The following is a 144,179-nucleotide window of genomic DNA, read 5'->3' on the forward strand; positions in this document are numbered from 1 at the left end:
CAGTATGTTCGTATTTGCATGATTAAACAAGCAGTTATCTCAATTAATCCAAACAGCCCACAAGTATTGAGCATGTATGACGTTCCACACTTCCATAGAGCACTTTAACTGTTGCATTAGTAAAATTTCTTGCCATTTAAGCTCTTACTTCGGAAGAGGGGAGGCACACAGATTCAAGACTGAAGTATTTCCCTGTTTGTGGGGACATCCAATAAATAGATGTGTAATTGTTTCTTGTTCCATTTACATCTAGGGCATATACCATCCCCAAATCCTATTTGATGGGCTCTAGCATTGGTCTATAGGGCATTGTGCATAATCAGCCAGAGTAGGTAAGATTTTTTTAGCGGGATCACTAGTGACTAGATTTTTGAGAACTTGAAACCCCATTGTTTTATGTCCCACAATAGGTTCCATATGTTATTTAGCTTGCACTGTAGAGGGGGGGAGAGGCAGAATGGGTAGCAGTGTATGTTTGGGCTTCCATGAGAAAGTCTTGGATGTAAGGGCTCCCTTTAGTTGGAGTAGATCTGTTCTTTCCTGAGGCCATTACATTTTCCTCTCTGAGATGAGCTCAAAATTTGATTCAAATAGCATGTAGCAATCCGTGAGCTCCTTATCAGTCAACCACCTCTCCTTATTCGTGCACCATAGATCACCCCATGTACTAATGGCCTTTTTGTGAAGTTTGCATGTATGTTTGTGTAAGTTTTTATGTATACAATCTACCACTGCCTTGGAAAACTAGATGGCGTCCAAGTATAGAATAGCAACATGTTTCCTAATCTTGTTATGTGTTAATCCAATTCTAGGATTAACAAGAGATACCACCATTATCTTACATCAAGGAGTCATGGTAGATACACCAAAGGGTCATACATTCAAGATATGAAGCAATAGTATCCAAAGCTACAGCTTGGACGGGCACGCGTAATGGTGTTATGGAGTATTTATGGCAATTCCCACTTCAAGAGCGTGTGGTAGTTAGGATGAAGTCCTAAGTGATGTACCTCATGGATATATTATGAGAGTAGTCATTATAATAGCATTAGGCCTCTTATGAGCCTTAAGTGCCCAGCCGGCCACAGTTTAAGTGAGTGTGAACACTTATGGCCATGTATATAAGTGAATTTCTCTCATAATACAACATACTCTCCCATTGTGCAATTGAGTCTTGCTCTTGCTAATCCCCTTACTAATCTCTCTCCCTAATGCATGCTAGTGGGTGTGTGTGAGTGAAGTAAGGTGAGAGGAGGGACGAGGACCCATAGTGCAATGCGGCGGTGTGACAACGCTCGGGAGATGCGGTGGAATTGCTTCTCAAGGAGTTGTAGAGCTTGGAGACCTCAAGGGTTACGAGCTCGGCCATTGGAAAGATCCTCATGACAATTGTGGTTTACCAGGTAAAGAAGGGTTAGGGTGAGCCATAACAATATGTAGTCTAATATCTAACTTACATCTATTCCAAGCCCGCAATATCGATTTGACTAGAGGGTGTTAATGCCATTTTGGATTAACAAGTATGCTCCTCCAATTGAGGGCATTAATAAGTGTCATGAAAAGGCACTATAAAAGTTGTACATTATGAGATATTGGCCACCCAAGGCCACAACCCCCCTTTGTGCTATTGAGAGCTCTTCTTTCAAAAAAAAGAGCCATTGACTATGCATTGAACTTGTATTACACTCCTTAGGCGTGGCACAATCATTTTTTGGAAACAGTTGGATAAGTATTTTACACCCAGAATCATATTAGTCGATGCAGGAAGTTCCCACGTGAAACTGCAAGAAAATTGTTTACGACACGTAAACCGTTTTCTGCAAGTTCACGACGTGAACCACTCCGGGCATCAATGCCACAATTAATGCCACAATTCATGGGATTACCTTGCCAAAAATAGGTAGCCTTATCTTGACACCTCTGATACCACGAGGTCTCACAAAGTTAAGAATCGTGAACGTGCAAAAAATTGTTCACGACGTGAACTATTTCCGAACTCTTGACGGCGTGAACCATTTTTAGTTCACGACGTAAACCATTTTAGAACCCTTCATGGCGTGAACAATTTTTAGTTCACAATGTAAACTAATTACTTTTCACGATTGGAATTTATCTCTTTAGACGTGGACTTTTTCTACAATCTCACGCCTTAATCAAATCAAACTCACGAACTTGGTATAGTCAGATTAAGGCTAAGGAAGTCTTGAAAAAAATGACACCCATAACAAGGTAGCGTGGAATTCTAATCCCAAAAGAAAAAAAATTTAAACACGTGAAAGAGTAAAAAATCGTTCACGATGTGAACTATTTTTTGACACTTCATGCCGTGAACTGTTCTCTACAATCTCACGGCCTCAGAAACAGGTCGACAGAATTTGATCAAAACTTAATTCGGACAGCAAAACAGCTTATCAAATCATACATACATGCACTTAAGGTCTAGAAAGCTCATTGGAGGCGACCTTACACCTGACAATAGTACATTAAATCACCCAAGATCTTCCTAACAAAAAAGTTTTCGTTCAGGCCACTCAGTAAGCACTTACTTGATTTTCTTAAGGAATCTAACCCGTTGAAACTAGTAGTGAAGAATCCATGGAGAAGAAGGGCTGCGATTCTTTGGGTTTGGGGAAGAAGAGAAACCACCCTCCCCAACCAGATCCAGTGGTATCATTGATATCGCTCGAGGAATTTTTGGTCTCCAAACTAGCCATGACGAAGAAGCGCAATCTACGGGCATGGGTTGGTCAACCAGTTGGACTTGGTCCAAGGCAAGAAGTGCCCATCCAAAAGTCAAATTCGAGGCTATCAAACACCGGCACCCCCGGAATGAGAAGAGACATGGAAATGCGGCTAGGATGGGTCAAGTATTCTTTCCAACCTCAGAGGAAGTAGAGGTGGATCTAAAAAGGATTGAGGTGGAACGACAGCCATGGTCAACCACGACATTCTCAACGGTCAAATTATGAACCAGAGGAAGAGGCCATGCGTAAACTTGCACGCCTTCCATTATACAATGGTGCCAACATATCTGTATTGCGTGCACCTCTTACGATGCTAAATTTGCAGTCAATTTTTGGATGGTCTAATACAAGTGTCACTGAACTATTCAAGTAAGGTCTTTTTTTGGAGATTACACCTACTGTTGAAATGATAAATTATCAACTTGTATTTGAGAAAATCTTAATAGTAACGATCAGATATTGCCATACTTGCAGGCTTTGGAAAGATCAGATATTGCCCCCTGGCAACGAGATGCCTCCATCTCGTGCAGATGCGAAGAAGTTATTGAAATCCATAGGCATGGATTACAATAATATTCATGCTTGTCACAATGATTGTTGCCTCTTCCGCCATGAATATGAGCATTTGCAAGAATGTCCCCATTGTGGCTCTTACAGATATAGAGAAGATGTTCAGGGGGAAGCTGTCCCGGTAAAGGTTCTCGGGCACTTTCCAATCATCCCAAGGATAAAAAGCATGTTCAGGTGCAAATCAATAGCAAGCTTGATGACATGGCATGTCACAACTCGATCCACAGATGAAGTGATGCGTGTGCCTGCTGACTCACCCGCATGGAGACACATTGAAGAGAAATGGCCAGCTTTTAAGGAAGAACCTCGAAACCTCCGTCTTGGCCTAGCAATGGATGGTGTAAACCCTTTTGGTTTAAGGAGCTCTTCATGGAGCACATGGCCTGTTTGCCTTGTGAATTATAATCTTCCGCCATGGTTAGCAATAAAGAAAGGTCATTTGTTGCTCTCACTAATAGTTCCAGGAAAGTACAAGGTGAAGAACATGGATGTATATTTGGCACCACTTATTGATGAGTTACGCACCTTGTGGAACGGAATTGAAGTGAAGGACATGTCAAAGCAGCAGAGTGGCCAAAGACTTACAACTGTGCAAGGTATTCTCATGTGGACAATGCATGATTGGCCTGGCTATGGAGAATGCTCAGGTTTGTCTATATCGGGTTACAATGCATGTCCTGTATGTGGTCCTCGACTTGATTCAAGATACTCAAAAGCATTACGAAAGAATGTCTACCAAGGACATGTTAGGTATCTTCCAGAAAATCATGAATTGCGGGATGGTAATCTAGGAAGACCTCCTCCAAGTGCATTGAAGGCAAGCGATTGGAAGATCAAATGGGAGGAATGTGGCAACTTGGCATGTCCTGGGATGAAGAGGCTCTCTATCTTTCACCAACTCCCCTATTGGAGTGATCTCCTTATAAACCATTTGCTTGACCCGATGCATATTTTCAAGAATGTAGCTGACATTCTGTGGAAGACCATGACAGGAAAAAAGGATACTAAAGGCCAAAGGGATGACTTGGAAGAGATTGGTTGCATGCAAGAGTTGTGGGCTCGCACTAGACCCAATGGAAAGGTGCTACTTCCAAGAGCCCCATGGGTTTTTAGCAAGATGGAGGAACAACAAGTCAAGAGGACAATTTCAGAGTTTCGGACTCCTACAGGTTGTATGCATTGCTTGAAAAGTGCATTTACAAAGGATGATGATCTTAGTGGTCTCAAGAGTCATGATTGGCACAAGTTTCTACAATTTGTGCTACCCATAGCAATAAAAGATTGCCTCACTGAAGACATTAGAGCTACTATCTATAAGATTGGCACATTGGTGCGCTGGATTTCTTCAAAAGAGATAAAGAGAGACACTTTGGAGACAGCGCGTTTAAACTCCATAGAGGCAGTCTGCATGGTAGAGAAGTTTTTCCCTACAAGTTTATTAACAATCCAGATGCATCTGCTAGTTCATGTTGTAGATGAGGTTGCAGTTGCTGGAACAGTCCATTCAAGATGGATGTTCTTTTTGGAGAGGTTTATGAAGACATTAAAGGGATTTGTTCGCCAAATGGCTCGCCCAGAGGGTAGTATGTCAGAAGGGTGGCTGATACAAGAGTCCCTTGTTTACATCACTGAATATTTAAGTTCCTCAGATCCAGAGATACCTCGACTATGGTCTCAAGAGTCCAACAGGCGAGTCATTGGTGAGGAACCTCAAGGCCAAGGCATTATGAGAAAGATGGATAACACTTTGAGGGAAAAAATCAACAAATTTTGCATCTTGAACTCTCATGTAATGGAGAAGTGGATTGAGACATATGAAGCTCTCAAGCGACAGCGAGTACAAGATCGTTTAAGTTTCAGAAGGAATCGCACTACAAGAAATCTCCCATATCCAGAAGGTATGCAAGCTCTTCTGGACTTTCCCACAGGTAGATGGCTAGAAGCTACAATTTTAGAAGCCAAACGTGCTGGTTTACCTATAGTAGCTTACAAAGGATGCGATTGGCATGTAAGTGTTTAAGTTCTACATGTCTCTCTTTTTTTTCTCTACATGTCTCAGTGTTTGATTCTCCATCAACAAACTTTTTGTGCTATTTGTAGTATCACAAATATGGGGCGTTTTGGTCACATGGACGTCATTTTCGAGTAGAACGAATAGACCAAAGAAGAGCAACCTTTGATTGTGGTGTCACAGCACAGTTTGTTCAAGAAAGTCGTGCAAGTGCAAGTGATGATAACACAATTACTGGAATGCTTGATTACTTTGGAACCATTCAAGATATATTAAAGGTTGGCTTCAGAAGTTTTGAGTTGTTTATCTTTGATGTGAAGTGGTTTAAGGTAATCATGAATGGGCCACATGCAACTGTACGTAGAGACAAGAGTGGCCTCATCCAAGTGGACTCCACAAAGGTATGGACCGATCAGCAAGATACTTTTGTGCGCCCAGAGCATTGTGAGCAGGTTGTCTTTAAAGCGGATCCAAAAGATCCACGCTGGCTGTTTGTGGTTCAAGTCGCCCCCCGCAGTAAGCAAATTTTTGAAGAATTTGAGCTACAACAAGGTGATGTGGATGCACAGGGTAATGGAGAGCAGCAAGAACAAGCCGATATCAACAATGAAGAGGAGCAAGCAAATGAAGAGGAGCAACTAGAGCAAGATCCAAATGAAGAGGTGCAAACCAAGGAAGCTAAAAAAAAAGTTGAGGAAGAAGACATAGATGATGAAGACATCCTTCATCAAGGGACTTTTAATGATGAGGATGCTGAAATGTACATAGACATAGATCTCTTTGGGGCTACTGATCTTAATGAGGATGATAGAATAGATAATGATTTTTAAAATGATGTATCTTAATGATTATGCAAATAGTTATGACATATTTGTAATGGTTTTATGACATTGAAGGTCCTTTCATTGTTTACCATTGTTAATGTTTACCATCATAATCACTACTGTAGGAGCAAGTTGATATAGTTTTACCAATGTTGTTTATCATTGTTAATGTTTGTCTTATGGTTCTTTCATTCATTGTTTACCGTGTAATTTTCATTTCGCACAAGTTTGTCATATGGTTTTTTGTCCAACAGGCCATGGGTGACTCACCGCCCTACGACTACAGTCCAGATTTCTCATTTAATCCTACACCGCAGGGCATGAGTCCCCAGCAGTTATATGGTTTCTTTCGTCCATGACTCCAGAGTAGAGAGCCATGGCTCAGAGTTATTGGGGTTCTGGAGCAGGGACATCTGCCTCACCATCTGGCTTCCCGATGCCAGTTCCCACACCCGTGGGTACGACAGTAGCTCCCACACCTCATACCACACAGCCTTCCACTCCTCTTACAGCTCGATCTACCACCTCTTCACATAGACGGCGCTCACGTAGTAGGTCTTCAGGGGGAGGTTGTTGTGGTGGTAGTGCCACAGATGCTGTGACACCACCACCACGTGAGCATCGTCCTTCGCTCTCATCTGTTGATAGCACACCCATAGGGTCACCTTCCACTCCCTGGGGTGCACATAACCATGACAACAGCAAGATTTACACAATTAGGGATGGGGCACCAATAATGGATAGTGCAGGGAAGGCAATGAAGACACGCATTCGACAATTGTGCACTATACAGTTTCATGACTCTGTCATGACTAAATGGGATCAGCAAGACAAGGGGAAGAAAAATTATATAAACACAAAGATAAAGCAAGAGTTCCAGCCATCTGACCCTATGAATGTCGTCTCTAATGAGTGGATACAGTATACAACTCGCATTTTGATGGGGCATCGTAGGTCAGAGGCGAGGGACGCATTTAGAGAGGGGAAGGAGAAACCTGTTTGGCTAGATGACAGGGAGTGGGCAGCCATTGCTCAGGAGCTCACCGAGACACCAGACAGGTTTCAACAACAAAGAGAGGCGGCAAGGGCAAGACTCCAAACAGTAGGGGCTTCTCATCTCGGGAGTGGTGGTTACGAAACCATGCGCCATGAATTCATAAGTGTTTGTAGCAATTTTATTTATTTAAATGTATGTATGTGGGCTAAATGTTGATTTCTAAAAGTTATAATTGTTAATCGTGTGTGCAGGAGTTGGCCATGAATCGCCCACCAAGTAGGCGAGAGGAGAAGTACGCTCACAAACATGGCCTTGTGGCCTTGTTTGAGATGCTTGAAGAAGAAGGAGAGACCGTCAATTGGGAGGCATTACCATGATGTAAGATGACCTTCAAACTAATGAAATATGATCAAAACATTCTTGAGTATTAATGTTTAATTTAATTTCTTGTTTGTCGATCAGGAAAATATGCAAACGAGCACGGTTGTTTTTGTGCTCTATTTTAGACAGAATGGTGCTGTCTGTTTGCTGTTGTTGATCCTGCTCATTGCAGGCAGCTAGGCAACAGCCAGGCAGCACTATTCTGCCCAAAAAAAAAAATTCTGCTACAGCGTCGGTATATACCCCAGTACTAACCTCGGTATATACAGTGGTATTTATCTCGGTATTAAAGTCGGTATACACCCCGGTATTGACCCCGATATATAACACGGTATATGCATTGGTATAGACGCCGGTTTATGCGTCGGTATTACCCCCGGTGAGCGTCGGTATATTAACCGGTATAGGCGCCGGTATTACCACCCGACGCTTATACCGACGCTACTATTTCGGCGCTTATACCGGCGCTTATACCGATGATGAGGCTTTTTTAGACCCCGTTAAATAGCGCCGGTATAAGCCCCGGTATTAGGCTAACATGTAGTAGTGCCTTTTTCCCAGAATACTTTCTCAGGAGCCCCACCTATTTTAAGGATTCAGAATGATGAGTTCAGAAGTGAGAACCGGTGTTTTGGACGCCAAGGTTTTGGTCATCAGTTAAAAGACTGCCCGACTCTTGCCATGACAAGGGCACAGGGAAGTCAAGAACCCAGATTCAGAGACCAATTCCTTCATACCAATCTAATCAGGGTCCATCTCGGACAAGATTGCTTAACTCCATTAACTAGGTCCGACCCATTGATTAGGGTCGAGATGTCCAGACAAATGCTTGATGACATGGAGCAGCAGATGCAGGCAACTCATAATTAAAGATATAAAAGCTGCCCAGGATCGACAGAAACAGTATGCAGATAAGAAGAGGACAGTCAGAGAATTCAAAGAAGCAGATATGATCTTCATTCGAGTACGGCCCAAAAGAAGTTCTTTATCTCTTGAGAAGTATAAGAAGTTATCCCCCAGAAGCCTTCTATAGAAATATGTGCCAAACCCAAATCATGGAAAGACGGTAAAACTTCAGTGGCAAGATACCCCGTTATCTTCTAGGTTACGCTAGTTCCTTCTTTTATATAAGTCATAACTCTCACTTGTCGCTCGTAGTAATCTTACTTCCATCGATCTCCTTTCTTTCTTAATCTCTTTTATGGCTTGGCAACAGGACTTAATTTTATCCATGATGATTTCTCACCTTCAAGACGCAAGCGAGTCTGTGAAGAAGGATTTTATAGAACTGTATGAGCGCTCACTTTTCCCTCACTTGGGAACTTCTGTAGCTCAGACCAAATGGCGGACCTGTCGAGACATAACTAGGGTAACACCGTGGGGTCGGCAGCACTTTTGTAACAATGTCCGCTTGGCTATGGTTATTGAAGCTTTGGGTTTGGGTCCCCGATTCTACTGCGTGATGAGATCAAGGCATGGTGGATTTTCTGAGCGATTCTTCTTACTTGCGTGTTTTCTTCCTCACCAGAAGATATGCCTTTATCCCATTTTTGGCTTGCCTCTTAGAGGTCCTTTTGTTAGATCACCTCATACCAATGAGATAGATGCTGCAATAACCAGCTGAATTATTCCCATAGATGAGTTACCTTATACATGTGCAGCTTGTGAGTGCTGCTTTTGTGACCATATGATGGACGGGCTTATGGAATTGTAAAAAGTTCTTCTATCTTGCTGTATATGTTCCAAGAGTGAATAAAGTTGAAATCTTTGTTCTTGTCTTGAGTCTTGCTCTCTTTGAGACTTTTCTTGGTGGTTATTCTTAATTAAATTTTCTCTTAGTCTCATATTCGTACATCTTGCGGAATTACCCTCAATTTGCGAGATGAGGGCATCTCGCGTTTTTCAAGTGGGAGAGAATGTAAGATTTCTCCCCAGCCTCTCAAGTTATCCAGTATCTTCCCCTGAAATCAATCCCCTCTTCAGAAATATAAAAGATCTTATTTCTAACTGTTTTAACATAGAAAGAGAAAATATTTTAGAGAGAGAATATTCAGATTTTGAATATTTTTAGATAGAAAAAATTCTCATAATATTAAAATGAATTCCCCTGAAACACAAATTCAAAAAGAACTTTCCAATGTGCATTTGGAATTAATTGAAAATGGGTATAAAGGACCTTAGCCTAAAGGTCTAGATTTTCAGAAATTTTTCATGAAATGTCATGCATGTAAATGTTTCGCAAACTGCATCTTTATTTCGAATTCAAACTATGAGTATTACAGTCTACCGAAAAAACATGTGGATAGTGCCGCTTTAGGATTTTGGATGCATTCTTGCAATTCTGTGCATTGTCCATGACGATTTAGACTACATTTTTGGCACCCACTTCCTCTATCACAGAGCCAATGACTTGAGCAATGTAAGCCCCAGTTTTGATTGAACCAGCAGAATCCACGGCACAAATGAAAGTCTCACCTCTAGGTGAAATAACCATTATATTAATTAATGGTTTTCTTTGTACATTGGACCATCCATCACTTACTATACAAAGTGAACAATTTGGAGTAATGGTGTTCAAGTTATGGCAAATCCAAAGTTTTGATCACGTGTCCCAAACTTATGGGAAATTCCCATATTCCCCAATATGGTGTTAAATGAAAAAACAACAAAGTCACTCACGTATTACAAAACATACATCAGCAAACAAACTACTTCGAAACTATCTTGACAAACACAAAAGATCATCACATAACACAAAACTACTTTGAAACTATGTTGCAAGGTCTGACTACAAAAACAATGAGGCTTGCAATCATAACTATGGACGAAACTCTCCATATATGAATGCTAACATTGGAAATAACAACTATGGTAATGCCCGCAATTAGAGTTTGTATGAAGGTCACGGCCGAAGTTGGGCAATGGGTAGAATCAGCATGTCAATTCTAAATCCTAGTGAGCCAGATATTGTGGTCAAAGCAGATGCAGTAGCGTCCACTTTGATGGTTATGAGAACATACCAGTGGAGGTGAAAGGAGAAAATGTGCCAACACCATTAAGCTCCATAGGACCAAGATTTGACATGCTCATTCTGTCTACCTTCTCAGAGATTGCATCCACAGTTCTACTATCTAGACCAATTTGACGTCTTTACAACTTCATCGGGCGTGATCTTTCATGCACTCTGATTTCGGACATTACCATAGCTGTTGTTATTTCCAATGTCAACATTCGTATATGGAGAATTTCATCCACAGTTCTAATATGTAGGGTAATTTGTACAATCAGTTTTTACAATGAGAAAGGATTTCATTAACGTGTTCACAAACTCAAAAGATCATCATATACGTAGTTTATTGTTTTAACTTTAGAAAATAAAGATATCCATGACGATTCATGCTAAATGCAAAGGATGACTGAAAGTTTTTAAACCATGAATTATTTTATTTGGTTACTTACATAACCATAAATATTAATCCTTGCTAAACCTTTAGCATCACGACAAGACAAATGCATGAATGTGTATTCTAAGATTAAGATACATATAATTGATAGCATGCATACAATGCACATTGCACCCCCAATGAAGGATGATCATCATATATGTAGTTTATTGTTTTAACTTTAAAAAATAAAGATATCCATGACGATTCATGCTAAATTTAAAGGATGATTGAAAGTTTTTAAACCATGAATTATTTTATTTTGATACCTACATACCCATAAATATTAATCCTTGCTAAACCTTTAGCATCATGACGAGACGAATGCATGAATGTGTGTTCTAAGATTAAGATACGTATAATTGATAGCATGCATACAATGCACATTGCACCCCCAATGAAGGATGATCATCATATATGTAGTTTATTATTTTAACTTTAGAAAAAATAAAGATATCCATGACGATTCATGCTAAATACAAATGATGACTGAAAGTTTTTAGACCATGAATTATTTTATTTGGATACTTCCATAACCATAAATATTAATCCTTGCTAAACCTTAAGCATCACGACAAGACGAATGCATGAATGTGTGTTCTAAGATTAAGATACATATAATTGATAGCATGCATACAATGCACATTGCACCCCCAATGAAGGATGATCATCATATACGTAGTTTATTGTTTTAACTTTAGAAAATAAAGATATCCATGACGATTCATGCTAAATGCAAAGGATGACTGAAAGTTTTTAGACCATGAATTATTTTATTTGGATATTTACATAACCATAAATATTAATCCTTGCTAAATCTTTAGCATCACGATAATACGAATGCATAAATGTGTGTTCTAAGATTAAGATACATATAATTGATAGCATGCATACAATGCACATTGCACCCCCAATGAAGGATGCCTTTTGTACCCAATTAAGGATTTACACAATCAAAGATCTATGCTTGCCCAATACTCTAGTATAGGACAATAGACCTTCTCTAACATTCACAAAGAAAATCAAAGATCTATGCTTGCCCAATACTCTAGTATAGGACAATATACCCTTGTCTACTCTAAACTATATCAAGTATCAAGAACCAATACAAGCCCCTAAGCAGGACTCTTGGCTCCATCAAACCATTCATAAAGCAGAATGAGGTAGATTACGTACGTAGCTCAAATGCAAAGCTGAATGACTCCAACTTTGTCCCTAAATCTCCGCAAGTATTAGCTACGAACCACACCTTGTCCCCAATTCAAAGAACTAAGGACGAGTGGCTCAATAGCCTTAGGAGTGCCTACAAGGAAAGATGACAGCCCCTAAGATAAGGACGTTCTTCCCAAGAGGACACTTCTAGCAACTCGAGAGCTCTACAAGTACTTTGAGGAGAGATATCACGCCCCCAAAACAAGGACTATCTCCCCAAAAGTTGCATGATGGGTGTCGGGAAATGTTTATAAACATGATTGAACCCCGCCGGGTTTCTTTTGTTTTCCCGACGGGCCCGCCGGGATATTGAAATATCCCGGCGGGCCCGCCGGGAAACAAAAAAACCCAATGGGGTTATGGGACTATAGTAGGTTTTGGCAGGTCATTGCTCAGGTCAGGTGAATATACAATGTGATCACAAGTTTTAATATGTTAATAACAGGTTTTGTTAACGTGATCACGAAATTGTGAAGACGTTAATGAAATCCCTGCCTGTCACTCTAGCATGTGGTGGCACATATCTATCCTGCCTAGCACTAGGTGTGCATAAAACGGGTATGCCAAGCTCCTCATCCAAACTCTCTGAACTTGACGACTCATAACCTGTAATTCCAATTCCTTCAACTTTCTTTTTCCCTTTATCCACAGCACTACCAGTGCTCACACTGTCATGCCTCAAGCGTCCTGACCATGGACGTACAATGCTACTCTATGACTCTGCTAGCCCAGACATAGAGATAGAACTAGAACTTGCTTGTGGCAAGTTCACATGCACATCAGCTTCAAGAGAATCAATGACACCCTCATCCTTTGCTTTGTACCAACTAGCAAGTTCATCAAACACCACATCTCGTGAGATAACCACTTGCCTAGTTTGTGGATTGTAATATTTGTATGCCTTACGATCGTGTGTATATCCAGCAAACACACACTTTTCTGCCTTAGGATCCAACTTCCTCCTTCTCTCGTCAGGCACATGTATATAAGCTATGCATCCAAACACTTTGAGGTGTCCAATGTCTGGCCTAAAACCTGTAAGCCGCATCTCTGGTGTGCTTCCATGTATGGCTACTATGGGTGTCTTATTAAGTATATACACTGCAGTGGCACATGCTTTTGCCCAATAATAATCTGGCATGCTCTTTTCATTGAGCATCGCCCTGGCCACTTCACAAATGACTCTATTCTTTCTCTCAGCAACACCATTTTGCTAAGGTATATACTTGCAAGTTAATTGTCTTCTTATGCCATGCTTTCTCAAGAAATGCTCAAAAGCATGTGAGGTGTATTCACCACCTCCATCTGTCCTCAAACATTTTATCCAAGAGCCATATTGCTTCTTTGCAAAACCTTTGAAAACCATAAACTTTTCCAACACTTCACTTTTCTCTCTGAGAAAGTAAATCCAAGTCATTCTGCTGAAATCATCAATGAATGTCACATAATATAAACTACCTTTAATGGATGGGTTTTGTGCAGGACCCCATACATCGCTATGAACTATTTCAAGTGGCCCGCTACACGTTGCCTTCTCTAGGAAACCGCAACCTTGCCTGCTTTCCAAATTGACAGGCTTCACAAACATGCATATTCCCATCATACTTGAATCTAGGCAGCCCACTAACAATGCCTCTTGCCTGCATGTTCTTTAACCTTTGTATATTCACACGTCCAATCCTCTTATGCCACATATCAATCCTCTTATGCCACATATCAATGTCCATTTCGGCTTTTAGAGAACATGGCTCATTTCAACTCAGGAATTCCAGCATCCAGCTTAAATAACCTACCTTCTTTCTTGCCTTTGGCAATGACTCTACATCCATTTCATTTTTGGTTAAAAAAAATTTATGCAAAAAGAGGAATTCCCATGATAATTGAGATCCAAGTAATTAAATAGTAAAAGAAGAATTTTTGGAATATTTAAAATAATAGATATTTTTATTTAATTTAAAAAAAGAGAAATTTTAGATAAATTTATTTTATACATAAGAAATTTTTAAATGATAAAAGAGGAATTCCCATGACATTTGGAATTCAATCATTTAAATACAAAAAGAGCGATTTTAAGCATATTAAAAAAATGGATATTTGTATTTAATTTAAAAGAATAAATTTTATGGTATTTTAAGTAGAGAAAGATTTAAATTAAATTTTGGTGACAAAAGAGGAATTTTCACCATAATTCCACCTAGAAACTTAGGGTTGATAATTAAATTGGTAGAAAGAATATTCTTAGATATTTTAGGTGAAAAAATCACCAAATTGATATTTACCCAAAATTAGATTAATGGAAGAAGAGTATTTTTATAAAAACCTGATATTCTCATATAGAACCAATTCTTAATCTATTATGGAATGAAATTCATAAAGTCATTTGACCAACTGAGACATCTGAAGGCACATACAAGACATCTGACATAGATTTTGTTTCACCATTGTGCATAACCAATGGTACACTTCCAACATGTGTAATGGCATGCTGGGTATCATCTCCTATCTCCACATAGCCTTTCACATCCATAGGCTTCATATGCTCAAACCATTCACCATGACAAGTCATATGGTTTGATGCTCCAGAGTCCATATACCAAGTGTCATCATTTTTAGCATTTGTCATCATAGATTCCACAACATGTTTCATGGCAAACAAGTGATTTGCACTACCATCATTGCTGCTTGATGCATAATTTCCACCACCATGTTGTGCACAATGTCCACCATGTTGTACTCTACCCCCTCTCAAATCATTTTGTGTGCGAAAACAATCACGTGCCATATGACCAAATTTCCCACAGTAATGGCATTCCACATCTTGCAACATAGATGTTTGTTGGCCTTGCCAATGTCCTCTACCACGAGGATTACCTCTGCCTCTCTAAGGTGTATATCCACGACCACCTCTAGCACCATATGTAGGCTGAAAATTCTATTGTGGTGACTTGTCTTGCCACCCACGACCATTACCACGGCCACGTGATGCAAATCTCCCCCTGCCTCTAGATCCTCTTTGTGAATAGAAAGCCTGATTTCTGCCATTATCATCATGGCTAGTAGATGCATCATGAAAAGTGTCACTAAGTTTGATTTCCTCAACAAGCAAGAGTGAAACCAACTCATCGAAATTTGGTAAACCTGTACTCCGAACCGAGATGGATGTATCAAAAGATTTATATTCCTTGCCAAGACCACGCAAGGTAATGTCTATCAGGCATGGGGGCATTAATTGTTGCCAATGCATCTGCATACTTCTTTATCTCTTGTACATAATCACAGATGCTCCTTCTATTCCGTTTCACATTATGAATCTGTTGTCGCAGCTGAGACTTGCGAGCACTGGTGTCTGTATCAAACAGCTGTTGTCGCAACTGAATCCGTTGTGGTAAATTGAGACTTGCGAGCACTAGTGTCTGTATCAAACAGCTTTACCAATGTATCCCATGCATCCTTGGGATTCTCAGCATCATGTATATGTATGAGGATAGCATCCAAAATACATATAGAGAGATAATGCAACACTTTGTATGCTCTTTCTGACCATTGCTTATGAGCTATAACCTGCTGCTGCTGTGTAGGTTGTCGGGGTAGTTCCGGCTCTGGCTCTGCACCTGTAATGAGATTCTAAAAACCTTTTCCCTTCAAAATACTTTTGATCCTATACTTTCATGCCTGGAAGTTCTTCCTATCCAATTTTTCATACAATTTGTACTGGATTATCTGACATATTTGCTCAATGCAAATACACCTTCCGCACACGTCCAAATCTATAAACAAGCCTTCTTTAGCTCAACCACACTCTAATGAGTGTTCCAGATACTCCAAAGTAGTCAACAAACTTTAATATTGATGTAGAAAATCAAACTGATTGCATCCAAAATGAACTGGTTTACGCAGTCCAAGATACCCTCCTTTGATGCACTTTCCAAGGCTCCAAATTGCAATGTAGTGGTTCAATCAAGTGTGCATAACTTGCATTGACACCTAAACAACCTCAATGTTGCATATCAACACCATCCAAGATGTGTACATACCAATTTTGTCAAACCCCCTTCTCTGTTTTGAGAAAAACCAGAAAAACTAGTAAAACCAGTAGTAAATTTGCTCTAATTTCTTCAAAAGGAATTAGACCAATTGTTTAAGATGAGAGAGTAATTAGTTGATTAATCACACTCTGTTTCACTAAACTCAGTAGATAGCCTCTTTGATCAGCTCATTTCTAGCTCCATAGATCATAATTGCTCCAACCAATCATGTAGCCTCCTTCTCAGGTGTATGTATCAACCAATTGCTAAGGCAATTTTTGAATTTCTCAAGCACACAAGTGGAATTTGGCCTCCACTTAGCAAAATATGTGAAAAACTGCCCTGTTTCTCTGTAGATGCTGTGCCGCCTGCTCCTGAAGGATTTTGGACTAATTAAAGTGTCAATTGATGATGTATAATGTTGCCTAACACTCCAATGCAAGTGTACAACCCATCAATGAATTGATTTTTGTCAAAAACTTGGTTTATTTTAATCAAAAGTTGACCTCTTTTTCTCTATTTTGTGAGAGCTTCAAAACCAGTGATTTTCAATCACTTATATGCATCAAATTTGCTCCAAAATCAGTTCTAGGGCTTGTACCTGAGTTGCCAATACATTCATCCTTGTCACATACATGTTTCTTTACCAGATTTGCATCCATTTCACCATACATCACCGCTTCCAAGCTCTAATGGAAAGCTTCCAAAAAACCAGAATTTTCCTTTGCTTTGGGTAACCCTAATTTGCTTTGTTTGTGCCTGAATCACCTGTAATCTTCTCAAGGATGTTTAGAATACCTTACCTGGTAGGCCAAGCTCTCAGATCTGATAGAAATCGGTGTGCTCCAAGCTTCACAGCTTCAATGGCAAGCTTCACAGCTTTTCTTCACAGCTTCTAATCCCTCTTCTCTCACTCACTCATAAACCCTAATAGAGAGCACCAGGCTCTGATACCATGTTGAAAAACAGGTCGAGGGAGAGGAGACACACATAGAGGAGAAAACCCTAATGTATATTACAAACCCTAACCATAGAGGGAAGCCATCTCCCCTCTCACACAATGCATAAAGCCATAATCCATAATACACAAGACACACTATGTGTTGTGTCCACACACATCTAACCCTAGCTAATGTCCACACACTATGACCAGCTGAACGATGTCATTTATGTCTCACACATGCTGCTACCTAACATGCCAGCACATAGCACAGCTGGCACACACTGACATCAAGCTTGAATCTCAACAAATGCATTGAGTTCCATCTTGGAGGTGTAGTAGCCTGTACAGAGGACTTCCTTGTGCTTTCAGTTTCACAGGAATGGAGAAGAGCATCATTTTGGGAATCTTCTTCCATTGGTGAAGCAAGGTAGTTTGAAGTTGTCTACATTCCTCTTAAGAAGTATTGCCCAATCTTCTTGAGGACATAGAAGGCTTCTCATAATCGATCTAGCATCCATACGGTTTGCTACATCAATGATGTTTGGCATGCTCAATCCACCTTTATTCTTAGGCAATGCGCAGACTTGCCATGCAACTTTAGGCATTTTGGATTTCTTTGCATTGCTAAACCATGAAAAATTTCTACATATTCTCTTTAAGTCATTTAGATCTTTGTTTGAGGGGTACCAACATGAAAGGAAGTAGATAGAGATAGGGAAGATAATATGTTTGGGAACAACAATTCTTCCAACAAAACTATGTTGGAGCGTGATCCATTGCTTAAACTTATCATGCACTCTGTCCAGTACCCACATACACGTTTGATGTTCATGGGGCTACCACAAAACCCATTAGAACACCAAGAAGTTGAAAAATTAAACCTTCCTTAATGACCTTGCATCCTTGTTCTAAGTCCTCTTCAAGGGTATAGTACATTATCCCACCCTACCCGGGCACGTCGTTTGTCGCAATAGGCCAAGGTGACCGTGCACCTCCCCGAAAGATATTAAAACAAAAAAATGTTACCTTCTAAATGCGTATGAAGTTTACATTTAGATGAAAACCCTCTTTACTCGAAAGAATATGCCACATGTAATATTGAATGATATATGAGTGTTGACCAAAAGAGTGGAAAAGGAGTTGCCACATGGATGATGATGTGTAAAGTGGGATAAGGCTAAAAAGCCTGTATCATTGTATGATTCACTTGAGAATTGAGTGTTGAGTGTGTAATCTCTCTCTCTCTCTCTCTTATGGAGTTCTTAGTGTGGTATAATCCACCTTAATTATGTTGCTTAATCTATATCTATCACCATGATCAATCCCATTTTAGGATTGTTTAACATGGTATCAGAGCTTGGGTGGGCTCTGAGTCATGGTGAATATCTATATATAGATTTCTTGGTTATGTTTGAAAAAAAAATGTACACTTATATTATCATTTGGATTTGCATTTGTGAGGATTTGAGAGAGATTTGGAGCTGCCATTCTCAAGTTTGAGAGGTAGCGATTGCGATTGTGCAATGCTACGTTGATATGGGTGATAGGTGAGTTGTGGAACACCTCGATTAAGAGAGGGTGTTGAGAGATGTAATCGGTCCTCTTCGCCACATGGTTTAGGACTTGCGGGAGGTATGTGTTGAAATTTGTGGTACTTATGCTGGATCAAGATGAGTGGAGGAGAGAGACCCATAGAATACAAGAATAAATCTTGTTTATTAAGTTGCTTATTCATACAACTTGGCCTTTGCACACTACATAATGCCTTCTAGCTTCACCTTTAAATAGGTGAGATAGTGGACTATAAGTCCATTCACACACACACCCTTATCCTACCCTTTTACATGACCTTAGTCTTTTAATACCCTCCCTCAATACCAACTATGAAAGAATTGTTGATACAAAGTTAGCCTCTGATTCTTTGTTAGGACATTTAGAAGTGATATGTCCCGATTGTTTACACATTACATTTCATCTTGCTGGGATGTTTCCTGAGAACTTCTTAATTTGGTTGTTTTCCTTTGACATTGGGTATTGAAGGGAGATTACAAGAGTTTAAATGGGCTGATTTATGAAGAAGAAAACCAAAAAATTCATGACGTTTTGGCTTAAGTAGAAAGAGAATGGCTTATGAGAGTGCACCAACCCTTGTTAATGGGGGTATCTATGGCTTTGAGGTCTGAGGTCGACATCTTTACATGTGAAGAAGATCGTTCTCTAGACTGGTGGGGCTGGTATCACTCCTTTTTTTATTTTAATGAATGGCAAGGAGGTTAATCATGATGAGAAGGGTGTTAGTGGTGGGAGCAATAAACAAGGTGTGTACTTAAAGAGGTCAATTATGTAGCATGAAGGTGCACGTGCTCAAACCATGAAAGTGCAAGTCGTGAGGAGTAATCTCGTGAGTCAAAGAAAACCCGTGAGATGAGAATCCATGAGAAGGATTCCCGTGAGACGGAAATCCATGAGAAGGATTTTTGTGAGACGGATTGGAAAGACGGTCATCTCCCTACGTATCCAATATGGGCAAGTAGACTACGCTCCTAGCTCACCAATGGAATGATAAACACTCCTTTCATCGCTAGGGGATTCAACCCGGTTAGGTGTATGGAAGCTTATCCCTTTCGGGAGAGAATGCTAAGAACACCACTACCTTGACATAGACTTTACACACACAAGCTCAATCTTGCCATAGCTCATTCACTCATCATCCCACTCATTCATGCATCCAATACAAGAAGAAAGCCTATCTAATGCACACACAAGCTCACTCATAAGCACACAAGCTCAAACCACACACACAAACCTTGAAGCTTAATGGAACTTGAAATAAACATGTATTCTCATTCACTACTCAAGCAATGCCTTGCCCATGGACTCGGGGGGTTCACCTTTAAAAAATGTTGCATATCACGTGCGTTCAAGAGGTAATAAAAAAACCCCTCTACTTACATGTCACAGGCTAATAAAATGACCCCTCTTTCTTAAGAAACTTACAACTTTTTTTCAAAATTGGATAAAAAAGCCCCTCCTGTATATGTAAACCTGTAACTTTTTGGAATTTAAATACCCCTCTTAGATGAACTGACGTGCTATACTTACATACTTTTAGGTGAACCCCCCGGGCCCATGGATAAGCTACAAGCTATGGAGAAGCTTAAGCTTGAATCCACTACCACACAAAGCCTAATAGAGAATCCACAAGCATCAACAAAGAAGCATGCACACTAGAGAATAGAGATGAGAAGAGAGAAAAACATCATCTCATTGCATTGAATTAGAAGAGCATTGCTCATACAATAGTGTAGATGGGGAGAGAGAAGAGCTTGCACCTCTATGAACAAGAGGGAGAGCTAGTCTCAAGAGAGCTCAAGCATGAGTTTAGCCCAATGTGTGTGTGATCTCTCAAATGAGCCACTATTTATACTAAAACTCCTAAAACTCCCAAAACCTCCCATGTGGGATTATTCTCAAGCCCACTCCCACACTCACCTACAACTTGGAACTCTCTACAAGAGCCCTAAATAAGAATGTCAAGTCTCTTGTTTTCCTGCTTCCATCTTTGTGTTGCATCCTTGCACGCAACATTCCCCCCTCCCTATTTTGCGCACGTCCTTGAGCACGTAGATGCCAAGCAAGAGTAGAATCTCCAGTGTGTACCTGTAAGCAAAATGATAGGTGGTTTGTGTGTTGTTTTTTTTTTTATAAAGAAAATAAAAATAGTGACAGACAATAACAAAACAAGCAATTTTACTGAATAAGACATGGCAATAAACATCCAATTAGCTAGAGGAAGGGAACATTGAAGCAGTGTAGAGATTGAATAGGTTAGTTCAAACCTGAATAATTACTACCTGTAGCTAACTAAAGTAAAGAATGTTTTATGCCAAATGTATTGTTCTTTTCCTAGAAGGCAAAAGACAACAGTTAATCGAGGGACTATCAAGTAGTATACTGAGCCTATGCTAAGTCAAAAATGTCGGTTCAACACTAATACATCTAACATAATTATGTAGTGGCAGACTCTTGATATTGCTTAGTGTTAAGGTTTAATATTTTAAGCACAACGACGACCATCCTGGATTAGACAAGCATTTCTCTTGGTGCCTTTCTGTCCTTTTTTTTAAAGACAGGGCTCTCTTCAAGAGTATGTTTGTGCACCCGCGGTATGGCTATTCCTTACTACATAAGGCATTGGTCTGGGAAAGATATAGACCTCCCTCGCCTACCATGAATAACAAGGCAATAGGCCACAAACATATACACTTTTCTTTTATTTTTGTCATGCCAATTTTTGTTATGGAATGTTTATTAGATTGTCCCTAAGCAATGTCCTAGTAAGGGCAAGATATCCACTGATCATCCTATGATTAATTTAGTCTCTTTGTCCCAGGTCTGGAACTCTACCTTTAGCACAAAACACTAATTACTTTGTATTGCTAAACGGGTAAAAACAATTACGGTCAAACTTACACTATCAAGTCTAAAGCGACTAGAATGCTATCCCTACTCTAGACCAAAGGAGATGCATATTGCCATGCTTAGTAAAGTGAAATTTATAAACAATCAAGTTTAACAAGAAAAATACAAAAAACACTAGAGATTGGCATGAGTTCACCTGTTTCTGTTGTTAAAGTGCTGGTTGGTGAAGAATTGTTTGCACTTGATTGTATGACTGTCAGTTGTTGCGGTACTGAAGCGGAAGATGTAGTTTGGTGCTTGTATCTGTTTTATTCCGACAAAACAAACTAAAGAGAAAGAAAATTAAAAAGACAAAAAATAAGAAACATTGGTGCTAAACACCGGATTTGGCCGAGGGAAAAAACCCAATGGGAAAAAGTGCCTTGGCTTCTAGTTCTTATTAAGAGAGTACAAGTGCTAGTCTTGTACTGGGGGTGGATGTATGTTGGCATTCTCAGATGGGTGGACATCAATAGCTTCAGGATGTAAAGATAACCCAAAACGTAATCCTACCCATGGAGAAGATGGCAAGGGAAGAAGTGCATCTTCACTAACATATGGTATGGGCACAATAAGAAGTCTAAAGAGGCACCTATGGTTTTGAAACTGTTCTAAAGACTCACTCACATTGAGCCAAAACTGACATGTAGATTCATGGAGAAGAAGAACCTGCAAAATGGGAGGGGTTAGCAAACAAAGGGTGTCCTTGCACCATGTTTGAGCTCTTTCCTCTTCCGGAAGTCTTTGTTGGTTGGGTCCACATTGCGGCATTATAATTGCCCAGAGATTATGTCGTTGACGTGTGACCCCCATGATCTGCTGCATCATACCGGTGCCATAGCGACGGAAATATGTGCGACACTGCCAACATATATGGGAAGCATTCCCCAATACCATACGAGCACAGTCGCGGCAGTGCAGTCGGCTCCCAAATCTATAAGTGCAGACGCTGCAAAGATTGCTCTTTGAGTAGGGATCCTTACTTCAATATGAAAGGGATCTATAAAGTCTTCATCATCATTCAAGTGGATGGCCATGATAGCTGCCTTGTGGCGCTCTCATGCTAGTGCTACTCTAGCCTTAGCTTCTTTTTTTGCTTGACTTTGTAACAAAGCTTGAGCTTTTTTACGTGTCTGACTAGCATGTTTGCGTATCAGCATATCATTTGTTAGAGGTTCTTCATAGTGCTTCAAGTAGCTACCATTGATGAAGTTAGTCATTGGCTCTCCATCTAAGGTTTCCAACCTTATTGCACCACTTGCACTAAGCTCGTTGATCACAAATGGACCAAGTCCTTGCATTTTTGTTTCTTCAATGTGTAAAGCAACACTAGATCACCTCTCCTAAAGCGACCTTTCTTCACATGCGTATCATGCCAACGCTTTTGGCGTCGTTTTTCAGCATACATGCCAATGACTGCCAATAGCCTGTCTTCATCTAGCCTCTCCAATTCATCGATCCGTGTAGAGAATTCATGATCCGTCCACTCAAGTTGTTTTGCAACTCAAAGTGTAGGTACAATAAATTCTATCGGAAGGATAGCGTCCAATCCAAAAACTAGATTGAAAGGTGTCGTGCCTATGGATGTTTTGTAAGCAATTCGGTAAGCCCATAGAACTGAGTGAAGTTTCTGTTCCCAATCTGTTCTATGTCCCTCAACAATCTTTGTAAGCACAATGCAAAGAGTCTTGTTTGTGCTCTCAGCTTGACCATTTGCTTGTGGGTGATAAGGCGCTGACCTCTTATGGATGACCATAAAGTCTTCCAAAAGAAAGGTAATGACTTCATTGATAAAATGCACACCTTGGTCACTCACAATCTCAATAGGTAAACCGTAGCGTGTAAACACATGTTCGTATAAAAACTTTGCAGTGGTCCTAGCATCGTTTTTTACTGTGGCTTTTTCTTCTACCCACTTCCTAAGATAATCTGTAGCTACAATAATATACTCAGCATGTGTATGGCATGCTGGTGGTTTAATCGGTCCCACAAAATCAATTCCCCATTTTGCAAGAGCTCTAATCCCCATAATTGGCCTCAATGGCATGTCCTCATACTTGGTAGGAGGTTTGGCTCTTTGACATTGATCACATCGTTTGACATACTCTGTTGCATCATGAAAAAGCGTAGGCCACCATAGTCCTGACCATAGTATAGGTTTGGCAATTGTTTCTCCACAAAAATGTCCACCCCCAACTCCTGAATGTGCATGAGTCAATACGCTAAGGTAGTCACTCTCACAAACACAAGTCCGTAGGTTTCCATCTTTGCCCCTTTTGTACAGCTGGCCTTCAATAATATGAAAACTCGCTGCTTCTGCCTCTATGGCTCTCTTTCTATGCCTAGGCATCTTATCGTCTGTATGACCCTGCGTCAAATACTTCACAATGTAGGAACTCCAATTGGGTGTTGTTGAAATATAAAATAGAGTCACATGAGGAATGGGTTTCCTTTGTTGACAAATTTTACAATTCCGTACATACTCTTCTGTATCAGCATGAAGTGTTGGCCACCAATATCCTTCCCACAAAACTCTTTTAACCGTATCCTTTCCAGAGACATGTCTGCCTCCTAAGCTCACGTGGACATATGAGATAATCTCATCATATTGATGGGTTGTTGCAAGATCAGGGTGTTCAGTTTTATCCAGTTTATGCTAGACTGGGACAATTCTTGGAGAGCAAATTTTGGGGGACAAGGTACTTAAAATGAGATCAAGCAAATAATAAAAAATACGCTTGCTCTTAAATTAATCCAATATAACTTAAATTAATATAAATTAGTCTAATTAATCAAAATTAATCAAAAATATGATGAAATGATAAACAAATGATCTTTCCATACTTAGAGTGATCCAATTTATTTTTCCATAGATGCACCATTACAAGTACACTAGTCCCTCATTAGGACCTCAATGGAAGGCATCTTGGGCCCTTTTGTTTGGCAGTTGAAGGAGTCAAACCTTTTCTCTTAAGAAGAAACGTTTTCTAATTAGAAGCTTCAAAATGGCTACTTTATTCGAATTTAAATTTTGGGAGGAAAATGGAATTTAAAATCTAGTGGACAAAACCATATCATGTAACATATCTATGGAAAGCTCTTGATGCGTAGATCACGGATGTATAATCTCCGCTCAAATCGGAGCTTGTATGAAGAAGTTATGGAGGTCCGAAAATTGTAAAATTACCTCCCCCCCTTTTTGGGGAAAAAAGTGCACCCTTTGACCACTCTTACACCTCTCTTACAAACCCAACATTTCAGCCCACATGGCAACCCCCCATTTGGCTATTCTTTAATCACCTTGATTAGGCTTGGGCAAATTAAAGGGCCCAAGAAGACCCCATTCACTTCCTAATGATAGGTTTTAGATGATTCACATTAAAAATTTAATTTTACTAATTAGATTATTAATTTTTGCAAGCCTTCTGATAGTCTGGAAGAATTTTGAAAAAGAGATCATTAAAAATCCAACCATTGGATTTGCAATTTTTACTAACCACCACATTCTACTAATGTCTCAGTATCTACCCACTCTTTTGATCTACAAGATTGAGGATTTTAAGTGGTAGCTATTGTGGGTATAAAAAGTGGTGTATATTATAACACTTTAAAGACCTTGAAATATTTAAAGAAAAGAGACAAATATCTTAAAATTTTCGCAAAAAATCAAGTTAAGCTCCATATTATGTGAAGATCTAAGGTACAAAGTGGGAATCTCATATGAGTTTATATGTAAAAGATATTAGCATTTTATGGAATCAGTTTAGATTTGGGACAGGGTGTATACATTGACTTTGTACCTAAGAAAATGAGAACTTTTGACTATCTAATGCTTAATCAAATTATACAACTATATTTCCAACTTTGAATATGATGTTCCAACAAAAGAACTTGAAACCAAATTCTTTCATTTACTAGGAGAGATTAGCCACTAAAGGTAAACAAATGCCTGTTTTTTTACTGTTTACAGGGTGCCTGAGTGGACAAAACTAGGCACCCTGATCTTGCAACCACCCTGATCAGGGTGAGGGCATAGACGAAGTATTCCATCTTTTCCTAATTTATACAATCGTCCAGAAAGAAGCTTATAAGGAGCACAATGCTCTAAGGTCATTATCTTTTCATTGGTGGGACTAATGGAGTTTACAAATCTTGTCATTAAAACTTGAATGATGGGCTCTGCCCATCTTGGTGCTTTCTCAACCAAGAATAGCGTAGCGTCAGGAATATCATCATCTATACCAATGGGTGCTTCTCTTGAAGTTATCCTGGAAAGATGATCAGCTCGTTGATGCATTTTTCCCTTCTTTATAGCTACTTCAAATTCAAATTCAAGTAGAATAACAAACCAGTGCGTAAATCCTTCCGGTTGCACATGGCTTGTTCACAAGGTAAAGCAAAGCTTGATGATCTATGAAGAATGTAAATTTGTTGGCCAAAAGGTAATGTCGAAACTTCTTCACAGCATAGATCATAGCTAAGCCTTCTCTTTTCGTGGTGGTGTAATTATTTTCAGCACTATTCAACTGGCGGCTAGCATATGAGACTGGAAAGTCCATTTTGTTCTCGCCTGGTTGAGCTAAAATACAGCCAATTGCAAAATCCAAAGCATCTATATGTACGTGGAATAAATTATCCCAATCCGGTGACCTGAGAATAGGTGCCGTCACTAATGCTTTCTTCAGATTTTCAAAGGCTTCTTCACAATCCTCTGTCCATTCAAATACAACAAGGAGTGCGTACAATGGCCATGCTATTTCAGCGTACATGTAGATAAATCTACGATAGTAGCCGCAATGACCCATGAAAACTTGAATCCCTTTTGCATTGTAAGGTCTAGGTAGCTCAACAATAACAGCTATCTTTTCCGCATCTGTGGATATACCATTCCTAGACACAATGTGGCCTAGAATCTTCCCTTGCCTAACCATAAACTTGCATTTATCAGGGTTAAGGCATATACGATACACTTTGCATTTCTGAATGATTTTTTTGAGATGCTCTATGTGTTCTTCTCTGTCGATGGAATGCACACACAAGTCATCCATGAATATTTCAAGAAATAATCGCAGGTATTCTTTGAATGCATGGCTCATCAGCGTTAGTCAAACCAAAAGGCATGACTCTATATGCAAACACTCCCCATTCTGTAGCAAATGTGGTTTTGTGTTGATCCTTGGGATCAATAGATACCTGGTTGTAGCCCGAAAATCCATCAAGAAAACTGTATGCCTTCTTACCAGCTACCCTCTCCAATACATGATCAGTGAGTGGAAGAGGATAGTGGTCCCGGACAGTAGCAGCATTTACTTTCTTTAGATTGACACATACTCGTAGTTTTCCATTCTTCTTAGGTACTACCACAATCGGTGAAACCCATTCTGTATGTTCAATCTCATAAATAAATTTAGCCGCTAACAGCTTGTCAATCTCTTCTTTGATCTTTTTGGTAAAATTATCGTTATACGTGTAAGGACGCTGCTTGGATGGCTTGGCATCCTCTCGCATGGGAATTGTATGTTGGCAGATCTTTGGATCTACCCCCTTAAGGTCTTTGTAACTCCAAGCAAATATATCTCGATACTCTCTCAGAGTAGAGATTAGCAATTCTTCCTTCTCTTGGGTTAAGTCTATGGCAATCCACACGTTACGTGGCTCTTCGCTTGGTTCTGCCAGGTCTATTTTCTTGGCATCCTTAGGGCCATCATAGGAAACTCCTGGCTCCTCAGGTTTCTGTCGAATAGGTTATTACAAGACTATTTTCCGATCTTGTATGGTGAATTTCTTGAAGTTTGAGGGGATATTTGTTGTATCCTCTTCTTCCTTTGAGTCATCACTCATGGAAGACCATGCTGCTTTTAGCATTCTCTTCCGTTCTTGCACTAGAGCTTTATGCTCCACTCTCGTCATGGTGCTTTGTTCAATCTTGACTGAATGCATTGAAGCCTTAGATTTTAGCTTCGGTTTCCTTTTCCTCTTCTTCTTTGGGTTGTCACTCTCCTTCTCGTTTAGCTTTTGCACTAATTGAAAGCCGTATCTCCATTTCATCTCGTCTTTGATGCATTCATCATCTCCCAAGTAGTACAAGTACTCGTTCTTACCTACAAAGGTTGGAGGTGGAATAAAGTCCTCTTTATCCACATCTTCTCTTTCTTTTTGTTGTTGTTGTCTCTTTTCCTTGACTTCCTGTTCGTGAAACTTTAGGTGACTCTTGCAAAACTTACGTTTCGGTTTGTCACTAGGAATACTCAGCAAGACCTCTCTGCCCTTTAACAACAATCTTATCTTCTCTAACTCTAATTCAGGGACTATGGCATCGTCACCAGAATCCTTCCCATCAGAGGATTCTAAGCATAGATCTATCCTCATCTCCTTCGTCAGCTGAGCTGTACTCAAGAGGGGATACTTCCTCTACAGATACCATATCTCCTAGCAAAAATGATTTGTTTGCTTCATTCCTAGGGGCTTCTTGAGGTTCCTCTGCATAGATCGGTCTTAGCATTCTTACGGGAATAATGTCATATCCATCTGGATCACAGAACTGTGTTTGCCTTGGCAATGCACAAGTGTCTATGGTAGCTAAAACATGGTTCCATTCTAAGGGATCTATCAAGTCATCAGGAAAAGGTATAGGGATATACGCCTCATCCGTCACACTTCTGTCTATGGTAACATTTCCAGGTTGCAAGTCTCGACAAGATGCTCCACAGATCCATAGATCAGCACTTCCTTCAGACATAGTTGCTCCCGATGCTACTGAAGAAGCGAAATTAAACTCATCCACAGGAGAGTGCGTCACATCTCGATAAGCATGGTTTTTCAGATTCACCCTCGTGGTTACATTCTCATGTCTGAGGTACAAGTAATTGTAACCCCAGTCTTGAATCATTTTGAATTCGTGCATGAATGGCCTTCCTAGGATCACTTCGTAATTTGTGTTCTTGCCAAAGTCTGCAATAGCAAAGGTATGTCCGTACTCAATGCCACATGACTTGACTATAACGTTCTCAAGCAATCCTATGGGACTCTCTAGATTTTCGTCTGCCAATTGCAAACTCATCCAAGGTTGTACTTCTAATTGCAGGTTTTTCCCACATTTCCCATACAGTTTTTGTTGCTATACTCACCCCTGCTCCACTATCTAGAATAGCTATAGATTCAATCTTTTTGATCTCCACAGGAAGCGTAGTATTTCCTTCGTCGTCTTCACAATGCTTGCCAACTTTGTTCACAAGAACCGGAATTGTTTGCTTAAGCATTAGCTCAGAAGCCTTTGCCTTCAACAAGTCCTTAACCTGGATGTTCTGGTTCCACAATCCTTGCTCAGTTAATTGTGTAGCCACTTCTCCCCACAATCTTGGCCTAAGCTTTAAGAACTCTGCGAGTGGAATGGTACACGTAACTAGTGCCGACATTAAAGCTTGCAAACTCCCTATGTCTCGTTCTTGATGAGGTTGTCATGTCATTGATGGTACTCGCATGATTTGGCTATGTGCTTCGTATAGTCCTAAATATGAGGGCAGTGTCTTGCATGTGAGCTTATTGCTCCGAGCTGAGACAACAGTCTGAGCATCATCTGGTAGAGATAAAGCATCAAATTCTTGAACCCTTTGATTCGAGAATTCTACTATAGAGAACGGTGGTGACTTGTCAGAAGATGCTAGATCCTCAACTTGTTTTTGCAACGCTTCCCACATTTCCCTTGCTACTGCTTCCTCTATTTCAAGAATTTCATCTCCAAAATCCGCGATAGTCAATGGTTTTGACTCGTCTGCATTGGTATGAGGTAAATCATCTCCTTCAGGCATTTCTGGGAAATGTAGAGATACAACTTCACTTCCCTTTTCCATGCTTGGCGTGGCTTCTGGTATCGTCTCTAAGTTAGGCTTCATAGAAGCAGGTCCTCTTGCATACATAGGTGGTGGGCTATCTATTAGAGTCTAAGTATCCCTAATCAACTGCTTATGGATAGCCAATTTGATTGTCACTTCACGAGGGTTGGGATATTATTGTAGCTTCTTAGGCAGCTCAGTCAGAGCTGTGATCCTACTATTATACGCTTGAAGTGGTGCATCTAAAGGCTCGTACACCTTGTCCACAAGGACCGACCCTCCTGAGCTTTCCTCAGACTCGGATGCTTTTCCCTTTTGCTCATTTTGAGTTTTCTCTCCGATTTGTTTTGTATTCAACATTCCTTCTAGCTCTTTTGGGATAGAGTTTCCTCCATCAGAGCTCTTCTGCTCCTTTGACTTCTTACTCCCCTTGCTGCGTGGTTTACGTCGAGTTGATTTCTTTCTCTCTTTTCCATCTTTGGATAGAACCTTAATCTCAGAGGGTTTCTCAACAACCTCTTTGACATTCTTTTGCGCTTGGGCTCTAGTCACTACTCTTAGCGACACTAGTTCATTCTCCTCCTCAGATGTCGTGGGTGATGGAATCACTTCAACATAGTTGAGGGGCGCTTTAGCTTTTTGTGCTGCCAGATCCGTAGGCTTCAACAAGCAATCCTTTGGTAGATGGTCAATGCTACACCCTTGGCAAAACCTCTCTATGGGTGGAAACGTAGATGTTGTGCCTATGTTAGCTAAGAGGGGTCGTTTCTTGTTTGGACATTCTCTCGCCCAATGTGGTCCACCACATTCGTAGCATGATCCTGTTTGTTGCGTGGGGTATAGTCTCTTTGTAGGATATGGTCCTGGATAACCGTGAGTCTTGGTTGGTTGAGATCCTATAAGCATCAAAGAGCTTGGGTCTCCATTAAAGTCATGAACTAGGCTTGGTCCGGTTGGGTTCTCAAAGTAGGGTTCGACAAGAGGATGCACCACTTCGATGTAGTATGGTTGAGAGATAACCATCTCCATACCTAATTCAAGATTCTCATATTCCACATATCTAAAGGAAGCTGTGCCAGGTGGAGGAGGTTGAGCTCCTAGCATCGGCCGTGCTTGCTCTTGAGCAACTAAGGTTTTCTCATGGTTCACAACTTGCTGTCTAGGTGTAGAGTTGGCTGCTTGTTCCCTTTGTATCCTTGCAATGTGATTGCAGTCCGAAGTCACATGTGTGTAGTTCCATTTACAAAGCTGGCACCACTTCTTTGTTGGTTGATTGCTAACCAATGGTGAGAAGGTTGGGCACTGCTCGGGTTTTATGGCTACCTCCACATCCTCCATAGATGTAGGGGCCTGTAGGTACAGTATGCATGTATGATGGTTGGGATCGGTAGGAAGGTCTGTAGTATTGCCCCATCTTTTTCATTACTATCTCGGCAATCTGATCTGGATTAACTAATGGCACACTAGAGTCAGAGCCCTTCCTTATCGTCCGGATGACTATCTTGGTTTCCCATGCCAGTCATGTCAAAGTTGTCATCGTAATCCATGGCATCCATGCAACACTCATTGAAGATAACATGCTTCTTTGCGTACAAGTGAGCATGAAGCGTCTTGTTTCGTAAGCCTTCCAGGAAGATAGAAATTAATCTTCCTTGGCTTGGCTTCTCATCGTCCGGGCATTTACTGCTTTAGCCTATTTACACAATCTCGCACAGATTCTTGATCTTTTTGCTTAAAAGCATAAATTTGAGCTACCACATTGTGCTTAATTCCCATTTTTGAAAACACAGTTATAAAGCTCTTTTCCAGCCCATCGAAAGATCGCTTCACCTTAGGCTCTAAAGTCTGAAACCATGATAAAGACTTACTCTCTAGCGTCAAGCCAAATCCTTCGATTTGTGTATGCGTATCCATGACTTGCTCCGCATGTATAGCTTGCTTAAAAGTTGCTATATGGTCATATGGGTCACCGGATCTATCATACTTCTTGACAAGCTTTTGCAGCGCAGATGGTCTCACTTTTCTAAAATATTCATTGTCATGTCTCCTATATGAGTCTCGGCCTCTAACTCTAGGCTCTTCAAATGTCAGTTCACTTGGTCTATGGGGTTCTCTTGGAGGTACATATCCACTTGCTCGTGGTCTTTCTTCTCCCCTAGATTCTCTAATAGCCCCGGGTCTCCTCGTAGGATCAATCATTGGAAAGATTGGTCCTTTAGCAGTTGTTCGCATGGAAGGTGCTGGTCGAGCCGCACTTGGGGTTCTAGCCCATGGTGGTGCTAGTGTTTCTCCTCGAAAGGAAGATTCATCTGGACATGCCGTGTCTAAGGTAGACACCTCAGTGAAAAGGGGCCTTTCTTTCCATGTCATTTCCCTAACCTCTGGCCATTCAAGGGTTCTAAAGTTGTTCCCCCATCTATCATGAACACGCTTAGTGAAACCTTCTAGATGCTCTACAGTTATTGTATGTGTGACTAGAATCTCTAAGCTCGGATGCTTAGTGGTTGCATAGTAGGTTTCTACCACATCCCTATTTACCTCTTTAATTGGGTCGTCTTGATAGATTTTAACTACTGGAATTTCTTTTACTATGTCCCATGGGTTTTTCTTGGTCTCTTTTTCTTTTCCCGTTCTTTCTCTATCCTCCTAATTCCTGTCAAAAAACAATTCTTCAAGTAAAGAAATGGGCGTACCAGGTCTGCGCGATGTTCCTGGCACATTTGGGTCCGATGGAAGCTCCTTCTTCTGCTTTGCTTGTGTGCTAGGTTGAAGTACACCCAAAGCATCCACTTGTTCAGCATTTTTGGTGACCTTGTAGCGTACTCCATTTCTACCCATGTACATATCGTCTTGGTAGTTTACCCATGGTGTTGGTTCAAACGCAGAATGAATGTCTGCAATTTTAACAACAAACCGGCTCATTGGATCTTTGTAGATCTCACCGCCATGCGCGTTTGTATATAAGAAATGGAGTCTCATGTTATCAATCAACTCCCCATCTGGGATTTCAAATGGATTAGCAGAATCTGCCATACCAATGGGTGTGGATGGTCTATTCATGCCAAATGACTCGTTTACGTCCATTGAAATATCACTCTCGGTTCTTGAGAGGCTCTCTGTTTGAGACTCCGAAGATGTCTCGAGAATGCTCTCCAAGTTGACAACAACCGATTGAGTGCCGCTCCCTTGAGTGGTTACCCTAGATGGTGCATTAGTGTTACGTCCCCCTAGTATTGTTCCCGAGCGTAGATGCATACGCTATTTTTAGCACGTTGCAGTGTCCAATTTTTAAATTTTTTATTATATATATATATATATATATATATATATATATAAACCCTACCTTACCACTAAATGCAACTAACATGAATATGTGTGTAAATACATATTTTATTTTATTTTATTTTATTTTTTAATAATTACACAAAAATACGAATTATGCTAATTATACTAATTATGGAAATTACACTAATTATGCAAAAAATTACAAAAATTTAAAAAAATGAAGAATATGCAAAAAATGTGGACTCCAAAGAAAACACATAATATACAGATTTTTTTTTCTTTTTTTAATTATTTTTTTATTTTTATTTTTATTTTTATTTTTTTTAAATGCAAAAAAACATGAAAATTGGTATTCAAAAATTGCAGATTTTTAAAAATTAAAGATTAACAAAAAAAATATAAAAAATAAAAAAATAAAAAATAAAACACTAACCTTTTTACGCTGGCCCTTATCGTTTTCGCTTTTTGCGCCGTTCACGTTCGCTCTCCTCCTCTCTGCTGCGGCCACGTCTGCTCTCCTCCTCTCTGCACCTTATCCGGTCGCCTCCTCTGCTGCGTTCAGCTCCGCCTCCGCTCTCTCTCTGCTGCGTTCAGCGGCCCGTTTATCACCTTCTCCTCTCTCTGCTGCGGGTGAGGCGCCTCGCTCTCTCTGCACAGCTGAAGCCGACAATGAGCTCGCCCGCAAGAGAGCCTCCTTGCGGCCACCTTGGCTTCCTTGGCTTCTCTGTTGCCTTCAGCGGCGGTGGCCAGCAGCTGAAGCCAGTCAATTAGCTCGCCCGTAAGAGAGCCTCCTCTACTGCGCCTTCTCCTCCTCTTCCCTTCCGTAGCCAGCAGCTGAAGCACCTTCGCCCACAAGGTGGGATTCGGCGGTTATCCACTGAATGTTTAGAATGTTTAGAATGTAATGGCTACCAAAGATTCTCAACCAACCGTAGGTTCTCCTCCCCGCCGACAAACGGCACCAATAGAAAGACGACCGTCTCCCTACGTATGCAATATGGGCAAGTAGACTACGCTCCTAGCTCACCAATGGAATGATAAACACTCCTTTCATCGCTAGGGGATTCAACCCGGTTAGGTGCATGGAAGCTTATCCCTTTCGGGAGAGAATGCTATGAACACCACTACCTTGACATAGACTTTACACACACAAGCTCAATCTTGCCATAGCTCATTCACTCATCATCCCACTCATTCATGCATCCAATACAAGAAGAAAGCTAAGCTAATGCACACACAAGCTCACTCATAAGCACACAAGCTCAAAGCACACTTCATTCTCAAGCACTTACTTCCCTAGCATGCACACAAACCTTGAAGCTTAATGGAACTTGAAATAAACATGTATTCTCATTCACTACTCAAGCAATGCCTTGCCCATGGATAAGCTACAAGCTATGGAGAAGCTTAAGCTTGAATCCACTACCACATAAAGCCTAATAGAGAATCCACAAGCATCAACAAAGAAGCATGCACACTAGAGAATAGAGATGAGAAGAGAGAAAACATCATCTCATTGCACTGAATTAGAAGAGCATTGCTCATACAATAGTGTAGCTGGGGAGAGAGAAGAGCTTACACCTCTATGAACAAGAGGGAGAGCTAGTCTCAAGAGAGCTCAAGCATGAGTTTAGCCCAATGTGTGTGTGAGCTCTCAAATGAGCCACTATTTATACTAAAACTCCTAAAACTCCCAAAACTTCCCATGTGGGATTATTCTCAAGCTCACTCCCACACTCACCTACAACTTGGAACTCTCTACAAGAGCCCTAAATAAGAATGTCAAGTCTCTTGTTTTCCTGCTTCCATCTTTGTGTTGCATCCTTGCATTGATCACCACTCGTCACGCAACATGGATTCCCATGAAAATTAAAGGTGTGAAAGTTAAAAGCGTGAGAAAGATTTTCGTGAGACAAATTCCGTGACATGGATTCCCTTCAAAATTAAAAGCATGAGAAGGATTTTCGTGAGATGGATTCCATGGAGAAGGATTTCTGTGAGATCGATTCCCGTGAAAGTTTAAAGTCATGAGAAGGATTTCTGTGAGATGAAAATCTGTGAGAAGAATTTCCGTGAGACGAAAATTTATGAGTTTTAATAACGTGACACTGTAGGTTTTGACAGTTCCATGAAACACGTTTTTGGTAGTTTCATGAAACTGCAGGTTTTGGCAGTTTCATGAAACTGCAGGTTTTGATAGTTACGTATTTATGTTCTAATTTTTTCTCAAATATTTAATTAGTGCAAGTTGTGATGAGACCGCCTAACAGAGTTTAGAGCAAAATACAAAAAATGTTTGATAAAAATGAAGACGATTGTTTAATGTGCAAGACTTTGTGTTGTCGAGACATTCAATTGATCATAATCAAAGTTTGAAAAGATGAAAAAGAAAAGAAAAACAAAGAAGCGTTCAAGCTCCCACCTCAATGCATGAATGTGCAAGACGATTGTTTAATGTGCAAGACTTTGTGTTGTCGAGACATTCAATTGATCATAATCAAAGTTTGAAAAGATGAAAAAGAAAAGAAAAACAAAGAAGGGTTCAAGCTCCCACCTCAATGCATGAATGTCGATTAGAGTTTGAAGAAGCAAGGATGTGATGCAAGAAGACTGATTACATGAGTGCACAATGGAAGACTATTTGTGTTGACCACACGATGCAAAATGATGAAAAAAGGAAAGATTTTTAAATTTATAGTGTAGCCGTTGGACTGGGCAGCTGCCTTAATGAAGAATGCCACATGGCATCTTGTTATTGGCCCATGATAAGTAGCCATTTCAAGACGTGAATTGTTTTGCACTGGTTCACGGCATGAATTGTTTTGCACCAGTTCACGGCATGAACTATTTTGGATTAGTTCACGGCATGAACCTTTTTGTATCTGTTCACGGTGTGAACTTTTTTGGATCATGAGTGTGCAAGATTGATACCTTATATTTCTCGTCATGCTTAATCATTTAAACATGCATATAAAGGAGTGAATGATACCTTGTTTTACCTTGTATCCATTTTGTGACTAATGGATACCTTCATCTTTTATTGCAATGGGAACCAAGGTGATACCTTGGCACTTCTGGGTAGGTGTTGTTGTAGGCATTTTAGGGTGGTTGCAAGATAAGAGTTCTCAATTTCATTCACTCTCTTTAAAATTGGGACATCGGCGCAACTCAGGTGAAGTACCTCGATCGTGATATCGTCATCAATTAAAACATGACACGTGCCTCTCGAGCCTAAAGTGCCATATCTCGAATGAGATACTAACTAATGCCATGCCAGAAGGTCCGAGTTTCAATTCACTATCCATGTCACCAGTACAAGTCATCGCCCCACCACATTATCTCGATCGAGATATGCATGCCACTTGGATCCACGTCAATGCCACGGTGGTCCCCCAATATCATCTTGACATTGACAAATCTCGTTTTGAGGTATAGAGATGTGATCTCATTCGTTATCTCATTCGAGATACACGAAGATTAAATCAAAGCCATTGAAAAACCTAGAACAAGATACATCTACACAATCCAACCCGTCCATTCTTGCAATTTGGAAGATGGGATCCTAGCCGTTTATATATCTTGATTGAGGTATGAATTGAATCTCGATTGTTAACATACCTCGATCGTGGTCCTCACCCAAAATCTAAGCCGTCCATGTACCTCGAAGGAGGAACTTAATTCAAATTGCAACCGTCGATCCCTCACCAACCCTAAAACCAAATGCATATCTTGGCCGTTTGTCTCACTTCTAATCCTAAAATCGCGTGTATATCCAGAGCGTACATCTTGCAAATCCTAAAATGCAAGCCACCAAACCTCAATCGAGGTTATAAAACCGAAACGTTTTTTTTTCACCTCATTCTTACACGTCCTTTTCACTCTCCTTGCTCTCTTGATTTGGATTAGAAATTAGTGAGCTCATTAGTATTGTTTTATAGCTTCATTAGTGCTACTTAGCACTAAGCACTGGACCTTTCACATTGACCTTCCCATTTGTCTTAGGTTCTAGCATGGAGTCACACGAGGAGGGCCACTCATCTATTGTGGACCTCATCGTGGAGATAGACCGCGAGTTAGCGGCTATCCGTATAGGACTGCTAGAGACATACCGTCTACATTACATATCGTGTCGGACTTGGAGGCGATGCTATCATCCCTTTGTAGCCTTCATGATATTGTTTATGTAGATGAGTGGATAGCCCACCATCGCACTACTCTTGTGGCACATGGCCTGACATATTGTCAGGTCTGTGATCTTAGTCTGATTAGGGATGGAGCCTACTTAGACCTTTTCCTTGATAGTCATGGTCTGTGAACTTGGTCTGATTAGGGATGGAGCCTACTTAGACCTTTTCCTTGATAGTCATGGGATAGGCCCTGGGGCGGGGTAAGCCCCTTACTATTTTGTAGTGTTCGCATCCTTGTATGGTGGCACATATCTATAGTTAATATGTTGCCGCATATGGGAGGATGCCGAACAACCTCCAGATTCCCATATAATTCACAAAGCAATTATACGTGGATTTTGTCTTATTGGAGGAGGTGGATTACACTAGCCATCGTCTGTGTGTGGCGGTGCTAGCCGAGGTCGTCTCCAAGTTCAGGGTAGGCGGCCTCCACTTGCCCTTCATGTAGCTACTATACAGATCCTCTGTTTGTGCCTTTGTTGACAGTTGAGGCTCTTGGCATCCAAGTGTATCTATAAGATTCCTCCCCCAGCCTCTCAGGATGTCCAGTATCTTCCCCTATAGTCAAATCCCTCTTCAGAAATATAAAAGATCTTGTTTCTACCAGTTTTAGCCTAGAGAGAGAAAATATTCTAGAGAGTGGTAATTCAGTTTTTAAATATTTTTGGATAGAAAAATATCTCATCTTATTAAAATAATTTCCCCTGCAACAGAAGTTCAAAAATATTTTCAGAAGGCGCATTAGAAATTAAGTATAATCTGTTCAAGAGGCATTATCTTGGGGGTGAAGATTTTTTTGAAATTTTAAATTAAGGTTCCTATGGACCAATAAGATTCATCCAAATGTAGGGAGGAGATAAATAGAAGAATAAAAGGAAAATCCCCCAAAAATGAGTAAATTCTCACATAAGATGAAGAGTTGACTAAGGACAAGGTTAATAGTTAAAAAAAGAGAGATATTTAGGTGAAATGACGCATTTTTGATACCTCAGTATGGGGGAATTTCCCTCATGAAGGAGGTGCCTATTTCACATGCTTGAATGAGTTTTAAACTCCCAAATAATGAGATATTTTTATCTCTCCTCTCTCCTGTTTCAACTAGATCCAAAAAGTGAGCAAAACTGACCTAAAATTGGTCAAAAATTGACCAAACTGATCTGGAAAATTCTAGAATCAATTTGCTTGGTTAGAGGCTCACTTTTTCCTATAAATAGAAGCCCTCCCCTTTGTTGAAACTTAATAGTGTTTTTGCACTGTTACCCTGCCTCTCCCAAGTGCCAAAAACAATGAATTTTACTCATAATTCATTAGTTGTTGACCTTCCCTCTTCCAAAAGATTGGTGGCCACTCTTGTCTCAAACAAGAGTTGAACCCTCAAACCATCAAGCCAAAGGAAAGCTCTCAAATTATCTATGTAAGTGGGATATTCTTCGCTTTCCCATTCATTTTATGGTTTTTTTTATGATTTTTGTCTTCTCTACATTGCAAATGATGTATGCCTCATTGCAAAAGGCATTCCCCTCTCTTCTCTAGTAAATCCAACCATTCTTTATCCTAGGTGAATGATTAATGAATAAAATCAAGTTTTTCATAATGTTTCTCTTAAATAAGTAGAAAAATGTTACTTTAGAATGATTTAAATACTCTTGATGCATTTTTAATTAATTTTAGAGACTTAAAACTAAAAAATGGTCAGCCATACAAAGGAGGTTATGGCAAAATTTTAAAAAAAACTGGAAATAAGTATTATCTTTCATCATTCTAAAAGAGTAATCCGTATGATTTCTATATTCTAAAGTGTCATAATCATGCATAGAAGATGCATTTTGATTATTTGTATAAAAGAAATTTAGTTTTATTATAAAAGTATTACTTTCATTATTATTGATTTTTATGCATAAAAGTATGCATAAAAGATTTTTCTTAATTATAAAAGTGTTACTTTTATCATATTTGATTTTCATGCATAGAAGTATGCATAAAAGATTATTTTTTTATTATAAAAGTGTTGCTTTTATCATATTTGATTTTCATGCATAGAAGTATGCATAAAAGATTATTTTTTTATTATAAAAGTGTTACTTTTATCATATTTGATTTTTATGCATAAAAGTATGCATAAAAGATTATTTGTTTTATTATAAAAGTGTTACTTTTATCATATTTGATTTTTATGCATAAAAGTATGCATAAAAGATTATTTTTTTATTATAAAAGTGTTACTTTCATCATAAATGATTTTATGCATAAATTAGATGCATAAAAGAAATTCTTTTATATTAAAAGAGTGATTTTTATCATAAATGGTTGTATGCATAAAAGATATTTTTTTATATTAAAAGTGTGATTTTCATCATAAATGATTTTATGCATAAATAGGATGCATAAGAAAATTTCTTTTTTTCTAAAAGTGTAATTCTTACTAAATTGGATTCATGCATGGAAAGATGCATAAAGAATTTATTTTAATCCAAAAGAGTTATTCTCATCAATTTTGATTTTATGCATAGAAAGATGCATAAAGAAATCTATTTTTAGTTCAAAAGAGGTTAGTCTCCTTAAAATGGAATTTATGCATAAATAGATGCGTAAAGAAATCTATTTATGCATAAATAGATGCGTAAAGAAATCTTATATCAAAAATACGAATTCTCTTGTATTCTATAAATAGATATGAGGATGTGAAACGAATCAAATAGATGAAAATGAACGAGGAATCGATGGAGATGTATGTATGTGAAAGAATGGATGTAGTTATATGTATGTGAAAGAAATGATGTAGATGTGGAATGTGGATATGGATGTATGGATGTGAGTGTGAATGTGAATGTGGATGTATGTGAATGTGAATGTGGATGTGTGAATGTGGATATGAATGTAGATATGGAATGTGGATGTGGATGTGGATGTATGTGAATGTGAATGAGGATGTGTGAATGTGGATATGGATGTAGATATGGAATGTGGATGTGGATGTATGTGAATGTGAATGAGGATGTGGAATATGGATGTATGGATGTGAATGTGAATGTGGATGTGGATGTATGTGAATGTGAATGTGGATGTGTGAATGGGGATATGAAATGTGGATGTGGATGTGGATGTATGTGAATGTGAATGAGGATGTGGAATGTGGATATCGATGTATGGATGTGAATGTGAATGTGGATGTATGTGAATGTGAATATGGATGTGTGAATGGGGATATAGATGCTTTCCAGGCAAGAGAAGTTTTTCCGAGTTCGGTTTGGAAGAATCTAGGAATTAGTCACCTGTCCGGATATCCATGGGCGAGGCCCCGAGTGTGGGACCCTGCCCCGCGCAAGATGTGCTACTTCCGTTGCTAGCACCCCGAATCGGGGACAGGGATCTTACAGTATCGCGACATACAGAGTACCAACAAGGAGAGCATCCAGCATGTGCTATGCTTATTCTTGATGAAAAATAGATCAAGAGAGAGGGAGCACACACAGAAGAGCAAACCCTAATGTATATTGCAAACCCTAACCATAGAGGGAAGCCATCTCCCTTCTCAAACAATGCATAAAGCCATCATCCATAATCTACAACACACTACTTGTGTTGTGTCCACACACAGCTAACCCTAGCTAATGTCCACACACTATGACTAGCTGGACGTGGTCATTTATGTCTCACACATGTTACTACCTAACATGCCAGCACATAGTGCAACTGGCACAAGCTGACATCGAGCTTGAATCTCAACAGCCCCTCTCAAGCTCATGATGTACTGCCATAGATAAAGATGTAGATGAGCTTGGGCTATCAAAGCTCTCAACACTCCCCCTCAAGCTCATCCCATGTACTCCCAACATAGTACGGAAGTACTCAAACTTCTCCCTGCTAAGTGGATTTGTAAAGATGTAGGCCACCTGCACTTCAGTTTCACATACTGCAAATCCACTGTACCATCCAACACTTTCTCTCTGAAAAAATGATAGTGGACCTCTATGTGTTTGGTCCGCACATGAAAAACTGGATTCTTGGCCAACTGTATGCTTCTCATGTTGTCACAATGAATGACAACCTTGCCATCAAAATAGGCTTAACCAAATCAGCCAAGAGACTCTTTAACCATACTCCTTCACATCATGTAGCAATCCTTGCACCCCTATATTCAGCCTCTGTACTAGATAAAGCAACAGTAGGTTGCTTCTTGCTGCTCCAACTCACCACTGCACTTCCAAATGTAAAGACATAACCACTAGTAGACCTCCTGTCATACGAGCTACCTGCCCAATCTGCATCTGTGTAGCCATGTACATCCACGCCTTTACTATTCTCATAAAGAAGACCATAATGTGCAGTGGTTTTTACATAGCGCATAATGTGTCTTACTGCATCCAAATGAGGTTTTCTAGGGCTCTGCATAAATTGGCTTACTAGCCCCACAGCATAACTGAGATCCAAGCGTGTGATAGTCATGTAAATAAGACTGCCAACCATATTTCTATACATAGATGGATCATCCAACTCTTCACCAAAACCAGCCGCAGCTTCACATTCTGCTCCAAAGGTGTACTCATTGGCTTACACCCTGTCATCCCATATTTTGCCAACATATCCAATGCATATTGGGGTTGCACTACCCATGTCCCTGCATGGTCTTTGATCACTTCAATCCCAAGAAAATATCTTAATTCACCCAAGTCTTTTATATCAAACTACCCACTCAATGCCTTCTTAACATGCATAACATTTGTAGCATGATCTCTTGTGACAATCAAGTCATCCACATAGATGACAAGTAAGACAATCCCATGATCCATTTTCTTCACATAGAGTGAAGACTAAAATCCAAGGGAGATAAGATATCGGCTTATCTTATCACTCCAAGCACGAGGTGCTTGCTTCAAACCATACAATGCTTTCTTTAATCTACATACATGAGTGGGATACCTCGGGTGTACATATCCTTCTGGCTGTGCCATATAAACTTCCTCTTGTAAATCACCATTTAGAAATGTATTTTTCACATCCATTTAATGCATTTCCCAACCATTTGCTGCAGCCATAGCAATCACTACTCTCACTGTTCCCATCTTTGCAACTAGACTAAATGTTTCATCCTTAGCTACCAACCATGCTTTATGGCACTCAATGGAACCATCTGATTTGCATTTCACCTTATAAGCCCATTTGCAACCAATGACATTTTTGCATTGTGGTAAGGCAACCATATCCCATGTTTCATTTTGAACCAATGCGTCTATCTCAACATCTATTGCCTTCTCCCATGCATGCTTCCTAATAGCTTTTGTATAGCATGTAGGTTCCACATGCTTCACCAAAGAGGTCATATATGCGTAATGCATAGCAGTCATCATGATATGTCAACCTGCAACAACTGGATACCTGACGCTTTGGGACCTCCGCAATAATGTATGCGGATCACTCTGAACACCTGTCACTCTAGCATGTGGAGGCACATATCTATCCTGGTGTGCGTAAAACTGGTATGCCAAGTCTCTCATCCAAACTCACTAAACTGCCTTGCACCTGGTGTGCGTAAAACTGGTATGCCAAGTCTCTCATCCAAACTCACTAAACTTGACGACTCATAACCTGTAATTCCAATTCCTTCAACCTTCTTTTTCCCTTTATCCACAACACTACTCCTAGTGCTCACACTCTCATGTCTCAAGCATCCTGACCATGGATGTATAGTGCTACTCTCAGACTCTATTGGCCCAGACATAGAAATAGAACTTGCTTGTGGCAAGTTCACATGCACATCAGCATCATTAACGGAATCAATTACACCCTCATCCTTTTCCTTGTACCAACTAGCAAAGTCATAAACACCACATCTCGTGAGATAACCACTTGCCTAGTTTGTGGATTGTTATATGCCTTGCGATCGTGTGCATACCCAACAATAATGCACTTTTTTGCCTTAGCATCCAACTTCCTCCTTCTCTCATCAGGCACATGTACATAAGCTATGCAACCAAACACTTTGAGGTGTCCAATGTCTAGCCTAAAACCTATAAGCCGCATCTATATGTCTACTGTGGGTGTCTTATTAAGTACATAAGCCGCATCTATATGTCTACTGTGGGTGTCTTATTAAGTACATACACCGCTGTGGCACACGCTTCTACCCAATAATATTCTCGCATGCTCTTTTCATTGAGCATCGCCCTGGCCATATCACAAATGACTCTATTCTTTCTCTCAGCAACACCATTTTGCTGAGGTGTGTACCTGCACGTTAACTGCCTTCTTATGCCATGCTTTCTCAAGAAATTCTCAAAAGCATGTGAGGTGTATTCACCACCTCCATCTGTCCTCAAACATTTTATCCAAGAGCCATATTGCTTCTCTGCAAAAGCTTTAAAGTCCATAAACTTTCTCAACACTTCACTTTTCTCTCTAAGAAAGTAAATCCAAGTCATTCTGCTGAAATCATCAATGAATGTCACATAATACAAGCTGCCTTTAATGGATGGGTGTTGTACAGGACCCCATACATCACTATGAACTATCTCAAGTGGCCTGCTACTCATGTTTCCTTCTTTAGGAAACGGCAACCTTGCTTGCTTTCCAGACTTGCAAGCATCACAGAAATGCATATTCTCGTCATACTTAAATCTAGGCAGCCCACTAACAATGCCTCTTGCCTGTATGTTCTTTAACCTTTGTATGTTCACATGTCTAATCCTTTTATGCCACATGTTAATGTCCTGTACCACATTTCGGCTTTTAGAGAACATGGTTGATTTCAACTCAAGAATTCTAGCATCCAACTTAAATAACTTGCCTTCTTTCTTGCCTTTGGCAACAATGACTCTACATCCATTTTTGAAATCCTCAATGAAGCATCTATGCTCATTAAAAGAACCTATAAACCTTGTTCTACCATTTGACCAACTAAGGCCAAACTTTTTGTAATAGAAGGCACATACAAGACATCTGCCCATAGACTTTGTTTCACCATTGTGCATAACCAATGGTACACTTCCAACATGTGTGATAGCATGTTGGGTATCATCTCCTGTCTCCACATAGCCTTTCACATCCATAGGCTTCATATGTTCAAACCATTTGCCATGATAAGTCATATGGTTTGATGCTCCAGAGTCCATATACCAAGTGTCATCACTGTCACCATTTGTCATCATCATAGATCCCACATGTTTCATGGCAAACAAGTGATTTGCGCTATCATCATTACTGCTGCCTGATGCAAAATTTCCACCATTTGCATAATTTCCACCATGTTGTGCATAATTTTCACCATGTTGTGCTCTACCCCCTCTCAAATCATTTTGTTTGCGGAAACAATCATGTGCCATATGACCAAATTTTCCACAATAATGGCATTCCACATTTTGCATAGATGTTTGTTGGCCTTGCCAACGTCCTCTACCACGAGGACTACCTCTGCCTCTCTGAGGTGTATATCCACACGACCACCTCTAGCACCATATGAAGGCTGAAAATTCTGTTGTGGTGACCTATCTTGCCATCCACAACCATTACCACAACCATGTGATGCAAATCTCCCCCTGCCTCTAGATTCCCTTTGTGAATAGAAAGCCTGATTTCTGCCATTATCATCATGGGCTAGTAGATGCATCATGAAACAAGTCACTCAGTTTGATTTTCGCAACAAGCAAGATTGAAACCAACTCATCAAAATCTGGTAAACCTATACTCCAAATAGAGATAGATGTATCAAAAGACTTGTACTCCTTGCCCAGACCATGCAAGGCAATGTCTACCAAATCATCATCAAGTATGGGGGCATTGATTGTTGCCGATGCATCTACATACTTCTTTATCTCTTGTACATAATCATGGATGCTCCTTCCTTTCCACTTCACACTATGAATCTACTATCTCAATTGAGACTTACGAGCACTAGTGTCTGTATTATCAAATAGCTTTACCAATGTATCCTATGCATCCTTGGGATTCTCAGCATCATGTATATGTATGAGTATAGCATCCGAGATACATATAGACAAGTAATGCAAAACTTTGTATGCTTTCTTTGACCATTGCTTATGAGCTACAACCTATTGTTGTGTAGGTTATCGGGGTAGTTCGTGACTCTAGCTCTGCACCTGTAACAAGGTTCCAAAACCCTTTTCCTTTCAGAAAGCTTTTAATCCTATACTTCCATGCCTGGAAGTTCTTCCTATCCAACTTTTCACCCACAATGTGTACTAGGTTGTCTGACATATTTACTCAATGCAAATGCACCTTTCACACACATCCAAATCTGTAAACGACCCTTCCTTAGTTCAACCACACTCTAATAAGTGTTTGAGATACTCCAAAGTACTCAACAAACTTCACTGCTGCTCATGTAGAAAATCAAAGTGATTGCATCCAAATTCATTGCTACTGTTGATGTAGAAAATCAAACTGATTGCATCCAAATTCATTGCTACTGCTGATGTAGAAAATCAAACTGATTGCATCCAAATTCATTGCTGCTTCTGTTGATTAATTGCATCCAAATTCATTGCTGCTTCTGCTGATTGATTGCATCCAAACTCATTGCTGCTTCTGCTGATTGATTGCATCCAAATTCATTGCTTTGCTGATGTAGAAAATCAAACTGACTGCATCCAAACTCTAAAGTACTCAACAAACTTCACTGCTGTTGATGTAGAAAATCAAATTCATTGCTGCTGATGTAGAAAATCAAACTGATTACATCCAAACTGATTGCATCCAAATTGAACTAGCATACACAGTCCAAAAAGTACCCTATTTTAGCACACTTTCTAAGGCTTCAAATTGCAATGTAGTGGTTCAATCAAGTGTGGATAACTTGCATTGACACCTAAAGAAGCTCAATGTTGCATATCAGCACCAACCAAGGTGCGTACATACCAAATTTATCAAATCCCCGTCTCTGTTTTGAGAAAAACCAGTAAAACCAGCAATAATCCTGCTATAATTTCTTTAATCCTTGTCCAAATTGAGAGCCCAGGAATTCATTATCTTAGCAAAGATGTGTACTAACTCTGTGTAAAAGAAACTAGTCTAATTGTGAATAACGAGTGAGTAATTAGTCGATTAATCACTCACTATCTCACTAATCACTATTAATAGCTCTGCTAATCCTTCATTAATGAGCTCAAATCTTCATGTTGCTCAAGGTTGAACTTGCAACAAATACCTTCTCCACTTCAATATATACCCAATTGCTAAGCTTCCTATTCATTCATATCATCCATTTGGCATCAAAAGACCTCAACATTGTGAACTATTTGCAACAAAGAATGCACTCCTAGCCTGCAGAATTCAGCGCCGCCTGCTTGTAGGGGCATTAGGGGAAGGTTGAGGTCTATAGGGGCCCTTTAAGATGCCATGTGATTAAAAGGTTATTAAGGAAAAGAGCCAATCGTGTGATGCCATGTATACAAAAATGTTGGGTGATTAAAGGTGGTCAAAAGATTCTCTAGAAGATGCCTTTTTGTACTTTTCATTTCCAAAAAGTGGGGGGGGGGGGAGTTTTTGAAAGTTCGGACGTCCATAACTTCTACATATAAGCTCAAAATTTGTCAGAGATTACAGATCCAGAATCTCCTCGTCGAGCTCTTTCCATAGATATGTCACATGATATAGTTTTGCTCGCTCGATTTTAAATTCAATTTTGGCGGGAAACTTTGAAATTCAAATTTCTAGCCGTTTGAAGAACAAGAAGGTATCTAAAGTCAAAGAAACTTAACGTTTTAACAAGAAGTCATTAAAATCATAATATGGCAGCTTAAAGGGCCCCTATAGACGTCAACCTTCCCCTAATGTTTTTGGAGAGTTTGTACACACAAATGATTTCTCATAAGCCTTAGCAATTACCTAAGGTAGATTTCCAGTCAATGCATTGATTTGATATGCAAAAACCTTCACAAATCGCTTCAATTTTGAGCATATATACTCACTGTTTTCGAGGAGGTTTCAAAACCAGAATTTTTCTCTTATTTTAATACATCAATCTTGTTCCAGATTTACTCTAGGGTTTGCACATGAGTTTCCAATACATTAATCCTTGTCACATACATGTTCCTTTGCCAGATTACATCCATTTGCACAATACATCACTGCTTCCAAGCTCCAATGGAAAGCTTGCAAAAACCAGAATTTTCTTTTGCTTTGGGCAACCTTGATTTACCTTGTTTGTGCTTGAAGCACCTGCAATCCACTCAAGGGTGTTTAGCTTTGCTTACTCATGGTCCTTAGCTCTTAGATTTGTTGAGTATTTGTGTGCTCCAAGCTTCACAGCTCCAATGGTTTGCTTCACAGCTTCTCTTCATAGCTTCTTCTCCCTCTTCTCACTCCCACTCATAAACCTTAATTAGAGATCACCAAGCTCTGATACCATGATGAAAAATAGATCAAGAAAGAGGGAGCACACACAAAAGAGCAAATCCTAATATATATTGCAAACCCTAACCATATAGGGAAGCCATCTCCCTTCTCACACAATGCATAAAGCCATCATTCATAATCTACAACACACTACTTGTCCCCTACTTGTGTTGTGTCCACACACAGATGTCCACACACTATGACCAGCTCGACGTGGTCATTTATGTCTCACACATGTTACAACCTAACATACCAGTACATACTGCAACTGGCACAAGCTGACATCGAGCTTGAATCTCAACAGCCCCTCTCAAGCTCATGATGTACTACCATAGATGAAGATGTAGATGAGCTTGGGATATCAAAGCTCTCAACAATTCTCAGGATCGATACCGACAATATAGAGGTTCATTATCACTTTGTCAAAGAGAAACTGCTGGATGGTACAGTGGATCTACAGTATGTGAAGACTGAAGAGCAGGTGGCTGATATCTTTACAAAGCCACTTATCAGGGAGAAGTTTGAGTACTTCCATACTATGTTGGGAGTACGTGGGATGAGCTTGAGGGGGAGTGTTGAGAGCTTTGATAGCCCAAGCTCATCTACATCTTCATCTATGGCAGTACATCATGAGCTTGAGAGGGGCTGTTGAGATTCAAGCTCGATGTGTCAGTGTGTGCCAGTTGTGCTATGTGCTGGCATGTTAGGCAGCAGCATGTGTGAGACATAAATGACCGCGTTCAGCTGGTCATAGTGTGTGGACATTAGCTAGGGTTAGATGCGTGTGGACACAACACATAGTGCATCTTGTGTATTATGGATTATGGCTTTATGCATTGTGTGAGAGGGGAGATGGCTTCCCTCTATGGTTAGGGGTTTGCAATATACATTAGATTTTGCTTCTGTGTGTGTGTCTCCTCTCCCTCTACCTATTTTTCAATAGCATTCACCTAAAGGAAGAGCAATAGAACACAACTGTCATAGGGCACTTACCAATGCTTCAAACTTGAGTCCCTGGAGGCCTCCAAGCTCACTTGTTAAGATCCACCTCCATGCTGTCACCGTAGAGTCGCTCACATGGTCACATAAAGCAATCACTCTCTCTCACTCTCCCACACAAGCACGAAACATGCAAGCATAGAAGAGGCAAAGATGCTAGAATTCTCTCTCTCAATCTCTCTCAAGACACAAATAAAAGCTCTCAATAGCACAAAGGGTGATTGTGTCATGAGAAAATGCCTTATATACAGTTGGCCCTTATTCACATTTGGGCACCCAAAACTTACTTAACTAAGGCCTTGGATGGCCAATATCTCATAATGTACAACTTTTATAGTGCCTTTTTATGACACTTATTAATGTCCTCAATTGGAGGAGCATACTTGTTAATCCAAAATGGGATTAACATCCCCTCCTACCTCATGTAGGTTCTGTCCCCTCAGAAAACTTGTTACCAAGGTCAAAAGACATGGTCACCGAACTCATGATGGTAAAAGTTTTGGCGTGATTGAAGCTTTGTAAGGGTCCTTTTGAATGTTGAGTCTGATCACCAAAACCCTGTGTACACCATGTCCTTAAATGTGACATGCATGTACATAGGAAGTCATCATAGGCGATGATAGTACACCATCATGCCCCTATTCCCCGTGACTAATCTTCTCAAGAAGAATACCCCCTTTCAATGGTCTGTCAGGTGTCAGAGCGCTTTTGATAAGCTGAAGACTGCCTTGGTAACCAATCCCATTCTGAAGTTGCCAAATTTCTCTCTACCCTTAGTAACTGATGCCAGTGGTTTTGCCCTGGGAGGTGCACTCATGCAATGGCCTATGAATCCCAAAAACTCAGAACGCATGAGAGAAATTATGCTGTCCATGACCTGGAGCTACTTTCAGTAGTCTATGCCACCTGAAGTTATGGAGACATTACCTACTGGGTCAAAGATTCACTTTGATGATTGATCATCAGAGCTTAAAGTGGATCTTCACTCAGAAGGATTCCAACATGCGCCAAAGAAGGTGGATGTAGACCCTGCAGGAATTTGATTTTGAAATCAAGTACCGCCCAAGTAAAGAAAATGTGGTAGCAGATGCCCTCAGCAGAAAATCCTCCTTGCTTACTGTGAGGGGAAAAAAAGAAAAAAAGACCACGCCTCTATAGTCCACCTCCCAAACTTTGAAAATACTAACACAACGGAGGCACCACTAGCCATCAGGTGGAACACTTCTCACGGTTCACCACCCACCCACACCAGAAAGATAGCTCAAAAACATGATAGACAGTGATCATTCAGCAAAAAACACACAGCACCATACACATTGTTACAAACTCGGCAATTACACCAAAAACCAGGACTCTGGCCAGGATTTATTGCCAAGGGAATTCACCCTTGCGTCTGACAACTAAGCCTCTGTCTCCCGGTCTCTGCTTCTCTTCAGAGGGCACCCCACCAGCAACCCTCCTTCATTGCAACCCGGCTACTCTTTCCCCTCTTCTCTGCTTCACTGCCACCAGCCCTTGACCCTTATGGTACCGGCCCCTCTCACCTGTCTTCAGCACTACCAGCCACCTCTGTAGCTGCTTTACGTGCAGTGACACTTGAGACAGCCTCCAACTCTGCCACTGCACTCTAGGCTCTCTCTCTGGTCAGCATCCACTCTCTGCCTACAGTCGTTGCCCACACAAAACCAGCCACTCCTCTCTTCAGAGGGCGCCCCACCAGCAACCCTCAACTCAGCAGCTCTCACTCTCTGTGTGTCGTGACCAGCAGCTTCGCCAACCACAAAGCCTCTGCAGCTTTCCTTGCTCGTCAGCCTCTGCACAATCTCTTCAGCACCAACACTAACTGCTCAACGCAGCACCCTCCTTCTCTTGCATCCAGCCCAACCATCCTCAACTTCAGTCGCCGCCAGCTCCTGTACACTACTCCCCACTCGCCAGCCTCACCTGCGCACCCAGAGGCCTGCAGCCAACCTTTCTCAACTGACCACCAGCCCTTCGCACACTTATGGCGACTCTTTTCCTTGTGACCTCAACTCGCCTCTGGGCCACTGTACACAAGGCGGCTACCTGCAGTGAACCTCTCTCTCTACCACCCCCGAGAGCCCTCTTGCACAAAGCGGCCAACTTCACTTTCCTCGTCTCTGTTCTGCTGCAACAATACCCGCCCGGCGGTCCACCTCCAGCTACCGGCTTCTCTCGGTTGTCATCGCCAACCACAGCTGCCCGACGTCTTCATCAAGGCAACTTCACCCAGTCGTCTCGCCAGCCCTTCTGCGCCAGCTAACCCAGCTCTGCTACCCTTTAGGCGATTATACACCAAAGTTCACCCCCTAGCGGCTCTCCTGTATGAGGCGGCCTCACACACCAGCCCAAAACTCCTTTTTCGTCTTTGCCACCACCTTCCAGATGTTCACGCTGGCAGCTGCGTTGGCAACAAAGCTTGCCTCCACGTGGACCCTTCACAAGTTGGCCACATTGAATAGTATATTTTTTATTATTTTTTTAAAGCCTCAAAATGATGGCCACCACACTCTCTTTATTTTGTGCTTCATCTTAACATGCGACGCCCACACTTTCCAAACATGACAAGAGCTTCCCACACCTTCCAGCAGCATCATGACTTATCAAAATACGACCTATTCCCCTACACCAAAGGCGGCCTCTCTTCTGAATGAGTCGGTGCCCTACATTTGGCAACCACCCGTAGACCATACTGCTGCAATAAAAAACTTCCAAATCTCCAGCATCTGCTCCTAAAAAAAAACGTGCGTGTACCAGCTCACTGCAAAACCAAGCGCTCCATACATTTGCTAGGGCATTCAGGGCAAAGCTTATTCGCAAACCATGCACTCCATATGTACACAGACCCAAAACACTTCTCAGATTTTTGCCTGACACTTGCAATCACAGTGGTGTCAAATTCATTGATTATTGAAGCAAGAGTGCAGGATAGATTCTTTGGCCCTATTGCTACCCTACTTATGCAAGAGTAAAACTCCTCACGAGTTGAACCGAGTTCAAGGGTACAGCCTGGATGAAGGAATTATGTATTATAATAGTAGGCTATGCATTCCCAATGATGAGGGGACTAAGGGTCAGATTCTGAATGAAGCCCATGATAGCCTTAGCAGGACATCCAGGTTTCATGAAGACCTACATGTCTGTAGTAAAGAAAAGCTTCTTTTGGCGTGGACTAAAAAAGGATGTACTTAACCATGTATGTCAATGCTTGATTTTTTAAAAAGTCAAAGCCGAGAGAGTAAAAATGCCTGGGAAGTTACATCCATTAGACATCCCCCAAAATGAAGTGGGAATGTAACAATATGGATTTTATTACTGGACTACCTTCAATCAGGTTACAACTCCATCTTTGTGGTAGTTGGATAGACTAACCAAAGTTGCCCATCTGATTCTAGTAAAAGAAACCTACACTGCAATGGATGTGTTGCCAGAGTGTTCCTCAAGGAAATCTTCAGATTGCATGGCCTACCCAAGAGAATAGTAAGTGATCGAGATCCCAAATTCACGTCAAGAATTTGGACTGCATTCTTCTAAGCAGTAGGAACTTTCTTGGATCTCAGCATAGCTTACCACCCCGAGACCGATGGTCAAACAGAAAGGGTGAACCAAGTAATCAAAGATATACTTCGGTCATGCTATGGCAGGGAACCCAAGAAGTGGCTAAGCTATCTGCACCTAGTCGAGTTCGCCTACAATGCTTCTTATCACCGAAGTATTGGGATGAGCCCTTTCAAAGCTCTGTATGGACAAGACTGCCTAACACCATTAACTTGGTCCGACCCATTGATTAGGGTTGAGATATCTAGACAGATGCTTGACGACATGTAGCAGTAGATGTAGTCAATCTGCAAGGATGTAAAAGCTGCCTAGGATAGATAGAAGAAGTATGTAGATTTGAAAGAAAATTCGACGAAGTAGATATGGTCTTCATTCGAGTATGCCCCAAAAGAAGTTCTCTATCTCTTGGGAAGTACAAGAAGTTATCCCCTAGATACTTTGGGCCATATCTGATTACAAATAAAGTAGGTGAATTAGCCTATGAACTTCTTCTGCCTTCTCAACGTATTTCATGTCAGCCTACTTAAGAAGTATGTACCGAGCCCGAATCATGTGCTTAATGATGAATTCTTAACTTCTTCAACCCAAGGGCAGATGGAACTCCAACCTAAAGAAATCCTTGATGTTCGAGAGAAGGTTCTCAGGAATAGAATTTTGAGAGAATTATTAGTCAAATGGAATTTCTATTCTTTTGAAGACGCCACCTAGGAGAAAGAAGCCGAACTGATGCGAGATTACCCCAAGTTTTGTGAGATGAGGACATCTCGCATTTTTCAAGTGGGAGAGGATTTACCCCCAGTTTTGCGAGATGAGGACATCTCGCGTTTTTCAAGTGGGAGAGGATGTAGGATTCCTCCCCAGCCCCTCAAGATGTCCAGTTTCTTCCCCTGTAATCAATCCCCTTTTCACAATAATAAAAGATCTTGTTTCTACCTCTTTTGGCCTAGAGAGAGAAAATATTCTAGAGAGAGGTAATTCAGTTTTTAGATATCTTTGGATGAAAAAAATATCCTTTCCTATTAAAATAAATTCTCGAAACAGAAGTTTAAAAAAAAAGAAATTCCTAAGGTGCATTAGAAATAAATTATAATCTGCACAAAAGACCTTAGCGTAAGGGTCTAGATTTTCTGAGATTTTTGGATTAAGGTTCTTATGGACCAATAAGATTAATCCAAATGTAGGGAGGAGATAAATTGAAGAATAAAAGAAAACCCCCCCAAAAATGAGTAAATGCTCACATAAGATGAAGAGTGGACTAACGACCAAAGAAAAGATTAAAAAAACTGAATTTTGACACCTTAGAGTGGGGATCTCCCCTCATGAAGTAGGCGCCTTTTTTCCATCATTACCCCCAATTATTAATCAATTAAATGAGATATTTCATCTCTCCTATTTCAAAACTAGATCCAAAAAGTAAGCTGAACTTACCCAAAAATGGTCAAAAATTGACCAAACTGATTTGGAAAATTCTAAAATCAGTTCGCTTGGCTTGAGACTCACATTTTTCTATAAATAGAAGCCTCCCCCTTTGTAAAAGCTTAATGGTGTTTATGCACTGGTACTCTACTCCTGCCCTAAGCCATCTACATTGAATTTCTTGATAATTCAATTGTTTTTGGCCTAATCCTCTCCAAAGTGCCACCCTTGCTTCAAACAAGAGTAGAACCCTCAATCCCTCAAGCCAAAGGAAAGCTTACAAGCTCCATGTAAGCTAATTTTTCTAACTTGTTTGATTTTTAAATCTATGGTTTTCTTGATTTTCATGTTTTACTGTTGATTGAATTAAATTGAAATGCTATGCCTTTGAGGAAAAGGCCACCCCCTTCTCTTCTTTACATTCCAGCCTTTCTTAATCCTAGAAAGATTAACTAAAAGATTAATTAAATTTTTCTTACTGTTTACTCTCTTGAATTTTAAAAATTGTGTAGATTAGAGTCCTACACATCTAATTTGGGTTAATTTAAGTTAATTAAAGAATGATAAAAATGAGAAATGGTCAGCCATACAATGAAAATTATGGTAAAATTTTATAAAATTTTATAGAAAAGAATGTTTTTATGTTATTCCAAAAGAGTAATTCCCACCATTTTTACATTTAAAAGAAATATTCTAATTACTCCATGTACATATTCACCTATGAATATGCATGGATATCATTGACATTAATTATTAAAATTGATTTCTATGCATAGAAAGATGCATCAAGGAAATTTTTATTATAAAAGCGTTATTAAAAATATATTTTTATGCATAAATAGATGCATAAAGAAATTCTTTTTATTTTAAAAGTGTTATTCCTATTAAAATTGATTTTATGCATAAATAGATGCATAAAAGGATTTATTTTTAAGTGTTATTCCCATTGAAGTTGATTTTTATGCATAAAAAGATGCATAATTTTTTTATATCAAAATTAGAATTCTCTTAAATTCTATGTTTAAATTCTATGAGAAACTGATAAAAATGAATAATTAAATACTCTAAGAGAGAAATTTCTATCGTTTTATACTCACATGGATTGTAAAAAGAAAATTCAAAAAATCTATCGAGATTGAAATATTCGGATAAATGATTAATTTATTCCTCACTAGAATTTGTAACTAATTTAGAAATCAGTTAAGTGAATATTCAAAGAAAGAAATTCAGTAAAACAGTAACTGAATTATCAAACCTTTTCGAGAAAGATAGTTCAAGAAAAATCTTATCAGACTCGAACCTTGAATCAGACTATGACCAAGACCAAACTCTTTCGTCATTTTCGAGGAAAGAAGATGTGACTAGTTTAGAAAAATACCCTCAAAACTCCCGCCAAATCTGAAACTAAGTTTGAGACCCTTCGATTTGATCTGTGGATCAAGGTTACAGAATTCGAGGAATTCTGGTATGAAATTTAGAATGCCGTTCAAGAAGTTTTGGGGATACTGATTCAAGATATACTCATTGTATTCAAAAGAAAGTCAAACTGAAAACTTGCATAGAAACCCTGTTTTCTTAAAGGACTGTCTTATGCCAGAATGCTAGAGGGAGCATTTGGTATATGTTTTTCTAAGCAAAGTTTGGTTGCAAACAGCTGGCGCGGCGGGGAGTGTTCAAAGGACAACTCACACGACAAAGCCTACCCAGGTCTTGACCAGCCTCGGTACGGTTAAAATGGTGCGCTTCCCTTACGATGGGCGAGGGCCAACAAAGCGGTTCTCCCTGAGTGAAGTGCCAAGATACCTAAGGAGGATGCTGGAGGGTTCTAAAACTAGGCGATGCACGGGCTCGCGATCCTAAGACACCCATGCATATGTCATGGAAGATATGTATGATGGAAGAAATGATTATTGTAATGTGTTACTGGATCTCATTGTTGCTGACCAGCTGGTCTCAACGGAGAGTCTAGAGTGATACTGTTTTTTTTAAGAAACAAGGGGCTGGATGGAATTTTTGAGTTATGACATCTGCAACCAATAACTATTTGTCAATGGATTGTTTTATAAGTTAAAGTTTTAAAGAGGAGTGTGTGCGTATCTGTATTCGAAATCAAAAGATAAGAAACGCATTCAATTATGGGTGGGTGAGTAATTGTCTTGTTCTACCAACTCTAGTGGTTGCGTGTGGCTAACCCATGGTTCGGATAGGCTAGAATCAATGGAGTATTAATAATGAAATTGAAATAATAGAAATACGCTTAGAATTCGAGTAGTTAAAAAAATGTGAAGACTTTCTCAAATGATTAGGTCAACGGCTGTGCTTGATTTCGGTTAGGAAAAAAGTGTTGATTTCTTCAAGTTAAGTCTGTAATAGTTTTCCTTCTATCTGGTTTAATCAGGTGAAGGATAGTTTAGTTCTCTTGACCCCGTTAGAAAATTCGTTTAAGAAAATAAAAAAGGTGGAAATGTCCCCGTTTTTTGGGCAAGGAAAATTTTCTCGGTTTCAGTTTCGGAATGACCACCAGATTAGTCTTGTGTTGTCCGGACATTCGTGGGCGAGGCCCCGAGTGGGAAACCCTACCCCGCGCAAGATGAAGCTACTTCTGCTACTAACAATCGGAAATCCAGTGCGCGGAGGGGGCGGTCTCACAAAGAGTATGGCATACCTCCTGAGTTTGCTTACTTGGCAGGGAGACGGATGAGGTGCCAGTATCTCCTTGCGGGCAAGAGGGTTAGTGGGAAAATCTATCTGTTGAGGAATGAGAGCGGAAAAGATGCAGTCAGCTTGAGACTTTTAGTAGGTGGGGCATTAGGATATGGATTAAGTATTTTACTAGTGACATTAGAATATACAAGGTAAGTGGAGATGGAAGATGAAGATAGTGTCTCTTCCTGACCATGACCTAAGCTAGGGGCTGGGTTGCTAGGTTTGTGAGATTTCATGAAATCTTAAAGGTCAGGGATATCCATAGGATTTATGTTAGGATATTCAATATGGGTGGCATCAAATGTGTAAAGGACACTATTTAACATGGATTCTAAATGTTTGTAGATATTATGGTGTAGTTTTAGAATACTGAAAGGGTGATATAAAGAAGACTCACATAAGTTTAAGTGTTGGTGAGTATTGTAGACTTCTAGCCACCCATGGCTTATAATCCATTGATAACTTTGTGCTACCACCTTGCCAGTTGGCCGGTGTTTCGAGAATATCATCTAGAATAAATAGGTCTAATTTTTTAACACTATTGTCCAGGATGTCAGAGTTTTGTAGTACTTGACACCAACTATAAAGATTTAACACAATAGGGTGTAATGGATAAAAGTAAAAATCTTGTGGATTAGTTAATACTATATCTCCCCTGCAAAATTCCCATTATGATAGTGGGGTCCACATCACACTTAGTATTTTTCTTAATGAGGGTTAGTCTACCTAGGCCTAGGTCCTTAGATAGATTTATATTGTATTGAAGCAAGGAGAGGGTTAGTGTAGGATAAAAATAGAGTAAGAGTTTGAGGAGGGGACCGAGGGGTTACTGGCAAAACTGACCTATCTCTCAGGCTTGCTCAAGGAGTAGGCACATTTCATCCATAGGCTCTTGTATTTGACCACGGTCCTGTATGGCCGATTAGGGTTCCAATTCTTGTAGATGGAAGTCATTGGTGCTGAGGAGGTTTGATATGGTTGTTTCGCAGACCATCCATGTAGCATCCAACTCCTCAAAGAACCTCATTGCTTCCTCCTCGGCACGTTTGTTGGCGGTAGCCTCTCTTTCTTGAGCCTCCCCAGTATTTGACTATCTTTAACTATTGGGTGACTTGTGCCATTGCCTCTTGTTGTGCTATCATCATTCTTTGCATTTCAACTTGATTGGCACTAATGGTATCATTAAGGGGTCTCACCTTCTCTGCATGTGCCTTGTTTGTCTGTTCCCTTTCTTGTTGCAAGTGAGTAGCCCTGCTTTTCTCTTCCTTCAGACTTAAGGATGTTGGATCTAGCTTTGTAGCTCCTCTTCTTTGGCTATGGACATATGCTAGAGCTCTTGTACCTACTGGGCATGAATGGCTGTTAGCTTGTGGTTGTGGGTAACCTCCTTTTGGAGTTGCTTCTTAGCCTATTCCAACTTTGCCTTAAGATCCATATTCTCTTTAATTCTCTGCCCAATGGTTTGTCTTAGAACCAAATTATTGTTGTCTAGTGCTTTCTACCTGGCCTCTTGCTCGTCGATGGCCTTTAAACTCTTCATGTGATCACATCTCAATGTGTGGCCTTTGCTGCTGTCAAGTGTTCTTTTAAGGTTTGTACTTGTGTGTTGGACTCTTGAACTTACTTCCAAAGTCAGCATTACGATCATGAAGCATATGTGTACTGAGGAGATGGCAACACCATACTCATTGCTCGTGCTTCCATAATGGTGCTTCCAGTCCAACTTGCAGAAGTTTTAGTAGTCCATCCATGTTGAGAGATGTAATCACGGTGATGTGTGTATATGGGAAAGCACCCTAGAGGTGAAAGATATTGTTACAAGACAAGTTATGTTTTTTTGTTTTTGTGACCTAGTAAAATAAAGGCTCCCTTTTTTTAAAAAAAATATAGAAGCTAATATTAGCCCAAGTTCTAATCTATAGGGTTTTTCAAATGACTGGGCTAATTTTTGTGTCCTTTTTGTAAAATGATTCACCTTAAAATACACATTGTCTTTCATACATATAGGTCTAAATTTATTTCAATTAAGTATTGAGTAACAATAAAGGCTGTCAAAAAATTTAGAGCAAATATTCTCCTAAATTTTGGCTAAGATTTTCAATCTTGTTACATATGGTGATTTCCTAAAAAGAGAACAATAAGAAGTCCTAAAAGGTGTATAGTCATATAAAATATGCTATATAAAAAATGAAAAATGAGTCTTTAAATAAAATAAGACATGTATGAGGAAAGGTGAAGGGTCTTCAAAATGGGGAAGGGTCGTAATATTTAGCTCTAGGTTTCTAGAGGGATCCTCCCAAAAAAACTATAGTGTCTTCTAAAGAGCCTTTGAGTCCATCTAGCACATGCACAATAATGGATATAACTTCTAGCTAGGTTGAAGTTAACCTTTTTGGATTTGAATTTATTTTCTAATATAAAGGAATTATTTTAGAACCCCTTGGGAAAATTTCCCAATGTTCAACACTATCATCCCAAAGTTCTTCCTTGTGAGTTTATACAAACCCAATTTTCAAAATGTTTTATTGATTCAAGAAAACAAGAACCTAAGTTAACCAGGATTTTAAATTTATAATTAGTACCTAAGCATGTTTGATGCATGGTTACACCGAAAACCCATCAAAACACACTACAAGAGAAGGGATCATTAGTGGCATTTATTTGTGGCATTTATTAGTGCCATTGACACTAGATAAATGCCACTATGAGCAGCATTATTAGTGTTGCTAAGCGTTGTTAGATAAGCGTCGCTATAATCGCCGCAAGGTCACTCTGGGGCGCTGTAAAAAAAAACAAAATATTGAAATGGAGTGGAAATAAAAACTTAAAATAAATTAAAATCCAAAAAGCTTGACAAAGATCCAAATCTTTTTAAAATAAAAAAACAAAATCAGCAAATCGTTACAAACTGATCAATGTGTACATATGTTATGATGATATATATTCAATTAATACCATAATCAAATCCATCTCAAGTGCAATAAATCCATGCATGTTGATTGGTCTATCTCTAAATCCATCATTTTGATGGCTCCTATATTAATACAAAGTCCTATTCCACTACTTCAAGAAGATGTAGAGGTATTATCATCATGGTCCTCATGGTGGTCATATTATTGATTGTTAGTTGCATCTTCCATTGATTGTCCACCATGCATTTCTTCTTCAACATCTTGATCTTGAAATATACATTTATATCGAGGAGCAACATGTATTACATAACATCAATTAGGATCTCTTTGGTCCGGATGAGACACAACCTACCACAAAATATTTACAAGAAAATATATACAATGCCTTCCTTTTATCTATAGATTCATCAAAATTAAAAATCAAGTATAGATTCATCAAAATTATCTATAGATTCATCAAAATTAAAAATCAAGTATAAACATGTTCACAATGTTGTCGTAGAATATATGTGTCTCTTGAATCTTGCCATAATTTAGTTGAATCAATTGTAAAAAATTTGTTTGGATGCTTCTCAATGGTTGCTTGAGTAATCTATATGCCATTTTTAACACTTAACATCAAAGATGAATACTTTAAAATCTCTAAATCTAATGTCCAAGATGTCTTGAATTGTTCCACAATATTCAATTTTCTCTGCTATAATGTTATTATCTCTTCTACTAGCTCAACTATCTTGGCCAAAACTTGCCGTTACACCACAATCGTATGTGATTCTCTTGGAGTCAACACGTTGAGTGCGAAAATGTCAACCTTCTGACTATATTGCATTAATATGCACTTTATACCGAGACCCAATAAAAAATCTTAAATATAGCTTATATGTAAGCAATTTAGTATTCAACATTATATAGTTTAGCAAAATACAATATATGTTAGTTAAATATTAGAACATCTTTACTTACATGGTAGTCGCATCCCCTTGCATACTCCCATTCTTCTCTTTTAATCTCCTCTGTCATCCTTTCGCCTTGCTCTAGGGCATCTCTCTAAGCCATTCAATATTTCAATTCTTTGGTGGAAGAGCCTTTAGGTTGGGTGGGTATGCCATGTGCCTTTGTGTTGATCTCTTAAATGCTCTTCTCTACTCTATTTTTATCTTTCTTGCATCTTTATATTTCTCAATCCACTTTTCCATCACCAAAGTGTTAAGAAGACAAAATGTAATGACCTTTTTGTGCATGGACTCATCCATCTTTCGAATGCGTCCTTTTCCATGTGGCACATGTGACACCTTTCGTTCATCCTCATTGTTATTCATGAATCTAGGCATAGATGGATCAATTTGTTTCAAATATTGTGAGATGTACACGAGGGATTCTTGCACCAACCATTCCTCTACCATTCTTCCTTCTAGCCTTTCCCTTTACCTCATAAATCCCTTCAAGGTTTTCATGAAGCGTTGAAGAAAGAACATCCACGGGCTGAACAATACCATATATAGCCACCTCATTCACCAAATGTAATAGAAGGTGAAATTGAGTTGTGAGTATGCTTTTTGGAAAGCTTTCTTCAATTATACACACTACCTTAATTAAATGAACTCGAGCTTTCTCAATAGAATCTGGATAAATCTCCTTTGACACTATCCACCTATTCAAAAAAGGAACAAATTATAAATTAAAGAAGAATAGATAATTTTAAATCTATATGTTATACCAAAAGCACAAATCTATAGTTTTGATTGAAACTCACCTTACCAGTCCACCTAATTTATAGATGGCATTCTGAGATTTCTCTTCTTCACACCCACCAATTGAATTGGAAGTATGAACTAGTGAAATCAATTTTTGAAAATAATAAAATATCAATATAGAGTCCACACAACATAGACTGAGGAGTGGCCAAAAACTAGATATAGTTTTGTACGTATCTATATCATCTTTTGCCAATCATGTGATTTGAGTATTTTTCATACCTGTCCATACCCCCGAGATCTAGATCCTTTACCATTTTAGCATTCCTTGCCAAATTCTTGAAATGTGTAATGTTCAAATATGAAGGTACTTGTCAAGAACCTCCAACTCCAAATGTAACAAGCTTTACTTCATCCACATCAAAAATGTTACTCTCTTTTTGTGGAGAAGATCTTGCCTTCTATGAACTTGATGTAGGTTCATGAGGCTTTGACACTTTCTTTCCCAAGACTTGAATAATAGCATCTTGTAGCTTATCATCAAGGATAATCAGAGGTACTATCGACATCCAGCTTCCATCCTCTAGAGAACATAGTGTCCTCTTGGTTTGCTACCATGTGATATTTGACATATCGTCAAGGAGAAAGTTGATAAGATAATGCACTTTATACCTCAATATCAGTACATTCAATTTCTGGATGCAAGTCAACAAACTGATACATCAATAGCCATTATTGTCCCTTTATCTTCTCAAAATACTTATTGTCATCTCATGTGACTAAAGAAATAGATGCATATTGTGAATTTTTTGACCACTGAGATTGTAGAAGTCCATGTACCACTTCTTTGGCTCGCCACTCACCATGTCAACATTTGATGGAAATTTTTTCTCTTTGGAGCCATCCATGTACCTGAAGGGAGTTAAAATAAAAATAAGTCAATCATATAAAAACCAATCATAATTACATCCAAATGAAAACCTTTCATAACGTGCTTTAGAACCATCCATAGCGTGCTTAAGAATTTTAATATTTTCAATATTTTATGCAAGAATATGTAGAGATTGGCCCAAGGGCCATTCAAAAACTCAACAACATTTGATACAAGGTAGTGTGAAGAATGGCCCTAGGGTTCTTCTCAAGCACCTTACATAGGTAGAATGGCCCTAGGGCCGCCCTAGGGCCATTCTAAACTACGTTGTGCTTGCAAGAATGTCTCAAGGGTCATTCTACCATGGAATCTTAAGAATATGACCCTAGGGAACACAAGATAATTTAGAGTGACCCTTGGACCAAGCTACCACACACATGCAAGAATATAGGTTGGCCCTAGGGCCCATCTACCAGAGCAAAGATGGTGTTGCTTTGTTGATGGTAACATGGCCCTTGATAAATCTACCAGCAAAGATGATGTCGATTTGTTCATGGTAGCGTGTCCCTAGGGCCAAGCTAGATTCTCTTGCAAGGGTCACACTAGATTCCCTTGTGCTCCCTAGGGTAATCACTCTAGATTCTCTTGTGTTCCCTAGGGGCATCCTCTCAAGATTGCATCACAGAATATCCCTAGGGCCATTCTTGCAAGAGATTGCCCAAGGAAAATTCTAAAATTTATGCAAGAACATGTAGAGATTGGCCCAAGGACAATTCAAAAATTTACAAATAGTTAATTCAAGGGAATGGAGAATGGCCCTAGGGCCATTCTCAAGCACATTGTGTAGGTAGAATGGCCCTAGGGCCATTTTAAAGTACATTTTTCTTGCAAGAACGACACTAGGACCATTCTACAATGGAATATTGAGAGAATTTCTCTACCTAGAAAGACCCTTGACTAAGAGAATCTAGCTTGATCCTAGCGCCAAGATATGATCAAAAGGTCTTAATAATATTTTAATATGTTACACAAGAGCATGTAGAGATTAGCGCAAGGACCATTCTAAAATTTATGAACAGTTGATACAAGGGAGTGGATAATGACCCTAGGACCATTCTAAAGTACATTATGCTTGGGCCAAGGGCTATTCTACCATGTGATATTGGGTGAATAGCCCTAGGGCCAAACTACCACACACAAGAGAATCTAGCTTGGCCATAGGGCCAAGCTACACGAACAAATCTACATTATCTTTGCTGGTACCGTGGAACTAAGCCCAATCTACCATCAAAGATGGTGTTGCTTTGTTGATGGTAGCTTGGCCCTATGCTCAATCTACCAGCAAAGATGATGTAGATTTGTTCATAGTAGCTTGGCCCTAGGGCCAAGCTATATTCTCTAGCAAGGCTCATTCCATATTATCTTGTGTTCCAACAATTATCACATCACATCTCACTCATTCACATCTATCCCAATTCATATCACATCCATTCATATCACATCTCATCCATTCACCTCTTATCACATCGTATTCTCATCTTATTCGCATCATATTCACATCGTATTCACATCTATTCACATTTAGTAACATTTTCTACTTTCGATATACGGATGGGACTTTTTCTAAATCTCTACCGATTGCTTGGCCTAGTTAAAGGTACTTTTTTCTCGATGGATATTTTCATATTCTTTATTAAATTCCTCAAATGAAATATATTCAATATTCTTCTTTTGAGTAAAAGATATATGGGATTTACAAAAATTAATTCTACCCATATTTCCCAGAAAATGAATAATGCTCAAAATTTCACTTTTGATAAATACTCATAATTTGAATTATGCAAAAAATTCCTCTTTTTCCATTTAATTTCTTGGATCTCAAATGTCATGGGAATTCCTCTTTTTTCATTTAATTGATTGAATTCCAAATGTCATGGGAATTCCTCTTTTATCATAAAATAAATTTATTTAAAATTCTTTTTTCTTTTATAAAAATATCCATTATTTCAAATATGTCAAGAATTTCACTTTTACCATTTAAATGATTGAATTCCAAATGTCATGGGAATTCCTCTTTTATCATTTAAAAATTTCTCATGCATAAAATAAATTTATCTAAAATTTCTCTTTAAATTTAAATAAAAATATCCATTAATTCAAATATGCCAAGAATTCCACTTTTACCATTTAAATGATTGAATTCCAAATGTCATGGAAATTCCTCTTTTATCATTTAAATTTTTTCATACATAAAATAAATTTATCTAAAATTTCTCTTTAAATAAAAATATTCATTATTTTAATATATCAAAATTTATCTTTTTCCATTTAATTACATGGATCTCCATTATCATGGGAATTTCTCTTTGCATAAAAATAAAATTACCAAAAAGTCTTGTTTTCTTTAATTAACTAATTATGCATAAATACTAAAAATTAGTTTTCCATGAATTTTATGAAAATCATTCTTTTAGCATAGGATGTCCAATCCTAGAATATGGTAGGAAGTCCTCTTTTCACATTATGCATAAAAATGAGCTATGTAATAATTTCTAAAAATTTTGCCATAGCTTCGGTGCTGCTATTTACTGATAATTTTTAGTATTTCTAGAAAGAATAAGACTTTGTAATACAATTAAGTCAATATTAGATAAAATGGAAAAAATCCCTCAAAATGGGAATGTATTTAAAAAAATTATTTTGGCCATAACTTGAACATGCAAATTCCAAATTTATCGAACAAAGGAGATCTAGATTCTACTTTGCAAGCTCTTTCCAATGATATGTCACATGAATATGTTTTGACAAACTTTTGGATGAGTTTACCATACCCCCACTTTTTTCATGGGAATGGGATTTTTCCCACTTTATCTAATATTGACTTAATTGTGATAGAAGAACTATCTTTGAACTTAAATCTAATTTATGGAATTAAATCACAAATTTACCATAATGTTATTAACATAAAAGCATAAAAAGGCATTTTCTTGACCTCTAGCTTAACAAGATTAGAGATTGATTTTGAATTAAGAATTTATCAATGAGAAGCATTCATTTGCTTAAGAATTAGTCATAGGAATGACTATTCTTTTGGGGAGAGAGAGATATACATAAAAAGCAATATCCTAATTAAGCATAAAGATTAACTTTTTTGTGATTAATCATTAGAATTCTTATCGAAATCTTGATTTGCAAATCAAGATTTCTTATAGAAATCTTGATTTGCATTGAGAATAGTTAACTTGAAACTTCTCAAGCTTGACAGGGGTTGAGAAGTGGAATCTTTTGAGAATATTAATGAAAACCATGAAATTACTTCTTAAATCTAGATTTGGCTTGCTTCTTTATCTTAGAAGGAAGTCCCCAACCAATCAATTGGTTTAGTATGTTGAGAAGAAAGCTCGAGAAGAATTGTTGAAGAGAGAGAGAAGCTCCAAGTTCTCCAAAAGTAGAGGATATTTAAGGGATAATAGAAAATATCATTATTTTAATATAATATTGGCATGGTATAGTTCACAGATGATAGTACAAAACAATGAGAGTCTATTTATAGGTGAGGGAGGCCACTAACTGAGTCCAACTAAGTTCTAGAATTTCTAGCTTTAGTTTGGCTAAATTTGGACAAGATTTGGACCAGTTTAGCTCCCATTTTGATCCAGTTTGATTCAGGAGAGATAAAAATATCACACTTTTTTTGAATTAAAAAACCTCCCCACACATGTGAAAGAGGTGCCTACCTCAAAGGTCTCCCCCTCCTTACCAAGGTGTCAAAATTCATCATTTCTCTAAAATATCACATTTTTTTAGTAATATCTCTTAATTTTTAACTAATAAACCTTGTACTCAGTCAACTCTTCATCTTATGTGAGCATTTACTCATTTTTGGGTATTTTATTTTATTCTTTGGATTTATCTCATCCCAACACTTGGATTAATCCTATTGGCCCATAAGAACAAGTTCATTTTGAACTTCTGCTTCAGGGAAACCATTTTAGACACTAGGAGGATTTTTATATCCAAAGATATCTCAATTTTGGATTATCTCTCTCTAGAGATTTTCTCTCTATATGCCAAAACATGGTAAAACAAGATCTTTCTCGGGCGGTTGCAAGATAAGGGTACTCACTTTCGTTCACTCTCTCTAAAATTGGGATATCTACGCATCTCGGGCAGAGTACCTCGATTGTGATATAGCCATCAATTAAAACACGACACGTGCCTCCCAAGCCTAAAGTGACATATCTCGAACGAGATACCAACTAATGTCACGCTAGCAGGTCCGGGTTTCCAGTCATCATCCATGTCACCAATACAGGTCAGTGCCACCACACTATCTCGATCGAGATATTCATGCCACTCAGATCCACATAAATGCCACGGTGTACCCCCTAGAGGCACACCGCTCAAATGTACATTCAGCATATTTAACCAGCCCGTCTCTGCCGTCCACATATCTCGAAAGAGATATTGAAATAAAATCTCGACCATTGAAATACCTCGTTTGAGATATAGAGATGCAATCTCATCCATCCACATATCTTGTTCGAGGTATAGAGATGAAATCAAGATCGTTTAAAAACCTGGAACGAGGTTTATCTACAAAATCCGACCCATCCATTCACGCACATTTGAAGATACGATCCCAGCCGTTAAATATCTGGATCGAGGTATTAAATGAACCTCGATCGTGGTAATAATGACTTAAAATCTAAGCCGTCCATGTACCTCGAACGAGATACTGAGTTCAAATCTCAGTCGTCGATCCTTCACCAACCCTAAAATTAAGTGCGTATCTTGGCTGTTTGTCCCACTAACCCTAAAATCCACCAGAGCGTATATCTTGCAAACTCTAAAGTGCATGATGCCACCGAACCTCGTTCAAGGTTATAAAACTGGAAAACTTTTTTTGCCTCATTGTCAGAAGTCATTTTCACTCTCCTTACTCACTTGATTTGGATTAGCATTAGTGGGCCCATTAGCATTGTTTTATAGCTTCGTTAGTGCTACTTAGCACTAAGCATTGGACCTTTATGTTAGACTTAGGTTTTAGCATGGAGTCATGCGAGGAGGGCCATTGTGGACCTCATCGCTCACAGAGATAGACCACGAGCGGCTATCCGTAGGAGTGCTAGAGACACACCGTCTACATTACATATCGTGGCAGACTTGGAGGCGATGCTTTCATCCCTTTGTAGCCTTCACGATATTGTTTATGTAAATGAGTGGATAGCCCACCATCACACTGCTCCTATGTCACATGGCCTGACATATCATTAGGTCTGTGATCTTGGTCTGATTAGGGATGGAGCCTACTTAGATCTTTTCCTCGATAGTCGTGGGATGAGGCCTGGGACGGGTAAGTCCCTTACTATTTCGCGGTGTTCGCATCCTCGTATGGTGGCACATATCTATAGCCGATATGCTGCCGCATATGGGAGGATTCCAAACAACTGTCAGATTCCCATATACTTCGTAAAGCAATTATATGCAGAGTTTGTCTTAGGGGAGGAGGTGGATTACACTAGCCATCGGCCTAGTGGTGGTGCTGGCCAGCGCGGCGAGGCCGTCTCCAGGACCAGGGTAGGCGGCCTCCACCGGCCCTTCATCTAGCTCCTACAGATCCAGCATTTGTGCCTATGTCGAGAGTCGAGACTCTTGGCACACCCAAGTTGGCATCGACGTACGGAGTACCACGGAGAGCATCCAGCACGTGGTGTGCTTGTTCTCATGATCAATACCGATGACAGATGTCGAGGTATTTACATATTTATTACTTCTTAAGTTTTTTTACTCATTTATTTACATGTTTATATATACTTTTCTATATTTTTACATGAGCGGCATGGTTGATTGTGTCACATAGGGTCCCACACCTACCACTCAGAGACTCACTCAGGAGTTGGTAGAGGCGAGAGTGGAGATTTACATGTTTATATGTACTTTTCTATATTTTTACATGAGCGGCATGGTTGATTGTGTCACATAGGGTCCCACACCTACCACTGAGAGACTCACTCAGGAGTTGGTAGAGGCGAGAGCGGAGATTGACCGCCTTAGAGCTGCATTACAGATGGAGGCAGCTAGTGCAAAGGCACACAACATGTGAGAGAGTCTAACACCCAGCAAGTAGGTTTCTCTTGCACGACGTAAAAGAGTTATAATTGAGGTCCTAAGTTATAAATTTCTTTAATTAATACCTAATGAGAGAGACTAATCAATTATTTTTATGCTTTACTTTTTGCGTAGGCTCAGACTAAGGTAGCGAGTTCTAGAGCTGAGGCGCAGCAGCACATGATCATGGAGCAGATTGCACAAAATAGGGTAGAGTAGTTGATGCTGCATGTTCGAGATTTCTGCAGATCCTCAGACGTATATCCACGGCCTATTTACAGAGGTTTTTTGATGACCTCTCCCTCAGGATGAACCACCATTCCTCTGTGATTGCCACTGCGCTCTCGAGGACATTGACAGTACTAGTGGATATGCTCTGGGATGTGGACATTTTTTCCATTTGTCTTACATCACCCCGGAACTAGTACGCTTCTCAACATGTCCCTCTTGCCATGCACGCGTTGACCTAGCGACATACAGATTCCTCTAGCTTTCATTAGTAGCAAAAAAACCCTTGCCAACATCACCATAGCCACAAAACCACATCCACTCTACTAGCTATCATGACATTATTAGCAGGTGGTGGTTCAAGAAAAGATAGTTTTTGACTTACTCCAGAACTTGTTCAAATTTGTGTAGAGCTTGCTCAAATCAATGTGAGAAGGAAAAGAATCCTCTTCAAAATTTTCAAGTTTTAGGTATATTTTACAAAATTTATAGAGAAATGCCTTCTCAAAATGGCCAATTTCCTCTTGAAATTACATGAGAAGGTTTTCAACCTAGCTCATTAAAATGTATTTCCCGAACACCGATTAGTGACCCTCATGAGGCCATCAAAGGTTATCAAACTTTCTCTTGGTTCACTAAGTCATGCACATTAATGGCAAGGCAAGCAAAGATCCATTGGTGTATAATTGGTATTCCCAATATTGTCTCCTCTGACACACCACCAAGTATGTCCGTAAACAGTGTTTATTTTTTAAGGTTGTGGAAGTAGTGACATTTTAACCTACTAAAGAAGTATAAGAAAGAGTTAAGTATTTCTCTTGAAGTGCTATAAAAATCAAATTTCCCTTCGCATGGAAGGGTGAAAAAATTAAACCTTGCACATGAAGGGCATGTATTTATTAATTTGTTGCTTCTTTAGATACATTGGCTTAAATAGATATTAATTTATGACTTTTCCAATGTTTTAATATAAAAACTTTTGTATTTAAACATAAATAAGTATTAATAATAAAGATTCATCAAACTTGATGTTTAAGCTTAGTATAGTAATAAAGATTAATCAAACTTGTTTAAGCTTACTTGAAAACATTACAAATTACAATTTACAAGATTAATCAAACTTGAGTTCTCATAGCTACACATTACAAATTAATTAGTTCTTTTTTTGAAAACATTCGTTGTTGATAGCTTATTGAGAAAGCCAATTAGCTTTACAGTACAACCATGGTGATCGAGAAAAACAAATTTCATAAGCAAAGGGATTATAATGGGCTAATTTGATAGTGGGTCAACGGATATATTGTTGCCATAATGGGTCAATGACTTAACAATTTCATTTCATTTATAAATGTTTTATGAGGGAACTTGAAAGGCAAACTTTATTTTTTTGAGACAAACGTTAAAAATATTATTAAGTAAAAGGGGGAGAGACCAGTCTTAACAGACTAAATTCAAAAAAAGATTCTTTTTTTTGGAGAATCTTAACTCCTTATCACATCTGCAGTTTCACAGAAAAGCCTAAACCTCAAGAAAGTCCATGATATAATGCATTAATTCTTCATCCCTATTCGTAGGCTGCCATTAGTTCCCTCTTCTTGTAAATCATTTTTGACTCTAGAACTCTTGTTTCTTCCATGGTATTATCACCATCATTGTCCATATTATCCATAAGAATCTCATTCAATTATTCTATCTCAGCCAATAAAAGTTTCGTTGTATCCTTTAGTTCATTCCCTAGTCCCTGCAACATATCAAACTGTAAGGATCATATTTCTATAAATCCAAGCATTCCACAAAAAATCTGCTCTGATTACATTCCATATTTTAGTTGAACACCCATTAGCTTCCCCCTGACAGAAGATCTTTCTAGTTAAGATCTTGTGGGATGGTTAGAATATATGCATTGTTGTAAAAAGGAGAGCACTAGTTTAACTTTCTGGCAAGAGATGAAGAGATGAGGCATAGTTTCCTCCTCTTGACTTCAACCTAGACATGTACCATTGCCTATTCCCCATTGAAGCTGCATGTGAATTTTTCCGCAAGGCATGATGCAATATGAGCCACATCAAACATGAAATTTTAGGAGGGATATATTTTGACAAGATATTCATGAACCTAAGATTCCATTGCCTTCTATTCTAGTCTAAGCTTCACCGTCTGTTTAGTTTAGAATACAATTAAGGTTCACAGTCTGTGAGAACCGAGGAAAAGGCAACCTTTATATTGGCCCTCTCTTGCACTAAAAGTCAAATTTAGGAACTTTGGGAATTATTCGAGTCCCATTTCTTATAGGATTGGTTGGAAACTCGGTATTTTTGTGTAGTTTGAGCTAACACATATTTGTTGGTGCACTCTTTGTGCCATTAGATTATATCTTGACACAACTATTTGGCGTATTTGTTTGTGGTTGTATAGATACATACGTCAATGCAACAATATTGGAGAAGGACAAGGGAAACATGACACTAAACTTAATTGAGATTATACAACACCTTTCATATGAAGAAGATAATGTTAAATACTATCTCCACTTTGAGACATTGAAGTAAAAACATGAGCTTTATTTAATTTGCCAAAAGAATTCTAAATATCACTTAAAAAGGAACCTTAGAAATGAGAGATCTCTAAAGGGTGTGGTGTTAGAAACAACAAAACAAAAAGTAAATCTCAATGACAGTAACAATGTGCTAAGTTTACGATTGATCCACATATAAAACCCATCTTAGACACTATATCAAGATTATAAATCATGATATATATGCTCAAATTTGAGGGACATTGAAGTAAAAACATGGGATAATAATGCCAAAGAACACTTGGAAAAAGAACCTTAGAATTGAGGGATCTCCAAAGAGTGTGGTGTTTAGAAACACTAGAAGCAATCAAATTTCAATGAGATTGTTACATTCAAGTTTACAATTCATCCGAAGACAAAAACCCTTCGTAGACACTTTGTCAAGATAATAATTGAGTACAAATTGTATCTCAAACATAGGGTGGTGGGAGCTTTAGAGCTTCACGGATTAGTTCTTCTTTGATTAGGACCTGATCTGTTGTGCCATTGGACTTCGTGAAGACTGTGCCTTGCTTGTTAGCTTTGTCATAAGTCTTGATGTACTCAGCACACAGCTTCGTGTCGATGTTCTCTGGGAGAATGTGTGCCATTCCGCCTAGGCCCACTTTCTCTAGCTTTTCTTTTACTTCTATCTCTCCTAGGATTTGGAGGCACTCCAGGCTGTGATACAGAAGTGCTACCTTTCCATGGGCCATATGGATCTCCTTACTCTCTGATGATGGATGCATGGGAATATGGACCCAAGTAGTTCATCTTTGGTCCTCACATTCTTTCTTCTTTTGACTCACCGGGGAGCCTGTAGCACTGGCCTGGGTTACTACAGGGGTCTCTACGACTTTAGTGTAAGAGGTCGACATCTGTACATGGAAAGAAAATCAATCTCTAGACTAGCGAGGTAGGTACCACTCCTTTTCTTTTCTTTTCTTCTCCCTTTTTTTTGGGGTAATTGTAAGATGGTTAATCAAGATGAGAAGTGTGTTAGTGGTAGGAGCAATAAACAAGTTATGTTAATTGAACACGTTAATGATATAGCATGAAGGTGCAAGAATTTGGTAGTTCTATGAAAATGAAGATTGTGAGGAGGGATTCCCATGAGAGGGAATCCCGTGAGAGTTAGTGACATGAAGGGGACTTCCGTGAGATGGAATCCCGTGAGATTTTAAAGCATGAAAGGGATTTCCATGAGACAGAATCTTGTGAGAGCTAGTTATGTGAAGGGGATTTCCATGAGATAGAATCCTATGAGATTGTAAAGCGTGAAAGGGATTTTTGTGAGATGAAATCCCGTGAGAGAAGATGCATAGGCTCATGCCTTAATTGCACTTTCTGTCAAACGTAACATCACTCCACGTAGTTGTTCAACTAAAACAGCAAAACAGGCTTGGGATATTCTAACTGGTTTGTATGCAGGCCGTAACGAGGTAAAAATCTCTTACCTGCGTAAAGAGATAGAATCAGGGATTTTACTGACGAAAACGAGAACATGTGAACATGTTGATAACATATGTTAATAACATAAAAAATCTTGTGATCACATGTTATATTCACAAAGCTTTCACAAGGGCCTAAAAAAATTATCTTTGTCGGGCATAAAAAATCTTCTTAGGTGGCCACTGACCTGCTATATTATGTGAAGATGGTAACATGAGAACATGTGAATAGCTTATTCCCATGTGAAAATTATCTTTGTCGGGCATAAAAAATCTTCTTAGGTGACCACTGACCTGCTATATTATGTGAAGATGGTAAAATGAGAACATGTGAATAGCTTATTCCCATGTGTAGCCAAGCTTTTAAGGGGTTCCCAAATGGCAAGTGACCTGTTATTTTGTGAACGGTAACATGAGAACATGTGAATAACTTGTTCACATGTGTTATTATCACAAAAAATCTTGTGATCACGTGAATATTAAATCCCTGGCTAGAATCAAAGATTATGCAGGAAGATGATGACATGAATGTTTTTCTTGCTGAGATTAAAGATCTCAAGGAACAGTTGATTTCTGCAGGTGAGATTATTCCTGATCATTCTCTTTTCGCAGACTGTTCTTGATGCTTTACCTGAGTCATATCAAACTTTTACTTCCACGTGGAGATGTTACTGAGGACAGACCTGATGTTGTCAAGTATGATACTTTAGTCAACAAGCTCTTGCAAGAAGCGCAGTCTATGAAAAGATGCAGGGGGGAAGAGAGCTTGAGCTCTTGCAAGCACACACACACACTCACAAAACCCTAATAGAGAACACACAAGGTGAGAGGCTGAAAATCTTCTTCTTCTTCACTCAACACTCAACACACCATATACAAGATAAGAGTACACAATAATATGAAAGGTACTGAACCAATATATACACGGGTTCTCTATAGTGTGAACCCAACTAAATGAGCTGGTGCTATAACTATGCCAGTCTCTAGAATCGCTGTCACACAGCCTCTCATCCCACTGGCCGCATATCACCCATGATCTCACCAACCATGCCAGTGGTGAAAGTGTGGGGCCTATCCCCCAGGCGAGTCATCAGTGTCCACCGCCTCACTAAACGAGCTCGATATCTCAACACTCCCCCTCGAGCTCAACTGCATCTCATGTACACCAAGTGAGGCCCTAAATCTGCGGAGCTTTTCTGTACCTAATGCTTTGGTGAAGATGTCAGCTACCTGATCCTCTGTGCTGACATAAACAAGGTCAAGGTCTCCTGCCAAGACCTTCTCTCTGATGAAGTGGTAGTGAACCTCTATGTGCTTCGTACGAGCATGAAAGACTGGGTTCTTGGCCAACTGTATACTGCTAATGTTGTCACAAAAAATGACAACTTGTCTATCCACTGATAGACCCAAATCTGCAAGTAGCTTCCTCAACCAAGCTACCTCACATGCTGCCATAGCAGCTCCTCTGTACTCGGCCTTTGTACTCGATAGAGCAACCGTAGGCTGCTTCTTACTGCTCCAAGTCATAGCAGCACTCCCCAAAGAAAACATGAAGCCACTGGTAGATCTTCTATCTGAGATACTACCAGCCCAATCATTATCTGTGTACCCATGTACACATATCTCTGTCCCAGTCTCATAGAATAGTCCACAATGCAAAGTAGACCGCACATACCTCAGTATGCATCTCACTGCATCCAAATGCGGTTTTCGTGGAACCTGCATAAACTGACTCACCAACCCAACAGCATAGCTCAAATCTGGTCAGGTGATCGTCATGTAGATCAAACTTCCTACTATGCGCCTATACATAGTAGGATCCCCCAAGATCTCTCCTGAGTCTGCACTCAACTTGCTATTCTGATCCAATGGCACTGAGATAGGCTTACAGCCTCTCATACCATACTTGGACAACATGTCCAAGCCATACTGTCTCTGCAGTAATCCAATACCATGTGGTGACCTAATCACCTCAATGCCCAAGAAATATCTGAGCTCCCCCAGATCCTTCATCTCAAACTTCTGTCTTAGCAAGATCTTTACATCAAAGATCTCTGCATCATGGTCCCCCGTAATGATCAAGTCATCTACATAGATGACAGCAAGCACAACCCCTCTATCACCATGTCTCACATACAACGAGAAATCTTCATTGGCTACATGAAAGCCAATAGTGACAAGATATTCAGAAATCTTGTCAGACCATGCTCTTGGTGCTTACTTTAAGCCATACAAGGCTTTCTTCAACCTGCAAACATGCTCAGGGTGACCCACATCCTCATAACCAGGTGGCTGCAACATATACACCTCTTCTTGCAAATCCCCATGCAAGAATGCATTCTTTACATCCATCTGATGTAAAGACCATTGCTTTGACGCAGCCACCACTGCTATCACAACTCTCAATGTTGCCATCTTGGCAACTGGGCTGAAAGTTTCCTCATAATTAATGCCATATGTTTGCGCATACCCTTTGGCTACCAACCTAGCCTTATACTTGTTTATGCTTCCATCACTGTTATGTTTTACTTTGTACACCCACTTGCATCCAATGGCTTTCTTGCCTTCAGGCAATTGCACTAAATCCCAAGTTTCATTTCCATATAGTGCATCCATCTCCTCATCCATGGCTTTCTCCCAACACACATTTCCAACATCGGCAATTGGATGAGCAGTGTCATCCCCTGTTTCCACAAAACCTAGTCTTTCCGGGTTTTTCATCTCCTTGAACCACTCCCCATGACTTGTCATGTGGTTCGAAGCACCTGAATCCACATACCATACATCATCTTTTTGTGCTGCATCAACATTTTCAGACATGGCATTCATAACATGCTGCATAACAAACAACCTTTCATTATCCTCATTATTTCTGCTTGAGGACGCATAGTTGTTTTGCTGCACTTTCCCATTTTGCATGTCAGCGTGCTTCTTGTAACATTCTGCCTCCACATGTCCAGGCTTACCACAATAATAACATTCATGTGCATCATTATACTACCTTTGCCAATTTCCACGGCCTCTTTGACTCCCCCTGCCTCTGAATTTGCCTCTTCCACCTGTGTGTTGTTGTTGTTATTGTTGATTCTGGGACTGTTGTTGCTGCTGCTGGCCATAATTCTGATTACCTGTTTGGCCACCTCCTTGACCACGTCCACGGCCTCCTCTACCTTGTCCTCTTCCTGAACTCGTGTAGAAGGCCTGTTGCTCTGAACTGTTTTTGCTTTGTGAAGACTGTTGGTCTTCACCCAAGCTCTTCTCTTCGATAATCAGCATAGACACCAAATCTGTAAAGTTGGAAATGTTTTCCCGAGTCTGAATAGACATCTTGAACGCCTTGTATTGTGGCCCAAGATCACGTAGATAGACCTCCACCTTATCATCATCATCTACTGACACACCAATAGATGCAAGGGATTCCACAATACCCTTTATCTCAATGCATAGTCATTCACAGACATGCTCTTTTTCTCCACAGTATGAAGTTCATTCTTCAACTGTATCTTGCGTGCCTTGGTATTTGTTTCATAAAGCTTTACCAAGGTGTCCCACGCCTCCTTGGGGGACTTGGCATCTTGAATGTGCCCAATCATGGTGTCCTGTATACTAATGGATAGCCAATACATAACCTTCCTGGATCCTTGGTTCCAGTCATTAAACTCTTTCACATCTGCAGAAGCAGTCAAATTTATATCCGGTATCTTCGGTGCCTCTTCATGCTCACCTTCTATGTAGTCCCAATAGCCCTTTCCCATTAGGAAATTCGTCAACCTGAACCTCCAAGCATGGAAGTTATTCTTATCAAGCTTCTCAGCCACAATCTGGGTTATCCCATCATTTGACATTTTGCCAAACACACAATTTTACTAGAAACAGCACTCTAGTTTGTCCTGCACAAACTGCTGTATTTCTACATAGCGATACTGTAGTACTCTCAAATGTCACAACCAGTGACTATGCATACATACACCCAATGACAACTGTTGACCTCTTTGCAGCACCCACATTGTCTGCAGAGTCAATCTGTCTTCCTGCAGTTCTTACAACAGAGTTCTGCAGAGAATCAGTGACTTACCCGCAGTGCTCGAAATCGCCTGCTTTCTAAAAAACAGAGGTCCAGACGCGTCCGAAACGCGTTTTCGTCCCAGAAGATATTGTCCGATAGGACAACATTCCGATAGGACAGTATAGTTGCCCTATAGCTTTACTCCCACGAAGAAAGCTCCTCAATCAGAGATCGTTGTCGGTGCCTCCCGTAGAGCTCCCGACAAGGGTGTAGTCACCAACACAAATAGGGAAGAGTGGTTGCAGCTGTTACCCTCGTACCGCTTCCTGTGGTTCTCTTGCTTACAGCTCAGACCTTAGCACGAACCAAGCTCTGATACCATGAAAAGATGCAGGGGGGAAGAGAGCTTGAGCTCTTGCAAGCACACACACACACTCACAAAACCCTAATAGAGAACACACAAGGTGAGAGGCTGAAAATCTTCTTCTTCTTCACTCAATACTCAACACACCATATACAAGATAAGAGTACACAATAATATAAAAGGTACTCAACCAATACATACACGGGTTCTCTATAGTGTGAACCCAACTAAATGAGCTGGCGCTATAACTATGCGAGTCTCTAGAATCGCTGTCACATAACCTATCATCCCACTGGCCGCATATCACCCATGATCTCACCAACCATGCCAGTGGTGAAAGTGTGGGGCCTATCTCCGAGGCGGGTCATCAGTGTCCACCGCCTCACTAGATGAGCTCGATATCTCAACAATCTAGGCAAAACAGGGCTAGGCAGCGTGCAGTTAATCAGGCATTTGTTGCTGCCCAGCAGAGAAGAAGTGGTAAGGCAGCCCCTTCCACTGTTTCTTCTATTAGTAGGTCTGTAACTTCTTCTCCTTCCACAAGTAGCAACAATAGGTCTGAGAAGGCTCTTGATAAAGGCAAGAAAAAGATCAGGTGCAACTATTGTAAGGCAACTGATCATGTCATTAAGAATTGCCCTAAGCTAAAGGCTAAAGAGGCAAAGAAGAAAGAGTCAAATGCAGCCACAATAGCGGATGCTTCTACAAATGCAGATTCTATAAATGTTGTGCAGGATATAGAATGGGCGTTTAGCGTGTATTGCCGGTATGACCCATCTATAATGATGCATGTTTGGTAGTTTCTGTTGACTCTGATGTATGGTATTTTGACAGTGGTGCTACAAAGCACATTACCTCCCATCGTGATATGTTCACTTATCTTGAGGCTGTCCTCAATGGGAATACTGTCACATGTGCCAATAATACTTCTTACCCAGTGAAGGGCGTTGGTAAAATTATGCTTACTGCTGTTGCAAATGGCACCGCTTTCACACTTTCAGATGCTTTGTATGTGCCAGGGATAAAGAAGAATCTATTGTCTGTCTCTACGCTTGCTAGACTTGGACTTGTAGTCAAATTTGTGGATGACAGATGTATTGTTCATGATTTGACTTCTGGTGATATGATTATTGCATCTGCCATCTTGTTTCGTGGGCTGTATAGGCTCAATTCTTATGACAAGTGTGTGGAAGATTTAGGAAATGCAGTTTCTGATGAAAAGGCAATTTCAGATGCAAAACTATGGCATGCTTGTTTTGGTCATCTGAACTTTGCTAGTTTGCTACGTTTGCAGAAATTTGATATGGTTGCTTCATTGCCCCCCTCTTGAGGCACCAATGTTTGTGAAGGCTGTATTTTGGGCAAAATGTAGCGTTCTACGTTTCCAAAGGATGGTTTTGTGCAGGCCACTCGCAAATTGCAACTTGTACATAGTGATGTATGTGGGCCTATGCAAACTCCCCCGTCATTTGGTAAACACTTGTACTTCATGACTTTCATTGATGATTATTCAAGGGATGCATGGGTATATCCACGCAAAGTTCGAAGTGTTTTTGTGCTTCAAACACTTTTTGCTTATGGTTGAAAATGTATCCAATTGTACTGTGGACACCCTCCGTTCTGATCGAGGGGGGGAGTACATGTCTAAAGAGTTTGATGCATTTCTAGTAGCTAGTCGTGGGATAAAACACCAATGTACAGTGCCGTATACCCCTCAGCAATTGGTGTTGTTGAGAGAAAAAATAGGTCACTTATGGAGATGGCACGATGTATGGTCAAGAGCCAAGCTTTGCCACATGCATTTTGGCTTGAGGCTGTCATGTGTGCTGCATATGTACTCAACAAGTGTCCCACTAAGGCCTTGCAGCATGTTACTCCATATGAAGCTTGGCATGGCAGGAAGCCTCTTATTGGTCACTTACGTGTCTTTGGTTGCTTGGCCTATGCTTTAGTGCCTGTGCAACAACGTAGAAAATTGGATGATAAGGCTATCAAATGCATTTTTGTTGGTTACAGTGTTGAGAGCAAGGGTTACAGATTGTATCATCCGCCGTCAAAGCATATCTTGATTAGTCGAGATGTTGTTTTTGTGGAAGATGCTGTGCAGCCTTTGTTATCATGTACCAAAGAGACAGGTGTGAGCTCACAGGATGTATTTGATACGTTGTTGCCTTTGTACAGGTGGGAATTCAAATGTAAGTCCTAATGAGATAAATATTCAGCCTATGCAGATTTCAAATGACATCATAGATCAGCCTATTTCTGATGCAGATTTACAGGATGTAATTTATGAGGATAGAGCTGAAAATGAGTAGGCGCTAGAGGTATGCCTAAATGGCTAGTGCAAACCTTGCGTGATAGTAAAATTGATGCACCTATGTCTAGTCGTACTCGTTCAGGTTTTCAGCATGCCTCTTATGCATCAGATTGTTATGCTTTGCCTGTGTCTAGTATGTGTGAAGAGGAAGAACCTCTTTCATTTGATGAGGCACATAAATCAAAAAATTGGTTAGCTACAATGCAAAGTGAATATGATGCTATAATGAAGAATGGTACATGGTCTTTGTGTGATTTGCCTATTGGTAAAAAGGTCATTGGATGTAAGTGGGTTTTTAAGTTGAAACGAAAGCCAGATGGCAGTGTTGATCGCTATAAGGCTAGACTTGTTACGAAGACTTGTTACAAAGGGTTATGCTCAAAAAAAGGGCATTGATTTTGATGAGACCTTTGCTCCCACTTGTCGTATGACTACCATTCGTAGCATTTGTGCATTGGCAGCTCACAGTGGTTGGCATGTACATCAATTGGACATAAAGACTGCGTTCTTGAATGGAGATTTGCATGAGGAGGTGTATGTATCACAGCCTCGTGGTTTTGTTCAAAGAGGGCAGGAAAACAAAGTGTGCAGGTTGAAAAAGGCTTTATATGGTTTAAAGCAACCTCCACGAGCTTGGTATGAAAAGATACATGCATATTTGATTGCACATGGTTTTTAGAATAGTCCAACAGAAAGCACTTTGTATGCTAAATATGTGGATGATGTACATCTAATCATTGCTCTCTATGTCGATGACATGCTGCTCACAGGACCAAATGAGAGTCATATTGCTGATTTTAAGGCTGATTTGAATGCCTCTTTTGAGATGTCAGATTTGGGGCATTTGGGGATACAATTTAAATAGTGTGATGGAGGTATTGCTTTGTGTCAGACAAAGTATATTGAGACATTGTTGCGGAGATTTGGCCTTGAAGAGTGCAAGCCTATTGCTACTCCAATGGAGACAGGTTTGAAGTTGAGTCTTCATGATGCTGGAGATCACTTTGATGTCACACTCTATCAGACAGCTGTTGGTTGCCTCATTTATGTATGCATTACGAGGCAGAACATGCAGTTTGCAGTCTCACAGGTGAGAAAGTTTATGCATAACCCAGGGTCTCAGCATTGGAAGGCAGTTAAACGCATCTTTCGCTACTTGAGTGGCACCATACATCTTGGGTTGCTTTATCCCAAGGGGGGATCATTGCCACCAGATTTACATGCTTTTTCGGACTCAGATTGGGCTGGTTGCTATGACACAAGAGTGTCCACAAGTGGTTTTTGTTTCATGCTCGGTAGCTCATGCATATCTTGGTTGAGCAAGAAGCAACCTATTGTGGCCACTTCTAGTTGTGAAGCTGAGTACAGGGTAGCTTTCACAGCTACGGTTGAGTGTGTGTGGCTCAGACGGCTGACTTGGGTGTTGGACAGGAGTCTGCCACCTCTATATACACTCACAGTCAGAGCGCATTGGCAGTTGCGAGAAACCTAGTTTTTCATACTCGCATAAAGCACATTGAGGTGCATTATCACTATGTGAGGGAGAGACTCTCAGCAGGAGAGATCAGCTTGGCATATGTGCCAACACAGGACAACCTCGCCGATCTTTTCACAAAGGCACTTCCTTGTGAGAAGTTTGAAGCTTTCTGTAAAGCTTTGGGATTTCTCCCCTTTGTGGACTGATCTACTTCGGGCATGGCACTTCCCTATACATGAGTGCAAGCTCTCGTTCACACCATCACTCCCTCGGGGGGTTCACTATATGGAAGACCCTCCTACGACGTGCGTTCAAGGGGTATTTAAAAAACTCCTTATCTGTGAATTTTGAGCTAATAAAACTACCCCTTTTTCTTTATAAACTTACGGGTTTTTTTCCAAAGTACAATTAAAATACCCCTCTTGTAATTGTATTTCTGTAAATTTACCCATTATTTTAGATTTAAAAAACCCCACCTGATGATCGCACGTGGTAGACTTACGTATTTTGAGGTGCACCCCCCGAGATCACTCCTAGGGGGGATTTGTTGCCATATATATAGGCAGTGATGTGTGTGAACACACTTAGGACCGTCGGGGCACTTTTTCCCTCTTTAGGAGGTTTTGTCCCCCGGCTTGTATATATGCCCATCATTCTAGGACTAACTTATCTTTTGTACATTGACACAATCTAATACATTGTGTGTTGTGTGCATTCTTGCTTCTTCTTCTCCAAGCTTCGTGTGTTTTCTTGCAACCCTAATTCCAACAATATAGTGACTAAACTCAGACTAGCTGGATTAGCTCACTTACATTGTACTTAGATTTATGGGCACTGACTAACCTCAGACTAGCTGGGGCAGCTCATTTTCATTATGCCTTGATCTTTTGAGTTAGTGGCTAAACCCAGAGTAGTTGGGTTAGCTCACATTCTGATGTACTTATTTAACGTTTATATCATTATGAGTTTTTCAATTATTTAGTATCATTACATTTTAGTTGATGTTCTTGATTTTTTTTATTTTTTTAACACTTTGGCTATCATATTGTTTGTTGAAAATCCCCATGCCATCGTACCCAAATATGCTCCGATGTGGGGGGGACCAAACTTTGCAAGCATGTTAGGGGATGGGCTCCCCCACATGCTTGCAAAGTTTGGTCATGATCGGAGCATGTTTGGGTTAGTAATTAGCACCCAGTGTGGATTTTTCAAGTCTCTTGGTGCTTAAGAGGCTATGGAAAATGGCCTTCGCAAACATGCTCCAATGGGAACCAAACTTTGCAAAGCATGTGGGGGGGGCATCCCCACATGCATACAAAGTTTGGTCATAATCGGAGTATGTTTGGATTGGTAATTAGCGGCCAGTGCCGATTTTTCAAGTCTCTTGGTGCTTAAGGGGCCATTGGAAAATCCGGGCCTTCCCCATACCATTGTACCCAAACATGCTCCGATGGGGACCAAACTTTGCAAGTATGTGGAGGGGCCCACCCCCACATGCTTTCAAAGTTTGGTCACAATTGGAACATGTTTGGATTAGTAAATAGCGCCTAGTGTGGATTTTTCATGTCTCTTGGTGGTGCTTAAGAGGTCATGGAAAATCCGGGCCTTCCCTATACCATCGTACCCAAACATGCTCCGATGGGGACCAAACTTTGCAAGCATGTGGGGGTGGACTCCTCCCACATGCTTGCGAAGTTTGGTCATGATTAGAGCATGTGTTTGGGTTGGTATTTAGCACCCAGTGGCGATTTCTCAAGTCTCTTGGTGCTTAAGAGGCCATGGAAAATCCGGGCCTTCCCCATACCATCGTACCCAAACATGCTCTGATGGGGACCAAACTTTGCAAGCATGTGGGGGGGACCCACATGCTTACAAATTTTGGTCACAATCAGAGCATGTGAGGGGGGGACCCACCCTCACATGCTTACAAATTTTGGCCACAATCAGAGCATGTTTGGATTAGTAATTAATGTCGAGTGCAGATTTTTTAAGTCTCTTGGTGCTTAAAAGGTCATGGAAAATCCGGGCCTTCCCCATACCATCATACCCAAAAATGCTTCGATTGAGGAGACCAAACTTTGCAAGCATGTGGGAGTTTTTCATAATCAGAGCATGTATGGGTTAGTAATTAGCGCCCAGTGTGGATTTTTCAAGTCTCTTGGTGCTTAAGAGGCCATGGAAAATCCGGGCCTTTCCCATACCATCGTACCCAAACATGCTCCGATGGGAACCAAACTTTGCAAGCATGTGGGAGGGGCCCACCTTCACATGCTTGAAAATTTTGGTCACACAATTGAAGCATGTTTGGATTGGTAATTAGAGCCCAGTGCGGATTTTTCAAGTCTCTTTGTGCTTATTAAGAGGCCATGGAAAATCCAAGCCTTCCCCATACCATCATACCCAAACATGCTCCGATGGGAACCAAACTTTTCAAGAATGTGGGGGGGACCCACCCCCACATGCTTGCAAAGTTTGGTCACAATCAAAGCATGTTTGGATTAGTAACCCAGTGCAGATTTTTCAAGTGTCTTATTACTTAAGAGGCCATGGAAAATCCGGGCCTTCCCCATACCATCATACCCAAACATGTTCCAATGGGAACTAAACTTTTCAAGCAAGTGGAGGGAACCCACCCCCACAGGCTTGCAAAGTTTGGTCACAATCAGAGCATGGTTGGATTAGTAATTAGCGCCCCCCCAGTGCGGATTTTTCAAGTCTTTTGGAGCTTAAGAGGCCATGAAAAATCCAGGCCTTCCCCATACCATCATACCCAAACATGCTGCGATGGGGATCAAACTTTGCAAGCATGTGGGGGCGACCCACCCCCACGTGCTTGCAACCTTTGGTCACAATCAAAGCATGTTTGGATTAGTAATTTGCGCCCAGTGCAGATTTTTCAAGTCTCTTGGTGCTTAAGAGGCCATGGAAAATCCGGGCCTTTCCCATACCATCGTACCCAAACATGCTCTGATGGGGACCAAAATTTTCAAGCATGTGGGGAGGGCCCACCTCCATATGCTTGCAAAGTTTGGTCATAATCAGAGCATGTTTGGATTGGTAATTAGTGCCCAGTACGGATTTTTCAAGTCTCTTGGTGCTTAAGAGGCCATGGAAAATCCGGGCCTTCTCCATACCATCATACCCAAACATGCTCCGATGGGGACCAAACTTTACAAGCATGTAGGAGGGACCCACCTTCACATGCTTGTGAAGTTTTGTCATAATTGGAGCATGTTTGGATTAGTAATTAGCACCAGTACGGATTTTTCAAGTCTCTTGGTGCTTAAGAGGCCATGGAAAATCCGGGCCTTCCCCATACCATCATACCCAAACATGCTCCGATGGGGACCAAACTTTGCAAGCATGCGGGGGGGCCCACCCCCACATGCTTGCAAACTTTGGTCACAATCGAAGCATGTTTGGATTAGTAATTAGCACCCAGTGCGGATTTTTCAAGTCTCTTGGTGCTTAAGAGGCCATGAAAAATCTGGGCCTTCCCCAGTCCATCGTACCCAAACATGCTCCGATGGGGACCAAACTTTTCAAGCATTTGGGGGGGGCCTACCCTAAAATACTTGCAAAGTTTGGTCATAATCGGAGCATGTTTGAATTGGTAATTAGCACCCAGTGCAGATTTTTCAAGTCTCCGTGCTTAAGAGGCCATGGAAAATCCGGACCTTCCCCATACCAACATACCCAAACATGTTCTGATGGGGACCAAACTTTGCAAGAATTTGGGAGGGACCCACCCCCACATGCTAGCAAAGTTTGGTCACAATCAAAGCATGTTTGGATTAGTAATTAGCGCCCAATGTGGATTTTTCAAGTCTCTTCGTGCTTAAGAGGCCATGGAAAATCCGGGCCTTCCCCATACCATCATACCCAAACATGATCCGATGGGGACCAAACTTTGCAAGCATGTGGGAGGTCCCACCCCCATATGCTTGCAAAGTTTGGTCACAATCAGAGCATGTTTGGATTAGTAATTAGCCCCTAGTCTGGATTTTTCAAGTCTCTTGGTGCTTAAGAGGCCATGGAAAATCCGGGCCTTCCCCATACCATCGTACCCAAACATGCCGCGATGGGGACCAAACTTTTCAAGCATGTGGGAGGGGGCCCACCCCCACATGCTTACAAAGTTTGGTCATGTGATCGAAGCATGTTCGGGTTAGTAATTAGCTCCCAGTGCTTGCAAAGTTTGGTGATTTTCAACAAACAATATGGTGATGGTGATTTTCAACAAACGATATGATAGCCAAAGTGTTAAAAAATAAAAAAACCATGAACTTCAACTAAAATGCAATGATCCTCAATAATGAGAAGACTCATAATGATATAAACATCAGAATGTAAGCTAACACAGCCACTCTGGGTTTAGCCACTAACTCAAAAGATCAAGGTACTTTGAAAATGAGCTACCCCAGCTATTCTGAGTAAGGTCACTCCCAAAAAATCTAAGTACAATAATCTAAGTACAATGTAAGTGAGCTAACCCAGCTAGTCTCTGTTTAGTCACTATCGAGATAGAGATCTAGTCACAGCAGGACCCTCTCTAGCTCTTAACTGCTCTAGAATGCTCTCATGGTCATCCACTCGTAGCCGAAAATGAGGGGGAGAACTGTGTTTTGGGCTGAGATGACTTGAACTGTGCGCCACAACCATCCGACCAAACCCATCACTGGCCACGTATGATCCCACAATCTCGTAAAAAATTGTCATGGAGGCCAAAACAGTGTTGCACAAAATGTGCATCATGTGAACAATCATCACTGATATAGAAATGATACTCTCGAATAATGACACGGGTCTCGGGGGTACTCGCTATCCCATCTACATGGGCCTCTGCATGTCGATAGATAATGTGGACCATAATAGCAACCTGGTGAGGTAAGCAATAGAGGCAATTAGGACACAAAAAATCAAATAGGTAATATAGCTCAAACACGAAACAAATATTATGAAATATAACCATTACCTACTCTGAGAAGTAATACTCAGATTGTATCTCCTAAAAAGGTGTGAAGGTGTAGTTCTCTGCAAAATCAATCACAGAGACGACCACACCAATAGGAAACTCTTCCAGGCATGCTCGGAACTGACGATCCTGCCACTTGGCACAATGACTGTGCCATATATAGGGGTAGATGTACTCCCTAAAGGTGGCTGTGAAGTGACAACGTGCTGTATGTTTGTCCACGAGCTGCACCTTCGTGGACTATCCACAACTCTGGAGCTGGTGTGTCACATACTCATAACATTGCCATGGCACTATCTCTTGGTCACTTGCATCAAGATCTACCATCTGTAGATGTGCAAGTGAACCACATGATGTGCAATTGTGCTCCACACAAGGCATCCTATGGAACTGGGCATCCTCCGTGCGTACACACACAAAAGAGAGTGGCTGAAATCACAAGGACTACGAGGCAACTCTCTATGCCCACTAAGAGAATGGAACACATCATAAAAAAGTTTAAACTCAACATGGTAGCGACAAACACATGCATCATGTTGATGTGAGTACCTCACAAACCAAGGTTTACACCCCTCAAATGACCATTGCCTAATTTTAAGCTCTGGATACGATGCCACAAACTGAGAATACAACTCTGTTTGGGTCATTTCAAGAAAGCAAGCACCGTGCTGGTGTTGCTTGTTGACGTGCTCTCCACTCTCTCTTTCTCTCACGAGAACTACCCTTTTCCTCTCCTCCTCTTGAACTTGGTGGACGGGGGGGAAGTCTAGTCCTATCACGTTTTTGACTCCTACAACTTTGAGAACCCATTCTCAAGGAAGCTAAGAGAGTGAAAATTATGAAGGCTCAATGATGGGATAGTACTAGAGATAAGTGTGGGATAGTACTAGAGATGTGTGATTATATAGGAAAAATAGGTTATCCACCTCAAATCTCATTGGATTTCCTATCTAAGATTGATTGGATAATTAAGATAAACATAAAGATAAACTATTATCCACTTAAAAATCAATAATATTAATAGTATTTATTAACAAGTCTAAATATTTATCATTATTAGATATATAAATATATCTTTAAATTTATCTTTTATTTTATAGTTATATAACTGTATTTTTTAATTAATGTATTTCTTTCAAATTTTATTCAAAGGTTTATTCTACACAAAATATTTTCAAGAAATATTAAATTTAAAAATTTATTTTTTTAAATTAAATAATATGTACTTTAAAAATAATATTATTGATCTAATTCCAAAATATAATCCTTTAAAATTAGTGATTTTAAATTCTTTTATTTATTAAGTTATATATATTTTATTATTTAAAATTTTATATTCTATTTCTCTAAATTACTAAATTAACTTTTTGAAAAATATGTTTTTGAAAAAAATTGGGGAGGTGGGAAGGAGGTGCCACATGTCACATGCGTGCATGACACGTGGCATTCTCTTGACATGTGGCACTATTGTGGTTGATGTGGCATGCCATGTCACCAAAAAGTGTGAGGTGGCATGTAAAGGTGGTAAGAAGATGTGGCATTAATGATGTCTAGGGTGATGAGGTGGGGAGTCAACTTGGTTTACCATGTTGACATGGAGGGTGGGGGTAGCAAGGTGAGGTGGCAAGCTGCTTATGTGGATCCTCTTGAAGCTAATGTGGACATAAAGTGGCATGCATATATAAGATTTGTGCCTACCCAAGCCTCACCCATGGAATGATATCTAGGCTTTGAAGTTTACCAAGCCTAGATTTTCAAACCTAACTAGGATTGGTTTTAGACTTGAAAAGGAGAGAGTGGACACAATATGGGAATTTTCACTTGAGAGGATTGAAAATGGACCTTCCCATACTCAAACTAAGCCAAATTTTTTAAAAAAAAATCATGGCAACAAGCATATTGATCCCTAGAGTTTTTAGATTGAAAGATTCAATATTTGATTTTCTAGAATTAAATTACAATTGATTTAATGGGCCTCTAACAGTCATAACAAATTTTTCTAAAGTAAATCTACAAAAATCCAACCCGTTAGATTTGTAATTTTACCTTATACCCACATTATACTAATCTTTCCCAATCTAATCATCACTAGATCCATACAATCTGAGCATTTTAAATGGTAGATGTGGTGGGAGGACAAAATAGTATGTTTTTTAACAATTCTAATACTTTTTAAATCATATAGAAAATAGTAGAACACATCAAAAATTACTCAATAAATCAAGTTAAGCTCTATATTATTTGTATTTGTGATATGCAAAGTGGAAACATCATATGAACAATAATGTAAAAGTTATAGGCAATTTACTCACATTCACTATACTTGTCTAAACCTTCAACAGGGCCTGTATATAGTTTTGGTTCCCAAAGAAAAGGGGATTCACAATTATTAGATATTTGATCAGATTATAGTTTTAGGTGCCCAACTTTTCATATGATGTTTCATTAGAAGACCTTGAAGTGAAACTCCTTGGCTAACTAGGAGAGATTGGCTATTCTTTTTGAAAAAATGCCTGTTTTCGGGCTAAAGCCAAGGGCGCCCACTACATGAAACTAGATAACCTCATCTTGCAACCACCCTCTCCTATTTCAGAGAGGGGAATAACTACAAGAACATAAGGGGAGGTTGTTACACCTTTACACCTCAAAAGCTGGAGGGAAGAATCTTACAGGCCTTAGGGATAATCTACTAGTAAAGATGGTGTTGCTTTGATGATGTTAGTTTTGCCCTAGGGCCAAGCTACCAACAAATATGATGTAGATTTGTTCATGGTATCTTATAGATTTGTTTGTGTTAGCTTGGCCCTAGGGCCAAGCTAGATTTTTTTACAAGGGTTACTCTTTCCATACAAAAATCCACATCATCTTTGCTGGTAGCTTGGCCCTAGGGCCAATATACTAGGATGGTGTTTCTTTGTTGATGGTATCTTGGCCCTAGGGACAAGCTGCCAGCAAAGAGGATGTAGATTTATTCTTGGTGGCTTGGCCCTAGGTAGCTCAACCCAAGGGTGATTATAGCATGCAATCTTGATACTCCCGTGTATGTATTTGGTTGAGTACCTTTCTTATTGTGTGTACTCTTATTCTTGTATATGGTGTGTTCAGTGTTGAGTACAGAAGAAGAAGATTTTCAGCCTCTCACCTTGTGTGTTCTCTATTAGGGTTTTGTGAGTGTGTGTATGTGCTTGCAAGAGCTCAAGCTCTCTTCCCCCCTGCATCTTTTCATGGTATCAGAGCCTGGTTCGTGCTAAGGGCTGAGCTGCAAGCAAGAGAACCACAGGAAGCGGTACGAGGGTAAGAGCTTCAACTACTCTTCCCTATTGTGTTGGTGACTACACCCTTGTCGGGAGCTCTACGGGAGACATCAGCAAATGGTCTCTGATTGAGGAGCTTTCTTCGTGGGAGTAAAGCTATAGGGCAACTATACAGTCCTTTTGGACTAAAATTTTCGGGCCGAAAACGCGTTTTGGGCGCGTCTAGACCTTCGTTTTTCAGAAAGCAGGCGATTTCGAGCACTGCGGGTAAGTCATCGATTCTCTGCAGAACTCTGTTTTAAGAACTGCAGGAAGACAGATTGACTGTGCAGACACTGTGGGTGCTGCAAAGAGGTCTACAGTTGCCATTGGGTGTATGTATGTACATTGAAGTCACTGGTTGTGACATTTGAGAGTACTACAGTACTGCTGTGCAGAAAATACAGCATTTGTGCAAAAAAAACCAGAGTGCAGTTTCTGGTAAAATTGTGTGTTTGGCAAGATGTCTAATGATGGCATAACACAGATTGTGGCTGAGAAGCTAGATAAGAATAACTTCCATGCTTGGAGGTTCAGGTTGACGAATTTCCTAATGGGAAAAGACTATTGGGACTACATAGAAGGTGAGCATGAAGAGGCACTGGAGGAGCACTGGAGATACCGGATATAAATCCGACTGCTGCAGATGTGAAAGAGTTTAAAGATTGGAACCAAGGAGCCAGGAAGGTTATGTATTGGCTTTCCATTAGTATACAGGACACCATGATTGGGCACATTCAGGATGCCAAGTCCCCCAAGGAGGCATGGGACACCTTGGTAAAGCTCTATGAAACAAATACCAAGGCACGAAAGATACAGTTGAAGAATGAACTTCATACTGTGGAGAAAAAGAGCATGTCTGTGAATGACTATGCGCTGAAGATAAAGGGTATTGTGGAATCCCTTGCATCTATTGGTGTGTCAGTAGATGATGATGACAAGGTGGAAGTCTATCTACGTGGTCTTGGGCCACAATACAAGGCGTTCAAGAAGGCGTCTATTCAAACTCGGGAAAACATTCCTAACTTTATAGATTTGGTGTCTATGCTGATTATCGAAGAGAAGAGCTTGGGTGAAGACCAACAGTCTTCACAAAGCAAAAACAGTTCAGAGCAACAGGCATTCTACACGAGTTCAGGAAGAGGACGAGGTAGAGGAGGCCGTGGACGCGGTCAAGGAGGTGGCCGAACAGGTAATCATAATTATGGGCTGCACAGCAGCAACAACAACAGTCCCAGAATCAACAACAACAACAACACACACGTGGAAGAGGCAAATTCAGAGGCAGGGGGAGTCAAAGAGGCCGTGGAAATTGGCAAAGGCAATATAATGATGCACGTGAATGCTATTATTGTGGTAAGCCTGGACATGTGCAGTCAGAATGTTATAAGAAGTAGGCTGACATGCAAAATGGGAAAGTGCAGCAAAACAACTATGCATCCTCAAGCAGAAATAATGAGGATAATGAAAGGTTGTTTGTTATGCAGCATGTTGTGAATGCCATGTCTGAAAATGTTGATGCAGCACAAAAAGATAATGTATGGTATGTGGATTCAGGCGCTTCGAACCACATGACGAGTCATGGGGAGTGGTTCAAGGAGATGAAAAACCCAGAAAGACCAGGTTTTGTGGAAACAGGGGATGACACTGCTCATCCAATTGCCCACGTTGGAGATGTGCCATTGTCTATGCAGGATGGCAAAGTGAAGTACCTTGCAGATGTACTTCATGTACCGAACATAACAAAGAATCTGGTTTCAGTTGGCCAGATGATTGAGCAGGGTTTGCACGTTCGGTTTAACCCTGATGGGTGTTATGTTGAAGATTTTAAAGACAAGTGCAGGTTGGTCGCAAAAGGCAACAGAGTGGGCAGAATGTTTACATTGAATGTAGACATGCCTGAAATGAGTGCTGCGATGTTTGCAAATGGTTCAGGAGTTGTTGCAGACACAGACATATGGCATAAAAGAATTGGACATGTAAATGTGCAGAGATTGAAGTCTATGCAGACAAAAGGAATTGTGACAGGGCTGCCAAAATTTAAAGTGGAAGGTATGCAGAAAATATGTGAAGCATGCCAATTTGGGAAGCAAACAAAGCATGTGTTTCCACGTAACTGATATGTGAGCAGAAATGCACTAGATGTTGTGCATTCAGATGTATGGGGTCCTACGAAGACCATATCTATGGGAGGCTGCAGGTACTATGTGACTTTCATTGATGACCACACAAGGAAAGTGTGGGTACATTTCATGAAAGAGAAGAGTGAGGTGTTCACTCACTTTCAGAATTTCAGAGTTTTGGTTGAAAAGCAAACAGGGAAATATGTAAAGTGCCTAAGGTCAGATGGAGGGGGAGAGTACTTCTCCAATGAGTTCTCTGAATTCTTGAAGAAGAATGGTATTCGGAGATAGTTTACATGCAGATACACTCCGCAGCAAAATGGAGTTGCTGAGCGAAAAAACAGGCACATTGCTGAGATTGCGCGAGCATTGATGGAAGAGAAGAATATGCCGCATTGCTATTGGGCTGAGGCTGTTTCTATAGCAGTATACATCATGAACAGGACTCCAACTGCAGCCATACATGATGTAACTCCAGAGGAGAGGTTTACTAGCAGAAAACCAGATTTGTCTCATCTGAAAGTTTTTGGATGCATTGCATATGTGCATGTGCCAGATGAGCTGACAACTAAGCTGGATCCGAAAGCTGAAAAATGTGTGTTTATTGGATATTCCCTTGAGCAAAAGGGATACAAGAGTTGAGGATAAGCAGGGATGTCTTTGATGAGATGAGCAGCTGGTATGCTGCTGAAAAAGAAGCTGTTGGGGCTGATGTGAGTGGAAGTGTGGTTGCACAGAATGCAGGTCAGCAATCACAGTCTTTGACTGGACCAGGAGAGTCCTCATCTAGTGGGTCTATTGATAGACCATGGAGTGGCAGGATGCGTCATAATACCAGTCCTGCAAATGTGATTAGTACATCACGGAAAGGAAAAGAGAAAGTGGTTGAGCCCCTTGGTATGCCTGACATTTCTGCAGGGCATTCTCATGTTGATGGAGAGTCTAGTGGCTCAGATATGAGCCTTGATGAGGAGCTTGGGATTCCAGCTATGAGAACACCTGGTGTAAAGAAGGCTATGGAAGCCATGAATGAAAAGCTGCGAAGATCTGGGAGAGTGAAAAATCCTGTGCAGAGATTTACCTATGATGGTTATGTGGCACATCACTATGCATATATGGCAAAGGTTGTGCAGGTTGTTGAGCCCACATGCATTGATGAGGCTGTTGGAAATGTGTATTGGGAGAAAGCTATGGATGAGGAGATGGATGCACTATATGGAAATGAAACTTGGGATTTAGTGCAATTGCCTGAAGGCAAGAAAGCCATTGGATGCAAGTGGGTGTACAAAGTTAAACATAACAGTGATGGAAGCATAAACAGGTACAAGGCTAGATTGGTAGCCAAAGGATATGCGCAGACATATGGGATTGATTATGAGGAAACTTTCAGCCCAGTTGCCAAGATGGCAATGGTGAGAGTTGTGATAGCAGTGGCTGCGTCAAAGCAATGGTCTTTACATCAGATGGATGTAAAGAATGCATTCTTGCATGGGGATTTGCAAGAAGAGGTGTATATGTTGCAGCCACCTGGTTATGAGGATGTGGGTCACCCCGAGCATGTTTGCAGGTTGAAGAAAGCCTTGTATGGCTTAAAGCAAGCACCAAGAGCATGGTCTGACAAGATTTCTGAATATCTTGTCACTATTGGCTTTCATGTAGCCAATGCAGATTTCTCATTGTATGTGAGACATGGTGATAGAGGAGTTGTGCTGCTTGTCATCTATGTAGATGACTTGATCATTTTACGGGGGACCATGATGCAGAGATCTTTGATGTAAAGATCTTGCTTAGACAGAAGTTCGAGATGAAGGATCTGGGGGAGCTCAGATATTTCTTGGGCATTGAGGTGATTAGGTCACCACATGGTATTGGATTACTGCAGAGACAGTATGGCTTGGACATGTTGTCCAAGTATGGTATGACAAGCTGTAAGCCTATTTCTATGCCATTGGATCAGAATGGCAAGTTGAGTGCAGATTCAGGAGAGATCTTGGAGGATCCTACTATGTATAGGCGCATAGTAGGAAGTTTGATCTACATGACGATCACCAGACTCGATTTGAGCTATGCTGTTGGGTTGGTGAGTAAGTTTATGCAGGTTCCACGGAAACCGCATTTGGATGCAGTGAGACGCATACTGAGGTATGTGAAGTCTACTTTGCATTATGGACTATTCTATGAGACTGGGACAGAGATATGTGTACATGGGTACACATATGCTGATTGGGCTGGTAGTATCTCAGATAGAAGATCTACCAGTGGATTCATGTTTTCTTTGGGGAGTGCTGCTGTGACTTGGAGCAGCAAGAAGCAGCCTACGGTTGCTCTATCCATTACAGAGGCCGAGTACAGAGGAGCTGCTATGGCAGCATGTGAGGTAGCTTGGTTGAGAAAGCTACTTGTAGATTTGGGTCTATCAGTGGATAGACAAGTTGTCATTTTCTGTGACAACATTAGCAGTATACAGTTGGCCAGGAACCCAGTCTTTCATGCTCGTACGAAGCACGTAGATGTCCACTACCACTTCGTCAGAGAGAAGGTCTTGGCAGGAGACCTTGACCTTGTTTATGTCAGCACAGAGGATCAGGTAGCTCACATCTTCACCAAAGCATTGGGTACAGAGAAGCTCCGCAGATTCAGGGCTTCGCTTGGTGTACATGAGATAGAGTTGAGCTCGAGGGGGAGTGTTGAGATATCGAGCTCGTCTAGTGAGGTGGTGGCCACTGATGACCCGCCTGGGGGATAGGCCCCACACTTACACCACTGGCATGGTTGGTGAGATCTTGGGTGATATGCGGCCAGTGGGATGACAGGCTGTGTGACAGCCATTCTAGAGACTGGCATAGTTATAGCGCCAGCTCATTTTAGTCGGGTTCACACTATAGAGAACCCGTGTATGTATTTGGTTGAGTACCTTTCTTATTGTGTGTACTCTTATTCTTGTATATGGTGTGTTGAGTGTTGAGTACAGAAGAAGAAGATTTTCAGCCTCTCACCTTGTGTGTTCTCTATTAGGGTTTTGTGAGTGTGTGTATGTGCTTGCAAGAGCTCAAGCTCTCTTCCCCCCTACATCTTTTCAGCTTGGTCCTATGCCAAATCTGCAAGCAAAGATCATGTAGATTTGTTCATAATAGCTTGGCCCTAGGGCCAAGCTATATTCTCTTGCAAGAGTCACTCAATATTGTCTTGTGATCCAACAGTTAATACAAGGGAATGGAGAATGGCCCTATGGCCATTATAAAGTACATTATTCTAGCAAGAATGGCCCTACAACAGAACTATCACACACAAGAGAATCTAGCTTGGCCATAGGGAAATGCTACTATAAACAAATCTACATCATCCTTTCTTCCAGATTGAGAATAGGGTGCAACTACCATGAAAACCTACATCATCTAGCTTGGCCTTAAGGCCAAGCTAGATGATGTAGGTTTTCATGGTAGTTGCACCCTATTCTCAATCTGGAAGAAAGGATGATGTAGATTCTCTTGAAAGGGTCACTCTTACTATGCACATGTAGAGATGGGCCCGAGGGCCATTCTACCATGCAATCTTGAGAGAAAGGCCCTAGGGAACACAAGAGAAAATAAATAAACCAATCTACCAGCAAAGATGACATAGATTTCTTCATAATGGCTTGGCCCTTGGGCAAGCTAGATTCTCTTGAAAGAGTCACAAGATTATCTTTTGTTCTAATAGTTGATACAAGGGGTTGGAGAATGGCCCTACGGCCATTCTAAAGTGCACAGCCGGTGCGTTAGTGCTTTGTTGAAGCTCAAACTTGAGCTGTGGATTCCTCAGTGAGTGGGCTACCAAAGCCCTCAAGCCCCTTGCTTAATGATGGACTACAACCGGCGTATGGCTGTACGGCCAACGTTGAGCAAAAAACGGCGCCGTCTCCCTCGGTGGGCAATGCCACAGCAGTGCAGGATCTTTCCTCTCAATTGGCTATACGAATGCATTCACCTAGGACTCCTCTACATCTCCCATGAAGAAATCTCTGAGAGTTATGCCCTCTACAAGCTGGTAGAGCTCCTCCACTGCTGCTAGGGGGTTGAGCTCCACAAGTAGAAGATAAGGAAAAATGAAGAAAAAATGACCTAATCTACACCACGAGTCCTAATCAACCTAGGCTCTAGATACCATGTTGAGAAAACGTGGTGCTCATGCTAGATCAAGTGTGTCGAGGAAAAGAGCTCACAAAATACAAGAACAATATCTTGCTTATTTAGTTGTTTATGAATACAGCTAGGCCTTGCTCAATACAAAATGCCTCATAGCTCCACCTTTAAATAGATGAGCTAGTGGACCTTAAGTCCATTCACACACACCCTTCTCTTCCCCTTCTACATAACCTTAGTCTCTTAATAGGGTAAAGCTAGATTCTCTTGCAAGGGTCACTCTTGCTATGCATATATAGAGATGGGACCAAGGGTAAAGCTAGATTCTCTTGCAAGGGTCACTCTTGCTCATCACATCACATTAATTCACATCTTATCCATTCATATCTAGCCTGATCCACATATCACATCCATTTCACTTCACATCTATCCCGATTCACATCACATCACATCTCATTCATTCACATCTATCCCGATTCACATCACATCCATTCACATCACATATCATCCATTCACATCTATCTCAATTTACATCATATCATATCACATCCATTTCACATCACATCTCATTCATTCACATCTATCCCGATTCACATCACATCACATATCATCCATTCATATCTATCCCAATTTACACCATATCACATCACATCCATTTCACATCACATCTCACCCATTCACACTTATCCCGACTCACATCACATCACATCCATTCACATTCATCACATTCATTGTATCCCCATTCCATCACATACATTCTATCCACATTACATCACGTCCACATCTATCCACATCATATCTCATTCATTCCATCCACTTTACATCACATCCACATCATATCTCATTCATACACATCCCATCTCATTCATCCACATCTCATTCATCCACATCCATCCAATCATTCACATGCACGACTATCCACATCTATCCATACATTCACATCTATCACTTCACATCCACATATATTCACATCACATCACATTTCATCCACATCTCTTTACATCACATCACATCTCATCCACATCCACATTAAATTCACATCCACATCTCTTTACATTACATCACATCTCATACACATCCACATCACATTCACATCCACATATCTTTTCAACACATCACATCTCATCCACATCCACATCACATTCACATCCACATATCTTTTCAGTACATCACATCTCATCCACATCCACATCACTTTCACATCCACATCCCTTTACATTACATTCTTTTACATACACATCCACATCTCTTTTCAGCACATCACATCTCATCCACATCCACATCACTTTCACATCCACATCCCTTTACATCACATTCTTTTGCATACAAATCCACATCCATTTACATCACATTCTTTCACATACACATCCACATCCATTTACATCACATTCTTTCACATACACACCACATCCATTTACATCACATCTCACCCTTTCACATATCCTCTCATCTCATTCTCATATCATCATTCACATCTACATCCATTTACTTCACATCTCATCCACGTTGTCGTGATGTGTGCGGTATAGCCAGGAAAGTACAAGACTTCTAGCTGTGAGAGTAGGTACCAAATCTAACAAGGAAAACTCACACATAAAATTTCCCAAGGAGTATTGGACATCTCCATTTTTAATGACATATACATGTGTCAATTCACCTCAATACATCCTTGAATTCATCCTGATGATTGCACAAATTTGTGTACCAAGTGCTTGTCCCTTTTTAGGCATAGATTCACTGGCTCCTTTTTCCAAATCCTTCAAGCCAATCACATGTAGGCATAGCTTAACCTTCAAATATTTCCAACATACATGTGATCATTCACATTCCATACATCCCAGTGTCATCAATTTCATCATTTCAAGATGTCCTTTATCACCTGAAAACCTGCCTTTTAATTCTAACATCTCTCAAGCAAAAGATGGCATACGGCATAACTATAACATGCTCATGATTTCCAAAATTCAATCGAGTAGAAAGTAAGACCAACTTCCCGCAACTTAAATGTATTTTTGTTACCTTTTTCCCACAAATCTCCAAGTTCCAAATCCTTTAACTTTTTCTCCAAATCCTTCTACTCATTTCCAAAACCCTTTAGGATATATGAGATATACGATTTTTCTAAATCGTATGAAGTGAAAGTATATTTAAAATAAAAAATAAAAAAAAGACACTTATCTGAAGGTTTACAAGTGAAATTTTTCTTGATTTTATTTCACTAATATCATGGCCGCTTCACTGCAGACTGCTCGATGAAGGAAGCGTGGAAAACTAAAAGCATCTCTTGTTGTAGTACTCAATTCCCTCTTCAATTCTAGCACCTACACGGTGTGAACAGTAGATATATCTTTCATTTGAAATTCACTGGTCGATAAATGCCCTGGTTCTCCTCTTTTCTGCAGACATCCAAACTCTGATTTTTGCCGCCTCTTACACTCTGGTTTTTTCCTCTTTTTCCTGCAAGGAATGCGGCGCCTCACCACCTTTTGCAGCCCAAGATTCGGGATTCCCATTTCAAAAGGCTGCGCTTGCTTCTATTTTGCACAATATCCAGAAATTTCCAAAAAAAATATTCCTTTTTATTCCACGTATGCTGCCACCCGCCATTTCCAATGCTTTCGATTATTTTTCTTTTTTAAAGCCACACAAGCTTCCCCCCTTAATATCCCTTATTATAGTCTTCATTCAATAAGGTGTGTGATGCTCCTAACCTTGGCATTAAGGCAAGCTTCCCAATACAAAGTAGATCATCCAATTGTATCCCCCGCATTCAATAAAGACTTCGGCACTCTAATGTCCCATTGAATCTCCATTGCTCTTGATGCCTCCATAGTTTATAATGTCATCATATCGACCATGTGATTTATAGAATCCCCCAATTGTTCGCTCAAATATATCTCCATGTCTTCACAAATGCATTCCTTTGTGCATTGGCATGCCCTCATGTTTGCATTCCATAAGAGGTATTCACTAATTTGACCCATCGATACCATAAAGAAGCCACCATGAGCTCTGAGTAATAGCAGAACCATCACCCACCACACTCATATACAAAAACTCCTAGATCTGGCTCAGCCTCAGCTCGTCTTATTGAACCTCATTTACAATATGAACATATGTACATGGCATCATATAATGACTTGTCATGGCACTTAACCCATGCATCTGGATTTGCATTTGATGGCCTCACATGCATGGTTTCACACCATAGACGTGCCATGGCACGACATCCACCCCCTCTAAACCTGCACATCCTCTGGTATGTGCCAAATCATCATCAAGATCCACATATAACTGGATGTCGTCTTCATCTTCTGCATTACCAGGAAGATCATCCTCTTCCTCTTCAACCATATCCATACTACCACTGTCAAGCCTCTCATCCTGAGTCTCCTGTGAATCAAAAGGATCTATATCATGCCTTCTTTTAAATATCTTGATTCTTTTGCCTGCCACAAGATTCTTTATTTCTGTTCCATCAAGCTCACACAGAGTATACGTGGCATTTCCATGCACATGCTTGACAATGTAAGGGCCAAACCATCTTTTTGCAAATTTTCTTTGAACAGTGAATTGGTTGTCAAGGCTACTATCATACATTAGAACCCAATCACCTTCTTTAATAGGTTTTGGCCGGAGTCTGTGTCTTCTATCAAATCTTTCTTTATTTTTCAACCTTGCATCTTTCAAGCGAGCTTTAGCAAGCTCTACATCTTCAGGCCTCCTCTCCAACTATCTTATTCGCAATGCAAGGAGGTCATCTCTGCTCAATCCTTCCACCCAGGGCAATACATTCCAAGTTAGAACTACTTCTTCAACTGGCATCACTGGCTTCTGACCATACATTAATTTTGCAGGCATGTATCCTGTCACTGAGCTATGAGTTGTACGGTCAGCCCACAAGGCATATGGTAGCAGCTTTGGCCACTCTCGCATTCTTTCTCTGCATGCCTTAGCCAAAGCTTTAATGATTGGAGGATGTCCTCGCTCACTTTTTCCATTGCCCTCAGGATTGTAAGCACATGTTAGGGACAGTTTGATACCAATTCTAGAGAAGAATTCCCTTGCTTCTTCAACATCTAGCTCACCCCTATCAGCTGTTATTTTCCCAACACAACCATACCAGCAAATCACATCTTCCAAGAGAAATTTACATACTGTTTCCGTACTCTTTGTTCTAAGAGTACGCCCCTCTACCTGATTTGTCAAATCTTCTCTTGCAAGTGCTATATACCGCATCTGCCAAACTCCCAAAGGCATTGTAACTAGATCCACTACCCATTTGTAGTGCATGGCAGGTGGGTAGATTGGTTGCAATCCATCACGATGTCGCACATTTGAGTACATTTGACATACCATGCATGTTTCCACATATTGGGAAATATCCTTGTACATTCCTTTCCACCAATATTTTTCCTTTATTTTGGTAAACGTAGCCCACACACTTCTATGTCCAGCCCAGAGACTCTCATGGAATTCTTTCACAAGCTTTCCTTGAGTCTCTTTATCACATATGACTCTCTGTGGCATAGCATTCCTCTGCTTAGGATGCTTCCAGAGGTACCCATCCTTTAGGAAATAACCATATGCTTTTCTGCGGATCCTCTTAAACTCTGAGTCAGACCAATTTCTCTGTCTTGTCAGAGTACTCAAGTATTGACCAATAAGCAACCAATCTCCTTCATACATTTCCTCAGTAAAAGACTCAAGTGCATTTGATAGGCAAATATGGTCCCCCTTTGCATATGCAGTAGTGTAGAACCTTGTACCCACATCATCAATGTCACTAATCATCTCTTTCTCATCTTTATACCTGGCTCTTGATAGCATATCTGCAACTGGATTATCTTTTCCCGCAATATGCTCAAACTCAGGATTTAGTGACTTGATATAAGCAATCCACCTAAGCATAGCAATATCTAGAGTGGTACAACTTGCTATCATCCCAAGAAGTGGCAAGCAATCTGTTTCCACAAGTACAGATGCCCCAATAAGATATTCTTTTTCACATTTTAGAGCAGTGACTATTCCCCATAACTCTCTCTTGATCTGTGGATACTTTCGTTGTCGAAAGCTTAATACCTTTGCTCCAAATCTGATTACATACCTGTGATCATCCTCATCATCTTGCCCTACTGCCCATCCTATCCCAGTAGGACTAGTATCAACTGTAACAATCACATGCCTGCCACACTCATAATCTGCCTTTCTCAGAGTAGGTGATGATTGGAGCAAACATTTCAGCTTCCGCATAGCTTTAATATGTACTGCACTCCACATAAATTTTTGATTTTTCCTCAAAAGTTGATAAAGAGGATCTGCTACATGTGCATAATGTGGGATCCAAATAACATAAAAGACACATGCTCCAAGAAATCTCCTCATCTATGTAACATTAATGCATGTCTCTTTCATTCTTTGTATTGCATCTATCTTGGCTGGACAAGGTCGGCGTCCACTAGTACTACAAAGATGTCCCACTATTAGCACTTCACCAACTCCAAACACTGATTTCAGCCCAGATAAAGTAAGATTCACTTCTTCAAGCCTGGATAGAATCATATCACAATCCTTTATATGATTCGCCACAAACTTGCGGCACCCCTTTGAATTCAAATCCCCATCTTTGTCTATCTCATCACAGCCCTTTATTGGCACATCATCCAAAAATGGCATAGTTTTTTGTGGTATGAAGTCTCGTAAGACTTTATTCATTCCATTCATCATATATGTGCCACTGAGTTGGTGGCTCCCTGTGGTAAAGTACACATCCTTACTAATCCCAAAGGAGTTCTCATTGTGGTCAAGTCCCTGCTTTGTATATCCAGCTGGAACTGATCATATCCCGAATACAGATCACCCATAGAGTATATAGCTTTCCCTGCAAATGCTTCTGCAAACTCATCCACAATCGGACCTGCTCCCACATTCCTGATTGTGACTTTGTTTACAGGTTGCATGTCTTGAATAAAGCGCAATGTCCCATTTTTCTTTGGTACAGTAACCATCTGTTGGAATATGGGGCACATGATGGCTCCAAGATTCCCATCTTGATCTTTTCTTTTAGTAATTCCATCAGCTTTGGCAAGAGAGCCTTTGGTACTGGAATTGGCCGCCGCAGGTTCCAGGGCACATGTGGAACAGTAAAGATCACCATTGGTGCTGTTACACTTGGATCAACACAGCCTATCTCATGCGGCTGAAAAGCAAAGGCTTTCCCATGTTTTACAAGCATCTCCTCAAAGCATTCCCTTTCAACAGGCAACAGAAAATCCTTCTCACCAATCTTCAGCTCTTTTAGAGTTTCTTGAGTAAACTTATGCCCAATTTTCTTCGGATCTCTAAGATTTGGTTGCATAGAAGCTTCATCTATCTTCTCCTTGCTTCCTGGTGGCAAAGGCAAGGCAACTGGTTTCACCTTCTTTGCAACTGTTTTGTACTTTGTATCAACATGAGCATCCATCTCGCAATTCATGTTTTTACATTCCACCCCCTCAAATTCCTGGATTATATCATACATCTCCACAGATGACACCTCTATTATCTCATTTCCACCCTGTAAGCATGCTCTTCCCATATCAAGAAACACATCCATAGTATCTACAAATGACACCTCATCAAGCACCCCTGAAATAAACTCATTCTTCTCCAAAAGACCACACTGCTCAAGACTTTTTTGTTCACTTTGTACATGTTTACGCATGCCACGCTTCAAATCCTTGCTTTTTACAAAGACCAGTGACCCATAGCTAGAGAATCCCTGAAAATTTGCTGAAAAGTTATTTACATTGATTGAGTCCTGCGAGAACTCATTTTCCCTTGTACCATTGGAATCCCGCTTTACAATGGCACCTGGCCAAAATCCCTCATCTACCTGTAATTCATGAATTCTCTGTTTATCTTTGGGAGTGACTGTGCTCGAAGAGATTCACGGTTCCTTTCATGGTTAATGCAAACTGTCAAGAACTGAACAGCTTTCTTGCCATCTTTACTCCTTATTCTTGCATATGCCGAGCCATCATCCAAAACTTTTGTTTCCATCCTCACAGCTGTAATGTAGGGTTGCCCAAGGATGAGGGGATACGACGACATCTCCCGAACAAAGAAGTTCTGATCATCTTTCACATCCCCTATAGTTACCCTTACATTTGGACATGCTGCATAAAGCTCTCCAGATGAGTTATTAGCTGCTTTAATCATCCACCCATGATCTACATCCATTGGCCACTTACATTTGTTGTAAAGATTTTTAGCCATAAGATTTATTTCAGACCCATGATCAATTAGAGCGACATATGGCTCTTCCAAATCACCTATCTTGACAAGGGTTTCAGTGGTTGCTCTTGCCCAATGGCTCCTGGAGTAATGACTCTTTGTAAGAACTTCTTTTTCATCATCCTCTTCCACAAAGCGCACTTGTCGTGCCCCATCAGCAGAGTGATTACATTCCACCACATTTTCTCTCTCTTCCTTTTTCTGTACCTGTACTCCATGAGTCTTGGAAGTGCTTGCCTCCCCTTGCGATGGAATAGATTCAATTATGGACTGCCTTTTTCTTCGTATAATATCAATTATCTCATCATGAAATTCTTTCTTTGCAATCCCCAAGACTTCCCCTAGTGTAAATTCCACCCTGCTGTTTAGAATCCTCTCTTCAAGCACCTTTTTGAGATCTGTTGTAGCTTCAATATCAGATTGAAGCTTGTAGAGTGGACTTTTCCCTTTACCCTTCTCCTTCATTTTTGCTGGCACTTCTTCCATTGAAACTTCCTGTGGAGGTCTACTATGCTGTGGAGGCATATGTGATGGCCCAGGATCCTTCTTTTCACTTCCACGTGTAACTCTTTTTGATGGCCCTCCTTCCTCATTTTCCCTTTTTTGCTTCTCCTCTACCTGTGCCTCATTATTCTGGCATTTAGCAATGTAGGCATGAACAGATAAAGAATCCACAGGCTCCTCCCAGCCAGTCTCAAGACGTATACAGTCACCTGCCTCATGCAAAGCTTGCTTAGATACCTTCTTTGACGCAATTAATTCCTTTGTTGATGGCCAAAAATCCTCATTCTCATAATCTTCATCATTCTCAAATCCCTGCCTTGATTGGTCAACCTTTAATCCATAGGTTGCTGCCTCAACCATAGAAATGGCATGACTAGCAGCCATATTCTCAACCAGCTTTTTCATCCCTCCTTTCCCAAAGTTTGTACTCAATGGAAGACCAGTCTCTGTAAGATGGATTTTCCCATCTTTGAAAAACACAAGTTGATTTTTAAGAGCTTCTTTATAGCTAGCACAATCCTTCTTTGCATGTTCTGGGTCATCACACCATATGCATCTATATGTAAACCCTTCTTTGCTTTGAGGCCTTTGCATAGAAGCCTGCCCCAATGGTAGCCCCTTTTCTTCAATCCTGGACATCTTCAATTTTAGGTCATGCATAAGCTCATCCATCGGCCCTTCTACCTTTGGGATTGTAGCAGCTGGTTTTGGCAGATTCTCAGGAGTAACAGCAGTTATAGGAGTTGCAGAGCCCATCACCATTTTATCCCTCCTCCGCTGCCGCTTTGCTAACATGGTGACCGCATCCTCAACATCATTCCAATCACTCTTTAATCCCTGCTCTGTATCCTTATCCTCAAGGAGGATTTCCAATTTCTCTTGGAGATCTTTCCCAGCTGCTTGTAAGAAGAGCTCTGTTTTTTCTCTGTCCAAAGTTGTGCGTTCTATCCTTGACAGCTGGGCATAGCGCTTCTCAAACTCTCTTAGCAATTCTGTGGCAGAAATTCCCATTTTAGATTTTGTGACCCATTCCAAGAAAGTTCGTTTGGTCACTCGCTCAGAATATTCCATGAAATATTCATCCTTTAAAGCAAGCTTGAACTCCTCCCAATTTCTGCCACCATGTGCTGTTCGCAATCCTCTTATGCGCTCTCTTATTTCAGGAACACATACCAGCTCGAAACTTTGAACCATATCCTCCTCAGTCACCCTGTTTAGCTCCATTTCCTTTATGTAATTGCGCAGGTACTTTGTGATATCCTTCCCATCAAATTGATCCACCTTTTTCACAATTGATTGTAATGCTTTGGTCGTGGAAATTTGTCCCCTCTCAGCAGCTTGTTGCTGTTGCATGTACATGGTAAACATCTGAAACATCTGCATAACTCCGAGGTCAAAATGAACCCCCTGACCCTCAGAATTCTCAGCCATAGCTTCCTTGTATATTTCACCACACTCTCACCCCAGCAGTTTCACGTCGGGTTCACCAAAAGCTGTCGTGATGTGTGCGGTATAGCCAGGAAAGTACGAGACTTCTAGCTGTGAGAGTAGGTACCAAATCTAACAAGGAAAACTCACACATAAAATTTCCCAAGGAGTATTGGACATCTCCATTTTTAATGACATATACATGTGTCAATTCACCTCAATACATCCTTGAATTCATCCTGATGATTGCACAAATTTGTGTACCAAGTGCTTGTCCCTTTTTAGGCATAGATTCACTGGCTCCTTTTTCCAAATCCTTCAAGCCAATCACATGTAGGCATAGCTTAACCTTCAAATATTTCCAACATACATGTGATCATTCACATTCCATACATCCAGTGTCATCAATTTCATCATTTCAAGATGTCCTTTATCACCTGAAAACCTGCCTTTTAATTCTAACATCTCTCAAGCAAAAGATGGCATACGGCATAACTATAACATGCTCATGATTTCCAAAATTCAATCGAGTAGAAAGTAAGACCAGCTTCCTGCAACTTAAATGTATTTTTGTTACCTTTTTCCCACAAATCTCCAAGTTCCAAATCCTTTAACTTTTTCTCCAAATCCTTCTACTCATTTCCAAAACCCTTTAGGATATATGAGATATACAATTTTTCTAAATCGTATGAAGTGAAAGTATATTTAAAATAAAAAATAAAAAAAAGACACTTATCTGAAGGTTTACAAGTGAAATTTTTCTTGATTTTATTTCACTAATATCATGGCCGCTTCACTGCAGACTGCTCGATGAAGGAAGCGTGGAAAACTAAAAGCATCTCTTGTTGTAGTACTCAATTCCCTCTTCAATTCTAGCACCTACACGGTGTGAACAGTAGATATATCTTTCATTTGAAATTCACTGGTCGATAAATGCCCTGGTTCTCCTCTTTTCTGCAGACATCCAAACTCTGATTTTTGCCGCCTCTTACACTCTGGTTTTTTCCTCTTTTTCCCGCAAGGAATGCGGCGCCTCACCACCTTTTGCAGCCCAAGATTCGGGATTCCCATTTCAAAAGGCTGCGCTTGCTTCTATTTTGCACAATATCCAGAAATTTCCAAAAAAAATATTCCTTTTTATTCCACGTATGCTGCCACCCGCCATTTCCAATACTTTCGATTATTTTTCTTTTTTAAAGCCACACAAGTTGCCCCCCTTAATATCCCTTATTATAGTCTTCATTCAATAAGGTGTGTGATGCTCCTAACCTTGGCATTAAGGCAAGCTTCCCAATACAAAGTAGATCATCCAATTGTATCCCCCGCATTCAATAAAGACTTCGGCACTCTAATGTCCCATTGAATCTCCATTGCTCTTGATGCCTCCATAGTTTATAATGTCATCATATCGACCATGTGATTTATAGAATCCCCCAATTGTTCGCTCAAATATATCTCCATGTCTTCACAAATGCATTCCTTTGTGCATTGGCATGCCCTCATGTTTGCATTCCATAAGAGGTATTCACTAATTTGACCCATCGATACCATAAAGAAGCCACCATGAGCTCTGAGTAACAGCAGAACCATCACCCACCACACTCATATACAAAAACTCCTAGATCTCGCTCAGCCTCAGCTCGTCTTATTGAACCTCATTTACAATATGAACATATGTACATGGCATCATATAATGACTTGTCATGGCACTTAACCCATGCATCTGGATTTGCATTCGATGGCCTCACATGCATGGTTTCACACCATAGATGTGCCATGGCACGACAACGTTCATTTTCATCACACCACATCCTATCACAGCCCATTCACATCTTATCACATCCATTCACATCCTATCGCATCCCATTTACATCTTATCACATCTATTCACATCCCATTTACATCTTATCACATCTATTCACATCCTATCACATCCTATTTACATCTTATCACATCTATTCACATCCTATCACATCCCATTCACATCTTATCGCATCCCATGTACATCTTATCACATCTATACACATCCTATCGCATCCCATTCACATCTTATTCCCATTTAGTAGCTTTTCCTACTTCGATACCGATAATGGGACTTTTTCTAAATTTCTGCCAATTGTTTGGCTTAGATAAAGGTTCTTTATCTCAACGACTATTTCCATATTGTTTCTCAATTTCTCAAATGAGTTATATTCAATATTCCTCTTTTGAATAAAAGAATTCTTGGGATTTACAAAAATCAATTCTACCCATATTTCTATTTTTGATAAATATTCATAAATTGAATTATACTAAAAATTTCTCTTTTTTTTATTTATTTTTTTGGATCTTAATTATCATGGGAATTCCTCTTTTTACATTTAATTGATTGAATTCTAAATTTAATGGGAATTTCTCTTTTATCATCAAATAAATTTATCTAAAATTTTGCTTTTCTTTAATAAAAATATCCATTAATTCAATATGCCAAGAATTTCACTTTTACTATTTAAATGATTGAATTCCAAATGTCATGGGAATTCCTCTTTTATCATTTAAATATTTCTCATAAAATAAACTTATCTAAAATAAAATATTCATTAATTCCAATATGCTAAGAATTTCACTTTCACTATTTAAATCATTGAATTCCAAATGTCATGGGAATTCCTCTTTTATCATTTAAATATTTCTCATAAAATAAATTTATCTAAAATAAAATATTCATTAATTCCAATATGCTAAGAATTTCACTTTCACTATTTAAATCATTGAATTCCAAATGTCATGGGAGTTCCTCTTTTATCATTTAAATATGTCTCATGCATAAAATAAATTATTTAAAATTCCTCTTTGAATTTAAATAAAATATCCATTAATTTCAATATGCTAAGAATTTCACTTTTACTATTTAAATGATTGAATTCCAAATGTCATGGGAATTCCTCTTTTATCATTTAAATATTTCTCATGCATAAAATAAATTTATCTAAAATTTCTTTTTGAATTTAAATAAAATATCCATTAATTCCAATATGCTAAGAATTCCACTCTTCCTATTTAAATGATTTAATTCCAAATGTCGTGGGAAATCCTCTTTTATCATTTAAATAAAATTACCATAATTTTCTCTTTTCTTAATTATTTAATTATACATAACCTTAAAAAATAGTTTTTCATTGAATGTGATGAAAATCATTCTTATATTCTAGGATATTCAATCCTAGAATATGGTAGGAAGTCCTCTTTTCACGTTATGCATAAGAATGAATTATGTATCAATTTCTTAAACATTTTGAGCTGCATTGCTATTAGTGATAATTAATAATATTTTTTAAAAGAATAAGACTTAGTAATATAATTATGATAGTATAACTATCTTTTAACCTTAAATCCAATTTATGGATTTAACTCATAAGATTACCATAATTTACTAGCATAAAATAATAAAAAACCATTTTCTTAACCTCTAGCTTCACAAGCCTAGAGTTTGATTTGTGAATTGAGAATTTCTCCATGAGAAGCATCAATTGAATAAAGAATTGGTCATAGGAATGACCATTCTTTGGGGGAGAGAGAGATAAACATAAAAAGCATCCTAATTAAGCATAAATGTAAACTTTTCTTAATTATTCATTATAACTCTTAAGAAAAGCTTGATTTGTATTATAAACACTTAAATTAAAAACTTTTCAAGCTTAAGAGGGGTTGAGAAGTGAAAACATTGAGAATAGTAGAGAAAAACCATAAAATTACACTTTACCTCTTGTTTTTGCTTGCTTCTCTATCTTAGAAGAAGCCTCCAACCAATCAACTGTTTGTGTGGTGAAAGGAAAGCTCCAAGGATGGTTGAAGAGAGAGAGAGTCTCCACTCTCTCCAAAAGTAGAGAATTTTTAAGGGATGATAAAAAATATCATTATTTTAATCTAATACTGGCATGGTATATTTATAGTTCACAGATTTTTTTACAAAGGACTAAGGATCTATTTATAGGTGAGGGAGGCTCCTAACCAAGTCCAACTAGGTTCAGTTTGACTGAATTTGGATAATATTTGGACCTAGTTTGGCTCCCTTTTGATTTGGTTTGATCCAGGAGAGATAAAAATATCACAATTTTTTTGAGTTAAAAACTCCACCACATATGTGAAATAGGTGCCTCCTTGAAGACCCCCCCTCCTTTTACCAAGGTCTCAAAAATGTATCATTATACAAAAATATCTCATTTTTTTAGTAATATCTCATAGTTTTTAACTAATATACTCATTTTTGGGTATTTTCTTTTATTCATTGGATTTATCTCCTCCCAACACTTGGATTGATCCTATAGGAACCTTAATTGGACCATAATCCAAAATTTTTTGAGAATCTAGACCCTTAGGCTAAGGTCCTTTATACACATTTTCAATTAATTCCAATTGCACTTTGTAAAGTTATTTTTGAATTTCTGTTTCAGGGGAAACCATTTTATTAGACACTAGGAGGATTTTTATATCCAAAAATATGTCAATTCTGGACTACCTTCCTCTAGACATTTTCTCTCTCCAGGCCAAAACACGATCTTTCTTCTATTTCAGAGAGGGAAATAATTACAAGATCAGAAGGGGAGGTTCTTACACCTGTACACCTCAAAAGATGGAGGGAGGTTCTTACACTTGTACACCTCAAAAGAGGAGGGAGGAATCTTACATCCTACCCCACTTAAAAAATGCGAGATGTCCTCATCTCACAGTCTGGTCAACCCAACAGAATCCTAGGATAAAGATCCCTTCATATAGAACTCATTATTAGATAATAATTCATTCAGAACATATCATTCATATCCTTAACACAATAATGGTCCATCATACCGAAAATTTCATCTGAACATTCTTCCATGAGAATTTCAGTTATGTAGTTTCAATTTGTCATCCCTTAATTAGATCCAGCGGGTCAAGGGTTAACAGCAGCAATCTGTCAGCACAACCCACTAATCTCGTAGTGTTTTGCTAAAGTCATTTCGCCATTCCAATTATTATCATCATCACTGGGATTTGTCCCATTCATCCTCATCGTGGTTTTGTTCAACTTATCTTCTTTCAATTAGAATTCATGAATCATCATCTTTCAATCAGAATCCAAATCAACTTATCAATTGTCAACCAAAATTTTAAAATCATATCAACTAGCATTCGAATTCATCATCTGGATAGCATTTTTGCTTATAATTTCAAGGTCTTAGATTTACTCGTATATACTGCCAGTAAAGAGCTGCAGTTATACCGTTGGTATATACGAGTAGTCATGGTCCTTGGAATTATAAGGTAAATACTATCATATCTAGGCCTCAAGCAAGTCAAGGATTCCATACAATTGTGGTACTTCCACCTGAAGACCCAATTACCTATTTATGAATCTTGATTCTTCATTCTCAATATCAATTTCATCACACAATTTCAATCTTTAACTGGTACTTCATAAATTTTTGACATTTTTGGCTTCACGGTTGATCCACTTTAGCCAATTCGCTCTGATACCAGCCGAAAGATCCCCCCTTTGTGCAACGAATTCGGGGGTGCTAGCAGCGGAAGTAGCACTCCTTGCGGACAGAGCCTCTCACTCGGGGCCTCGCCCACCCACGGACTCGGGGGGGTCACTCGTATAAATATGTAAGTATCACGTGGGTTCAACAGAAGGACATTTTAAATATTTAAAACTTACAAAAATATATTTACAGAGGGGATTTATTTATTGTATTTAAAAAAAAATTACAGATTTGAATAGGAAAGGATACATTATATTCACTAAAAAATTCACAGATAAGGGACTTTTTAAATAGGCCTTGAACGCACGTGATATAGAGGATTTACATATAGTGACCCCCCCCGAGCCCACGGATATCTAGACAAGAGACTAATCCCTCGGTTCTTCCAAAGCCGAACCCAAAAAGACTTCCCTCGGCCAGAAAGCACGGGCGATTCCTCTAGGATATTTTTATTATAACGTAGTCAAGGTCATCACTAACCAACCTGATCCGACTGAACTCGTAAGTCACATGGTCAGATGAAGGAAAAGACTTGCACTTGGATCATAGAGACCAACGCTTTTTTCCTCATCGAGAGGCATAGCCGTTGATTCTTTTCCATAGAACAAGGCATGTCCGGGATTTACTTCATCTATCGAACCATAACAGAATTGAGTCTCATTTTAGGGATCCATCAGTCCAGCCATCCAGTCCCGTGGGTTAGCCAACCGCCCAACCACTATATTGACGGGATCCATTTAGGAATTTGATTAGGTTTTCTCCCGAGTACTTGGGAAAAGAGTTTCGAGGCCCCCTAGCCGACACTTCATGCAAACTTTAAGATAGTTACACCACTTATACACCCAATAAGAAATTGCCTTTTTCCATAGATTTAGGTGTCTTTAAAACAATCTTTTAATGAAACCATAGTATCATTGATCATAATCCTCCAAAATATCTGGTTCAAGTCGAATTTCAAATCATTCCTTCATCGATGTACCTATGGCATCATTGGCAACAACCAGAACGCTCACCACCTGTCCACTCAGGGGCCTTTTCAATAGTTCCTAGCTCATAGTACCCAGATATATATTCACTTATAAAAATCCAGATGGACTCTCTGTTGAAGATTAGCCATTGAGGACCAGCAAGGTCAATCCACCAGATCCATGCCCGGATTCAGAAAAAAACTCTTACTCCTTGTTCCAATATCTTCCTGACGCATGCGTGGGTATCTTTGGTGACCCAGAGCCCAAGCACTGAATGGTCAACACCCTCTAGGATCCTTCGCAGGTCACCTAGCACTTCACTCATAGGCCGCTTCCTTGGTCCCTCATCCACCGTACCGGAGGCTCACCATTTAAATCGAGGCTGGTCGTCAAGACCTCGGCCGAACTGTGCTATGCGAGACGTCCTCTATTGACTCTCCGTCAGCTATTGCAACTTTATCACTTAGGTCTCCATGACCTCATTCATAAGATGGTCAAAATGCTTCCGTAGCATTCTTGACATAAAACAATCATTTAAAAACAGGTCAGAAATATAGTTTCTATAACGAACTCTCGTCTTTCCACATTGTTCCACATCAATCCACATTACTTAGTCCAAACTCCAATCATATATATTCCCATCGTCCTTCATCTATTCTCATCCAATCACATCATCACATCTTTCCACATTTATACTCATCACATCTCATCCACTCACATCTACTCATATCCACATCTCATCCATTCATATCTACCCTGATCCACATATCACATCCGTTTCACCTCACATCTCATTCATTCACATCTATCCCGATTCACATCCCATCACATCTCATCCATTCACATCACATCTCATTCATTCACATCTATCCCAATTCACATCACATCTCATTCATTCACATCTATCCCGATTCACATCACATCCATTCACATCACATATCATCCATTCACATCTATCCCAATTTACATCATATCACATCGCATCCATTTCACATCACATCTCATTCATTCACATCTATCCCGATTCACATCACTTCACATCCATTCACATCTATCCCGATTCACATCACATATCGTCCATTCACATCTATCCCAATTTACACCATATCACATCACATCCATTTCACATCACATCTCACTCATTCACACTTATCCCGACTCACATCACATCACATCCATTCACATTCATCACATTCACTGTATCCCCATTCCATCACATACATTCTATCTACATTACATCACATCCACATCTATCCACATCATATCTCATTCATACACATCCCATCTCATTCATCCACATCCATCCGATCATTCACATGCACGACTATCCACATCTATCCATACATTCACATCTATCACTTTACATCCACATATATTCACATCACATCACATTTCATCCACATCTCTTTACATCAAATCGCATCTCATCCACATCCACATCACATTCACATCCACATCTCATTCACATCCACATCTCTTTACATTACATCACATCTCATCCACATCCACATCACATTCACATACACATCCCCTTACATTACATCACATCTCATCCACATCCACATAACATTCACATCCACATCACATTCACATGCACATCCCCTTACATTACATCACATCTCATCCACATCCACATAACATTCACATCCACATCTCTTTTCAGAACACCACATCTCATCCACATCCACATCCATATCACTTTCACATCCACATCCTTTTACATTACATTCTTTCACATACACATCCACATCTCTTTTCAGCACATCACATCTCATCCACATCCACATCACTTTCACATCCACATCCCTTTACATTACATTCTTTCACCACATACACATCACATCTCATCCACATCCACATCACTTTCACATCCACATCCCTTTACATTACATTCTTTCACCACATACACATCCACATCCATTTACATCACATTCTTTCACATACACATCCACATCCATTACATCACATCTCACCCTTTCACATACACATCCACATCCATTTACATCACATCTCACCCTTTCACATATCCTCTCATGTCATTCTCATCTCATCATTAACATCCACATCCATTTACTTCACATCTCATCCACATTCATTTTCATCACACCATATCCTATCACATCCCATTCACATCTTATCACATCCATTCACATCCTATCGCATCCCATTTACATCTTATCACATCTTAGACTATTTACATCCTATCATATCCCATTCACATCTTATCACATCCCATTTACATCTTATCACATCTATTCACATCCTATCACATCCCATTCACATCTTATCGCATCCCATTTACATCTTATCACATCTATTAAATCCTATCGCATCCCATTCACATCTTATTCCCAGTATGCTAAAAATTTCACTCTTCCTATTTAAATGATTGAATTCCAAATGTCATGGGAATTCTTCTTTTATCATTTAAATAAAATTACTATAATTTTCTCTTTTCTTAATTTTTTAATTATACATAAACCTTAAAAATTAGTTTTCCATTGAATGTGATGAAAATCATTCTTTTAGTCTAGGATATTCAATCCTAAAATATGGTAGGAAGTCCTCTTTTCATGTTATGCATAAGAATGAATTATGTATCAATTTCTTAAAATTTTTGCCATAGCTCCGCAGCTATTTCTGATAATTTTTAATATTTTTGAAAAGAATAAGACTTAGTAATGTAATTATGATAGTATAACTATCTTTTAACCTTAAATCCAATTTTTGGATTTAACTCATAAGATTACCATAATTTACTAGCATATAAGTATGAAAAACCATTTTCTTAACCTCTAGCTTCATAAGCCTAGAGTTTGATTTGTGAATTGAGAATTTTAGAGAATTGGACATAGGAATGACCATTCTTTGGGGGAGAGAGAGATAAACATAAAAAGCATCCTAATTAAGCATACATGTAAACTTTCCTTAATTATTCATTAAAACTCTTAAGAAAAGCTTGATTTGCATTATAAACACTTAATTTAGAAACTTCTCACGCTTGAGAGGGGTTAAGAAGTGAAAACATTGAGAATAGCAGAGAAAAACCATAAAATTACACTTTACCTCTTGTTTTTGCTTGCTTCTCTATCTTAGAAGAAAGTATAAGGGTTGGTAAAGTAGGAATAGTGGCTGGTATTGTGGGAGAAAAAGGACAAAAGGACCAGATGTATGCGAGATCATAGCAAAACAACACATCATGAAATAGGTGAGAGACTATATATAATGGTGAGTGAACATATGTACAAGATCCCTCTTATGTGAGGTGACTCTGAGTAGAAGAAGACCAGTGCTGCAGAAGGAAAGACGATGTCAGAGCTGAAGCATGGTTGGTGAAAGCGTCATCCACTTGCGGCATATCAACCATAATCTCATCAACCATGCCAGGGGCATAAGTGCAGAAGCTGTCACCCAAGTAGGTCATCAATGTCCGTTGTAGCACTAGTTGAGCTTGATATCTCAACACCCCCCCTCAAGCTCAACTCCACACACTACATTCCAAGTAAGCTCCTAAACTTATGGAGCTTCTCTGTGCCCAATGCCTTCCTAAATATGTGAGCCACTTGATCCTCTATGCTGACATATACCAGATCTACATCACTTGCTTCTAGAACCTTCTCCCTCACAAAGCGATAGTGTACCTCAATGTGCTTCATTCTAGCATGGTATATTGGGTTATTGGCCAACTATATGCTACTCATGTTATCACAATAAATGACAATTGCCCTATCCATGGGTTCACCCATATCACCAAGTAGCTTCTGAAACCAAGCTAGCTCACAAGCTGTCATAGCAGCACCCCTGTACTCTATCTCTATACTCGACAAGGCAACTGTTAGTGGCTGCTTCTTACTACTCCAACTCATAGTAGAACTCCTAAATGAGAACATAAAACCAGTGGTAGATCTCCTGTCTGCAACACTACCAGCCCCATCAGCATCTGTGTACCCATGTAGCTGTATCTCCATACCAACCTAATAGAAAAGTTCATAATCAACTATGGAATTTATGTACCTAAGAATCCGTCTAGCCACATCCAAGTGTGGCTTTCTAGGGGTCTGCATAATCTGTCTCACAAGTCAAACATCATAGCTAATGGTTTCCTGTATCTCTATGGAAAGCTTTGTGTGCTGCCTCCAATAGCAATGAAGCAGGTTACAGCCTGTCATACCATACTTGGACAACATGTCCAAGCCATATTTCCTCTGTAATAACAAAATGCCACGTGGTGATCTCACCACCTTTATGCCCAAAAAATATCGTAACTTATCCAAATCATTCTTCTCAAACTCTTGCTTCAAACACCTCTTGATATCATGTATGTCAACATCACTATCACCAGTCATAATCAAGTTATTCACATAGATGACTAATAACATGATCCCTCTGTCTTTTTCACATAAAGTGAAAAATCTGTATTGTATATCTAAAATCCAATGGTAACAATATACTTCTCGATCTTGTTTTACCATGCTCTGGGTGCCTACTTTAAGCTATATAAAGCTTTGCATAACCTACACACAAAATTTGGGTGTGCATCTAATGTAAAGACCAACCCTTTTCTGGAGCCATAGATGACTAATAGCATGATCCCTCTATCTTTTTCACATAAAGTGAAAAATCTGTATTGTATATCTAAAATCCAATGGTAACAATATACTTCTCGATCTTGTTTTACCATGCTCTGGGTGCCTACTTTAAGCTATATAAAGCTTTGCATAACCTACACACAAAATCTGGGTGTACATCTAATGTAAAGACCAACCCTTTTCTGGAGTCATAGCAATGACAACTCTCATGGTTTCCATTCTTGCAACTGGGCTAAATGTCTTTTCATAGTCAATGCCATAAGTCTGCGCATAGTCTTTGGCCACCAATCTTGCCTTGTAGCTGCTCACTGAACCATCAGCGTTATGCTTGACTTTATACACCCTTTTGCATCCAATTTCCCTCTTTTCCTTAGGCAAAGTCACTAACTCCCATGTTGCATTTGAATCCAATGCTGCCATCTCCTCATTCATGGCATCCCCCCATCTCTTATTTCCAAGTGCTTGCTTAAAACAAGTGTGCTCTAATTCCTATATTGCTTTAACCATGTAAGCATAATGGGTTGTATATCCATCATATCTCAAATTGTCAACGGGGTACCTAACCCGAATAGACCTGCATACACTTAGATCACTGCCAGGTGTCCTTAAAACAGCCCTCGTTCTCCTTACACCAGGATGGAATGCCAAGATCCTCATCAAGGCTCTACTAGAGTCACCATCCATATCTGAGTGATGCTGACAGATCAGGGACAAAATCTTGATCTACCTTTTCCTTCCCTCTGCATGATACGTGTGTACCTACATCTGTCCTCAGCCTTCCTTAACATTGGATCCACTGCTAGAGGACTCTCCAAGTCCACTAAGCACTTATGATTGTTGCTCTATATGTGGTGTGGCATCAACACTTCTTACATCTGCATCTTCTGTTGCTTTGACTACTAGTGCATACCAGCTACTCATCTTGTCAAACACAATATCTCTGCTTACTCGCATCTCATGAGTAGTAGGGTTATAACATCGATAACCTTTTTGCTCCAATAACATAACCAATAAAGATGCATTTCTTTGCCTTTGGATCCAACTTTGTTCTCACTTCATATTAGGAACATGCACATATGCAATACACCCAAACACTTTCAAGTGAGACATATCCGGCCTTATGCGTGTAAACTTCTGTTCATGTGTCATATCATGAGCAACTACAATCGGTGTCATGTTTATAATGTACACAACAGTTGCTCTAATGCTTCAGCCCCCCAGAAATAATGTGGTATATTCTTTTCAGCCATCAAGACACATGCCACTTCTACAATGTGCCTATTTTTTCTTTCTGCAACACCATTTTGTTGTCGAGTGTACCTGTATGTAAACTCTCTCTTGATTCCCTGCTTCCTCAAGAAATTGCTGAACTCATTGGAGAAATATATTCCCCCACCATCTGATCTCAGGCAATTTATTTGCATGCCTTTTTCCTTCTCAATCAAAGCTTTAAATCTCTGAAAGTGAGCAAAAACTTCACTTTTCTCCTTCATGAAGTAAACCCACACTTTCCTAGTGTGGTATCAATGAATGTAGCATAATACATGCAACCTACAATTATTGTAGTCTTGGTCTATCCCCATACATATGAATGTATGACATCTAATGGCCTTGCACTTACATGCTTTTCATGTGGGAAAGAATGTTTATCCTACTTACCAAGCTGGCATGCTTCACATACTCTGTGCATACTATCAACCTTAAATTTTGGCAAACCTCAACAATATTTTGGGCCTACATAGACTTCAATCGTTTTACATTCACATGACCAATACGCTTGTGCCATATGTTAATATATACAATGATACTGGTACATGCATATGCAGAAGAAGGAGGTAGGAGAACAATGCATGGCGGTGGGAAGCTATAAAGAGAGTCCAGATTTTGCATGGTTGAGAGATCGGGTTTTTTGTGTGTTGCAGAGAGGAGAGAGTTGTGAAGGAGAATCATGGAGAGAGACGTGCTCATGTGGTGAAGCAATTTTGGTGATAGCTTGCTATTTTGGAATCTATTTCTTTTTAAGATGGTGGCAATGTAGGTTTTGTTTTGAGGGGATTGGGTGTGCTCATAGCAGAGGTTGCATTGTTGTTGGTAGAGGGTCTTATAGGAAGTGGGTTCCCTAGGACCTCTAAATAGTAACACTTTTGGAACTTCGACTCGCTCAAGCTTTTCTCAACAATCCTTTGTAGTATCTGTTGGTGGTAGTCTACAGAGTATAGCTACAACTTTTATTGTTGTCAGTGATCTTTATGCATTTGAGAATACATGATTCTTGTTGGGGATTATTATGTGGAAATCCCTTGGTTTTATAGTGGTCCTTTGTTTGTGCATTCCCAAATCTCAGGCGTATTGAGTTTGGCTCAGTTTGTTTATTCACAAAAGGCCTCATTGTGTTGAGTTGATGAATTCTTGTGTTTTGGTTTTATTAGAGTTGTTTTGATAGACACTACAAGGGATCCGGCTCATACCCGCGCTCCTAGCCGCTAAAAACGACTTGTGAAAAAAAGTAGCGGGCTCGTGTATCAGCGCGTGTATCATCGCGGCCAGAGACATGCGTGTAAAAGCGCGTGTAGAGGAATCCTTAGACACGCTGATACACGGGCGTATACATGTGTTCTGTCATTTTAGCTGCACTTAGACGCACTGATACGAGGGTGTATACACGCGTTTTCTTAGTTTAGCTGTGCTTATACACGCGTATTTCACAAATTTGACGCGTTCATACACGCGTATTTCACAGATTTGGCACGTCTATACACGTGTATTTCACAGATTATCCGCGTACATACACGCGACTGTTTGTAGAGTTGACGCATCTATACATGCAAACAGAGAGCAAAAAAAAATCTAGAGAGTGCTATTTGGTACCTAAATGCTGTTCCAGCATTCCAGCACCCAATAACACTCTCTAGATTTCTTTTTTTGGGTGCATTGGACCATCCACGAGGAAGATTTAAGACAAGAACAATATGAATGCATACATTGTCAATACACAATTCAAGACAAACATGAATGCAATACTATCGATTCACGATTCAATATTACTATCAAAATTTTATGTGTACACATATATACAAGGGAGTCCATATGTCAAAATAGCCCATGGCTTCAGTTACAAGAATATATATACAACCACATCCTCAATATGGAATGTGATACTATAAGTTTGAGTACTACTCAGACCCAGATGATGACTCGCTGCTCCCTCCATGATCAGATGAGCTCACATCGATCGGAATGTCCGATGAGTAGTGCTCACGTCCACCCTCTGTAGTGGCGGCCGGTGGATCATTAGCAGCTTGTGTGCCTATTCAAGTAATATATAGTATATAAGTATATATATATGTAATTCAATAAACCAAAATCATTTGTTTAGAGTTTTCAAGTACTTGTCGATCGTATGGTCTCATGGCCATCTCAAACTGCGCGTCCGTAATACATTCCTCGGCTCTGAAGAGGACCCACATATCACGTCTGCTATGCCGGCGAGCATATCCAGTATTGTGGGCTGTGGGCTTCCTCCCCGTAACCCATCGCTGTATCATAATCAACACAATTTGTAAGATTAAAACAATCATAGAATCAATGAATTAAGTAAACAATCAAATAAAGTGGCAAGATACTTATGAACTCTGCCTCCCATGACGCGACGCTGCCAGATCCGAAATGCGAAGATCTAATGGCCTCCATCTGGATCCGTCGTGCCTCCACATGCTGCCTGCTCTTCACGCCACCCTCTGCTCGTTTCTTTGCCTCCTTCCACTCGCGTTTGTGCACAGTGGTAGGTTTCTCAGCAGGATAGCCACCCGTAGCTACATTTAGCCCATCATCGTACGCTTGTTTCTTAAGGTGAGATCTTTTATTGCTTAAGATCTCCCTTATTCGCGTCCTTCCCCATACATCCGAGAATGTCGCATGTGGGGGATTGGGGTACCTGTTGAAATGTCAAGCTCGTATACAGCTGGAGGATAGCACATGGGTGCTGACAGAGTGACAATATGGTAGATGGATATCGTGTGGTGTGTTTATGACTGCGTCCAGCTGGTCATGTGTGGTGTGGACATTACATTAGGTTTACTTTGTAGTGTGGACATAACACTATGTAGTGTTCTCTTTTGTGTGTGTGAGAGAGATGATGACTATGGCTTCTCTCCTTCTTTATGATTGATGAATATGGATTAGGGTTTGCTTCTCTTTGTGTGTGCTCCCTCCTCCTTTTGTTTTTTATCATGGTATCAGAGCCTAGAGCTCATTAGTTGTGTTGTGAGAGTGAGTGAGAGAAGAGGGAAGAGGAAGAAGAAGCTGTGAAGCAAAGCTGCGGCGGTGAAGAACTCCATTGAAGCTTGGAGCTTGGGAGAGCTGTGGAGCACACATGAATACCAGATCTGAGAGCTAAGGACCATTGGTAAGTGCAACAAGACCCCCTCTGCGGATTGCAGGTAATCAAAGCAAGTGAAAGACAAGATTCAAGTTTGCAAGAGAAAGCAAAAAATTTTTGTTTTGAAGCTTTCATGGAAAGCTTGTGAATGAATGTATTTTGGCACATGTATTTGGGGAAATGCAAGCAAAGAAGTGAAGGTCTCATGTATTTGGAAGGGCACATGTACTAGAAACTCAGGAGCAAATCATTCATGCAAAAATTGATGCATTTCAAGTGATGTGTGATGGAAAAATTCTGGTTTTGTGAACTTCTGCAAAACAGAGAACATACCCCCTGTGGAGGATCGACGATTGCGAAAGCTAGAGGAAACATTGAGTCAAACCCTTCAAGCACATGTTAGCTTAGGTCATTGCTAAGGTGCTGGTGAAGTGAATGTGCAAATGCCCCATCCCTAGAGCCCTCTGGAGCAGGCGGCGCTTTCTGGAGTAGTATCTTGGATAGTTTGAGAAGATTTTGGTCTAATTCACTCATTTGTATATCAAACTTGGTGCTTTAAAGCTTGGAGTGCTTAGCAAAAGTGTTATTGAGAGTTGTATTACATTTGGGGCAGCTCATGTGATGTATTTGAAGCTCATTTAATTCAATTAGCAGAGATTTGCAGGTTTGCAGAAATGCTGTGCAGAAATAGAGCATCACTAATCAAGCCATTAAACCTTGTGTATTGCAAATTGGCCTAATTCCTTTGGTACAAGTGAAGTCCCAATAGTTTCTAAGCCTTTGGTTCAAGAATTTTTGAATTTGGATCAGATTTGAAGGAGATAGAGCACTTTTAGTGAGAGGTGGTACCTGACATATGCAGAAAAAGGCAAACCAGAGAGCTACAAAAATTGGTGGTTCTCACTCAACTTGAAGAATTTGATCAAACCCTTCTAGGATATGTTGGAGCAATGTGTTATGAAGCCAATGAATGCATAAACATCAAATTTGAACAAGATTTGAAGAAATTAGAGCAAGATCTTTGACTGGTTCTCTGGCGAGAAAAAAAACCAGAAAATTTCTTGTGAAGAAGTATCATTTGTTTTCAACCTTGATCGAGTATACATTGTTGATGAAGCATTGTGGGATCTCAAAGCACATATATTGCAATCATTTGATGTGATTTGGAGAGATTTGGAGCATTACAGGTACTTCATACATTGTGTTCAAAGGGGTGCATCTACTACCTTGCAAACATGGGAGATGGTCCGGTCCAAATTGTTGGAGAGAAACTGGATAGAACTAACTTCCAAGTGTGGAAGTTTTGAATGAAGAGTTTTTTGAAAGGCAAAGGATTGTGGAGCCTTGTATCGGATGAAGACCCGCCGGAGCCATTTCTACCTCCTCAACCAAATAATGCTCAGTTGGTGGCTCACAAGCAATGGGTAGAGCGGTCTTCGAAAGTGTTGCATTACTTTTCAATATGTGTAACAGATGCCTTGCTTATTCACATCCAAGATGCAAATACACCGAAAGAAGCATGGGATATATTGTGCCGAATGTATGAGATAGACACTGGTGCAAGGAAGATACAACTAAAGCAACAGATTCACAGTGTAACACGAAGGAATAGGAGTATACATGAGTATGTTCAGAAAATCAAGGGTTATGCAGATTCACTATCATCAATTCATGCCCCAATGGATGATGATGATTTGGTTGCTCTCTCACATTGCATGGTTTAGGCCGAGAATACAAATCTTTTGATACTTCCATCTCAGTAAGGTTGGGAGGAATGCCAGACTTTAATGAGCTTGTGTCATTGCTCATTGTGGAAGAATTAAAGCTTGGACTTGGTGGTATGAATATTACAGGTGGTGCATCCTCATCCAGTAATGATGAGCATGCAAGGAATCAGGCTTTTTACTCATCTAGAGGCTCTCGAGGCAGGGAGAGATTTGCCCCTCGAGGCCGTGGAGGACGTGGTTGGAATGACAAGTCTACTCAACCACAATCAAATTATTTTCAGAATTCACAGTCATCATTTGGATCACGTGGAGGTCGTGGATTTCAATCCCATAGGGGGAGAGTTGGAACAGGTGCTCATGGTAGAGGACGATGGCAAGGTCAACAAAATTTGAATTGGATTGAATGTCACTATTGTAGCAAACTTGGACATATGGCAAAAGATTGTTACAAAAAGCAGAATGATGTCAGGAATGGAAGACCACAACATGGAAATTATGCATCTACTAGTAACAATGATGGGAGTTCAAATCATCTTTTTGCAATGAAGCACATTATGGGGACAATGGATTCTCAGAATGCTAGAGATGAGTCATGGTATATGGATTCGGGTGCCTCAAACCACATGACATGTCATGGTGAGTGGTTTGAGAAGATGCAACCATTGGGTACAAATGGTTATGTGGTCACAGGAGATATCAGCATCTTATAACACATGTTGGCAGTGTGCCTTTGAGGATGCATGATGGAAATGTGAAGAATAAGTGCTATATGTACCATCCATTACAAAGAATTTGGCATCAGTAGGCCAAATGGTTGAGCAGGGACTACAAGTAAGATTCAATGAGAATGGCTATTTTGTGGAAGACTTTAAGCATGGCTGCAGATTGATTGCCAAAGGTAAAAAGGAAGGAAGGTTATTCAAACTAGATGCAGGCATACCAAAATTAAGCTCAGCCATGTTTTCAAAGAGCAATGGGATTGTGCAGGACATTGATATGTGGCACAAGAGGATTGGACATGTCAATATACAAAGATTAAAGAACATGCAAACAAGAGGCATTGTCAGTGGATTGCCTAGATTCAAATATGATGGACATATGCATGTTTGTGAAGCCTGTCAATTTGAAAAGCAGGCAAGGTTGAGGTTTCCTAGAGAAGGAAATATGAGTTGCAGGCCACTTGAGATCGTACATAGTGATGTATGGGGTCCTGCACAAAATCCATCTATCAAAGGCAGTTTATACTATGTGACATTCATAGATGATTTCAGCAGGATGACATGGATATACTTTCTGAGAGAGAAGAGTGAAGTGTTGGAAAAGTTCATGGATTTCAAAGCTCTTGCAGAAAAGCAATATGGCTGTTGGATTAAATGTTTGAGAATAGATGGAGGTGGTGAATACACCTCAAAAGCTTTTGAGCATTTCTTGAGGAAGCATGGAATAAGAAGACAGTTGACTTGCAGGTATACACCTCAGCAGAATGGTGTGGCTGAGAGAAAGAATAGAGTCATATGTGAAGTGGCAAGGGCAATGCTCAATGAAAAGAGCATGCCAGATTACTATTGGGCAGAAGCATGTGCTACTGCAGTGTATATTCTGAACAAAACACCTACAACAGCCATTCATGGAAGCACTCCAAAGATGCGGCTTACAGGTTACAGGCCAGACATTGGACATCTCAAAGTTTTTGGATGCATAGCTTATGTACATGTGCCTGACGAAAGAAGAAGGAAGTTGGATCCTAAGGCAGAGAAATGTGTAGTTGTTGGATATGCACAGGATCGAAAGGCATACAAATGTTATAACCCTCAAACTAGACAAGTGGTCATCTCACGAGATGTGGTGTTTGATGAGCTTGCTAGTTGGTACAAAGCAACAAAAGATGAGGGAGTCATTGAGTCACTTGAGACAGATGTGCCTGTGAACTTGCCACAAGCAAGTTCTAGTTCTACTACTATGTCTGGGCCAGCAGTAGAAGCTGAGAGTAGCAGTCAGGGATTTCACTGACGTAAACGAGAACATGTGAACATGTTAATAACATATGTTAATAACACAAAAAATCTTGTGATCACATGTTATATTCACAAAGCTTTCACAAGGGCCTAAAAAAATTATCTTTGTCGGGCATACAAAATCTTCTTAGGTGGCCACTCACTTGCTATTATGTGATGGTAACATGAGAACATGTGAATAGCTTATTCCCATGTGTAGCCAAGCTTTTAAGGGGTTCCCAAATGGCAAGTGACCTATTATTTTGTGAACGGTAACATGAGAACATGTGAATAACTTGTTCACATGTGTTATTATCATAAAAAATCTTGTGATCACGTGAATATTAAATCCCTGGTAGCAGTGTACGTCCATGGTCAGGACGTTTGAGGCATGAGAGTGTGAGCACTGGGAGTAATGCTATGGATAAAGGAAAGAAGAAGGTCGAAGGAATTGGAATCACAGGTTATGAGTCATCTAGTTCAGAGAGTTTGGATGAGGAGCTTGGCATACCTGTTTTACGCACACCTGGTGCTAGGCAGGACAGATATGTGCCACCACATGCTAGAGTTACAGGTGTACAGAGTGACCCGCATGCATTGTGGAGATCCCAGAGAGTCAGATATCCAGTTGACAGATTGACATATCGAGATTTTGCTATGCACTATGCATACATGACATCTATGGTGAAGCATGTGGAACCTACATGCTATACAGAGGCTATTGGAGAGCATGTATGGGAGAAAGCCATGGATGAAGAGATGGATGCTTTGGACAAAAATGATACATGGGAATTGGTTGAGCTACCGCAAGGAAAGAATGCAATTGGTTGCAAATGGGTGTATAAGGTCAAGTGCAAGTCAGATGGCAGCCTAGAGAGACATAAAGCAAGGCTGGTTGCTAAAGGATATGCACAAACTTATGGTCTTGATTATGATGAAACTTTCAGCCCAGTGGCTAAGATGGCTACTGTGAGGTCTATCATTGCACTAGCAGCACAAAAAGGTTGGGCTTTACATCAAATGGATGTAAAAAATGCTTTCTTGAATGGTGAACTACAAGAAGAGGTGTACATGGAACAGCCAGAAGGATATGTACATCCAGAATATCCTACTTTTGTTTGCAGGTTAAAGAAAGCAATATATGGTTTGAAGCAAGCACCTCGTGCTTGGAGTGACAAGATCAGCAGATATCTTGTTAGTATTGGATTTGTGGTTGGAAATGCAGACTCTTTTCGATTGGATGATGGCATGTGGAGAATTTCCGCAGACACTCTTGCTTGGAAGCATATTAAAGATGAGTGGCCTAGCTTTAAAATAGAGCCCAGAAACTTGAGACTTGGCCTAGGTATGGATGGAGTGAATCCATTTGGTTTCAAAAGTACCGCATACAGCGTGTGGCCAGTTGTGTTGGTGAATTACAACCTTCCACCATCAATGGCGATCAAGAAGGGACATCTTATGTTATCCCTTCTAATTCCAAGGAAACATAAAGTCAAGCATATGGATGTTTATCTCAAACCGTTGATTGATGAGTTGGAGGAACTATGGAGAGGTGTTGCGGTGGTGGACATTAGTGGGCCTCCCTCCTCTCGACACTTTGACTTAAAAGCAGTGTTGATGTGGACAATGCATGACTTTCCAGGATACAGCGATTGTTCTGGTAAGAATTCTAATTACCTTCCTACTTTAATACTATTGGCTATATTAATTATAACTATTGACTTTATTATTCTAACTTATATTTATATTTTAATAAGTTTGAAAACATCGGGTAAACATGCATGTCCTGTTTGTGGCCCTTCGTTAGTACATGAGTATGCTGACGGTTTGTGTAAGACCATATTCGATAATCATCATCGATTTCTCCCATCGGATCATCCTAAATATGTTGCTAGTAAGAGTAACATTCCTCCACAAACACTTCGTGCAAAAGATTGGAAGCGTGTTTGGGAGTCTACAAATATTCTTTCTCCAGATGGCATGAACAGGTATAGTAATGTTTTTCAATATTGTTTTGTGTAGTCTCTAATTGGATTAAAGATCACATAGAGCAATCCCTTGTGTAGGTACTCTATTTCGGCTACCATATTGGACCCAGATGGCATGAACAGGTATAGTAATGTTTTTCAATATTATTTTGTGTAGTCTCTAATTGGATTAAAGATCACATAGAGCAATCCCTTGTGTAGGTACTCTATTTTTTTTCGGCTACCATATTGGACCCATCTTACGATCAACCATCTTCTTGATCCCATGCACATCTTCAAGAATATGGGATCTGGTATTTGGGAACATGTTATTGGTAAACGAGACAATGTTAGCGTACAGGAGGACTTGCGGGTCGCAGGACGTATGTGTCAAGCTTGGCCACGAGAGGAGGGTGGGCACGTTCGTCTTCCACCTGCACCATGGATTATATCAAAGAAAGAGGAGAAGCAGGTAAAGCAGGCCATCACCACTTTGCGTACTCCCACTGGATGCATGAGATCATTGAAGGGAGCCTTTACAACAACTAAAAAAAGAGGCGTTGAGCAACTATATGGGTTGAAGTCCCACGATTGGCACAAGATGCTCCAAGTAAGTGTTTTCCAAGTCTTCTACGTTGAAATTAAATTTTGTAATGCCATAAACCATACATACATATGCTCTTATGTGCGCAGTTCATACTACCTACTAGCATCGACCATTGTGCAAATAAGAGTTTGAAAAAATGTATTTATAAGATGGGCGAGCTTGTGAGGTATGTAAAACCCATGTCAGATCACCCTTCATTATACCTTGCAAAATGAACGTGCATGAGGTATAACGTACTATTCATTTATTTTTCAGATATGTTAGTTCAAAAGCAATTGATCCAGCCACGTTGGATGATGCACGTGTTATGGAGTGGAGGTGGTTTGTTTGGTAGAGGAGACTTTTTCGCGAACCATTCTCACAAGTCAACTACATCTCATTGTGCATTTAGTGGACGAAATTGCTTTATGTGGCACTGTGCATGCACGTTGGATGTTCTTCCTAGAGCGCTTCATGACCTTAAAAGACTTTGTGAGGCAATGTGCAAGGCCCAAATAAGGCTGTCAAATGCATTTTTGTTGGTTACAGTGCTGAGAGCAAGGGTTACATATTGTATCATCCACAGTCAAAGCATATCTTGATTAGTCGAGATGTTGTTTTTGTGGAAGATGCTGTGCAGCCTTTGTTATCATGTACCAAAGAGACAGGTGTGAGCTCACGGGATGTATTTGATACGTTGTTGCCTCTATTTACATGTGGGAATTCAAATGTAAGTTCTAATGAGGCAAATACTCAGCCTATGCATATTTCAAACGACATCAATATGATGGTATGGGACATGAGATTCATTTCATATACTTACTTGAGATACATTTATGTCTTCTATCTTTTACCATCTTATGTGTGTATGTGGAATACACCTTTGTGGTATGGGAAAATTAGACTCGTTTCACATATGCTCATTTGATTCATTCATTGCATATTTGCATTATGTGTTGATCTAGTTTTCCATACCAATCATGAAGCCATCCTCTCATGGATTTATGCAACTCAGGACAGTTGCAACCCCAAAAAGAGGGAATGATATGAGAATTACTCTTGCTTACTAGGAATTATATTTCTTATCGGGGACACCCGTGTGTGCCATGCCTATTGATACATGTAACTTTATTTTATGGTTGCCTATATCTCATGACGATGTTGGGATTAATTGATGTGTTCAATTAATTGTTTAACTAACGGGGACTGTGTCTATGAGTATAGGTACCTAGATTTGCAAGGATACCAAATGAGGTGTCGCACCATACGAGGGCATGTGCCACATGGCATGAGATGTGCAAGGGTATCGATTGAGGTGTCATATGGATGGTGGATTGAGTGGTGGCCTGAAGATAGAGATCATTTTGATAACCATGTATTAGAATTTTATATCATCTATAGAATTTCATGTTGCTAGGTTATTTTGTGTATATTATTTATGATTTGTTGATGAGTACGAGGATCAGCAATTTAGGTGTGGCATGAGTTTTATTGTTGTAGTTCATGTTCACTCAAGCCTTCGAGTCATGCCTTTGTGCCTCTGAACTATGCTCGTTCACTGAACCTCTGAGTCTATTTGCGGTATTCCATGTCCATAAGAACCTTTGAGCCATGCATGATTAGCCTCTGAGCCATGTTCGGATCTTAGAATTTACCTTGTAGGATATGACATTGATAGCTATGACAATGATGTTGTTGTTGTAGCAATTTTCTCTACACAATTGAGGACAGTTGTTTCCTCAAACGGGAGGACTGTTTTACAGGCATATATTTTATTATATTTTTGATGCATAATGATGTTGTTGTAATAATTTCCTCTACACAATTGAGAATAGTTCTTTTCTCAAATGGGAGGAGTGTTATAGGTATATTTTTTATGCATAATCATCATAGAAAAATATGCTTGATTTAATGTGTGCAGAGATTAGTTTAATAAATGGAATGTCAAAATGCGCACAAGGTTATTAAATTTGTGAATGTGCACAAGGTTTCTTTATGAGTTAGTTTTGTTGGCCACGTGCCAAATTATTGTATAAATTATTTATACATGCTTGTGCCTGGCGTTGCTATATTCCTAGCACATACGCTAAAAGAGTTTTGATTATTTACACTTAGTGTGTGAACAAGCTCTAGTGCTTGATGTATTTTTGTAAAAAGTGGAAAAGAAAGCCTAATTTTTTATGCACAACTATTAATAGCTCCTTGGGCTATTTACTAAATAAGAATTCACAAAATACTCATGTCGTGGAAGTGGAGCCACACGCATAAGGGGGGAGATTGCACCCAATCTTGTCTTGATAGTGATGTTGTTCTATTTCTCTTGTTTTATGCTATGCTATGCTCTTTCATATCAATTTGATTCAAGTCTATGCAGTAACCTTTGATGTATTTGTGAGTTTTGAATTTTTTCTTCAAGAAGTACAAAAGGTCCCATGACATGCATGGAGGCAATGCCAAAATAGTGAAAGATGCAAAGATGTCTATAGATAGTCAGGTTGTGGCACAACAAATGTCAATGAGTGGAGCAAAGGCTAGGCGATTTTTGCACATGTTGGGGAAAAACTCCAAAGCAAGATGGGAATCAGGGAAAGAGTTATGTAAGTGTACTACTAACTGTGACAAGGATGCAAATCTTTGTAATAAGCGTGCAAAGGTTTGGGCTTGTTTTGACAGGATGGTGTCGATCATGTTGTTAAGTATTACCAACGCTGAACAACAAAGCATATTCAAGACAATAGTCATCAAGTTTACTCAACTAGTCATTGACAGTTGGGGGGAAACATCAATCACCCATTACATGGTACATTTTTGTTATTATCAAGTTGTTACAATCTATATATATTTTTAATCACTCACACAATTTTTTGTTTCCCACTTATTGTTGGATCATATTGCTTGGAAAAGTATGGTTCCCTCAACATCTAGAGTGCCCAAGGGATGGAAAAGTCACATTATAGGGAAAAGGGAATTTGAACACTCATCATGGTGGAGGGGGGACATGAACAAATTACCTCATTAAAATGTTTGATTGGTTTTTCTGATACACATTGAGTAGAAGCTTATTGAAGGAGAAAGCAAAGGCATCTCAAATTGCAAAAGCAGTCCAACTCCGCATCATGAAGGAGACCAATATGGCTGAATGGATCCAAAGTAGTGGGCCAATACGCCTTGTTGCATGGCCTACTACAATGGTTAGAAAGGGAAAATTTTGGGTAAAATAACATTAGATTATAATGGACATTATTATTATTTTTTGGTTTCCCACTGAATTATCATTTTTTGAAACTTGACCTAATGTTCAAGTGCTTATAATAAGAATCTATGGCCTCATTTTTGTCATTTTACTTTCACTCTCCTCACTTTCTCACCCATGGCGCTCGAACTAAGAATACTACACGTAGAGTACCTCCTCATCTTGCCAATGCTACTACTAGTACTAGAAAGCATCCTCGTGATCCCGCTAGCAGGGAATCATCAACTGCCAATGAGCAAGAGCACGATCAAGGTCCTCCACCATGGGAAGGATAAAATATTCCACCTCCACGAGGGTAACGTGATGGGAAGACCCTCCCTACCAATATGGGTCCCCTTCCAACACAAGAGGAAGTCCAACAAGAAGGCGGAGGACAAGGAGGCTCTACAAGTAAGGGGAGTGTGCCACATAATTTATAACTACAAGACCCTCCACAAGAGTAGGTAGTAGAACCTCCACCACAACCTCACTATGGCCACACCAAGGGACTTGACTAGAAGAAGGCTCCTTATCCTTCAAGTCCTCACAACTTGAATGTGCCTCCATGTGCACCAAGGAGGAGGAGGAAAATATGGAGTCATGAAACTCCAAGAGATAATATGCTATTTTAAAAAATATATAGATCTCCTTATTCCCAAGGCACCTTTCACACGTCTTGTAAGAGAAATCCTATATAGTTACTCTCAAGATTATCATGTGCAAATCCTTGCCTTGGGAGCCTTACAAGAAGCTGCAGAAGCTTTTTTGGTGACTTTTTTAAGGATGCAAACCTCGGTGCTATATCCATGCCAAGAGGGTTACTATAATGAAGGATCTTAAATTAGCTAGACTTTTGCGTCGTCAAGACTTGTAATTAGTAGTGGTGCTATGTAAGAATTTATCTTTATCAGTAGAAAGCTCAAGTTTTTTTCTCTTGTCTCATTTTAAGATTGTATTATCATGGATTTTTATTTTGGGACACATTTTTTAATATATAAGTTTGAAATATATTTTCTTAATGTACCATGTGCAAAATTGAACTAGATTGCACCAATTTTCTCATAGCAAGTTATAAAACACATAAGTGTAATTTTTTGTAAATTCTTTTAGAGAGTTTATATATTTACAATTTTTTTTTCAATTGAATAGTAAAATTGAATTATGAATTTGTAACAATTTTTTTCAAAAAAAAGAGTTTTTCTTAATACATTTTTTCAAGTCCGTGTAGGCCTTCCAAGCCCTCCTCCAAGCCTTGGGGGAGGGAAATAGGAAGAGCCTAGATGGGGATCGAAGGCCCGAGGTCACCACGTGCTAGGCTTAGGTTCTTCTAGGCCCATCCAGCCCCCCTTCCACCCCCCCATTTACCCCCCCTCCCCCCTGTCCGAGATCTTGGTGGGGGGGAGGGCTTGGAATGCATAGATAGACTTGACAAAATGTTTTAGATTGTTTAATTTGTTTGGAATTGATTTACAAAACAATTGTAAAAATTCAGTAAATTATTATAAAATCAACTACGAAATTGAAATCGCTCCATTCAACTACAAATTCATAATAAGGTGAATGCACCAAGCTGACTTGGGGCAAGCTAGCTTGTACTTCTTTAAATTCCTCCTCGGCCACATAAACTTACTCAGTATCTTGTATTTGCCCTTGAACAAATTGGACATTCTCTAATACCATACCATCAATTGGTACAAGTTTCTCCGTCATGTATTGAGAGGTTTTGTTATCAAGTGGGCAATCTAGCCCGATGGCAAGGAGAGACAAGAACTCATCTTGCTTTACTTTAAAAAAAAATTTTTAAGTCCTGCAAGAAGCAAAATTCCTCTCCATCTACCATTACGGAGCTAAGCATACTTAGTGCTAACTCAAGCATATCTGGTGCTGTCCCTATCTCATCGGCCTTGTCCGTGGGTGCATCCACAGCTGTCATTACTCTCTCTGCATGACCCTTCTCCACTGGCCCGTGAGGTTATACCTTCAGCTTTTTCTGCCTCTTCGTGTTCTCAAAGAAGAACCAAGGCCAAAGCTTTCTCCACCACTTGATCAAGGAGCTTGGGCTTTGGATCACCTCCTTGCCCTTAACTAAATTGACTAGGGAAACATCATCAACCTCAACCTCATCATCAAACTCTTGTTCATTCAAAATGAGAATGAATGTTGAGATCCATGATAAAAAGTTGTTGCCGATGTTTTCCTTAACAAGGGAAACCATTTCTTGAGTGGAGAGCACCTTGAAGTGTCCATATTCTTGCATAGCTTGTTGGTACGTATGCAATCCCTTAGGATAGTTTGCATCAGTTCTTTTGGTGTAGCATAGAATCTTGCAAGGGACCCAAAGAGTGTTACTTCCAAGAATGATCATAGAAAAGGGGTTCATGTATATTTCCATGTACTCCAAGGTCTCCTTGTAGTCCTATTCGGCAAGGAGGATAGTTGCTTCGAAGGTCAATGGTGCGAGAGAAAATGTGAAATAGCTCTTACTGGCCCCAACCCACTCATTCCTCTCTAGGAATGCAAGCAATTTCTCATACCCCATGGAATGATCCATAGGATTACAATGAGAGTGCAAGCCAAGTCGTAGAGAGGAATGTATGCCAGCAAAGTGCGCGTGAGTGCTAGTGATACAAATGACAAAATTCTCAGGGGTTTCACCTAAAAATATGTAAGTATACAACATGCGTTCAAATGAAGGGGTTTTTTAATTCAAAATTTTAAGGTAAATTTAAAGAAATACATTCACAAAAGGGGTTTTTTTTATCGATTTTGAAAAAAAAACCGTAATTCTATAAAGAAAAAGGGGTCATTTTACTCATGAAAATTTTATAGGTAAGGGGTTTTTTAAATGCCCCTTGAAGGCACGTGATACATAGGGTTTCTTAGTAGTGCACCCCTTGAGACATAATTAAGGGAGGTTTCCCATTTATAGAAAAAAATTAGGGTTTGAAATGCTCAAAATACATTATTAAACGTGGTCATTTTAATTAAAATACTTAATCCAAGTATTATATTTAATCAAATGTATCCAAATAATAATTTGTACAAACTTATCCAAATTGGACTTATTTCGATCATTCAAGCTTGATCCAAACAGTCTGTGTGCCATTCATTACATATCAACCAAAAAGGAAAAAGTTGGATTACAATGAAAAACAATTACAAAACAATTACAATGACATTACTCAAATACACTCCTAATTGGCAATTCAACACCCCCGTCCCTCCAAGAATCATGAACCATGAAATACTTCTCCATACGTATCCTAATCTACACACACATATGAGAAAATATCATCAGAGCATGGATGGTTAAGAAAAATCAACTCCAAAATTAGTGAGGAAAAAGCTAATACCTTTTGACGTTCTATCTTGAAGCTTGCATATTATACTTTCTTAAATCCCATGATTAGTAGGTGTTCTCAAACTTCTACTAAGCTCCATTCTTTGCTAGCTTTGAAAAGGTCAATGGTGCCATTGGGTAGTTTGACCGGTAGTTCTACCGGTGAATGAACACCCTCACATGACGTCAATGGTATCCACTCTCCCTTTTTCTTCATCCATAGCTCATAAAAGGATCGAATGTATAAATTTGAGTGTGCTTTCAAGTATCGAAGTGTGATACTTGAAATCACAACTCTATAAGAATATACACCTCCCTTATGCACCCCTTCCACTTTATCCCATCCATTTCCAAATAAACCATTCATCTGCTCAGATTGCAATTTCTTGCAAATGAACATTGGTATACTAGCTTGTGGCAAGAGCTTACAAAACACGTTGTCGTGCCATGGCACGTCTATGGTGTGAAACTGTGCATGTGAGGCCATCAAATACACATCCAGATGCATGGGTTAAGTGCCGTGACGAGTCATTATATGATGCCATGTACATATGTTCATATTGTATATGAGGTTCAATAAGACAAGCTGAGGCTGAGCCAGATCTAGGAGTTTTTGTATATAAGTGTAGAGGGTGATGGTTCTGCTAAATGGTATCGATTGGGTCAAATCAGTGAATCTTATGGAATGCAAACATGAGGGTATGCCAATGCACAAAGGAATGTATTTATAAAGACATGGGAAAATACTTGAATGAACAATTGGGGATTCTATAAATCACATGGCCGATATGATGATTTATAAATTACGAAGGCATCAAAAGTAATGGAGATTCAATGGACATTGCAGTGTCGAGGAACTTATTGAATGCCGGGGAATGAAAATTAGATGAACTACCTTGCATTGAGCACCTTACCTTAATGCTAAGGTTAGGAGTATTACACTAAGGGGCACATTGCGTGGCATTAAAAAGGAAAACAATGGAAAGCATTAGAGTGTGGGTGGCAGCATACGTGGAGTAAAAAAAAGAAATGTATTTCTTTTTATTAGAATTTACTAGATAATGGGCAAAGAAGATTCGAGCGCAGCTTTTTAAATGGGAAAATTCCGGATGAATAGCTGCAAAAGGGTGGTGTAAGCACGATTTCCCCGCGGGAAAAAGAGGAAAAGACCGGAGGCAGACGGCGGCGAGAACCAGTGAGGAAAAAATCTGCAGAGAAGGAGAACTAGTGTCCAATCGACCAGTCTTTTTTATTTCAAGAATACATAAACTGTTTGTGCCTTGTAGGTGTTAGATTTGGAGGAAATCCTGAGTACTATAGAAGGAGATACTCTTCGTTTTTTCTCATGTCCTTCATTGAACAGTCGGCGACGTGCAGCTTGCGATTAGTGAAATGAATCAAGAAATTCCATGCACGTAAACCTTCAGTTAAGTGATTTTATTTATTTCCTTTAAAATTACTCTCACTCTATACGATTTGAGAGAATCGTATATCCCATATATCAAAAAGAATTTGGAAATGTATAGAAAGACTTTGGGAAAAAGCTAAAGGATTTTGAGCTCGGAGATTTTGTGAAAAATACATTGAAGTCAAGGGTAATTGGCTTTACTTTCTACTCAAATGAATTTTGGAAATTACGAGTATGTTAAAGCTATGCCGAATGCTATCTTTTGCTTGTGAGATGTTAGAATTTTAAGGCAGGTTTTCAGGTGAAAAAGAGCATCTTGACATAATGGTTTTGATGGCACTGGATGTAAAGGATGTAACTGGCCACATGTATATTGGAAAAATTTGAAGGCCTTGTTATGCCTACATGTGAATGGTTCAAAGGATTTCAAGAAAGAAGTCAGTGAGTAAAGGAACAAACACTTGGTATGCAATTTTGTGCAATCATCAGGATGAATTCAAGGATGTATTGAGGTGAATCGACACATGTACTTGTCATTGGAAATAGTGATGTTCAATACTCCTTGGGAAATTTTGTGCGTGAGTTTCCTTGCTAGATTTGACATTCACTCTCACAGCTAGAAGTCTCGTACTTTCCTGGCTGTACCGCACACTTCACGACATCTTTGGTGAACCCGACGTGAAACTGCTGGGGTGAGAGTGTGGTGAAATATACAGGGAAGCTATGGCTGAGAATTCTGAGGGTCAGGGGGTTCATTTTGACCCCGGAGTTATGCAAATGTTTCAGATGTTTACCATGTACATGCAACAACAACAAGCTGCTGAAAGAGGACAAATTTCTACGACCAAAGCATTACAATCAATTGTGAAAAAGATGGATCAATTTGATGGGAAGGACATTACAAAGTACCTGCGCAATTATATAAAGGAGATGGAGCTAAACAGGGTGACTGAGGAGGACATGGTTCGAAGTTTCGAGCTGGTATGTGTTCCTGAAATAAGAGAGCGCATAAAAGGATTGCAGACAGCACATGGTGGCAGAAATTGGGAAGAGTTCAAGCTTGCTTTAAAGGATGAATATTTTATGGAGGATTCTGAGCGAGTGACCAAACGAACTTTCTTGGAATGGGTCACAAAATCTAAAATGGGAATTTCTGCCACAGAATTGCTAAGAGAGTTTGAGAAGCGTTATGCCCAGTTGTCAAGGATAGAGCGTGCAACTTTGGACAGAGAAAAGACAGAGCTCTTCTTACAAGCAGCTGGGAAAGATCTCCAGGAGAAATTGGAAATCCTCCTTGAGGATAAGGATACAGAACAGGGATTAAAGAGTGATTGGAATGATGTTGAGGATGCAGTTACTATGCTAGCAAAGCGGCAGCGGAGGAGGGATAAAATGGTGATGGGCTCTGCAACCCCCATAACTGCTGTCACCCCTGAGAATCTATCCAAACCAGCTACTACAATTCCAAAGATAGATGGGCCGATGGATGAGCTTATCAAGGGTATGCGTGACTTAAAATTGAAGATGTCCAGGATTGAAGAAAAAGGTCTACCATTGGGGCAGGCTTCTATGCAAAGGCCTCAAAGCAAAGAAGGGTTTACATATAGATGCATATGGTGTGATGACCCAGAGCATGCAAAGAAGGATTGTGCTAGCTATAAAGAAGCTCTTAAAAATCAACTTGTGTTTTTCAAAGATGGGAAAATCCATCTTACAGAGACTGGTCTTCCATTGAGTACAAACTTTGGGAAAGGAGGGATGAAAAAGCTGGTAGAGGATATGGCTGCTAGTCATGCCATTTCTATGGTTGAGGCAGCAACCTATGGATTAAAGGTTGGTCAATTAAAGCAAGGATTTGAGAATGATGAGGATTATGAGAATGAGGATTTTTGGCCATCAACAATGGAATTAATTGCGTCAAAGAAAGTGTCAAAGCAAGCTTTGCATGAGGCAGGTGATTGTATACGTCTTGAGACTGGCTGGGAGGAGCCTGTGGATTCTTTATCCATTCATGCCTATATTGCCAAATGCCAAAATAATGAGGCACAGGTAGAGGAGAAGCGTAAAAGGGAAAATGAGGAAGGAGGGCCATCAAAAAGAGTTACACGTGGAAGTGAAAAGAAGGATCCTGGGCCATCACATATGCCTCCACAGCATAGCAGACCTCCACAGGATGTTTCAATGGAAGAAGTGCCAGCAAAAATGAAGGAGAAGGGTAAAGGGAAAAGTCCACTCTACAAGCTTCAATCTGATATTGCAGTTGCAACAGATCTCAAAAAGGTACTTGAAGAAAGGATTCTAAAGAGCAGGGTGGAATTCACACTAGGGGAAGTCTTGGGGATTGCAAAGAAAGAATTTCATGATGAGATAATTGATATTATACGAAGAAAAAGGTAGTCCATAATTGAATCTATTCCATCACAAGGGGAGGCAAGCACTTCCAAGACTCATGGAGTACAGGTACAGAAAAAGGAAGAGAGAGAAAATGTGGTGGAATGTAATCACTCTGCTGATGGGGCACGACAAGTGCGCTTTGTGGAAGAGGATGATGAAAAAGAAGTTCTTACAAAGAGTCATTACTCTAGGAGCCATTGGGCAAGAGCAACCACTGAAACCCTTGTCAAGATAGGTGATTTGGAAGAGCCATATGTCGCTCTAATTGATCATGGGTCTGAAATAAATCTTATGGCTAAAAATCTCTATAACAAATGTAAGTGGCCAATGGATGTGGATCATGGATGGATGATTAAAGCAGCTAATAACTCATCTGGAGAGCTTTATGCAGCATGTCCAAATGTAAGGGTAACTATAGGGGATGTGAAGGATGATCAGAATTTCTTTGTTCAAGAGATGTCATCGTATCCCCTTATCCTTGGACAACCCCACATTACAGCTGTAAGGATGGAAACAAAGGTTTTGGATGATGGTTCAGCATATGCAAGAATAAGGAGTAAAGATGGCAAAAAAGCTATTCAGTTTTTGACAGTTTGCATTAACCATGAAAGGAATCGTGAGTCTCTTCGGGCACAGTCACTCCCAAAGATAAACAGAGAGTTCATGAATTACAGGGAGATGAGGGATTTTGGCCAGGTGCCATTGTAAAGCGGGATTCCAATGGTACAAGGGGAAATGAGTTCTCGCAGGACTCAATCAATGTAAATAGCTTTTCAGCAAATTTTCAGGGATTCTCCAGCTATGGGTCACTGGTTTTTGTAAAAAGCAAGGATTTGAAGCATGGCATGCGAAAACATATACAAAATGAACAAAAAAGTTTTGAGCAGTGTGGTCTTTTGGGGAAGAATGAGTTTATTTCAGGGGTGCTTGATGAGGTGTCATTTGTAGATACTATGGATGTGCTTTTTGATATGGGAAGAGCATGCTTACAGGGTGGAAATGAAATGATAAAGGTGTCATCTGTGGAGATGTATGATATAATCCAGGAATTTGAGGGGGTGGAATGTAAAAACATGAATTGTGAGATGGATGCTCATGTTGATACAAAGTACAAAACGGTTGCAAAGAAGGTGAAACCAGTTGCCTTGCCCTTGCCACCAGGAAGCAAAAAGAAGATCGATGAAGCTTCTATGCAGCCAAATCTTAGAGATCCGAAGAAAATTGGGCATAAATTTACTCAAGAAACTCTAAAAGAGCTGAAGATTGGTGAGAAGGATTTTCTGGTGCCAGTTGAAAGGGAATGCTTTGAGGAGATGCTTGTAAAACATGGGAAAGCCTTTGCTTTTCAGCCGCATGAGATAGGCTGTGTTGATCCAAGTGTAACAGCACCAATGGTGATCTTTACTGTTCCACATGTACCCTGGAACCTGCGGCCAATTCCAGTACCAAAGGCTCTCTTGCCAAAGTTGATGGAATTACTAAAGGAAAAGATCAGGATGGGAATCTTGGAGCCTTCATGTGCCCCATATTCCAACAGATGGTTTACTGTACCAAAGAAAAATGGGACATTGCGCTTTATTCAAGACATGCAACCTGTAAACAAAGTCACAATCAGGAATGTGGGAGCAGGTCCAATTGTGGATGAGTTTGCAGAAGCATTTGCAGGGAAAGCTATATACTCTATGGGTGATCTGTATTCGGGATATGATCAGTTCCAGCTGGATATACAAAGCAGGGACTTGACCACAATGAGAACTCCTTTGGGATTAGTAAGGATGTGTACCTTACCACAGGGAGCCACCAACTCAGTGGCACATATGATGAATGGAATGAATAAAGTCTTACGAGACTTCATACCACAAAAAACTATGCCATTTTTGGATGATGTGCCAATAAAGGGCTGTGATGAGAAAGACAAAGATGAGGATTTGGATTCAAAAGGGTGCCGCAAGTTTGTGGCAAATCATATAAAGGATTGTGACATGATTCTATCCAGGCTTGAAGAAGTGAATCTTACTTTATCTGGGCTGAAATCAGTGTTTGGAGTTGGTGAAGTGCTAATAGTGGGACATCTTTGTAGTACTAGTGGACGCCGTCCTTGTCCAGCCAAGATAGATGCAATACAAAGAATGAAGGAAACATGCATTAATGTTACAGAGCTGGGGAGATTTCTTGGAGCATGTGTCTTTTATGTTATTTGGATCCCACATTATGCACATGTAGCAGATCCTCTTTATCAACTTTTGAGGAAAAATCAAAAATTTTTGTGGAGTGCAGTACATATTAAAGCTATGCGAAAGCTGAAATATTTGCTCCAATCATCACCCATTTTGAGAAAGGCAGATTATGACTGTGGCAGGCCTGTGATTGTTACAGTTGATACTAGTCCTACTGGGATAGGATGGGCAGTAGGGCAAGATGATGAGGATAATCATAGGTATGTAATTAGATTTGGAGCAAAGGTGTTAAGCTTTCGACAACGAAAGTATCCACAGATCAAGAGAGAGTTATGGGGGATAGTCACTGCTCTAAAATGTGAAAAAGAATATCTTATTGGGGCATCTGTACTTGTGGAAACTGATTGCTTGCCACTTCTTGGGATGATAGCAAGTTGTACCACTCCAGATATTGCTATGCTTAGGTGGATTGCTTATATCAAGTCACTAAATCCTGAGTTTGAGCATATTGCGGGAAAAGATAATCCAGTTGCAGATATGCTATCAAGAGCCAGGTATGAAGATGAGAAAGAAATGATTAGTGACATTGATGATGTGGGTACAAAATTCTATACTACAGCATATGCAAAAGGGGATCATATTTGCCTATCAAATGCACTTGAGTCTTTTATTGAGGAAATATATGAAGGGGATTGGTTGCTTATTGGTCAATATTTGAGTACTCTGACAAGGCAAGAAAATTGGTCTGACTCAGAATTTAAGAGAATCCGCAGAAAAGCATATGGTTATTTCCTAAAGGATGGGTATCTCTGGAAGCATCCTAAGCAGAGGAATGCTATGCCACAGAGAGTCATATGTGATAAAGAGACTCAAGGAAAGCTTGTGAAAGAATTCCATGAGAGTCTCTGGGCTGGGCATAGAAGTGTGTGGGCCACCTTTACCAAAATAAAGGAAAAATATTGGTGGAGAGGAATGTACAAGGATATTTCCCAATATGTGGAAACATGCATAGTATGCCAAATGTACTCAAATGTGCGGCATCGTGATGGCTTGCAACCAACCTACCCACCTGCCATGCACTACAAATGGGTAGTGGATCTAGTTACAATGCCTTTGGGAATTTGGCAGATGCGGTATATAGCACTTGCAAGAGAAGATTTGACAAATCAGGTAGAAGGGCGTGCTCTTAGAACAAAGAGTACGGAAACAGTATGCAAATTTCTCTTGGAAGATGTGATCTGCCGATATGGTTGTGTTGGGAAAATAACAGCTGATAGGGGTGAGCTAGATGTTGAAGAAGCAAGGGAATTCTTCTCTAGAATTGGTATCAAACTGTCCCTAACATGTGCTTACAATCCTGAGGGCAATGGGAAAAGTGAGCGAGGACATCCTCCAATCATTAAAGCTTTGGCTAAGGCATGCAGAGAAAGGATGAGAGAGTGGCCAAAGCTGCTACCATATGCCTTGTGGGCTGACCGTACAACTCATAGCTCAGTGACAGGATACATGCCTGCAGAATTAATGTATGGTCAGAAGCCAGTGATGCCAGTTGAAGAAGTAATTCTAACTTGGAATGTATTGCCCTGGGTGGAAGGATTGAGCAGAGATGACCTCCTTGCATTGCGAATAAGACAGTTGGAGAGGAGGCCTGAAGATATAGAGCTTGCTAAAGCTCGCTTGAAAGATGCAAGGTTGAAAAATAAAGAAAGATTTGATAGTAGACACAGACTCCGGCCAAAACCTATTGAAGAAGGTGATTGGGTTCTAATGTATGACAGTAGCCTTGACAACCAATTCACTGTTCAAAGAAAATTTGCAAAAAGATGGTTTGGCCCTTACATTGTCAAGTATGTGCATGGAAATGCCACGTATACTCTGTGTGAGCTTGATGGAACAGAAGTAAAGAATCTTGTGGCTAGCAAAAGAATCAAGATATTTAAAAGAAGGTATGATAGTGATCCTTTTGATTCACAAGAGACTCAAGATGAGAGGCTTGATAGTGGTAGTATGGATATGATAGAAGAGGAAGAGAATGATCTTCCAGGAAGTGCAGAAGATGAAGACGACATCCAGTTATATGTGGACCTTGATGATGATTTGGCACATACCAGAGGATGTGCAGGTTTAGAGGGGGTGGATGTCGTGCCATGGCACGTCTATGGTGTGAAACTGTGCATGTGAGGCCATCAAATACACATCCAGATGCATGGGTTAAGTGCCGTGACGAGTCATTATATGATGCCATGTACATATGTTCATATTGTATATGAGGTTCAATAAGACAAGCTGAGGCTGAGCCAGATCTAGGAGTTTTTGTATATGAGTGTAGAGGGTGATGGTTCTGCTAAATGGTATCGATTGGGTCAAATCAGTGAATCTTATGGAATGCAAACATGAGGGTATGCCAATGCACAAAGGAATGTATTTATAAAGACATGGGAAAATACTTGAATGAACAATTGGGGATTCTATAAATCACATGGCCGATATGATGATTTATAAATTACGAAGGCATCAAAAGTAATGGAGATTCAATGGACATTGCAGTGTCGAGGAACTTATTGAATGCCAGGGAATGAAAATTAGATGAACTACCTTGCATTGAGCACCTTACCTTAATGCTAAGGTTAGGAGTATTACACTAAGGGGCACATTGCGTGGCATTAAAAAGGAAAACAATGGAAAGCATTAGAGTGTGGGTGGCAGCATACGTGGAGTAAAAAAAAGAAATGTATTTCTTTTTATTAGAATTTACTAGATAATGGGCAAAGAAGATTCGAGCGCAGCTTTTTAAATGGGAAAATTCCGGATGAATAGCTGCAAAAGGGTGGTGTAAGCACGATTTCCCCGCGAGAAAAAGAGGAAAAGACCGGAGGCAGACGGCGGCGAGAACCAGTGAGGAAAAAATCTGCAGAGAAGGAGAACCAGTGTCCAATCGACCAGTCTTTTTTATTTCAAGAATACATAAACTGTTTGTGCCTTGTAGGTGTTAGATTTGGAGGAAATCCTGAGTACTATAGAAGGAGATACTCTTCGTTTTTTCTCATGTCCTTCATCGAACAGTCGGCGACGTGCAACTTGCGATTAGTGAAATGAATCAAGAAATTCCATGCACGTAAACCTTCAGTTAAGTGATTTTATTTATTTCCTTTAAAATTACTCTCACTCTATACGATTTGAGAGAATCGTATATCCCATATATCAAAAAGAATTTGGAAATGTATAGAAAGACTTTGGGAAAAAGCTAAAGGATTTTGAGCTCGGAGATTTTGTGAAAAATACATTGAAGTCGAGGGTAATTGGCTTTACTTTCTACTCAAATGAATTTTGGAAATTACGAGTATGTTAAAGCTATGCCGAATGCTATCTTTTGCTTGTGAGATGTTAGAATTTTAAAGCAGGTTTTCAGGTGAAAAAGAGCATCTTGACATAATGGTTTTGATGGCACTGGATGTAAAGGATGTAACTGGCCACATGTATATTGGAAAAATTTGAAGGCCTTGTTATGCCTACATGTGAATGGTTCAAAGGATTTCAAGAAAGAAGTCAGTGAGTAAACCACTGCCACCATGCCTTCATTTCGAGTTTTCTTGAAATCTAGCAATATTCTCTTCCAATGATGTTCCAAAACACCACAAGCTTTGACTCTGTGTGGCCCTCTTGAGCTTGGGGTTGTAAGTATACCCAATCATTAACCCTAAATCTCTCTCCAACCCACATACCTTGCTCATTCCTAGAGTTGTTAAGAACATACTCAGAGATGGAATCACTAGGTCTCCTATTTGATGTTTCCATGGATGAGAACTTTCTACAAGAGGATAAAGTGACTTAAGTGGGATTAGAGGAGGAATAGGGAGGTTAGAAGGCTGTTAGATGATTAGACAAGATCTTAGAGAGCCATTAAACCTTGTAGCAAGATTTACAAGTGGTTTGAAAGGGATTAAAGAGGTTATAGAAAGAATAGTAGAGATATGGAAGCTTGCAAGTGGGTTAGAAACTTGCTGCAAAATTAAGGAGAGATTAAAGACACACAAGAGGATTGGAGAGAGATTACAAGCTTACAACAAAGATTAGAAAGATATTAGAAGGCTACATGCAAGATTAGAGGGATTATAGAGGTTATAACAAGATTAGAAGAGATATGGAAGCTTACATGAGGGTTAGAAACTTGCTGCAAGATTAAGGCAAGATTAAAGACACAAGAGGATTGGAGATAGATTACAAGCTTATAGTAGATATTAGAAAGAGATTAGAAGGTTACAGGCAAGATTAGAATTAGAGATCTCTAGGACTAATGGTTTACATGTGTAATTAGTTTAAGAGCATAGAAAGGGGATAGGAAGCTTGGAGAATCCTTTTTTCACTATAGAATAATATAGAAGTTGTTTTTGGGGGTAAAATCACATGGAAACAAAAAAATAATAATTTTTAGGGTTACTTTTTGGCCAAGCAAATCTGGTGGGATCCAAGGGAGATGAAGTGACACTAGTGGGGCTACTAGAAAAAAAAGGTGACGTGATTGGGGTTACTAGGGGAACAAGACTAAAGTATATCAATAAATCCCTTACTTCAGGTCCTAAAGCTAGTGGGGATAGAATGTGCACTCCCCCCCTCCCATTGGTCTAAACTTGATTAACATTTCATTAAAATTAATCCTAAAGGTCCCTTTTTGTAGTCCATATTTTCCCTAATGTTTCCTCGATGCCACTCACAACCACACTCTTTCTAAATCGAATGCATGTTCCTCTATCTATCCATGGTCGCACCCTTCTCGACTAACAAACATCCATTCCTCAACAAGAGAATATTGTTTTTGGATTTATTTTCACGATTGTACCTGTTTAATTAAGAAAATGAATGGTATCAAGCTCCACTTAAGCCACGACCATACTCACACAGACGAACATCTGTTCCTCTAAGAACAAACGGCCATTGCCTAGCTTCTAAAAGGGAAAAGATCTTCGTGTTTGAGAGTGATTTTGTACCTTCAATCAACACATTCATGCACCTACACTAAAGGAAATTGGTGCAAAACAACCCATTATTTGGTGATACTACTGAATGCTCCTACGTGTAATTGCTTACTAGATCTGACCCTTCGATCAACACCATGTAGATCTTAAGTATATTGGTCTTTGATAGAACCAGTGAAAGTGAAGAGCCCCTAAGCATGGGATAAACCACCCTTGACTTAGAGGTAGGAGGATTGGTTATTTAGTGTATGTAATTCATTGTTTTAAGAGCAAGCCCTAGGATCCCCTGCACATTTATAGAGGAGTCTTACCTCAAGACTAAGAAACTTTATCCTAGGAAACATGCAATTAGAAGAGACTCACCCTCAAGAAATAAGCATGGACAACCAACCTAAGAGAACTACCACGCCCATTATAGATCTGAGACCAGAGGTGGGATATGGCATATATAACCTAATTTAAATTGATCTAATAGTCTAGGGGGATATACTACCATGTGTCAGCAGATTCATTTCATGAACTAAGATTAGTGCCAAGCCTAGCTCAAGAACTACCTCACCAAGGCCCTGAAACCTCATACCAAGGGGAGAGAGTTCACCTACACCATCCCAACCACAACACATGACACCCATGTATAGTAACTACCCACCTCAAGGGGTGTATCCCAAATACTATAAGGATCCCTATGGAGTTCACATTGGCCCACCAAATGAGGCACGATGCACAGATGGGATATTACCCTCCAAGATTTATTTTCCCACCTACTGTACCTCCACCTGCACTAGCTTCGATTGCTCCTAAAATTTTGAGATTCGCCATGGAAATAGGGAGGGAGTAGCTGCAGGGATGGTACCAGCAGTACGACATCCCTCTGAGGAGCGGGTGAATCAAGCGAGAGCATGTTTGGGTTAGCAATTAGCACCGAGTGGGGATTTTCAAGTCTCTTGGTGCTTAATAGGCCATGGAAAATCTTGTTCTTCCCCATATCACCGTACTCAAACATGCTCCGATGGGGACAAAACTTTGCAAGCATGCGGGGGGGACTCACCCTCATTTGCTTGTTGCAACGTTTGGTCCCCATTGGAAGCATGTTTGGGTTACCAATTAGCGACCGGTGCAGATTTTTCAAGTCTCTTGGTGCTTAAGAGGCCATGGGAAATCCCGCTCTTCCCCATACCATCGTACCCCGAGTCATCACTGGCTACCAAACGACGAGGTGAATGGTCCTGTAGGTATTGCCTAGTCTATAGAAACTGGAAGGCCAAATTCTAGATCA

This window comes from Cibotium barometz, chromosome 28 (assembly GCF_041138505.1).
Source record: "Cibotium barometz isolate CiBa-2024 chromosome 28, ASM4113850v1, whole genome shotgun sequence".
Lineage (NCBI taxonomy): Eukaryota > Viridiplantae > Streptophyta > Polypodiopsida > Cyatheales > Cibotiaceae > Cibotium > Cibotium barometz.